The following is a 136981-nucleotide window of genomic DNA, read 5'->3' on the forward strand; positions in this document are numbered from 1 at the left end:
CATAAAAGCGATACAAACGAATAGGCTTAAGCTTGCCTCTGCGTAGTGGCCCTGCCGTACACTCTTAAGCAAAATTACACCGTGTTGCCACACAACGATAATCGTCATCTGTCTTGTCCGCGTTTCCTTTCTTTAACGCGGCGAGCCGGGTACTTCCCAATAACGAATGGCATGCGCGTTATCAGCATCACATAGCATTCCCGACAGGAAAGTAGCGGGCGCGGCGTTTTCAAGAAAGGAAACGCAAGCAAGGCAGATGACGATTATCGTTGTGTGGCAGAGATACACCCCAAAGGGTGTAACTTTGCCTAAGAGTGTAGTTAGAAAGTGCTGGCGTTTCACGGCGTGGCCGCGAAACCCGACTTCTGTCCCCCCACTGCTGAGCTTTGCTGCTCGTCCGCATTTGACTGGCCGTAACGAAAGTCCTCGCGCTGCTCCGTTCGTGCCCCAGACGGACGCCGCCGCGGTGTCGAACAGTCTGGACATTCACCCTTTCTCGGCTAGGAAGGGTAACCGCGCTTTCCCCTTTACCCCTCTCTCTCTTTCTTCCCTTCCGAATGGCGCGAGCCGCGTCGCTGAGCGCTAGCCGGACCGAGCAGCCAGACAGAGTTCAGATTACCCAGCCTGTGCTGCGTGATAGCTCCCCGTCTCCATGACCTAGCCGGTCGGCACGGCTGCGAAGAGGAGGAAGGCGCAGCAGCCACGGACGGCAACGGCCGCTGCATCGGCGGCGGCCAGGAACGGAACCCCCCTGCCGCCCCCCATTCTTTTCTTCCGGGTGGAGCGACCGGTCGGTCCCTCGGCGATAGCCGGCGAGAGAGTTGCGAAGGGGGAGCCCCCCCCCCCTCCACACACACAACGGCAATAGACGCCGAGAGAGCAGAGGGGGCCCCACGCGAGTGCCACATACACGCGTAGTGCATCGGAATCGGCGAGCGTCCACTCGGGTGCAGCCAAGTGCAGCAACAGGTGTATTCCGTGACTGAGCGCTCAGGGTTAAACGCCGCGATGCTGGGCCTGGTGTATCCGTCGGTGTGCGCGTCGCTGGCGCTGGTCTCGTGGCTGATCGCGCCGGGGCTCTGGACGCTGGCCCAGACGGCCGGCGCGCTGTGGTTGCTGTCGGTGGTCGGGCGCCGGATCACCGAAGAACTCTACGCGCTGATCGGTGGAAAGCACGTGGACCCCAAGGGAAAGGCCGTCCTTATTACCGGTAGGTGCGCGTGACTCACGCGGAGTTTTCCGCCATTTCTAAACTTGCTTGTACAATTGAGGCGGTGAGTGGCTGCGGCTTCCAGAAGGCTCGTGCGATGCTAGTATTGCGGAAATGAAATTAGTGGATGGTACTGCCTAAATTATTCCACACTTATAGTAAGACGAATGAAACTTGAGTATATTAAGCCATCAGAACCTGCTTCCCAAGCCTGAAGCATTCGATGCCCTCATTTGTCGCACTAACGGCAAGGTTTTAATTTGCTTTCAGTTTAAGGGAGCACTTGATATTCTTTCAAACGAATTTCTGGCTCTAGATTCATGTCAGCAAGAGCGTGGTTCGGTTGCGCATCTTTTTCTTCAAGCGCAAATACGCACCTGATCTTTGATGTGGCGGCAAGACGCCCTTATAGCGTTGAAGCCCGCTACTGTTCGGGGCATGTCCAGTTGTAAAACACACGCACACACACACACGAGACTGGAAATAATTTCCAGATATGTGCACTTTTAAATTCGTGGCGTCACAGGCTGAGTGGGATTCACTGCTAAAGGGAACAACACTTGAGTGTAGAGCAAGTGCTCATTTTACCCCCTGGCAAGTGTGGAAACGCCAGGCTTTGCAGCAGACGATTTGTGGCTGGTAGCGATGGCACCTTACATCATTGTACGCTACATTCGCATAGGTTTAGCCAGCGCTTGCAGCCGAAATGTTATTAAAGCGACAGGCACAGATTAGCGTGTTGCATTTAACATGTACGCTTCGGTCTACGGTTAGCAAGAAAGACCCTGAGAGAAAATGTGTTCGGCATGTGCATACACTGAAGGCGTAGGCCGAAAAGATCCCTTCAATTCCATTTCTCTGGAACTTACGGCACCGAATCAGTCGTAGATGCTTTGCATTGATGCCATCGTAGCCGCCATCTTATGGTGCCAGCAAGTCGAGAAACTGCGTAAGCAAAGAAAAAATAACGCAACGCCAAGACAGCACGAAAGTCGCATCTTGAACCCAGCGACGAGTCCATAAGTGAAAAACGGTCTCAGTCAAAAATGAAAAGAATGCACGCATGATAATATGGTGCACTTATGTCAACGTTGCCGCCATACTCGGGTAGTATCATGGTGACATGCTGCGTTCGTGACGTCACATGAAAACTATCTCCTGGGAGTTCAACGCATTAACAATTTTCTCACGCGAAGGCTTTCAGACCGTTTGCCACGCGTCCCATAAGCACCTTAAGCCTTGAGTGGTGGCTGCTGCAGCTGCGCTCTCAAACTTTAATGCCTTTTAATGGGACGACACAAGTGATAAGGACAGTTGATTTCTAACACGACATCGCTGAAAAAAAGAAACACAGGAAATGACACGAGCTAACTATGGTCTTGAAACCAGACGCTGATGGCTTCGCCGAAATCTTCCCAATGCAGAACTAGAGCTGTGGGATAGTGTATCGTATTGCTTTAGTGTTCAACAAAGCCGGAGCAGCGGCCAGATGGACGATGCTAAATCAACTTTAGTAATCACTCAGAGGCTTAGGATCTGGAAGAGATAGCTTGAGTTATCGTTCTTCTGCGGCCACACTGGCTGAACTTGTGTTCCGGGGTGGCAGATGAGTCACGCCTTCGAGCGCAAATGTTTACGAGCTGATCGCACGAACTTTGCTTTAACGGCATCTTGCACGCCGCTGTCGCCTGGTTATTTGTCGAATATTAAAGCGAAGCCTTATTCGCGTACCGTCCCCGATTTGGCATGGATACTTCTGCAGCCGTGTGCCACTGAGCGTGTCCATCTTGTCCCACTCTCCACAATGGATATGTGCCACGAGAGGTGCGGCATCCTTAGTTAGATTTGTGTGGCATTTTTCCTCGTGCACACCTGCCATCACCGTTCTTCCACCGACAAGCCTGACGCATTGCCTTCGCGACGATGGGAGGCGGCATCATGGAGACAGGCGTCGTGACGGGCGTTTCTACACCTCGCTGAAAAAGTCAACAATACGCCGCCGTGCTTGAGGGAAAGCCAGTTAGCCCTAATGAACTTTATAGAAATTATCCGGCTCTCTCTGTCCTCTTGTACGTCCGATAATTACAGGTATAGCATACACGTAGATATACACGGCGATTGGAGAAAAGTCTACAGATAACACGCAGTAGGGGCGGAGGTTGGGATAAAGGAACTCGGGGAAACCGCTTATGCAATGTTGTTCTTTCGTCACACGGCACCGCTGCATTTGTTACGTTGTAGCTGTATTCGCTGAGCAGCAAATGGAAGCTTTCAGCTACGATGGCGAGTGGGCTTGAATCGTGGGAGTAAGATGCTTCGTTTTGCTGCGGTATGTGGAAACCAACACGATTTGCCAAAGCAGGGCTGCCGTGAGCTCCTTCTTGAAAACTTGTTTTCTTCATCCGCCTGTCACTGCTTACCTTGAAGTGCTACAGTTGCAACAGATATGTTGCGTTGAAAGCAAGCGAAACACAAAACACACACCTACATACATACACGGTGTTTCTTTTGTAGCAAGGAGATAACGCAAGCTGCTCGCGGAGCCGGACCGGACTCGGAGACGTGACGAAAGACAAGGGGGGGGGGGGGGAAGACATCGACGACACAGATGCTCTTTTTTCAGCCAGTTTCGGTTGCAAGGAGCCTGCCAAGGGGAACTAATTGCTCGCGTGACTCTCATATGAACTCCGCTATTCAAGATTTGATGGTTGGGATAGAGAGAGAGAGCAAATGATAAATGAAAGGTAGGGAGGTTAACCAGGACTGAGCCCGGTTGGCTACCCTACACTGGGGAAAGGGAAACGGGGACGGAAAGATTAAAGAAAGAAGAGAAAGTCCACCGGGGATATCGTTCAGTCATTCAGTCCGGATCACAGACGCTGACTCAATCCTGTATCTTTCAAATAGCGCAGCAGCGCTTTTGTGGCCTTTTGTAGCTGCGATATGCGAGGCCATGGTCCCAAGATCTTGTTCAAGGTGAACGGTTTTCTATCTAACTGGTTGAGAGCTGTGCAGAGTTCTTGTCTTTCATTTTCCAATGATGGGCAGTAGCACAGTAGGTGGTCTATAGTTTCTTCGACACCGCAGGCATTGCACTCGGCGCTATCAGCCATTCCAATTAAAAACGTATATGCATTCGTGAATGCGACGCCCAAGCGTAAGCGGCACAGCATTGTTTCCTCATTACGCGGAAGCCCTGGTAACAGCCGCAGTTGCATAGATGGATCGAGGGAATGCAATCGATGTTGAGTGAAATCAGGTGTGTGCCACTTCTCCAATGTCATACGGTGCGCTAGCTTGCCTAAGTGTTGGGCTGCGTCAGTCCGCGATAAAGGTATAGAAACAAGGGTTGCTCCTTCATGTGCTTTCTTAGCAGCTTCGTCAGCGACGTCGTTGCCGGAGAGACCGCAATGGCCAGGCAGCCTCTGAAACACGACGTCGTGCCCTTTCGCAATCATGTGATGGTGCATTTTTCGTATCTCCGATACGAGTTGTTCACAGGACCCGCGACGAAGAGATGACAGAAGACATTGTAAGGCCGCCTTTGAATCACAGAATATTGCCCACCGATTAGCCGGTTGGTTGTTAATATAATCTACGGCACCTCGGAGGGCAACAAGCTCCGAACCGGTCGATGTTGTCAAGTGAGAAATCTTGTATCGGATGCTTAGTGATCGTGATGGTATAACCACTGCCCCGGTGGAGCTGGTCTGGGTGGAAGAGCCATCCGTATATATGTGGACGCGGTCAAAGTAGAAAGTGTGCAAACAATCCAGAGCTGCTTGCTTCAAGGCCAAGGTAGGCTGGTCGGTCTTCTTTCTTATACCTGGAACCGTAAAACGCACTTGAGGTTGTTTTAAACACCACAAAGCTGAGGTTGAACGTGCTGATGGTGTGAAGCCCGATGGTAGGGAGGCACGATGCTTGCTGACCTCGTTGGAGAAGGATGCCTGTGGTCGTCGTTCTGGCAGACAGGCAAGAAAGCTTGATTGAATCCGTGAAATATGACGAACATGGGCCCTAAGCGAGTCGGTGCTGATGTAAGTCGTGATCGGATGGTCTTGAGCCATTATAATGGTTCCTGCTGTTGAGGCGCTCCGCGGAAGGCCTAGGCAAACACGTAGTGCCTGTGCTTGCACGCTCTGAAGTTCTCGAAGATTTGACTTGCATGTTTTAGCAAGCACGGGAGAACTATAGTGTAGAAATCCGATAAAAAGTACTCGATATAACTGTAGCATGGAGCCCACTGACGATCCCCATGTTTTGCCGGCGATGAACTTGAAGATGTGAACAATAGATGTGCGCCTCTTCTTCAAGTGGGCAACCTGAGGGCTCCAAGAGAGGTCCCGGTCAACAATGACACCCAAAAACCGATGATTTTTCTTGTAGCGGATAGGCTGGCCATTGATGTACACTGGATAACCAGACATCGCTTTTCGCGTAAAAGCGACTAACGCACATTTTTCTGATGAGATGGTAAGCCCTTGTGTCTGAAGATAGTCAGATGCCTGTGTTGCTGCTTGCTGTAGCCTTGCGCGAACCTGCAGGCGAGTGACCGCTGATGTCCAGATGCAGATGTCGTCGGCGGAAACACTCACTGTTTCCGGTAGGGATTCAGCCAGCCCAAGAAGCGCGAGGTTGAAAAGAACAGGGCGTAAGTATAGTGTCGAGGATGGGCCCCGGAGTAGTAATTCGGTGTAGCCAGCTATTGCTAATTAGGAAGTTAATTACCGTAATTTCGATCATTACGCTGGTAAGTGCGGCAATTGCTTTGTCTCTAGAGGATTGGAATGCGTAGACTCGAGTGGTAAACGTGACGTCAGCGTGATTTACATTTCTCTAAAGTTAAAAATTTGGTGCCGCTATAGAAACAAAACACCCTGTATATATATACAGACAATAATGAAAGTAAAAAGATAAGAGATAACGACGTACAGGAAATTGGCCATTGAAGCTAATAAATATAAAGATGCCGCAAGGAGAGTTCACAAGCAGAGTTTACTATTGGAGGCGCTGCTTTCTTTTATATGTATATATGTGCTTCCGCCACGCAGTTTTTTTAAGGTTATTTTGGGTGACATTCGTTGTAATTCGCTGCACTCCACGACCAGAACGCCCGAAAGCGCAGACCCGAGTCGGCGCGACTTCAGGCGAGGCGCTGCAATGCGCGCCACGACCGACCTGCGCGCCCGAGCGAGCCCGCCTTGGTATCGCGGCCTCGCGAAGCGCGCCGCGCGTTTGATACGCTCCGCGACGGCCGGCCTTGAACGCTGCGGAACACGAGGAAAAAAAAGACGCGGCAAGTGCAGGCTGGACGAGTGCCGCACTTTCTCCGCGGCCGCGGGACGACGATACCGTGTGGGAGGTTGGCAGGAATCGCTGACTGGCGAGTGGTACTTTAGCGTGAGGCAGGAGGAGGCGGGTGTTCGGCGCCGAGCCGTGTCAAGTGCACACCGCCGCGTGACGTTGCTTTTCGTTCTGTTCTGCCCGGAAGGTTCGCCCGGCGGCTCGAAGAAGGTGTAAATGCATGCACGGCTCGGCTGGTAGGCGCGCGTCGAGGGTGTAGGGCTTGCCCGTCGCGGTAGCTCGGTGGACGGCGTTCTGCTGCTCGCCGAGTGGGAAGTCGCGGGTTCGATTATCGGCCGCGGAGGCACCATTTCGGTGGGGCTGAAATGTAACGAAAATGTAACTTTTCGCGTTGAGGTGCACGTTAAAGAACCGCGAGCGTTAAAAGAAAATCAGTCCGGGACCTCGTCGGGGCGCGCGAGCGCCCAACTGCAGGCATAAATAAAGTTTCTCCAATCCAATCCAATCCGGGACCGTCCACTGCACAGTTCCTTATGACCCACTGTGCAACTCAGGTAACCTTTCCATGAAAATAAGGGGCGTATCTTTACTAGTAGAAACGTGAATAATGTCTACCGTTCGCCATAAAGACGCGTAAATCCGCAAAAGAGAAATGAAATAAGGAATATCTCATAGGTACGCCTGTGAGATGCACCTCTCATTTACTGGACAAACAAGGAACCACATCAAATGGAATCGCACAGGAAAGAAACGCAGGGAAAACACTGCCAAGAACAAGTAAACGAGCGAAAGTCTAAAATAAAGATTTCTAGTAGCGTTTTTGATATAAGTGTGGAAGAATTATAGAGAAATATATATTTGCTGAACAATCAGTGATTTTACAGTTAAATTTGTTAGTTTTCGCTTTTCCTTCCTGTTTGGCTCTTGCCCCGGCTTTCTCTCTCTCTCTTAGTAGATCGCTTAATTTCTGAAATCCTTGCGACTCTTGTTTCCCGTTGCAAATTTGGACGAAGAGTGCTATACAATTAGGGAAAAGCCAGACGAGCCAACGGGTGAAAGTCATATTGCTTATGGGCTTAACGGTTGTTGCAGGCTCTGATGATGCACGCTGATTCGCATTAATTTAATTTCCACCTTATCTAAATATTATCACGGGTATATGGTTCCTAGGACCTGATAGCGTCGCCGCGAGCCGTCACTCGAGGAAGTAATGAGGCAAAAGGAAAAGTTAAACGCAGCTGGCGCTTTCTCCGGCCCCAATTCCTTCCACGAGCACACAGACCTGCTTAATACGAACTGAATCCCTTCCCTAGTCTCTGGATGAATCTAAACAAAGAAGGTTGAACTAACGAAGGAACATCGATGCGCTTGACCGTTGCGATAGATGGTGACAACGGAACGCATCTCGAGTTAATCGCACGGGCACCGAATCGATGAGGAAACTGGCCTTCACCCCGCAGGAGATGGCGATAACTAGCGGGAAAGAGGCAGCAAAATGTTGACCGCCGAATCAAGTATCAAGATTGATTTGGCAGCACTAGGGGAATGTGTGTCAGGGTGGGGGACGTATGCCACTTAAATTCGAGGGGGGGGGGGGGCGGCGTTCCCCCTCTCGCCTTGGGTACGTGCCTGGCTCGTGCCGTGTTTTCCTCAAGTTGTTCTCGACTACTCCAGCGCTTCAAATCGTTAGTCGTAGCAATGGAGAAACGTTTATTGCGTGGTTTCTGTTAACTCGGGGGAACGCATGCAAATTTATGCACATAGACCGGAAACTCATCAATGTGTTACGTTTTACCGAGATATGAATTTCTCATGTTTGGAACCTCACTATCGCGTTCAGCGAAAATGAAAGTTCAAAGAAAGGATCTTGCAGTGCGACCAACCGTTTTACTGCGTATTCGCAGATTGGTTAATATAAAGCACAACGTTTTCACGTGATATGTAAAGAAACGTTGCGATTGTTACATTATACCAGGTGTTTCATCCTGGTATTATTACATTGTACCAGGTGTTTTAGCATGCGTAAGCACCTTGACAATATTACTATAGTCTGTTATCATCCATTCGTTATTTCTCCGTTGTCTGTGTGAGTCAAACATGGCCATGCGCAAGTGGCAAGAGTCTGTATAGCTTTCCTTCGTATTACTCGTAGTATTATCACCGCAGCCAAAGCAATCATGGTGGCGCAGTTGTTTTCATTTCTTGCAACTTCCAGTATCATGGTAGGCTTGACTTGGCACTTGATCTTTTTAAATGAGAATCCGTTTGGATCGAGCTGCAGGAATCATGCATTTCCCAAGATAAAAATAACTTAGTTGTGGCTTACATTTATAGATCACGCTCATCTTCTATTAATGAGTTGTTTGACTTTGGGCGAAATATTGCGTTATCTATTATTAGAACAAAAAAAAAATAACATCAGCTCTGTGACGGACGAGCAGCGAAGCTGTGTTGTGTTTTCCCTCAATCGACGTATCTATGTATATGTAGTTATTACGCACAACACGTGTCAGGCCGATGCCAGAGCTCCGTGGGAACTGCCGATAAGGTCGGCTAGGCGACTATGACGTAACCACAGCACACAACGCCCACTGGTGGTAACAGTGTGCGTAGGACGCAGGTGGCCGTTAAACCGAGCCTCGGCGCGAGCGGCGATATGCGTTGACCTGGGCGCAGTCAAAGGAGTACACGAAACAAAACATGTTTGTTTGTAATTTCCGATCGAGCATACTTCCTAGTTGATTAGCTGAATGAAACGTAGATGGACTAGAGTTTTATTCTAGCGGACACGCATGGGACTGTCCGTTTCCCTCCCGTATAGAAGCCCATGTATTGACAGCAGACGGGAATTCTGTAACGTTTACAACTTCACTGTGAACTAACTAATTGTGACAAGTGAATGAAACTCGGCGTAATCATAGTCATATTAGCGGGTGATTTCAGTATGATTTTTTCGAAGATACCTATATTTGATTAGGAACCACAGAGCATGCGCGGGAACCTTGAGACAATTTTCTCGTGTCGAGGCGACGCGTTGATGGACGGACATCGACCACCGCCAGAGGGTGGCTGTTGCTACACACAGCTTCGTTGTAAAAGTAGTTCCTATATTAGGAGACATACAGACTAATCTTTTATAACAGTCCACCACGTCTGTCAATGAATATGCTGCCTGTATCAACGGATGTGGTTATAAACATCTGTTCCAATGCGTTGCACTTCAGACGCACAAGGTACTCTTATTGACCACACGTTATCTCGTCTTATTACTCATCCTAATGCTGGTGTTATTGAAGCACCAATAACTGACCACTATCATGTGTTCGCTGAATTAGGTATTCTGTCTGAAACTAAAAACAGTCTTTTAACAGCAACCTATAGAACTCATTCTTCATAGATGTAATCAGCCGCGCAGAGTAGTCACCAGTAATAGCAGCATTAAATCCGAAACTTGCTTATCAGAAGTTTTCGGGCGTTATAACTAACGACCTCACTACAAGCACTAAATTAGTTGCTTGTAGACATAAGTTTTCGACTGCATATAACCCGTGGATAACCACTAGCCTATTGAACTGTCTGCAAAAGATAGAAAACGAAGACTCAGCCATTCCACATTAGTTTACGTAATGGCTATAAGACCTATTCTAACATATTAGGCAGGCTTCTCAAGGATACTAAAAAGGCTTATTACGAGAACAAGATTAAAAGCACAGGCAACAATCCGAAATAGTAGTGGAATGCTTTTCTCGGCAGGAGTATGTCTAATACCTTCATACCCAATATTCATTCAGGAGATCACACCTACGATAACCCATGTGAATGAATGAAACCACGTTTATTCCACAATAAAATGCGCCGAAGACGCTGCGGTGGAAAGAGGAGGGCTGTTATTGCAAAAGAGGAAGGGTAAGGCTGCCTCCGTTTTATTAATGAACGTCCTGGAGGCAGCTCCATGTGACATTGAAACCCATGTGACGCGTGTGACTTTTGAAATGCATTCAGTAGTTCATTTTCGGTACAGGAAGCCGACTCTTTTAAACCTGTCAATTCCTTATGCCCTCGTTGGCCTCACACCTTTCTTTATCCTGTCTCACCCGAAGAAATACATTGCCATCCATAACATGACAGACGCGATTGCTGGATAGGAGAGCTTTCACTACATTTACGTGAAATTACTCGTCCATTTAATGTATGCCACGCTTTCGCACATCATCAACCTAATAATTGAAACGAGCATCTTCCAGGCAGCATTAAAAAACAAGCGGATCCAATTGCTGTCCTTACAAAATGGGACAAATGCCTCACCTCGAACTATCGTCCCATTTCCATGCTTTCTTCTTCAGCGAATTTATTGAAAAATGTTATCGTTGCTCGTTTGACTATAATTGTTTGACAAAATTTAACATTCTTTATCCACGACAATTTCGTTTTCCGTCAGGCATTTCTACTGAGCTAGCGATACTATTTTTAACAGACGACATCAAAACTGCATTAGATGCTGGTAGTTTTGTTGCTGGGTTATTCATTGCCCTTTCAAAGCCATTCTTTTCCATTGTTCACTGCACATTGTTTCGGAAATTGGAAGCGATTGGAAGTGGTTCAGTTTTAAGTTTGCTCCGCACTTACATGATCGACAACAGTCTATATATATATATATACAAATCTGGTCCTTGCTCACAACCTCAAATAACTAATACTGGTGTGCCGCAAGACTCTAATCTTGGTCCTCTCCTTATTAATCTATATCAATAAGCTTTCCTTATGTTGAAGCTCATCTATTTGTATACTCTATGCGGACAACGCTACCGTACTAAGTGAAGGTACATGTCTAGACTTACTGTTAGGCAAAATTAACAATGACGCCGCCAATGTAATGAACAGGTGCCGTAGTAGTGGACTAAGTATTAACACTAACAAGTATAATTTTATCTTTTGCTCACACAATAGGTACCTTTCTGGAACTCCATCTTTTCATATTGGCAGTAACATAATATTCGATTCTGACAATACTACCTTCCTGCTAGCAAAATTAGGCATCTAAAATTTAATAATAATAATAATATATGGGGTTTTACGTGCCAAAACCACTTTCTGATTATGAGGCACGCCGTAGTGGGGGACTCCGGAAATTTTGACCACCTGGGGTTCTTTAACGTGCACCTAAATCTAAGTACACGGGTGTTTTCGCATTTCGCCCCCATCGAAATGCGGCCGCCGTGGCCGGGATTCGATCCCGCGACCTCGTGCTCAGCAGCCTAACACCAATCTAAAATTTATGACGCATATAAAATCATGAAGAAATCGGCATGCGGCTTTAAAATTCTATTAAAGGCTAGGTCATACTTCGATATTAAAAAAAAGCCTGCTATCACTTTATTACGTAATTATTCAGTTATTTGAATTACTGTATCTCTACATCGCGTAACATTTACCCCACACAGTTCTCTCCATTGCCGCTCATTCAAAATCAGGCTATGTGAATCGTGACAGTCAGCAGTCCCGCAGCTAATGCTTCACTGTTGCTTCACGCGGCGCGGTGGGCTAGCGGCTGGGGTGCTGCGCTGCTGAGCACGAGGTCACATTTCGATGGGGGCGAAGTGCAAGAACACCCGCGTCTCCCGCATTGGGGGCCGGTTAAAAGATCCCCTGCTGGTCGAAATTAATCCGGACTCCCCCTCTACGGCGTGTCGCATGATCAAATCTTGGTTTGGGCACGCGAAACCTCGGGATTCGTGTCATTCCTTGCAGCTTCGTGATCACAACGTACTACCACTGGATAAATGAAACAAATACTCCGTCGGCGTCTTATTTTACGAATTCGTCAATGGGAAATTCGCAAGAGCCCTGATTAAGCCAGATCAATTCACACACGTCGCTTCTGCGAGATTCGCTTCACAGAAAAACTTTTTTGTTACCAAAAGAACTAATTGTGAAAAAGTCACTGGTAATTTCGCCTCATCTTCATGTAGAATACGTTACCCACTTACGTCAAAGCATATTCTTCAATTAGTTTATATAAATTCGAATTGCACGCGTTTTCACAATATGTGTGAAGTTGACCTATTATGTATTTTATGTATCTTTCTTTTATTAACTTCATACCTTTGTTTCATAATTTATTATGTATTTACGCTCATATATTATTAATGTATACATCAATCTTCTGCTTGGTGTAACTAGTCTTATTTTCCTTTTGTAACTGTTAACAGGAAGTCTCGCCCTTAGTTGTGGCTGTGACACCTCCTTGTGTGTACATTTCATACCTAAATGCACTTATATTACATGCAATAAAAATTAATTCTGATTCTGAAGATGTTTGATTATTACCTGAAAAGATTAAGCCCAAACTATTATTTTTAAATCTTAGAAACCTCACTGTCAGTACGCCAATTTGCCTTCAGGAATTCCAAATTATTGTAACGTATTCATGGTCGGTTGGGCGCGGGAAAAGTTTTGACAACTTCTGAACACTGTTGCTGTATTTTTGGCCCTGTGTGACTAAACTGAGAGAAGTTACGAAATTTTCGGAAAACTCCAGTTTGCTAAAACTGCCGCCACACCTGTCGAGTGAATGTTTCAAAAAAAATTTAGATGTGTTGGCGCACTCACATAAGCCAATTCTGGCGTAAGTTATCCACCGAAGCGTTTCGTTTGTCTAGAGTTTGCGCTGGCGAGGAATAAACAATTAGTTTACCGTCAGGGTGCAAAGATCCTTTTATTTCACTAATATGTCTACGTAAAAACGGATGAGGCAAGATGATATATTGCGTTTACCTTCTGCTTGTAAGCCCGGAAAGCTAGTGCGATTCGATAAGGAAACGGGAAAGCGCGGTTTTCTGAGCACTAAAATTAAGGCACACGGACCAAGTTATCCCTGCAAGTGTTGTAGTTCTCGGAGCTCGTTAAAGAGCAAAAATCTTCGACGTACGTTTGGTGGTATCTTGTTAACACGGCGGTTGACAATTGCGTTTATGCAAGTTCCGCGGCCGGTCTTCGGTGCGCATCTTGTATGCACCAAATGCCAGACGCGCGCTTCAGGCTGGCCGTGGTAGGCCACACACGTACTGTACTCAGTTCCATGCATCGTAGCCGACGCTGTGGAGGCTAGAGAGAGACTTCTTGGTTCGGCTTCGTTCGCACTTGAATGCAGTTCGATGTTTTTTCTCCGCAAATGTGCACAACTGTTTTTTTACATACAGGCTCAGTATTGAATGAAACAAGTTTTAATCCTTAGAAACAAGCACATAGTGCGGTATACGGCTGCTAATGCGTTGTTTTGGGTAATTTTTATTTTTGTTGTTCTTTTGTTTTTTGTTGTTTTTTTTGCAACCCGTCGCGAGGAGCCTCACGTGCGTGCTCGCGCGAGCAAACGCTGGTTGGCGACGCAGGGACGGAACGTGCGGAGTGGTAACTTTTCTTGACCGAACTTCTTGCGCAGCTTCCACAGCGTTGACTGCTGTGTATGGAACGGAGCGTGGGCTTCTGCCATTCGACGCAGCTGAAAGCTTCATGTAATAGTGATGTGTCTGAAAACCGTGAGAAACGGAGGTGTCGCGCTTATATATACTCGCGTGAACGAGCCCAGCCACTCCGAAATGCATGCGCATTTCTACAGCCGATCTTTCTAATTATGCATCGGCTCCGTTCTAAACATCGCCGTACGCTTTGTTGCAATTAGTTTCGGGAAAGTAATTTACTTCTCCTGTTGTGAGCGTTCAGCAATGGAACATTTTTTTCTTTAGGGAAGCTGCAGAACGTGCAGTGGGAAGAACCCGTTCAAGTAAATTTCGTAAAATAAAAAGGAAGGAGAAAACGAACAATAAGAACAGGCATTGTGTGAGCAGAATGCGAAGTCTGTTAAGGCCACCGTGTTGTAGGGCACTGAAAGTCCCTGGTGTGAAGACAACCGTTCATCGTGGTCAGAGCCCACGCGCCGTGCAGGCAATTCGGCCATCTTACTTACAGTTTTCAATAATAAGCTGCTTCCTTGAGAGCCATTTTCGAAGCAAGTTTCCTAACTTCGAAGTCGCTACAATATTGTCAATTCTTCTATCGTGCCGAAAAAAAATAAATAAACAAAGGTCGGCGGTAATTGAACAGAGCAATTGGTCTCTAAAGAGACAGGAAGGTCTTTAATACCGAGCGGCAAAATCGCTAAAATGGCAACACTTTTTCTGGGTTGTGTTTGGCATCCCTTGCAAGCAATATTATGCTTGATTACCAATATAAGAATAAGTAGATTGGACAAGGCCCAGCGTTGACGGATGGGTTCCTACGCGTATCTTGTTTTGCGTAGTTTCGGTGCTTTGCCTTCACGGTAAGAGTGACTGCTTTGCTATCTGCAGGAGCGCTGTTTACCAACACCACTCAGAAATAATATTCTTCTGTCGCGTCGATTTAGCGTGCCTTGGAAACGCGATGGTTACGCGCGGGTATTCACCACACGTGCATCTTTGGCAATTACGCATGACATCAGGGTACCTGCGACCGAATTAATAAAGCTTTCTTTTTCGTCCGTCACGATCGGCAACGATATCGCTGTGGTCAAAGCACTGCAGCAAGTCAGGGCCCCTACCGTACAGCGTTATTATTCGTGGCCGCTCTTTGTAGTTAGCCGACGGATTTTGCCGACGAATAGGTTTGCCAGATTGACCCCCGTAGGGTACCCCTACACTGCACGAACGGCGAGATAAGCAATGGCTTGGCAGCCGTATTGAAAAGGGGATTCTCAATACAAAGAACCGGCGCATTGCGGTTACCGTCATTCGGTTGCCGGCAACGACAAACAAAGGTTTAAAAATTACGGAAAATGCGATTGGCAAATTAGGCACCATGTTCCCCCACTGTGCCTTCGTTTTTCTTTATCCACACGTGCAGGATGCAGGCACCGCGCAGCTCTAATAGCGAGGCTTGCCGGTGTTTGCGCCCAAGTCGTATCACCGTGTGCGCTTGTAGCTGCAAGTAAGACTAGGTTTCGGATAGGGGTGTTTGTAGAGTGAAATTTCCGAATCAGGTCGAACCTAAGTATTCGGGAGAAACAACACTCGAACATAAACTTGAATAGCGATTTTTTTTCTTCTAATTTCTGCAGTGTAACTGACCCCTCGCGGTAGCTGAGTATATATAGCTGAGTATATATAGCTGCGGAGATTCGCTACTGGGCTCGGCATCATGGTTTCGATCCCGACCTCAACGGCTGCTTTGCGATGGGGGCGAAATGCAAAAACGCTCGTATTCTTAGGCTTAGGTGCACGTTAATGAACTGCAAATGGTAAAAATTATTACGGAGTCCCCGTGGGCACTATGGCGGGTCTTACGATAAGATCATGGTTCTTGCACGTAAGACCCCTGAATTTAAATGTTTTATTCCATTGTAACTGAAATATAACATTGCTTGTAGTCCATTGGAATAAAAAAGAAAACACTCGTTTATAACATTGGATACATACTTGCAGGTAATGTTGCTCGCAATTGGAACTCTGTTCAAATGAGGAGCTTGTAAATGCGAAGGAGCTTTTTTTCAATTTTCAATTAGTGCACCGTAGCAATTAGGGCAAATAAACAACAATGTTAGCAGGGGATGTAGAAAGAGGGCGAGGTGTCAGAGTGCAGCACCGCACATTGCCCTACAAGTTATTCAAATATTTAGAGAGCGTGCTGAACGTGTTGGTTCACGGCCTAGTTGGTACACTTGAAAACTGCGTTCGTGCGGCGCAAATGCACGGCACACAAAGGAGCAGCGCATACTGGCGCGGACGTTTGCGAGAGTGCAAACGAACACGAACCTAAATCGAGATAACAAATTCTTATCTAGGCTTCCTAAGAGTTAAACGTTCTTTTTTTGTGTGTGTAACGAATATAGATTATTGAGCGTAAGTCATCTGCCCCGTGCGCTGGCTGGTGGTATGTGCGCAAGCAAGCAAAGAAAGAAAGAAAAATCACGGCTTTTTCTTACAGCAGAATAATTCGGAACAATACCCGTGGGCATTGACCTCTCTCTGCCAGAATTCAGCGTGCGTTGTTATACCTGATGTGCCAACAGAAACGAATATTCGTCTATATCGAATATTGAATTCGCGAATTGAATACAGTAGCGAAGACTGCTCGACTCATATTCGAAATTTCCTATGCTCGCACGGACGTAGTATCAATAAATCCTCAGAACATGACTACATTTCATTTGACAGTGCGGATACAAAGTATGCCGTTCCCAAGTTGAAAAGGAAACGTGGTGCAGGCCCTCCCTTTGTTAACGAGGAAAGGTCAGCGGCAACCGAACCCGGCTGATGTCCGAATGCGTTGAACACGAGCTGCTGCGAAGGACAACTTTAGTTGCGTTTCAGTGAAGGCATGGTTTCGCTTAACTGGGAACACACACCCAAAAGATGACTTCTTCGGAGATCCCAGCACTTGAAGTACAGTCATCCGCGAAATTTTACGGAACACGAAATCTGAGAAAAAAAAAGAAAGCTGATTATCCGCGCAGCCTCACAACGGAGCCTTGTATTCGCATTTACGGTCTCTACCAGTATACGCGAACCATTGCTATGTCCGGTTTTACTGATTACTCTTACGGGCTGCTCGTAAATTGAATGTTTTCTGAGATCCCGTGGTCCGTAAACTCTTGTGCTTGACTCTGCATTCGGCCGCCCTTCGTTATTGGCCATCAAACAGCAGCTGGGTCATCACGATTGTCCGCCACGCGGCGTGACGGACGATATAGCAATAAACCACGAAAAATAATCCCCATTTTACCCCGACAGCTAAGCGGCGCCAGTGTTGCCTGGACGCTGCGCGGTTGACAGAAATGAGGCGCTGCGGCGACCGGTTACCCGGACCGGCGAAGCGACGGCAGCCGCAACGACCTTCTTGTCTGTTAACTTACGGCAGCGACTCGAGACAAGCGCCTTGCCGCAAACATAAACGCAAGGTATACAGCGCCTATACCGTAGGCGTTTCACAAACGTATCTTTCGTCCGAGGTCGCGCACGGTTGCCACAAACGAGCTGTCGCACGCAAGTTAGCAAACACATAAAGAAGCAGTGTCGTGGCAGTGGCCATGATGGAAGGGGACGTGTTTCTTGTTGCGAGCGTGTTTTCATTTATTCGGTTTACCTCTGCGCTCAAACACAGTGTGCGCTGCGGCGCTTGCGTGTCACGTAGGCGGTGCGCTCTCTAGCTTTTGTTTATGTCGTTGTTGTTCATGTTGCAACGCAAGTGCGAAACTATAAAGCCTTTTTTTTTCTTTTCTTCTTTAGGGGGCGGGGGGTGGAGATGGGGGGGCCAGAGACGAGTTACGACTGGGGATCGCGTGTCGGAATGTAGGAAAACTTCGCCACCGAAGCGAAAGAAAAGGACCATTCGCTGCTGCGCAAACCGATGGTGTGTGTGTGGAGACATGCCCCGAATAGCTTTGCTGGCCCACTTTCTTCGTCTCTGCATTCGTGTTTCGTACCTGCGCCCGGAGCGCTCGTAATGTTCCACAGCGTGCGACAACGTCTCGGGGAATCGCGCCACACTTGCCTGAAAAATTTTGCGTTCCCGCGAGAGACTCGCGCTGTCGCATTCTTCAGTGTTGCCGCCGGAGTCCTGAGCCCCGAAGCAGTATACGTTGCCTCATCCTCTGCGGATGCTGTGGTGTTGCTCCAGGAATGCCGTGCGCTCAGCTAAAGCGAGGCGCGCGTACGCGCGTGCAGGCGCAGAGAAATTGGGATTGGGAAAGGGTGGGACGCCCGGCAACCATCTCTTGGCAGTAGTCTATAGGCTTAGTTTGCGGAGGAGCGCATCCACGAGTATTTTAGGAATAACTAAAAAAAAAAAAAGAAAGGCGGAGACAGGCGACCAAGCGGCGTTGTTGAACTGCCGGGGTCTTTCTTTCTTTTTTTTTTTCGTGCCTCATTGTCTCGTCGTTCGATATTCACCTACCGCAAGTCTTAGAGGATAGCATAAGCAAAGCGCCTGGAAAGAATGCGTCACCATTTATGCTACTTTAGCAAAAGTGTAGAACACGTCCCGGTACTGCCAATGGCATGGGTGCGAGGTCGTATCCATTTCGCTTATCCTGTCCAATGCCGGCAGTTCTCTTCCTTTTTTCTTTCTTCTGTTCTACCGAGGTCCGCCATTGTCTTCGTAGCCCGACGGCGCTGCCACCAATCGAACATGCGCAGCAATTTCCTCGTGGAAGGCCGCACTGTGCGTCTCCATTCAAGAGTGTGTACCGTCACCACCGTGTAATCGCGTCCTGCCCTGACGTACAGCGCCACGAAGACATACCTGAAACAAAGAAATGGATAGTGGATGTACCGACATCCAACGAATGCTGCAAACAACATTTATGGAGCCGGTGTCGCAGCGCAAGGGGGAATATTTACCGAGTATGGTGGAGCCCGTAAGGGCAGTAATGTTTACGAAAGCAAAGCGAACGTCATCCACCAGAGTGTAACACGAACCACCGAAGCAAACCGACCCGGGAAGATCTTGGTTTCAGGCTCGAGTCACGGAGCAGGCCAAATTTTTCTTCGATTGCGAAGCTTCCTTTCTGAGAAGCCCGTATGGGTTTCCTTTGTAGCTTCGTGCAACACTCGGGTGAACGACAATATTCCCTTGCATGAATATCGACTATTCTTATTTATTATCTTGTGTGGAACTCAATCTTATTGGGTGTTCGGCATGAATATATTTTTGCATGTATATTTACCCAGTTTAGTGGATCGTATGCCTGAAACGGGCGAAGTTCTGATTGTTCGTTCAGTGCACATTGTGGCTGTGAACATCTTAGAAAAGGAAGAGGAGCACACACATAGCCGAGTGCTTACGTGTAGGTTCTACTACGAACGTAGCAAGAAATAGCTTTAACAATAAACATGTGAAATCAAGCGCTCATGTTTCGCGTCCTCCTGCTCGCGTAAACACTCGCTCAATATTTCGCGCGCAATCCACTTGAACGTTTTGATCACATTTGCGTAATTCAGCAAGATTTCTAGTGTTCAAGGCTAATTGGCCTAACGTTCGTTTATAATGCGGTGTGGATTGCGGCTTGACGTCATCGAAGATGCCGTTATACTGTGCAGTCATGGCTCGAAGAAAGCCTCTGTGTTATCTCGATCAGCTTATCTACAACATCGCTATGGAAGCCACAAACAAAACAACAACATGGCATGCGCGACGACATGGAGGCGCTATCTATTTGTCGCTTTTGATGGTTTTGCCCCTGTTGTAGGTATAGTATTTTGACTCCGTCGTCGAGTGTTGCTTTGTAATTATGTCGTCTCTATTTTCTCTCCGTCATTTTGCTATAAAGGGTCTGCCTTCTGATAACAGCCAGAATTCCGGCGCGTTTTTGTCTGATTGCTGACTCGTTGCTTGGCATTCCTCCACAAAGATTTCTGCACTTGTGTCGTATAAAGCTGCCTCTCATTTTTTGTCGTTCCAATGGAGCATCGCGCTATGGGTCCGGTGTGCTGACACTGCCCTCGCGAGCAGTTTCCATTTTAGAGACAGATAACCTTACCTCCCGTTTCGACACGTTTCGAAAACGCAATTCAAATAACATACATGCGTTTACTAGCTGGCAGGGCTTACATTCAGCGCTCGACCTTGGCTTCTTATTTTCTCTCTCAGTGCCTGCTTTTTCCTTAGTGGTGTCGCTGGCTAGTAATTCTCGTCTCGAAATATACGCGGCTTTTGCCGTTGTGCATTGCAAGCTAATGGTTTCCTGTGCCTGTTTTCCTTGTAAGCGGATTAAGAAGAGGAAGTCATGTGCGGTGCCAATTTGCCGACGTGCATAGTTTAACGCATTGTTCTGCAGAGATCAGGCGATGGTGGTGCGAAAAACGCGAATATAGACGAAGACAACATTTTCCAAGACTATCCATTTCGTTCGGGGTCTCAGTTTGAGCTTCTGCTGTGTGCGGAACGTGCTACCTTGATTTGATTCGAAGATAGTCCGCGTAGATTTCATTGGTGCAGAGGAACGGGGGAGCATCGCGTCAACGTGTTAAATCGAAGTCCAGAGTCTGACTGTAGTCTGACAGGGTCGAAGTACGCGATTGAGAAACAGTGGGCCTTGTAGAAAGGGTGGCAAGTTTAATCCCGCTGTGGGAGTTGCAGCAGGGCCTGGCGCGCAGCGTGTTTCGTGTGCAGCGCTGGGTGTGCACTTCCGTATAGGGCAAAGCGCAATTGTTCGCAGGCCTGCGAAGGTGATGCGTACACGGTGTTTTGTCGGGACTTCACAAACTTGCTCAAGTGCCTAAAGTTAACCGTTCAGCTTCCTTTTGTCGACAATCTGGCTGCTTTTTGTTTGCAAGAACATGTTGTCATTGGTTATCTACTTTGGCTAATACTTTTATTCGCTATCACGCCATGCTGTAGCCTGTACGTTAGTGGCGTCCTAGCGGGTTCTGTGAGTGCGGCCGCTGTTTTCCTTAAGAGTAGACCGGCACGCGTGTGCTCGGCTCGCAATAAATTGTGCGATCGTTCCTTAATTTCAAGGCGGCGCGTGAGAGTGCAACTGTTAGCGTTTCTTTTTCCTATGATCTTTTAGTGCAATCGTATAATGTTAAAGAATCTCCGAGAATTTTGCACGGCTTTCTGATTCTCATAATTTAGTCAGTACTAACAGGAATTATGCGGATGCACTAAGCGTGAATGTATTTAAAGAATCACTCGTGCTCTTGTAAAAAAAAAAAAAAGCCTTTTCCTCTTGGCAAACACTGACAGTACTGCAGCGTTAAGAGAGGCTCCTAGAATCTGAAGTACGCAGCAGCTGACGCTTCCGGACCACAGCTTCGTGCTTTTCGTAGCTTCGTACCAGTTATCGTGCACCAAGCTACAAGACAAAATAAAATGTGGCAGAAACCGCTTGGGCACGCCTGTCAACGTTAATTCAGTTAGCGTTCAGACAGCGTAGCGACACACACTGTATTTCGACGGCCGAAATGCGTCTTGTGCGTGGCCTGTACAGCAGCTGGGCTCCGTTCTCGCGATTTCCTTCACTGACGATCGACCCATGCCCAGTGGCACGTATGCAATGACCCGAGTTGGTTGGAAAAAAATAGAAAGCGATAACATCCGGACATACATAAATATCGGAAAGAGCCTCAAGGGTTCTGAGAACGCTGGTACATTAAAAACCAAAACATTCTATGCGGGTGAAGCCAACTGGATTTTGTTCCCAGCAAAATGAAGAAGCCCCCAGAATTTTGTATTGTGCGTAATTCATTAGTTTGGAATAATTCACGCATTTTAGCTATTGCAATTTGTTACCCGTAATATGTCAACCCCGTGTGCACGTTGAAGCCCAGCTAGTCCAAATTTCTGGAGTCTCCCACTACGGCGTGCCTCGTAATCAGATTGTGGTTTTGGCTCGTAAAACCCCATAACTTAACCTAAATATGTCAACATTCTCTGTTAGAAATATGCGTGTGCGAATGTTCAAAATTTCGAATACCAATCTTGTGGACCTCGGTATTTCATTCTTATTCGATACGAGGATTTACTATTCGAAGTTGTCAAGCATGAATTTCTTTCGAGTAGGTAAGGAATGAAAACAGTCATTGAAGTCTCGAGGAAGAGAGAATGCTGGCCCTTAGGACAGCTACGGATGATTTCGCTGCAAGAAAGCTGCGGCTATTGCACATGAGAATCTGTTCGTGAGACATTGTACGGGGCACATACCTGTTGTTCAATGCTTTCCAGTCATTCTATAAGAATGGCCCGCTTTATACACGCTATAGACGGATTTGTTGAGATGTATTATTCGAGTAGTCTCACCATGTTTGCATCCAATCTAAAACAATGTGTGATACTGTGTAGTACCGCACTTTTCTTCTTTAGTGAACACAGCACGGCATGTGAATCTGTTAACGCGCTGTTTTCTTTCACTTCCGTGTTGCCACAGTTAATATGAAGCAGCTGTTTATCATTTACAAGTTCCTCAGTCATTTGGACGCCTACTGGTAAACGCCATTACATGCAAGTGTCGGTGTGTAGAGAACGCAGATTTCTTTTATTGAACCTACTCCGCACAAACTTCGTATTTTATCACTACAAACTGGTGGGCTAGTTGGTTACGCATGTCTATTTGATCGCAGCGCACAAGACATTGACAGGGACCTACAGCGCTTTGTGCTCTCCACTCTGTCGGTCCCTGTAAATATTTGTGCCATGTGGTGAAAACATTCGTATATTATGTTGCTCCAGAAATGGTAAAATATTCGATTCGGTAATCGGGGGTCCTTTTTTTTTTATACGCTTATTCGAGCTGATTAAGAAGCTTCACTAATGAATTACCCTTAGTGAGAGGGCATTCGGAAATATAAATTTCAATTCTTTGGAGCGTGCTATCACTCGTGTGACTCGTTTCCAAACGAAGGTCCGCGAATTATAACAAATCTGATTCCGCCCCCCCCCCCCCCCCCCCGTCTTCACTTTTATGCCGCTGCAGTGCTGCTCTCAAACAAGAATTGATTCTGTCCGCGTAACGCATATTGTTTCCTACAAATATTGCCACAGGGAACTGTGGCGCTGCGATCGTTCCGAGCTTCGTGCCCGTGGCTTCATGCGTACTTGCGGCTTTGTTTCCACCTCTTGTTCAATTTTCTGTAGTTTTCAGGCTACATTCACTGAACGAAATTCAAGTCAAAGCAAACCGAATCGCCGCTTACTCGTCAACCTATACAGCACCTACCACGGCACTGCCGCGCTCAGTGGTACGATGCGCCAGATGACTCCGACCATGTTACGCTGGCATTTGTGAGCTGCCAATTCCGACGTTACTCGTGCGCTATAACGAAAAACATAGGCTATGCCGTAGTGGTTGGAGTGCTCGGCTTGAAAAACACAATGTTGGCGGTTGTCTCTCAGGTCGCGGATACGTTCGAAAGCGAAGGTTCCTTGGCAAGCTCTCCCGGACTTTTCTAACTGTGGCTGCTGCTGTCTCACCGAATGGCTCGCACTTAGAAAGCGAGTTGAACTGCGTGTTGACGGTGGGATTGAAGCTCGGTCTCCCTGCACAGCAGCCCGATGCCCCATTGAGTGTAGGCCGCAATCGCGCGTACACTTCTATCGTGCCAACGCCAACTTGTTCTTTGAGATGAACGCCGCGTGGGTCACAGTGCATAGCACGGTTATGCGAGAACGCGTGCTCGCGCGCGCCACCTTGCTTCGTGCCAAACGCGCGGCAATGAAATGGGCAAATTTATAGCGTTCCATTATAAGCTCTTCACGGAAGCTTCGCCTCGCGTGTATTCCAGCATGTGCGTTGAATATGCATAATTTTTAGAGCGAGCATGGCTTCCTCATTTTCTAGTTCGTATAAGTTCTGTTCGCTCCAAGTGAAAGAACAAGAAAAAGATATTTGCTTTGGCATGTAGGTAAGATTTTATTCCTGGCACGACGCCACGAAGTACAACCTACTGCGCCAACCGGCGCCTTTATATGCACTGCCCCGCGTAATTTAGCTTTGCGACAGCCGATTAAGCCAGGTGATCAGCATAATTAACTGGGCCCGTGTTCTCGGGGAAGTTGACGGCCGCCCTGTTCTTCAGTGCCCAGTCTGGGCGCTTTTGAAGAGGTACGTTCCTTTTTTAGGTTGTGGAGTTATCTGTCCGCTATCTTTAGCGTGCATCGATTCGTGTAATTCACAAGCTCTCCGAAGCTCGAGGTTCTGGTGCTGGTCCGTCATTTTCTAATTTAATGTGTGGGTAGAGTTGGGCAACTTCGATAGACTGAACATTGATCTTCAAGGAGGAGCCATTTCCATTGAAATGAAGGGGATTTGTAAATTATGCGCTTAAACGGTAATAAAAAAAGTAAAATGCATTCTTATTGTGGTTTACACAGCGCCCATGTGAAAACAGCCAAATATTAAAAGGAAGTGCAAATGACTATGGTGGACAGCCGCTGTCCTGTGCATTTACTCTTCTGTTGTGCCCGCTTTTACGTGAGCGCTTCAGAAGCGCCAAGGCGAATGCTTAAAAACTTGCTCAGCTTTCGATCCTGATGAAGTAAAAGAATTGGTGAAACAAATAAAATAAACATAACCTGCTATTTAACATCCTAAATTTGTGGCGTTAGATAAAGATGGCGTCGTACTGGAGAGGTCGTGATTAATTTTCATCCCCTACACATTGTGTTTTAATTCAGCCTGCCGCAAAACCCACTTAACGAGCCTGCCTTCAATCTGCGCCATGCTGCCGCATTCAGTCCCGCATCCAGCTCTGAGCAGCAGAAGGCCATATAACCACTGAGTTGACCTAAAATTAAATCATGGGGTTTTACGTGCCAAAACCACGATCTGATCATGAGGCACGCCGTAGTAGGAGACTCCGAATTAATTTTGACCACCTGGCCGCGGTTCTTTAACGTGCACCTAAATCTAAGCACAGGGGCGTTTTTGCATTTCGTTCCCATCGAAATGTGGCCGCCGTTGCCGGGATTTGCACGCGCGATCCAACACCAAAGCCATAAGCACTGAGTCACCGCTGCGCATAAGAGTGAGGAGCCGGGCAAGCAAGTGATGTCGTAACGATCGACTGTGCAGTGGCACTAATGCAAAGACGCACGTCAGCGAAGCGTGAGTTGCGTGTCGTAATTCATTTCGCCTGTGCTCCTCGGGAAAAACATCGGTTCAGTTTCGGAATTATACGGCGACACGCGTCTATTTTTCCTTGTAACTGAAGGTTGGATGTTCTCGTTCGTGTGGGCATGGTCCGAAGCCTCCTATTTCATTTTTGTTTTGTCTTATCTCGTTGTTGGTACGCAAAAGCGCTCGCCCCCAAAGAAGAATGCGAATTCCGCACGATGGTATTGTTGAAGAACAAGTAGTAGAAGAATAATAAGGATGTTCATTGCACTTAAAGGTGTACAAATTAACTGTGACAGCACGTGGATCCATAGCCGATATGGCCCATCACACAGTCGAGGACCAATTACGAAAAGGCTGTGTACTTAAAACATCAATTAGCACTTAGTTGCAACCTCTCCTCACGTAAAAAAAAACAATTACGGCAGAACTAATCTCACGTTGAATGTTGATGGTAAGGCGAATAGCAATCGAGCAATGTAGTGCCAGACCGTTCTTCGAAATTCACGGTAATGTCATACACGTAGTGGTAATTCTGATAATTTTCTTGCTTCATTTATATTCGACGTACTCCGATATCGTCCCACATTGCTGTGGCACTCGCTTGCCAAGGTCGCCCAGGAGCATGGAGGAATGTGAACGACTGTACAACGCCGAAGCAGCGGCGATGAAACGGCGAAGAAGAGATGACGTCGATGGAACGACAAAGGCGTATAGCGTCGATGGCATGATAACAATGAGATCACGTTGCTCAAGTGATGACAGTGATAGAACGACAGCCTGACGACGATGGCGTGATCGGGACGGCATGAAGAGAGTCGAATGACAAAGCTGGAATGGCGACGACGCCGCTACCACGACGGCCTTGCGACCCCAAACATTCAAGCTGGCACAAGCTACTCGTACTAGACAACTTGTACCACTGGGTCGTAGTAGAGGGCCTGACGACGGCGCAGGGCGAGAGTAAAATCACGAAACTAAAGTGATGACACTAAAACGACAACGACGTCATTACGACCACGAGCCCATACCTAGTGGCCCAAGCTGGTAGACAACTTGGTCCACTGGGTCGGCCATAGAGTTTCTCACTACATTACCTAGAGGGAAATCTGGCGCTGCTGCGCTGTGGTATGCATGGGAATGCCGGTATATTGTGGATTCGGATTGGCATCGTTCTCGTAGAGACAGGACACCTTGAAGACGCGCTTGGCAAGTACCGTTCCGTCTGTCACAATGATTCATTTTCTACTAGAACAGCATGTAAAAAGCTGTTTTAGCTTTATTATTACGCGAAAACATGTTTTGTTGAACTATGAGAACTTGTTATTGTGTGTACGACTACATGTTACGTAAAAAGTATCAGCGGGCCGCTAAAGTTGGAGGACAGACGACAAGGTTCGCGCTCGCTTTGGAACAGTTGGTCGTCTGTTCTTGCTTTTCTTCACTTGGTCATGCATCGTGGGTGAGTAAAGACGTAATATGCGTGAATGGAAACATTTTATGAAGATTTTACTTTGAGAACGCGTTATTTTCGTAGCCATATCCACGTTTTAGACGAAGCCTCTTACAACACCAGCCAACACGAGCCTCGCAGACACATATACCGTCATTCCCATGACGGCACGGTGCCCCCTTAAGAAACTCCCATAGACGGTGGCGCCAGATTACCCTCTAGGTGTTATAGTGAGAAACTCTATGGCGTCGGCATATCAGGGTATATAGACAGATATCCAAAATGAAGAAGGGGATGGACAGATGGAGTAGCCACTGTGGTACAAAGGTTATAAGCGGGGATAAGGTGACTCAGAAGGCCTTTATGAATCACCTTATCCCTGTTTATAACATTCAGACAATGGATAGATAGATAGATAGATAGATATATAGATAGATAGATAGATAGATAGATAGATAGATAGATAGATAGATAGATAGATAGATTGATTGATTGATTGATTGATTGATTGATTGATTGATTGATTGATTGATTGATTGATTGATTGATTGATTGATTGATCGATCGATCGATCGATCGGCTAAAGTAGACAAAAATGATATTCCCATTAATAGAGAAGCAAGGATACGGCCGTCTAAGATGACCTGAATGGGGTCTTTAACGTAGCCTCATTAATGCTGCTCTTGGCAAGCCCAGAAAAAGCCGACGCTTACAACATAGAAAGGTCGACGTAGGTTCAGGTGTCAATTTAGGAACCCCGTTCACAATAAACGACCTAACGGATAACGGATCGATAAATGAGTAGAAATGCTTCCCAAACACCTACTCGGATTCATGTTTCCTTTTATTTTTTTCTTTGTATAAAGAAGAGCCAGTTGTATATGGCAGTCAAATGAAAGCGCCGTAGTCTTACTAGCACTCGCAGTTTGTGTTGTGTGTTCATGAATTCTGTAGCATTCTTTGTTTGTTCTCCAGTAATTTCGTTACTGCTGCTGGCGAGAAGAAACCAATGCTTTTCCCTGTGTAACTGTCCTTTATCTTTCGGCAATTATTCGCTTATTATCTGAATTAACCGTATGCTTTCCTGCAAATTTGTTCGAAATGCCACCTCCTACCACCTGAATCGCAATATTGGCTTTTTGATATTTCAATAAACTAAATAAACGTAATTATTTCGCGTATAAAATTAATGACTCAACAGACAAAGCAAATCGCAAGCATTTGTCGAGAGCAGACTGCAGGCCATTTCCTGGCGGATGACTAGGGAACTCTGATGTGTCGGAATGGCCTCCGAGATGGGGCGAAACATCGCGCGTCATTGAATCTCGGAGGCTATTGTGTCGCCCCTGTATCGGCTTTAGGTTGTGTGCTAGGTCTAATCATTCTGTCACAGGTCCTGTTGGCTCACCAGCCATGCTGGAAAGCAATAGTGCTAACAGTAGCTGTGCCTTAAGAAATTTTTGATACAGATCTGCAAATAGCAGTCTTTGGAAACGAGGACAACGTAGGAGCGTTCATCATCGTTGAATAACGGGATATGGTTGTAATAATTGATGGCTACATGCTAACAACTGCTTTCGGACAGTGTTCGCAGTAAATTTGGTAGTTTTGTAAATATTTCGGTAAGATACAGCGAGGAATGTGAACATTTACTTGTACCACCCGCACTTTCAACTAGCGCTGCGCTACAGCGAGAGTGCAAGGACGGAAGAAAGGAAGAACGAAGGATGCATGTCTTTGAAGCGGCTCTGTCTCGGTGTGGCAAACCGTTTTCATCTTTTCTTTTTTAAATTTAAATTAACACATTCCATCGTAACAGTTTTGGTCAAAGTGCGCGCCTATTTTTTACGCAAACCTTGCCACCAATTTGGCCATGTGGAAAGAGCGATCTTTATGTAGCTCCTGCTCTTCGAGTTGCTAATCATGCGTCCACCGGCTGTGATGCTTCCACACGGTAGCGGAAGATTTTGGCCGATTCGCTACCTGTACGCAAGGAATGTAACTTTCAAGGTCAGTTCTCGTCAAGGAGCGTTTCAACATAGAACTGCTTGAATATGGCATCATTTCATGATGAGTACATTAATCGCACAATGACCTTTGTTCAACGCCGGCAGGCATAACAAAATTAAGCAAGCAACGGGGATGTCTTTGAAGCTCATGATTTATGAACACGCGCTACTAGGTTGACGCACCCGATGGCTGGCCAGTCGGGAAACCCTCTTGCGAACAACGCAGTTCACATTGGTCAACGGGTATCTCGGGCACGGATAGTGTGTTGGTTCTATCAAAATTATTCCCTTTAGTGACAAATTATGGTTGACTATTAATGAATGTGCCAGTTTGATAATATTTTCATAATTTTATTCCAATGTGCTGCAGACTCGTCTGGTATAGTCTAGTCGTTACGATGATATTTTGCGTATTTATATGGGAGACCTAGTAATTAGAGTAGACAAATATCGATTTAGGGAGCACTCGGTCACGGAATGTCTTTTTCTGAAAAAGAATTGAATAATCAAACGACTTGAAGGACGCGTGTGCGCGAGTTAGGAATCATGGTGTGCAGGAATTAGGATGAAATAAAACCCATTCTTCACCGTTGCTCTCGGAACACAGTACGTCGTGCGCGCCGTCAAAGGTGGTCGTGCCTTGAGTAATGTGGCCATATATATTAGCAGTGCCGTGCTCACTCGACAGAAGTGGAGCAACCTTGGCTGGAGCAGAAGGTTTCATTCACCCGCAGATTAACTGCCGGTGGTTTCTGCCTTGCACATAGGTTTCTGCACGAAAGTTGCAAAAAACAAGTAACGTGCGAAAATGTGTGCACGATTACTGAAGTGATTATTTTATTTTTATTGCTGCGCGAGCTGTCCGAATGCTGCTCATTTTATCGCCAGTCCCGACCTGTCGTGGGCGTTGTAGGGTGAGAACAAATAAAATCGTGCAAAAGGGATTGCATAATTGTACTGGCTTGGATGTAACGTACGTTTTCATTTACACTTGACATTTGTGCATGTGACAAAGTATTCCGCTTGGTAATACCTCTTACAAAAAAAAAAAAAAAAAAAAAAAAAAAAAACCTAAAGAATTGGCGAACAGGCTCGTCCTGGCTCGATACTCTCTAATTTTAAACATATGGTGAGTTCGTGCATAGACATAATTTGGCGGTTGAATATATTCATCCTTACTTATCCCAGTTTCCTTGTTGTATATTGCGTAGAAAAGATTTAGTCCTTATTTTCTTGTAGGGAGTGGTAACTCATCGAAATGTATAGTTTGGCATTCATCTCTGTACAACTGCTATGCCGGCCAAGCCTGCTCACGATGAACCTGGCCGCATTGTTTTTCACCCCTTTTATTTTCTCTACCAGGTACTTTTGTGACAAGTCCCAAAGAGGGCTAGCATATTCAGTCATAAGCAGTTGTGAGCATTCACCGGCAATAAAGTTGTGGCCATGATATGGTCTTCGTGCTCATATTTTTAGCAATTTACTAGATGGGCATTACCCTAACCATTAAAAGGAAGGACGATCACTTCCTATTTTTCTTCGGCATTTGATGATCGATTTACCTTATATAGCTGAACTCATTAAAAAAAAAAAAGAAACGCTTAAGAGCCACTGCCTTGAAGGCAGGTCACGAAACTTGAGGAAATCGGAGGCGGTTATATGTCCAGGGTCACCTGCTGGCTCCTTTCACTCCTGGCACGCGCTTTTGTATGCGGGCGACCTCGGTTCTCACTCGATCATCATCGTCGTGGTGCTAATGTCGGCTCGCTTCGCGTTGATCACTCCAGGAAAACGCGATGAATGCCAAGGACATCTGGTTGGGTGCGAATTTCCTTGGCGCCTCTCAAACACGCACACGCACATTGGTACCGCGCTGGTTTCGAGCTCCCGATGCGCTGAGAAAGTCAGGCACCACCAGTCAGCTAACGAGGATTGTCGATATATGGTTTAAACTGGCCCACATGTGGTCGTGCATAAAGAAACATTTTTTTTTATGTTGTCTGGGTGATGGTATGTCACATGCCACGCAATTTCATTCTTGAAACCTTTTCGCAGCTTATTTTTTCTTCGGTTTTGCTTTTCGTGTTTCGCGGAGTTTGTGCAGTGCGCACAAAGGTACGATGCTGCCTTTCTGTAAATTTCAGTTTAGCGAGGGTGTCCTTTTTTTATTGCTCTCGGAGTATAGAGGAGTGCCCGGCGCCTCTACGAGGGCTCAACATTTTCTTACATACATAAATAAAAAAACCTGAGCGCTGCGCTTGACCTGTCTTTTCTTTTTCATCCCCGTTGCACTATTGTCAGCGTTACCGGTCCTCTGTCAGCATTGCTTTTCCCCGTCCAGCTTTGAAATTGTACCAACCTAGTCCAACTTCGATGTCTTAATAAACTTGCACAGCCAACAGCCCACTCGACGCATCTATTTTAGAGAGCGCGACGTCGGCGTGCCACAACATGCGCGTTTCCACCGCCCAGTAGAGGTCGCGGGGTCTGGCGAATTTCGCTTTCAGAAAACGGTGACTCATCGGGGAGCCACCAGCAGCCACGCAGCCCATGTGTACAGTGGACACAGCTGCTCCAGTAAGTGATAAAACATTCAGGGTGATAAGGTAGGCCTCCGCAGTGCATCTTGTCGACCGCCGAGGCTCGCCTCGCGTAGGTCGGTATCGTTTGTTCGTTAAGTGGAGTGGCGGCGAGAAGCAGGAGTATGTAGCGACGGGAAGCTAATCTAACGGTGCGTACTCAGAAGCGCACGGTCGTTTAACAGCGTCTCGCTGTGCGATGCTCGCACGTTATAGGCAAGCATGCAGGTGCTTCTACATGGCAACATATATATATACTTGCATGCGTGATGTCGAAGCTGGGTTAATGCAGGGAGAAGGATAAACGGGGTGTTACAGCAATTATGGTTTAATGAACGATAATTGAGTGAAGTGAGATAAATGAGAGAAGTAAAGCGTGCGAAAGAAGCGCCTATCACTCGTCTAAGTGTTCTCGTGTTGACTGTATCGCATATGTGTGTGCACCCGTGTCACAGAGCGCATGTAAGAAGCGTAGGCTCGTAAAAACATACGCTGAGAAATTGGGCGACACAGGAGGCATGTTTAGCGATGACGACTCTGTCAGCAGCAAACAAGTCTTACGAATAAAAAAGAAAACATAGCAAATTTGATCTCTCCTTATTGACGACTTACGAATCGGGCAATGTCTGCAAACAAAACAAAAGAAAGCTGCGCATGCCGAATGCACAGGTGGCTGGTACAAAGTGGTGTTACGACGTCAAGCAACGCACGATCTTTTATTTATTACAGAACACACACACACGTGCACGTGCACAAGAAATGAAAGACGATAGATGGTGGAAAAGAGCAGCGGTGGAAACAGGACTACATCATCAACGGCATGACAACATTCTAACGACTGCGTATGAGTGACTCTTTATATAATAATCATGTATCAGGACCTATTTGTTTGACTGCGCGCCGTTCCGTGTGTGTTGTTGTCGTCCATTTTCAACCTCGTTGTTCTGCATTTGTTATGAGCAGCTCGGCCCAAGTTTTGAACGTGCCAGCCCAGTGTCCTGTTTGTGACCCTACAGATGGGAGTTCTGGAAACGTGATACCGAAAGATGAGAAAGCGGAGAAACCGTCACAGCTCCCGATGCACAAGAAGTTGGGCAGCACAGCTAAATGCGGACGCAGCGACCTGTCGATCGTGGAAAACGTAGTAATGCTTTGAGCATTTTGTAAAATGGAGAGTGTCGACCTGGTGCTCAAATATCGTCATTAAATTGACTCTACACTCGGCTTTTTATCCTTGAGAAGATCGCGCGCGAGAGAGGGATGCTGGCTTTTAATGAGAAAAGGAAAGTGTCAACCTGGATGATGGCCTGGCGCGCTACTCGGCGAGCGATTTCTTTGTGTGCGTTATACTGGACAGGCTCGATAAAGATTCCTCTCTACCTCAGAAGTAGCATCAGTATTTCATTAGGCACAGAAAAAGCGCTTGTGAATGTCGTTCCCTGTCACACTATCCTGAACATATTACGGAAATTGAAACTGCACAGAATTCTTCGCAGAGTACAGCCAAATGTGCGCTAAACTTCAACTTTTCCATTCAGCTAATGAGAGTATAGGTTAATGTGAAACACTAAGTTTCACTGGATACCAGCTCACTGATAGATTACAGGCAAAGAGCAAGTAGGCGAGCTGCTGCATCAACCCGCAAAGTTATGAATTACCTGCGCTCCCAATCTAATTTCAATGTTGGGTGCAGTGAAGCAGCTGCGCGTTGGTACACGCACCTGTTATATGAACGCCCGATATGCCGGTCGTCTCAGTCTTACTGGTTGTCGGCGAAGACTATTTGATGGTGGTAGACGATGACTGGTCATTTAGAATCGCACCATTCTGTTTGCTTTCGCTGTGGCGTCTTTGTTACCATGTGGTACTATCGCTCTCCGTCGCTTAGCGTGAAACATTGCCCTCCTGGTGGAGCCTGACAAGTATTCTGCTGAGGTGTCGCATATAGTGGGCCAGTATGTCAAGACCACTTGGCACAGCAAGCGAGCAGCACGGATAAGCGCCTGCTGATAGTCACTTTATTGAATACGCTGGTTTTGGTCAGATTGTTCCTGGTCAGTGCGGGAAAAGAGAGACTTCTTGAAAACAGCTCTTGGTTCCGTGGATCAATTGAGTTGTCTGTCTTCAGCAATGTAGCTGCTATTTCCGCTTCAGGAGATGTCGTCCCGTTTACCTCGTTGAACGAGTGGTGCTGCTTTTACTATTTTCGGCGTAATGGGAAAATTATTTGAAGGTGTGCTATATAAGTCTCAAAGGATATCAAAATACGGTACTATCACAAGAAAGGCGTGGTATATTGCTGGAACACGAGAACCTGCGAAATATAGACTACTGAAAACATGAAATTTTCGCGATGGGGAAATTCGTCGTTTGTGCAAAGAAACTTTCACGTTTATGCTGTCGTGACTGCTTCGTCTATGACTTGTGTAACCTGTTACTTGATATGTGGGGAATTTTTTTGTGCATTTGTGAAACGCCTCCCCAGCGAAAGGCATATCCACTTATGATGGATGGCACCATTTTCGAGATATGCGCTGTTAAACTTCCCGTTAAAATGTACTGTCATTCTTACAGCGTCTCTTTTTTAACGCCGTTTCATGCATTGAAGGACAAAAACAACTGTCCGTCAGTGTATTGCTTTGAAAAGACCGTGAATTAATATATCTAAACTGGTGTCATCCTGGGAATTCGTTCCAAGTGTATAGAACTTGTAGACTGCCCGGCTACGCTTTGCAAATGGCAATATGTGCTAGTAATCTTTCACGTGATCATAAAGCTATTTACCCGTTAAAAAGATAATCAGTCAATTTTTGTTAGTCAATTATGCATTTCCGCTTGTCGTGGGAATATTGTCCGCATATTTTAACAATCTAGCCCGAGGATCGGAATTGTGCTATCTGCCGCACGTGATATTTCAAAATTAGTTAATGTCTTCAAAGGAAGAACCGGTATATGCTTATGCTAGTTGCCCACTTTTAAAGATATCATGATACTCCTCATGAACAGTGTTCTTGCTCTGAGGTCTCGGAAGATATGCGCATAGTATATCAATTAATAACTCTGGTACAAAGTGCTCGTGTACGTGCGCGCGGTATGTAGATGAGTGAGCGTTTCGTGCTTTGACCTATTTGTGGCCGGTGACATAATCAGTTGCTTTTGTGGTGTCTCCTCGCGCGGCGTACATTCATTCTTTTCTTTTTTTACGCTCCTCGCAGGCTGCGACAGCGGCTTCGGCTTGGAGTTGGCTGTTCGTCTGCACTCTCGCGGCATGCGCGTGTTCGCCGCCTGCCTCCTGCCGGACAGTCTGGGTGCCAACAAACTGCGCGCGCTGTCCTCCTCCCCGTCGGAAGAGGGGAGAGGGAGCGTGCACGTGATCGCGCCCATGGACGTCACGAGCGACAGCCAGGTGGACGACGCCGTGCAGCAGGTCACCAAAATTCTAGCCAGCGAAGGTAGGCAGCGCGTCATCCCGGCGAAGCCTACGCATCGAGGGGGGCGGAGGGGGGAGTGCATTGAGCTAATCGGTTTTCCATAAGGGGTGCAGCGCGAAACAACACGGAATGAAGAGCAAAAAAAAAAAAAAAAACGCTTGTCCTCGTCTTTATCTCGCCCTTTCGTTTTATTTCGCGCTGCATAAATCATACCTATGCATGGGCTTCGCTAGTATAGTTAGAACAAGAGCAGCCCCTGCCTGGAACCAATGCTTCGACAAGGGGCTTCCTTTCGTTAGACCAACAGCGAGTTTCCTTTATCGCGTCTATGCAACTTACTTTCCCTCCATGGGCGAGGAGAGTAATTTGACGTGAAAGCTAAACCGAAGGCTTCGTAAATTAAGCGGAAGTGAATAATTGTAATACTGAGAGGGCATGGGGTCATGTAAAAAATAAAAGATGGGACATACCTAAAGGCATTGCGAATACGTTTGAGGATGAACTACATTTCTACCTGAATCAGTTCACCGTCATTTCGATGCTAAAATGCTAGGCCTGCTACAAACAACTTATCAGTCGAAAAATTCACTGACGATTACTGTACTCACTAACTTCGAAATTTGATCGCAGCTGTATACGTGTTTTCATTTCGCGATGTATATTTTGGCTGGTGCGGACAGTCTGTCTCGTGCGGCACGTTGCAAACGTAGCGAAGTGTGCCGCGACTGCTGGAGACGCCCAGAACATCTGGAGACGCCCAGAACATCCATCCATCCATCCATGGTGATGCATTCGCTGGGTGGAACGTTCTAAAAGCCTAATTCTTCGATGCATCATTTTCTACGCTCCAGAACGGTAGACTTTGAAGGCTTCTCAAGAGTTGATCTCTCGCCATCTCTACTGCGATTTTGCGTAGAGACGGCAACATGCAATGAGTCCCTAAAGTCTTACGCTTTATAGTAAACTAAACTTAGTTTTACTTACAAGCTGCGCTTTAGTGATGTAGATGTTTGGGTTGCATAAGGACAAGCGTTCTGCTGCAGCCGGACGGCGTCATCGCTCTTTTAAGCACCTTTAATGCTTAAGTCGTAGTTCCGGCTCTATTTGAAGTCAACTACTACGGCAAAGGCTGCCTCGCTCTGGTGTTATAAAGTTATTTCAGACAGTGCGTTTCAAGTTCGTTAAATATGAAGAATATGGAATATTTTATTTCGTCTGTATAGCACTTACTACTCAGGCAGGCATGTGAAATTAAAATGACTCGAGTTAGAAATTAGTACAGCAACGTTGTCTGCGAGGCGTGTTGGTTTATATTAGTGGCTGAGAGAAAGCGGCGGAAAAACACGAAGACAAATAAGAACTACACAGGACAATCGATTGCCCCGTGTAGTTCTGCTCTGTCTTCACGTTTTTCTGTTGGTTTCTTTTACCCCACTAACAGAAATTTGACTAGAAATTGTGAAAAATTAGAGAAGCTTTTTTTAACTGTAGGAGTCAGACGATTGATTATAATGGAAGAATTGAAGTCCGTCGTCCCACGAGCTCATAACTGGTTCCAGGAAGGCGCGGCGCTGTATCCGATGGCCCGCCCCCACACATGTGCACGACGTACGCAGGGCGAACGGATAAGGAGGACGACCAGGGTGCGGGACGTCCCGATGGCGACGACGGCGGCGTCGCCGAGGCCCCCCAGCTGTGGGCCCTGGTGGCCAACGCGGGCGTCATCTGGGCCTCGGAGCTCGAGTGGGGCTCGCTGGAGCCCATGCGTCGCATGCTCGAGGTGAACGCCGTGGGCGTTGCTCGGACCGTGCGTGCCTTCCTGCCCATGGTGCGCAGGACGAAGGGAGGACGCGTGGTCATCACCACCAGCCTGTGGGGTGAGTGTGTTGCCAACGAGCGCACAGTCGCTTGTCGATTGTTCTATTTCGGCCGAATTCATTTCCTGATTTTGTGCTTTTTGCGCTGCGGTATCTGGTCTAGTGCTGCTGCTGCCTTTATTTTTTGTGGTTGTCAAATCGTCGTTAGACCCAAGGGCGGCCTCAACACCGCAACGATCGGCGCAGTCAGGATTGCGTCAGCTATATACCGGGCCGCAGGAGTGAGTGTCCGATCAAGACGCCAGCGTAGACACCGTCTGCCCCAACACCCATCAAAACATCGTCGTTATCAGCACACCCAGCAGCACCAACGCAGAAAAATACAGGAAGCTCGAGGTCATCAGGATCGGCGACCGCCAATACGAGGTCAACGCGTATGAAACGGCACCCGATCATACGGCCAAGGGGGTCATCCGAGGCATACCTCTCGAAGAAGACTCCAGGACCATTAACTCCAAGATCGTGAACGACAGGAACCCGACAGCCCTGGCAGCCAAGCGTCTTAGCAACACGACCACAGTCATCATCGCCTTCGAAGGCCTAAAAGTGCCCACTCTCGTCAGGTACGGAGGCACTCTGCTTCGCTGTTCGCTGTACAGGAAGCAGGTCGACATCTGTCACCAATGCGGTAGACTGGGGCACCGTATGGACGTCTGCCCAAATCCCCAGGACAAGATCTGCAGGGGCTGTGGTGCCAAGAACCCAGACCCCAATCACCAGTGCACCCCAAACTGCCGCTTATGCGGAGGGAAACACCCTACGGCAGACAAATCCTGCCGAGCAAAGTTCAAGACCCCGTATATAGTCAAGAAACGGAGATGGGAAAGGAAAAGAGCCGAAGCGGAAGTAGAACTCGAGGCGGTCAAGGAACCCGGAGGAGAGCAAGCCCCCACCCTGCAAAAGCCAAGATTCAGATCCAGAGGCCGGCCAGGTCCAGATCGACGTCGGCTACCGGGACCCCTCGTTCCCGCCAGCACAGCCGGTCGAGGAGCAGAGCTCGCAGTTGCACTCCAGGACCGGGCCGAGCCAGGTCCTGGGTAGACGCGGTCAAGGGTGCGCCAAGGCGCGGGGTCTACGGAGTAACTGCCTCAGAACCGCAAGTCACAAAGAACATAGACAATGAGACTATTGCAGAAATAAAACGTGAGAACGCCATGCTCAGGAGCCTATTACAACAGCTAACCCAAGAGGTACGCGAACTGAGAAAGGTCGCGCCTCCCTCGCAAATCCCTAGACCCACTCCTGTCAGTACTCCTGCTCCGAGCAACAATGGCGAGGAACAGGACAAAGCAACCCCACCCGCGAAAAAGCGAGCCGTACAAAGCCAAGACACCAGCCGCGCCGAACAGGCGAGATCGGAAATAAAAGCCATGCTTACTGAATCTGTCTTCCGCCGTATCCGGCCTCACAACCAGGGTGGTCAAGCTCGAAGAATGTGCGATGTGGGCATCATTTCTGTTGCAATCACCACAGCCAAACATGGGAACTCATAATATACGATATATACGATAATATAGGATAAGACACGATAAAGAGATATTGGTCTGGCAGTGGAACTGCAGAGGTATAGCCGGGAAAAAACCTGTCCTACAACAATACGTAAGAAACATCCAACCCAAACCCGATGTGATAATGCTACAAGAAACCGTGGGCGCGTCGGCCAACATCCCGGGCTACCGCGCCCTCGTCCCTAAATTCCAAAACGATAGGGGCATCGCCACACTAATCAGAAAGGGCCTAGTATCCATAGAACATGAGATTAAAGGCCCGCAGGCCGAACATATAATGATAGAAATTATTCCTAACAGAACGCAAAAGAATAGCATCTTTATACTGAACATATACAGTAACCCATCCAAAAGACGGCAGCGTTTTCTCTCCCTGCTCAAAAAGGCAGCCGAGCTCGCCGGCCTGAACCCCCTAATAGTGGGTGGGGACTTCAACGCGCCGTGCCATGCCTGGGGATACGGCCACACCACAACCAAGGGCAAACAGTTATGGCAGGACTCTCAAGACTTGGAATACACGCTCATCACGGATTCCGGCGCCCCAACGCGTATGGGCAATTCGGTTGCAAGAGATACCACACCGAACTTAACAATGATCAAAAACATCGAGAGGGCTACCTGGAGAAACACCCTAGAATGCCTAGGTAGCGACCACATGATCATCGAGATCACGATCCCCCGAGCGGGAACCACCCTCCCAGTCAAAAGCTTCAAATGAACAGACTGGGACAAGTTCCGCAAGCACGGGACATCAGGCAAGACGACGAGCCAATCGGTGATATTGACAGATGGATCACGGACCTGACCAGGGATGTCGGGGAGGCCACGCAAACCATCACTCCCGATTTCCTGACGGAGAAGATGGACAGTCGCCTCGCCCACCTCGGGGAAGCCAAGAAATCCATACAAATCCGATGGCAAGGCCAGCGGTTCAATCGAAAGCTGAGAAAAAAGATAGCCGACTTAAACAAACAAATCGAAGAGCACTGCAATACCTTGAGCAAGCAACAGTGGGACGTAGTCTGCAATGCCGCGGACTGCCAACTCCACAACGGAAGTACGTGGCGACTGCTGAGGCACCTGCTGGGCGAAACCCAATGCAAATCCAAGCAAATAGCCGACATGCAGAGACTTCTGCACAAAGAAAAAGGGGCGGCGAGCGAGAAGCAAATCGCCATGAAACTCTGCGACAAGTACCTCCCGCAACGACCGACGGTCGAGCACGGCCGGTACACTGGCAGTCCTAGTCCCAAGTTAGATGAAGACTTCAGTGAGGCGGAAATCAGAACGGCACTCCGAGGACTCAACAGCAAGTCAGCCCCAGGACCGGACAGGGTTAACGATAAAATGCTCAAAAACCTGGACGACAAATCTGTCACCAAACTCAAGGCCTATGTGAACGAGTGTTGGAGAGAAGGCCGCATCCCGGAGCAGTGGAAGAGCTTCAAGGCTATCCTCATACCCAAGCACGGAAAGCCGTTGAGTTTGGAGAACCTACGCCCAATCTCTCTCACGTCGTGCTTGGGTAAGGTCTTGTAACACGCCTTCCTGAACCGTATCAACAGCCATCTAGAAGAGACGGAAGCCTACCCCCACAGCATGATAGGCTTCCGATCCCGCCTGTCCACGCAGGACGTCATGTTACAACTAAAGAACCAGATCCTTGACGACAAGACAAGAAACACCGGAGCCATCCTAGGACTAGACCTGGAGAAAGCATTCCACAACGTCGCTCACGAGTCAATCCTTAAACAAGTGTCTAATCTGAACCTGGGGGAAAGGTCCTACAATTACGTGAGGGACTTTCTGAACGATCGCAAAGCCACACTGACGGTTGGCGACCTCGAGTCCGAAGAACGAACCCAGGGAAGTGCAGGTACCCCCCAGGGCTCAATTATATCTCCGCTCCTTTTCAACTTAGTCATGCTGGGTCTCCCCAGCAAACTACGGGAAATCGAAGGAATCCACCACGCTATATACGCAGACGATATAACGATTTGGGCAGACCGCGGCAGTGACGGGCAAATTGAACACGCACTACAAACAGCCATTCGCAAAGTGGAAGAGTATCTCCAAGGAACGGGCCTCAAATGCTCCCCGAGCAAGTCCGAACTTCTCCTTTACCGGCCCATGCGCAGAGGCATGCCACCAAAGAGCTACACAGGACCCCGGGAGTACGAGGAAATCGGCCTGTACACCCAAGACGGAAACGCAATCCCCAAAGTAAACAAGATCAAAATCCTCGGAATGATCATCGAGGTCAACGGAGCTAACGGCGAAACCGTGAGGAAGATCGAAGGCAAAGTCACCAGCGCCACGAGACTCATAAAGAGAATAACCAATAGACACGCGGGCATGAAGGAAGAAAACGTCATTCGACTGATCCACTCATTCGTTGTCAGCCACATCGCCTATGTAGCCGCCTACCACAACTGGTACGTCGCGGAAAAGAACAAGATCAACACGCTCATAAGGAAAACGTACAAGATAGCCCTGGGCCTCCAGGAATCGACGAGCACCGAGCTCCTGGCTCAGCTGGGCATATACAACACCCTAGAAGAAATAGCCGAAGCACAACGCATCTCGCAGCTCGAACGCCTGTCGACCACCACGACGGGAAGGAACATTATGAACACGCCCGGCATAACGTACCACAACCAGCACCGCCAGAAAATGCAAATCCCCAACAAAATCAGAGAGACCATTACGGTGGCAACCATCCCAAGAAACGTGCACCCCGATTACAACCGAGGTAGAAGAAAGGCATGAGCCGAGGCTCTGCTCCGTTCATTCGGCAGGGAGAGAAACGCGCGCTTTGTCGACGCAGCCGAATATGCGAACGGCCAAAAATACACCGCCGTAGTCATAGACGCAGAGTCAAAAATCAGAACCACATGCAGTGTATGCACCAAACACTCGGAAATAGCGGAGGAAGTAGCGATTGCGCTGGCCCTCACAGAACAGGAATGCGAAGTCGTGCTAAGGGACTCGCAAACGGCAGTAAAGAATTATGCCAAAGGCCGAATTTCCAAGGAAGCCCTGTCCATTCTGGCCAAAGCGGGCAAATCCAAAACCGCGAGATCGAGGATCATATGGTTCCCCGCGCACGTCGCCACGGAAGCTAAACGAGATGGCGCACCGGACGGCGCGAGACATGACCCGCCGCACCGAACAGGGCAACGCCTCTCGCACGATAGCGAACGCTTCTCGAGCAGAACGGGACAGGCTCACCAGATACAACGACATAACCAGTGCATATTTGAACGCCAGAAGGATATACCCACCGCCGAGTCTCAAATTGAACAGGAGGCAGGCCGTCGCCTGGCGACAACCCCACACGAAGACCTTCCCTAATCCATTCCGTCTGAAACGTATCTTCCCAGATAAGCATCAGGACGACACGTGCAAATTGTGCCAGGAAGGACCAGCAACACTCAAACACATGCTGTGGGAGTGCAATGTAGTTATAGGAGGGATGGCAGTTACTCCGGAGACCCTGTCGTCGAGGTGGGCCGCCGCTCTGCGCAGCTCAGACCTCGGAATCCAGATGTGGGCAGTCCAGCAAGCCCGTGAGGCGGCGTTGAGGCAGGGCCTTGACGTTCCCCCGTGGGAGACCTGAGCCCGGGTCGCGTTAAACCTTGCCGGACGTACAAGAAAGTTGTATCCATCCATCCATCAAATCGCGGCATTTTCTGGTGTCCTAATCCAGTTCTGTTAGCCATGTAATGGTTCACGATGATATCAACAGCGTTCGAACTTACCACTACGTTTTGCCGGGCTCATCTGTCCATACTTATTGCGACGTTCCTCGCTCCTTCCTGTTTTGGTATTATTTCATGTTGCTTCGCGTCGTATAGCACCGTAATTAGTCATCGGGAATATACGTCTGGTGTTTCGAGAACAATAGAGAGCCGGTGTTTCGACAAAGTTAAACGTTGGTTCCGGCTTGTGACATCTCGAGTTCGTCTATTGTTGGGTTAGGGCAGGTGTACTTCTCATTGTTTGTATGAAACTCTGTAATGGTGGCGCAAACTAAATTGCGATTCGTGCCAATGTTCCGGTCCGTCCGTGCTGTTGACTACGCCGTTGTTCTCGCGCCAGCTGTGACGTTAGTGTGTCATCAATAGCGGGCCACCTCCTCACCATCACCACCTCTTCGTTCACAGCTTCTCCCACAGCGTATGGACCACTGCGGGGTGGAGGAATGGGGGTCGAATTCATGCTCTTGCGGCAATATGCAGATTGGGAGCCGCACTGGGTGAAGAGTGAGTCATCGCACAAATATCGCGCTCGGAAATTCGTTTTCCCAACCTTATTTGTTATTACCCTTGTTTTCTCCTCTTCTCGTATCTGCCTTTATTCGAAGGCAGCGTTCCCAACTTTCTTGGCCCATGGCTACGAGCCAGCGTTACGCCACACCTTGGGCGCTTACACTCCGCTGTATCATTTGATTGAAATGATTGAATCATTTCCCTCCCCCCCCCCCCCCCCCGTTCTCTCGAAGTCCACGGGCACGCGTTTCCCGCCACAAGCGCAGCCTGCTATCAGAACCCGAGCGGACGTCATCTACAGGATATTATTGCGACAGTCGCGTGTATTGCTGCAATATGTAGGCAGGAAAGGGAGCCGATTTTTTTTTTTACGTTACCTTATTTTACGTTAACCTTATTCACTCCTTTCTTCCGAGTGATCTATGATGAACTCGTTCTCCTTGATACATTTACTAAGGTCCCCCCTGTGCTCCTGTCTGAAAATTCAACACCGCTCCATTGCCGCATGATGGGCTTTTAAAAATTCCTTGACATTAGCTGCGGTCCACGCGAGGCTGTATTTTAACCGGCAGCTACGTGTAAGCTGGCGTTCGCGTAGACGCTGCACTGAACTCGTCGACATCAGACGACGTTTTCGAGTGCTTCTCAACGAGCTTCACCAACGCTGCGGCTGCATCAGTAACAGACCCGCACCGTCTACACCCAGCAGTGCTGTTATTGGGAAAGCAGGAAATGCGAGAGAAACCAGGAAGCCCAGCCGTCCACGAGGTGTCACCAATACATGCTCCAGAATCCGCATGTCATTGATTCTTAAGGCTCCGGAGAAAATGCATTGGCCCCAATGTTGTTTTTTTTTTATTTCGCGCTCTCTAATGACTTGAGTCACGCTTACTTCCACGGCGCTCGTTTTTGAGATTTTCCGATGCGACAGAAAGATATACCGACGCGAGTATTATCGGTCCGCTAGAGCACGCGGTGGCCTTGGCCTAGCTGTGGCCCAGACGTAGCTTTTCCATGAAAAGGAAAATCGAAGGTTGGTGAGATTGAAAGATACCGTCTGGGATATATATATATATATTTTTTTTTCTTTACCTTAAGTCAACCCATGCCCGAGCGAAAGTGCGGCGAACCAATCAACGAACGAAAGTGGCTTATTCAGTGGCTATTATTTGTGCAGTAAAATATATTGAGCCTAAGACATTGAGTGGGCTAACAGCATCTTCCAGGTTGCCTTAGTAATACAAGAGCTCCATATATATTTGGGACGCGCGGAGTGCTGACTTTTGCAGGTTATGATACGCATTGGAAATGCGGGCTCGCTCTGTGCCATTGACGTCACTGTAGTCGCTGGCAAAACTCGAAATCGTTCGTGAACACCATGCCTTGTGTGGCACTGAGTCACGCGAAAGGGACCCCTGCGTGACTGAGTCGCCCAGATGCCTTTCAGATAGGAGCAGAAAGGAAAAACAAAGCAACGTAGCCAACAGTGGGCGTTTGCGCATCTGGTTACACGTCGTGAAAGGCTGGAAGCGTGCCTCCCGCTACCGCTAAAACTGACGCGGTGACTAATCAGAGGAACTCGTGCAACGAAATGCGCGTTAGAAACAGCTTCTGAAGCGAAAGTTAAGGGAAACAGATGGAAGTCTTGGAGCGTAGTTTTTTTAAAACTTTATTGTAGTCCTTTTTTCGCTCTCCTCTAATTAAAATGTATTTCTTCGTTTTCCGTACTCAGAACACATTACAGAGGGGGACAAATCAGATATCCTGTGGGATGATATCTCTATAATCTCTATATGATATATGTATATCTGGCCCGCATATGGAATACATGAGATACAGCTGGTACAATTTAATCCTGAAGTAAAACTGTCAATTGGACCTTCTGCACGTACTTAGCCACAAGGCATTGGTGCCTGCCCGTAACATGGCGCGCCGTAACATTGTGTTAAATAAAAAAAAATAACATAAATGGCCTCGACAAGTGCACTAGTGCGCAGTACTATATATAAACGTACTGTAGGTGACATATAACAAAATAAGTAGCATAGTACATGACAGACGGTAAATACAGCTCTGAATATTTCGGTGATGTCTCTAACATTTGCAGCAAAACGCCATGCAGACCTGTTATTTTGCATAGGTAAGCGAATTTTTCGACGGCGCCGAAGCGTTTGTCTGACAGGATGCAATTTTAAATGACAGTTACTTAAACTTTCATTCTGTTTCTTCTATTTCTGCCACCAATGTCAATAAAACTTTATTCATGTCGACAAGTGAAAGGGGGTGAAGGGGAAAAAGCCGCTTAACTGCAGCTTGACTAAGCCCGGTGCCCTGTCTTACAATTCGGCAGTGAGCAGCACTGGGAAATGTAAAAGGTAGTTTAACGTAAATCTAGGTATTATACGAGAAACATAAAAATGCGAATAACAAAATTATAATGCAGAAACCAAATTGTACAGGAAGGAAGAAAGTTCAGTTAAAAAGTTCTCTACTCGATTTAGAAAAAAGAAATGCAGCAATAAAAAGAGATGTCGACAAACTTACTCACATTAAATATAGAAAAATTCCCAAACCGAAATAAAAATAAGCATTGAAGATCAGTCAGACTAGGAACACACACACACGCACGCACACACATGCACACATACAAACACACAGACATCACACACAGACACCACACACGGGCACACGCATAGGCACACACACCGGCACACAGGCACGCACACGGACACAGGCACACACAGACAGGCACACGCGCATATATATATCTTTACACACACACACACACACACACACACACGAGGGGAAGTCAGAAAGTAAAGGAACTTCTGCAATTTCTCGCACTAGGGCTTGGTAACACAGCTAGTATCCAGCGCTGAATTAGTGTCGTATGCAACACTTCTATGGAACGTGCCACTCTTATGCCCGCGTTGCTCGTAAGAGTGTAGCAACCGTTAAAAATGGCAGCTCCATTGTCGATCTGCATCAAGGAGTAAATGAGGGCAGTGATTCGCTTTATGTTTGCTGAAGGTATCGCGAAACCAGATCTACGAATCGATAGAGCGTTTCAAGCTGGGAAGAACTTCTTTATGCGACGAGGAACGATCTGGCAGGCCATTTAGAACTGAGGTTAAACAGCGCGAAAAAGACGAGGACACAATGAAACAAATACCACAAACAAGCGCTGGCCAGGGCAGGCCATCAACGTCAACGACTGAGGACAACTTGAAAGTCGTTGAGGGTATAGTGATGGAAAACAGACGAATCGCTGCGGACGAAATCGCCAGTACTTCACATATTAGTCATGGTTCAGCGTATTCCGTCTTACATGACAGGCTAAATTTACGGAAAGTGTGTTCAAGGAGGGTCCCGAAAGAATTGTCAGCGCAGCATAAGGCACAAAGCTTGGACATCTCGTAAGCATTTGGCCCGTTATCGTCTCGAGGGAGATGGATTCTTACAGCAATTTGTTACTGTAGATGAAACTTGGGTACATCATCACGAACCGGAAAGGAAGGTTGCAAGCATGGTTTGGAAAATCTCAACAGAAGTTAAGAAATTTAAACGTCAACCATCAGCTGGTAAGCTTGTGCAACACTATTCTGGGACATGAAAGGTGTGGTAGCCGTTCATTTCAGCCCAAGAGGCGAAACTATGAACAGTGAGAACTATTGTGATGTAATGCGAACTAAACTGAAACCTACAATCAAATCCAAATGCCGTGGAAAACTGCGAGAAAGTGTCATCCCGCAGCAAGATAACGCTCGGCCACATTCTTCCAAACGGACGGCCGAAACAATAAATGAGTTGGAATTCGAATAACTGGAACACCCGCCATACGGTCCAGGCCTGGCTGTAAGTGATTTTCTTATGTTTGGTCCATTGAAGGAAGCACCCAGGGGAAGAAGGTTTGCAACCGATGCGGAAGTCATTGACGCGGTGCAAAAAGAACTACAGGTGCAACCCAAAAACTTTTTTTGCCGACGGAATTAAAAAGCTTGTGAAACCTTGGGTAAAGTGCGTTGAAGTGCAGGGAGGTTATGTAGAAAAATAATGTATCTCTCAGTTTTCGATCATTAGAATAGAGGTACTTTTTCTCAAAAGTCCTTTTACTTTTTGACTTCCCCTCGTATATATATATATTAATTAAATTTGGGGTTTTACGTGCCAAAACCACTTTCTGATTATGAGGCACGCCGTAGTGGAGGACTCCGGAAATTTCGACCACCTGGGGTTCTTTAACGTGCACATAAATCTAAGTACACGGTTGTGTTCGCATTTCGCCCCCATCGAACTGCGGCTGCCGTGGCCGGGATTCGATCCCGCGACCTCGGGCTCAGCAGCCCAACACCATAGCCACTGAGCCACCACGGCGGGTATATATATATATATATATATATATATATATAACAAGAGCAGGCAAGGGTCATCCAGGGGTCTCTTGGGATAAGTGTGCTCATTTGATTTATTTAGCTACATAAATGTACATGTTCCATCCCTGTAGTAGCAGAATCTTGAGTCAGGAACGTTCCAGCTTTCGGTGTCAACAGCGCAGCAAAGAGACCCGGTGGCAGTGGTTTTAGAGGATCCGGTAGCCTACTTCCGAGCTAGAGGTCGCTGAAACAATTCTTAGCCATGACAGCTGCATTTCAATGAATTGTATACGGTTACTCTAAGCAATTACTTGAAATGATTCACCTAAGAAATAGAATTGCAGAGAACAAGGCTTTTAATAAACTGACCGGGAAATTTCGCTGCGGACGTCTAAGAATGTGTTTCATATAAAATTTTTCGGATTGCAAAATGCGAACATCTGATGGGACATCATAAATTAATAGAATCCCCCAGATACTATCGAAATCGCATGTGTGCCGGGTGATAAAATGAATAGCTCTAAGATTCTTTTTTTTAGCACTGTATGGCAGTCCCAGATTCTCGTTCCGGCTAGCCGTACGTTTGTGTCCGCAGCTCACGCGCCTTTTCTTCCCTTTGATCTCGCAGCGGCTCTCCCAGATCGAAGAGTCTGCGGCAAGAGCAACACTCACATTCTCACGTTATCCCTCTCTCTGCACAATGATGTAAACGGCTCCCGAAGGAGCACCTCTACGGTGGAGCACTTCACAGGCTCAGTCCTCACATCCTTCTTCATGTGATGCGTACAACCTAAATGTAGCAATTCTAGATGCAGGCAAACTCTCAACCGACCTAGCTTTCTCGAAGCGTCGACACACCCGCCGACATCTAGACCACAGTTGCGAGCAGGCTCAGCCGGTATAAGCGTATAGCCGTCACAGTGGTTTTCCTCCTGAGGGTCCGCGTCGTCCCCATTTACGCAGGGCCGTTCGGCTGCGTCTAATTCTAAAGGAGAGCTTGTCTTGTCTGCTTTGCTGTCAACAGGCAGGCGTCAAGCGGTGTCTTCGACGGTGCTGTGGAGGCCCTGATTCTTCGCAATGAGCAGCAGCTACGCGATGAGATCCACTTCTCCGCGATTCACGGCGGCGCCGATTTCAAGCTTGTCAACGCTGGCAAATAAGCAATAGGGAACGCTCTGCAACAGCACGTACTTCTCACTTACTGTCTTGACGGCGCTGTGAACAACATTTTCGTGCAACGCATGACCATAGCTGTGAGAAAAACATCATTGATTCTGGAATTGAGGGAGCGTCTGCAGGTAGGGCAGCCTAAGACCCAAGTGTAAGGCGCCAGTTTAGGGAAGACCTCTGTTCTGCCCCCAGCTATCTGTTGTGGGTCTGTTTTGCTTCATTCGTCTTCTTCTTTCTTCCGATCTCTCTGGTGGTTTAGCCGGAATATTAGCCTGATGTACTAAGTAGTTCTCGCGAATCATGTATGCTCCATTTGTGTTTCTCTTCATCCTTAGTTAATCACCACCATTTGCCCGCAGCCTGGTCGAAACGCCACTCCTTGTCGTGCTGTGTAAGTTTGTATCAAGCTCTGCTGAAGCGCGAAGGTATACTGAAATGTATGAAGCGTGCCGCATCTTCCGTGATTTTTCTTTGTTCTTTCAATAACCTTACAAGGCCTCAAGAAACTAAGGTTGATACTGTGTTGCATATCTTGCGGAAAAAGCAAATGGAGCGCAAGAAGTAGACAGGACAGTATTTCTTCTTGTCATGATTTTTCGTGCTGTTTCTGGGATACGTAAATGCTGTTCCACCCTTCAGAGCTCTAGTCTGTCACATAAACACCCTCACACTTTATGCTGCTTACAGTCAGAAGAGCAAGATCAAGTTACACCTGCGATGAGACAAGCCGCAGTGGAAAACTATGCGGGGAATTCTGACAAGGGGTGCACCGAAAGATCCGAAACTAGATTTTGACAATTATAGCTATTAAAGATTTTTCACGCAGTTTTCTGGTCGATGTCGCACTTATAGTGATGTTTACTTGCCCCAAATAATAGGCAAAAATGAAAGCCGCTTTTGTCTGGATCTGACTCATTTAAGGTGAGGGTGTTAGCCGTGCGACAAAGCAGCGCCTTTATGAGTGCGAAAGCGTTTACCTTTTAACATAAAGCTGTAACAGCATGCTATGGTTTAAACGTTGAAAAACTTCATGAATTTCGTCGGTCTTGAGTGTTGTGCCTCTATCCCTACGCAGGATACTTCGCCATTCCGTTCTCGGTGGCTTACTCCATGTCTAAGTGCGCAGCTCGCTTCTTCGCCGACGGCCTCCGACGGGAGATGAAAAAGTTCGGCGTCCGTGTAGTCTCCATTGAGCCCAACATGTATGCGTAAGTAGATTCGATGTTACTGTTCACCTGACCTTAAGCGCGTCTGCACTGTACAGAACGCTTTGTAGAACATACGTACTGAACACAAAAGAAGAGAGCAATTACGGCTATCCTAACGATAGCGATATAAGGCTACGCACGCCATGTCTCTGTCGAGCATTGATATAGCCGCATGATTCCTTGTATTATAAGGTTTAAGATCATTCAGATGTCTATGGAAGTCCGGCTTCAAGGCGCTGGGACAGCTTCCTGCCCTTGCAACTCGCGCTGGAACCTGCTCTGCAACTATACTGGTTTTCGAATTCTAAATTTTAATCACCCTTGCGGATGATTTGGGAACGCGTAACCTGGTGCACAGAAGGCAGATGTTATTTTAGTCGTCTTCTGTCACATGGTTACTAATGCAGCTATGCTGACATAACCACAGTCACGAATAATTTAACGAGAGATATGAAAGAGAATTTGGAAGATGTGTTAAAAGAAAATGAGTTGAATATCTTGATAAAGTTTATATGCAAGGTAGCCGCCAGCCATTATATACCTCTAATAAATAGACTTGCATTATCGTAATTGTGGTGTTTCTTGTGCACAGGGACTATAGCGGGTATCGAATTAAAAAAAGAAAAAAGAAGATTAAAAATTGTGCGGCGGACATGCAATTCCCAGAACTTATTCTTCACAGGCGGCAGAAGTTGTCGCAGGATCATGCGCAGGATGCATGAGCCCTTCTAGTGTGTTGAAATGTGCTCCGCTCTCCCACGGAAATAAAAATACGCGCATGTACGCATTGCCATGTTTTAGATCGTCGCTTTGCTTTGCGCAAGAAGAGTCGAGAGGAAATTGCTGTTTATTCAATCAAGTAGGTACTCCACATGCTGATAACCTCAGAAATAAAGAAAAGCTCAAGATTTATTATATTCATCATGTTCTGTCAGCACGAATTCATATTTTACCGTTTCGAGGACTGCTATAAATAAATGTTGGTCTTAGGAAAGGAAAGATGAATCGCTATGGCCATCTTTGCTAATGTACCTTTACGCGTACCGGCACGTGTCTCCATATACATACAAAAATGGACGCCTGTCTACTGCGAGATTAACGCTGGTACAAAGGTTATGCACGATCGCTGTATTTCCGTGATAACACTGGCAGTTTCCTTCACGGCACGAACAGAGTGTCACACGAATCGTAGCATCTTCATTAGGACTTATTTCTGGGCGAGTTGGTGCATGCTTGATTTGAAAATTATAACAGCGCTAACACATGCATACTTTAGCGCTGTTATAATTTTAGGATCAGGTATGCACCAACTCGTCCAGAAAGAAGCTTTAATGATGTGTCTCGTCCTTGTTCCTTTGTGGATGCGTGTGATGGCGCTGTTTTAATTTTTAAATGATAACATCTGTTGCCTGTTTCCCTGCAACAGAACCAACCTGACCGCCGACGCCATACTTCTGCCGGCCATGGACAAGCTGTGGCAGGAGACCAGCGAGGAAGTGCGGCGCGACTACGGCCAGGGCTACTACGAGCTGAGTCGCCAGTACCTGCGGCGGGCACTGGTCAAGTCGCGAACCGAGATCCACGAGGTGGTGGACGCCATGGAGGCCGCTGTACTGGCTCGTAGGCCGCGGTTCGCGTACCGGCCGGACGGCCCGCTCAGGGCCTTGCAGTTCGGCATGCTGGAGATGGCGCCGCCCATCGTGCAGGACGCCTTTCTCATACGGGACACGCAGCCGCCCGCGTCCACGCTTCCCGGCAACAGAGGCATCGCCAGAGGCTGACCGCGGCTGCTCCGTGCGCGGCACCCCGAACGCCCGCGCAAACTTGAAGCGCGAAATAAGACAAGGACTGACGCTGAACCCGGGTGCCGCCGTTTCGCAAATGGCATTTTTTGGACCGGAGGCGTGTAATACGTTTGCCCTTCGTTTGCACTGAATCGTCACTCATTGCCATCCCTTACTAAATGAACTAATAGTGGGACGAAAGTTAGCAGCATTCTCGCTGTCTGACCTTGAGCTATTCTGCGCTTTCAGTTCTCGAACCTGTCATGCCAACGAGACCGAACGTCAGACATTGCAATAATGACGAGAGTCTGCAGAAAAGAGGAACGTCACTCCGCAGCGTCTTCGGCGTTGTGACGTGATAAAAGGTGAAGTTCCTCGCGGCCTTCTCGCTACGCAGCCGGGAATCGAATATCGGAGTACTGTACAGCGTACCAAAAAATTGTCAGCCGTCAATCAATCGAGTGTCTATTGCAGGGTTTAAGAACTGCAGCACTGCTGTGTCTTCTCTGTTCGAAAATCTTCTTTGACCAATTGCGTCGAGGCTGCTTCTACAGCAGCGGTTTCTGGTATGTGTAGGTGAGGAATAACGAAAATTCAGCCTCATCTAACAAGACATCGTAAATGCTGTGGGCTGCGCAACTCATAATATGCCTAATGGAGAATGTTAAGAGCTTATTTTACGGTGACAGATATTGCCTGGTGCCTAAATAAAAAAGCGTACGATTAAGGTGCTTCTTTTATAACCCCCGATATGGGTTCGATGCCAGCGCACGCGTGGTTACTTCCAGACGACAGTGCGAACGCGTGGGTGTGCGGAGGCTGACAGGGTGAACTAACGTGACTCGTTTCCGGGTGCGTCCTTCTCTGGAAACACAGTGCAATACTACAAAGATAAAGTACGTTTGCTTCAAGTTGTGTCGTCTTTCTAGAATCTACTGCGCGCTCGTACAGTGCTCTCATTTAGAAAGTATCGAATGCAATTTGTGGCCTAGACATCAAGGCTGCCGCTTAACTGCAGCTTCGGTTATGGTGATAATATTTCAACGTTGACGTCCAGGCCAATATTTGCACTTAGAGTTTAAGCGAGGAGGACCTCGCAGTTTACACTGTGCGCAGCTCTGCAAAGTAAATGCTGGGCGTCGCCTATTTATCGCCCAGGCTACTCGTGTATATAGTTTTGTCCTGCGCTTGTGTTTAGGAAGTTGGGGTGAATTATGAAGTTCTGTCATGTACAGGTATTTCCCTCTCGATGACGAATAGCGTAATGGAGTTAGGCAACATTATTATAGCTATTATTTCACTGTCTTGGACCTGCCATTTATTTTTCGAAATTCGGGAATATTCGGCGTCCACTTATTGACCACGAATGAAGGAATGTCCCGTCCATACTACTACATCAAATAATATATTATACTGTCCGTATATTGGTTACATAATTTATACAGGTACAGTACAAAAAGTGTCAATTTCACAAAAGTAGTGCAGAAGAGATGCGGACTTCTCGGCTATATGTGAAACGATTTTGTAGGGATACTGAAGGGGAGAATTACCGTCGTTGATTCTATTCGCATCGGCTCTGTGCTCCGAGAGAACCACTATGTGCCTTTTGTGCAACCTCACAGTCTAAACCGTCGCTTAAAACAAGTGTCCTTCAAATTTCTTGTTGAGACCAATGACTTGGGAGAAGTATAATAAACATCTTTGCCAATTTTTGTGTGTTATGTCCTTTTGTGTTGTGCTGCAGAACAGTGGCAGTTGCGAGCAATTTGGCGTCAGCAACTAAGGCTAGACTATCAAGTGCATTCAGAAGGATTGAGCATACTTGCGTCAGGTTATCAACGACGTGACAAAGTGATAAGGCGTGATCGAATCGTCCTAAGGCTGACGACATTATTCGCGTGAAAGGTCTAGGTGGCCGCAACGCTGAATCAATGCGGCTCTAGCATAGACGCAATGAGGATGCGGAAAGCCTGGCGGACCCTGAAAGAGGCAGTCGGCTCGTTGCTAGATCAACAAATGTAAAGAGCAGGTTTGTGTCGAAAAATTGAAGCATGTGATTTGATTTACGCGAGCAACCCGCTACTTCGCAATTTCGCCACTTTCTCAAACGGTAAGGCGACTTTATACTCGCGGTCACTCAGTGACTGAAAGTGTCATTTTAACTTAAAGGGGCACAAAAGCGAAATAAGTCGACGTGGACCGTTCAAATACCATGGCTGAAACATCGCGAAACTTGTTTCGTGCCAAGAGAGGACTTCTTTCGCAAGAAATTTGAATCTGTAGGGTCCGAATACCTTTTTCGAAATTCAAATCTCCCGCCACCCAACCGGGGGAGTGGTGGCGTTGAGTAAGCCGTCACCACGCTTTGCTGCTGTCGGTGAGTAAAACGTCGCCCTACAGATGGCGGTACCGACGAAAAAGCGCTGCAGCTACTTTTTGGTCAGGTGCCCTAGACCGTTCGGGCATCTCGCGACCCAACATGGAAGTTGAATTCTCCGCTACTTGTAGTTTGTGCGAGTTTTGCGAGGCAGGAAAACCAGCGCAGCACTACGCGATTACGAAACTGCTGAAACGCGACGGGCGAAAACGAAAACTTTCGACCGCCCGCGTCTTGCCAAGGATAATTTCAATGAGTTCTTTTTTCTAAAAATGAAATAGAATGGGATAAGTAGCAATTTATTTCGTCTTGTAACACAACGCTATGATTTTTTTTTTTTTTTTTTGCAGTGAGTGGTAGGCTACTAATGGCTGAATTTAACTGAGGAGTGCATTCGTCATCGGGCAAGTGCTTGAATGTCCCGGGGGGCCTCTGTCATGTCCTGCATCTATTTGTTTATTTATTTATCTATTTATTTACTTATTTATTTATTTATTTATTTATTTATTTATTTATTTATTTATTAGTCAAGATTAAATCTAATATGTTCGCCGAGTTAGGTGATATTCTAGTTGGTTTGGTCACGAGCTGCGAGAGTGAAAAAACGGAGCACAAATATAAGAAACTGCTTGCCTCGGTCGAAAATGGAGATAAACTTGGTGGCTGTGTATTCCATGATATGTTTGGATAGTTGAAATCACCAAGCAGAAACAACGGGGACGAAGGAAAACGTGTGTGAACAGTGTTAATCGTGTCATGAAGTTCGTCAAGGAATGTAGCTGTAGCGGACGGAGAACGATAACACACGCCGAAGATAACTTTCATGTGGTGAAGTGCTACTGCGGCCCATACGATTTCGAGGTTAGTTTGCACTTGAATGCGAGAAGATGGAATATGGGATGATATAGCCAGAAGAACACCGCCTCCTCGACGCTCAGTTCGATGGCAACGGTATACTGCAACATGATTAGCGTCCTGAAAAATTTCGGAGTCGTGCACGTGGGCCGGAAGCCATATTTCGGTAAGCGCTATAATATGTGCACAGCACGTGTCAATGGCAGAAGAGAGTGTCATATTTATTAAGTACACTTCTAATTTTAGTGAATAGCACAGTTAGGCGGCATTGTGAAGTACGGCCACTACCCCTCATTAACTCCTATCTTGAAGAGGCTTGTGCAGCGTTATCACCTGAGGCGGTGCCAAAGCGTTGCAGCTTAACCTCTTCAATTTTGTCTGCCTGCGTGTTGTAGCAAAAACATTTATTATGTATAACTTGCTGTATCCGAGCTGGAATTTCGGTGCGTTTGGTTGAGCTTTGCCAAATTCAAGTAGCCTTTTGCGAGCAGTACGGGTTGAGGCGCAGAAGTCTTCGACTACAGTGTAAAAAATTGGCCTAGGCGATAAGCGCGCTGAATTGATTCCGGCGGGAGCGTGTCAAGTGCAGTCGTAAGTAAGCTTGTTAACTTCGATTCCGTTTCGTCCCAGGTTTCCCTGCTGTCTGAAAGGCCGTAAAAAATTAAATTGTCCCGCCGCGACCTATCTTTAATATCATCGAGACGTGACTGCAGGGAGGCATCCCGACGTGACAGTTGCTTAACCGTATTTTGCATGGGTGCCACTTCGTCAGTAAAACTGTCCAGCTTCTCGCACTTATCTTCCAAAGTTTTGAGTCCCTGCTGGATGCCAGTGATCTTTGAATCCAAGCTTTTCTGTGCGTTTTTGATTGCTTTGACGTCGGAAGCCAGATCGGCCTGAACTTTGGAGCTCTGTACGGCCAGTTCGCGCACGTCTTTGAGCAAATGAAACAAAACGCTCATTTGCTCAGCAGGGTCATCCGGCAAACATGTTCAGTTTCTCGATTATGAAGACCTTGTTTGCGATAGTAATGACGGCTTAGACATTCTCAAGCCTTAACCCATCATTTTTGCTTGACTTAATATATGACTACGACAGCGCTGGCAAAATTACGCCGCTGCGCTCTCTGACGGTTGCGAGCCTGGGTTAGGGACATTTGAGACCGCAAGGTGCTGCTTCGCCAGTTGCTGTGATCCCATCACGAAGTATACGTAGACTGGTAGCGGAGATCCTTTTGGAGCCCGCGTGTCCTGAAAATGACAGCGTGTTGCTGCACTGACCTTCTGTGTGTCACGGGGAGGAGGAGGAGGAGGAGGAGGAAGTAAACTTTATTGCTCTAGAAAGTAATTCAGTGGTCGGGGAAACGTCCATCAAGCAAAAAATCTGGGGTATTATTCCACGCCCGTGGGAAGGCAAAGTTACGTAGTAATCGTATCGACCTTGGCGTAAATGTTTCTTTTTTTTTTTTATTGCGATAAAGGCTTGCCCTTAAGGCATAATTCTTGGAGCGTATATGTGTATTATATGTGTGCTGTGAGGCCTGTGTTGTGTATGAATTGAAGCAGTGTTTTGTGGAATCTGTTGTCATGTATCCAGCGGTCATAGCTGGTTGTCACACTGTAGCGGAGGCCGGCTTGCAGTAGGAGACGCGAGCGTTCCGATTGTAAACCCGTACATGTCCATATTAGGTGGTATGCATCTGATTCCACCACAGGAATGGAGCAGTATGGACACGTAGCACCCAGTGGTAAATGCGACCAGTTCCACCTTGAGACAACAGCCGGTGTAAGGGCCACCCCGGCCCGAAGCCTCCTAAGCACAACTTCCTCCGCCCTAGTGAGATGAAGGGGGAGGGAGCAGACACACGGTGGGATAAGAGCGCGTGTGTCCTGCCGGAGAACATTTTTACGGGCTCGCAGCGAGTTACGGGGTTGGGATGGGAGGGGAATAGGTGGAGGATCAGGATTAGGAGGGCAGTGTGCCTGCTGGTCAGCAGCAGTGTTGTGAGGGTTTGCTGAATGGCCTTGGATCCAGTGTACCTTGACGCAAGTAGCTGTCTTACTATTCATAGTGTGTATTCTCTCGCAGATTTCCATCGCCTTATCAACCTTCTTGAGTTCCTGAATAGCCGCTAAAGAATCAGTGAAGATATCTAGTTGCTTGATGGTAGGCAGCTTAGATGTCGCATCTTGCAAAGCGTCGTGGATGGCTTGAAGTGCCATTACTAGAGCGCTGGCTTCCGTAGATAAATAGCGGTGGTGGCCGCTGATGAAATTATGCGTAGTACTCAGGAATGATGTCCTTCCGCCGTCTGGGAGAATGGCAGCATCCGTATAGACTTTGCAGGTGTTAACGCATGATGCATCGACGTTGTTGTGTTCGTCAATAATACCTGTTGTATTGCTGCGTCGTAACTTCGTTGGCTTATTAGTTGTGATGCTGGTGAATTCCCAGGGAGGCATTGGATAGGGCTGATTGTCAATCCGAGAGCCGCGGTGAAAATGAGCATGCAACGCAGCGACAGCCGGAATAAGTTGCTTTTTTATTTCACGTGCTTTTTCACGTTGCAAAATTAGCTCTGCAATTGTGTTGAGCTGGGCATGTTCCTGTAAGGTTGGTATCGGAGTGATGCGGGGCAGTGCTGTGATTGTGCGCATAGCATCGCGATTAATCGTCTCCAACTGTGCCAGCTGTGCCAAAGTCAGCCGTTGAAATTGTGCTTGATATAAAATTCGTGGCTGCAAGACTGCACGCACCAACCGTCGAGCTACGTCAGTACGAGCTCCAGCTGCTTTTGCTGCAATGCGACGAATAAGGTGAAGTGTTTTTGTCGAACTCTGTCTGGTTTTACGGAGCCAGTGTGCACCACTGCCGGATTGGTGAATATCGAGACCCAGTATGCGGACCTCAGAAGCCTCAGGGATTGTCACTGCGCCGAGTCTAAATGTGAAGGGGTGCTGCGTGATTCTTGTGCGTCCTTTCTTGTTGGCCACCACAACATAGCTTGATTTTTGGGCGGAAATATCCAATCCTGCTTTCCGAGCGTAGTTGTTCAGCACATCAAGGGCTTCTTGAAGCTGTTGAGTTTGTCTAGATATATCTTTATGCACGGACCACAAAGTGACGTCATCCGCATAGATTAAGAACCTCACATCCGGAATCCGATGTAGTTGCCAGGCTAGAGGTATTAAAGCAACGTTGAAGAGAAGAGGAGCCAGAACCGAACCTTGTGGGACTCCTCTGTTCGATGTGAAGTATCCTTCTTGCCTTCCATCTACTCTAATCGCAAATGTGCGATTCTGAAGGAATGAGTAGATGAATCTTATCACCCGCGGTGGAAGTCCCAGGTCGATGAGGTTAGATATAATGATTTCATGGTCGATATTGTCATAAGCTTTCGTTATGTCTGTTGCTACTAGCGTGCGCACAGCATGACTGTGTGGAGAAACCTGTAAAACATCGTCTGATAACATAGAAAGGCCGTCTTCAGTTCCCAAGTAAGAACGGAATCCAATTTGAGCAGGATGATATTTATCGTGGCGTTCAAGCCACCAGGAAACTCGTGTGGCCAGCATCTTTTCAGCGAGTTTGCAGACAGTTGAGGTTAGTGAAATTGGGCGTAAAGACTGCAGGCTATTTGGAGACTTTCCTGGTTTCGGAATCGCGACAACAATTGAATGCTTCCAATCAGGTGGAACGTTTCCAGTCTCCCATACTTTATTAATAGCCTGAAGAAGTGCGTCGAGAGCTGCTCCTTCCATGTTCTTGAAAACCTCATAAGGAATACCATCGGGACCAGGTGTTGTTCGTTGCTTCGAAGTTTCAATCGCCGCTATTAGTTCGGCCATGCTGAAAGGGCTGGATATTTCGGATTTGGAGGTTGTGGCAGACTCATCAATATCGGGGCAGTTTATAGGTGACGCTTGATCGTATTTCGGGAAAAATGCTCTAGCAGCGTGTTCTGCAAATTGATGTGGCGAACTCTGCATCGCTAACCTAACGCTCGCTGCAGGGTCAGGTTGCTTATGACCGCCTTCCATTGACCGGAACGTACGCCAAAGTGCTCTGTTTCCAATGCCCGATCCAAGATTCTCGCACCACTCATACCATCGTCGTCGAGAAAGTTGCTTTTCGTGCTGACGCGCCTTCGCCGCTATATGGTTAGCACGTGCACGGCTACCTGGTGCATCGGGATTCCTCGACGCATACAATTCTGCCTGACGTCGCTTTGCCCAAAGTTGCAACAGGGTGAGGTCCGGTTGAGGTTGTTCCTCGTCAACTGTGGTCACAGTGGTGTTCCTCCGTAGCAGTTCTTGCAAAGCGGGAAGAATTTCTGAGGGCTCTGAGGGTACTTCATCAATCGATGATTCCCGAAACTTATCCTAATGCGTGACTGTTACTCGTCGTCGAATTTTCTTTATGCACGTTCTGTGCAAACCAATCATTATTGGCATATGATCACTGCCCCATGTGTCTGGTTCCACCCGCCACTGCGGCATTCCAGGACCCAACCACCACGTGAGGTCTGGAGCGTTTGTTCTAGATACTGCGGGTACAGCACAGGTAGCCACAGCGTGATGGTTCAGCAGTGTAAAAGTGGCATCGCTCATGATGTTTTTAACTTGGTATCCTCTTCGGGAGTTGTACTTGTACCCCCATTCTGTATGTGGGGCATTGAAGTCTCCACCCACGAGAATAGGAATTCCCGGGTACGTAGACCGGAGATGGGCTATCCACCCCAAGTTCAAACGTGTGCGCTGCGGTCTGGCGTAGAATGACACTAGAATGACAGGAGTCTTCACTGGTTGGTGTTAGGACCCCGACAACTTCTTGATTACCACTACACCATGGCTCCAGGTCAATCACTGTGTGAGCAATATGCGATGATATATAAACTGCAGCTTTTCCCGGAGCTGAAGCCATTGTAGTAGCACGTCTATCTCTAATAGATGGGTTATGATACCCATTGAAATTGGATAGGGAGCATAGCTTATTATGCTCTTGAATAAGCAGTGCCCATACATGTAGCTTATTGTATTGAAGCTTGGTTTTAATTTCTCCTAACTTGGAGTTTAGGCCCCGACAATTCCACTGTAGAATTCCATCCTGTGACAGCTGCTGCAGAGAATTAGCCATGATGCAGGCGATTCTGAATGAGCAACGTTAGTTGAGCAAGTTGATCTAAAACTGCTGTCCAAACAGCTTGGTTGACCTGTGGTGCCGGACGGGATCCAGGCGTAACGGTGGCATTCGCAGTGGTTGATGCGTCACGTGTCGGTCCTATTTTCTGACGACGCAGAATTACCAATTCTTTATGTTTGCGTAGTCGCTCAATCTCTCTGGCCAGTGCGTCTATCCGAGCGTCAATGTCATCATGGTCATCATCTGACTGATGCAGAGGTTCCGGTAATTTCTGTTTCTTTGTCTGCGACTGCTTGCCACGTTTAAGAACAGAAGAATACAGTTGTGTTTCTGGGGCTTTTTCCTCTTCTGCCAAGAGCATCTCTGGCTCTTCTGCAAGAACCTCATAACGATTGTGTGTTGTTACTATAGTCGTTTTTGGTATAGCCTTTCGTATCCGCATTGTGGCCTTCTGTTTTGTCGGACAATTTGTGCTTGTCATATCGTGCTCATCAGATTTACATAAGCCACATCGATATCGTGGTTGGCCTTCTGGTGTGAGCTTTTCTGGATCAATAGTACGCTGTGGGCAAAATGCCTGCATGTGTCCACGTTGAAAGCAGCGGTAGCAGAATATTGCTCGAGGGAGGTAGAGTTTAGGTCGCAATATACAACCATAGTAATAAAACCGTTCTGGGATACATTGAGGGCCCTGTACCGTCACTAAGCATGTACGGCTTTTGCCCATGAATCTAGCTGCGAGCACCCTGTGTGTCGTGGAGGTAAATTCACGACATATTATCTCAGGGGTGTCTTCTGGGTCAATGCCATAGACAACACACCTATGTATATTAGGGCCCGATGCAAAGTAGCACTGCACAGGCAGGTGTTGATCTTCTGACAGCGGGATAGATGTTAAAGTGCACATTTTCTGCACATCACTGAGAGATGCCAAGTGCACAGTGATCGAGTTGGTAGATTTGTATGCTGCGAACCCTTTGTATCCGGTGGTTTCAAGAGATTGGTCGATGACCCTTTGGACATATTTTGTGGCTACTGAAGTTATGTCGTAGCATGAAAGGGGCCGTATATGAACTCGATATGATTGAGAAGGGGTGGGCGTTGGGTAAGACTGAGAGGGAGCGGGCGTAGGGGAGGCCGTGGAGGAATTGTCTGGGGTGGCCCTTACCTTTTTTGCCGGTTGCTCCGATGCAATGGCGCCTTGTTGAAGCACGTTGATAGGGGGACCTCGCTTGGCTGCATTCGTCGAACCACCAGATGGCTGCACGTCCATAGGGTCACCAGTGTCCGTCGGCACGACTGCGGATAGGTTCACATGCACATCACGAAGAGGACTGTCCTTCGGTGTTGCATCTTGGGTATTCGAGCTATCGGTAGCACACTTCGGCTGCATAGTTGGCATGGATGTTGTCACGCGCAGCAGTCCAGTGGAAAGTACAGATGAGGAGCTCACATCTGGCACAAACACTTCTTTTTCGTCGGGCGAGCGCGGCGGCTCGGCCGCGCTAAGCCTAAGCGCCAGCCGTGCTTGTTTTGAGTCTATCAGACGAGCAGGATCCGTAGGACAAGGCAAAGAAGAGTCCTCACCAGAGTCCACAGGTCCCCATAGGCTTCCGATGAGCTTCGTATCCGGATAATTGCGAGATTTTCTTTGCTGTCGAGCAATTTCCAAGGAACACAAGGAAACCACGTCTGCGTGGAAACGTCGTCGTCTTCCTCTCTGTTAATTCATTTATTGCCATTTGGAATATGCTCATTTTCTGGGCCTTTGTGTTTTAATATCCTATTTTATGACGGGATAGTCGCAACGTATACTGCGATACATAAACTTGCAACCTGAGCACTTATGTATTAAGGCGTAAGCCTTTAGTCTCTCATGAGTGTCCGGGTGCAGTCCGTGGTGAACGCAGGAAAGTGGTGATCACCGGCGAGAGGAGCAATAAGAGGAGGGGCCATGCCAGTACTAAAGGGTGTTGGCCAGTAGCGCTGTGTGAGTGGGCGCGTGGTAGAGCGCGGACATGCGCGTGGGGGTGCGCGCAGATCGGCGACAAACCTTGCAGCCATATGGCTGTGATTGCATCCCATGCTCGCGGCCACGGCGGCGTCCGTTCGCAGCGCAGTTCCGACAACAGCGACAGAGGCAGTCATAGATAGGTTTGCGCCTATAGCAGTTTAGCTCAGCAAAGTGCCCATAGATTTTTTGAAGGGATGCGTAGTTGTGATATTTGCTCAAACAATTTTGGGAATTCTCGTGTGGAACTACAAAGAAGCACTTCGAGGAATACCAATGATAGTAATAATTTGTTGTTTGTAGTGCAAGTACCGAGAGTAAAAGAAATGTGGAATATACGAAATATTCACCTGGTTATAGTTCCCAACATTTGTAAGCCAAATCACGCAAAAAAACAACAACATTTGTATGCGTCAATACTAGCCATAGTGACGTCCATACTACGCAGGAAAGCAGTAGAATCGCAAGTGTGAAAGCAGGTAAGTTCCTGTTGCACCGGGAGCATTTTTTTTACTGTTTGCCGCAGGTACCTGGTTTGTTTTTTACGGCACTCTTTAAAATCGTGAAGCATTGGCTGTTAGGTCAGGAGCATGTAGAAACCTCCTCATACTGGAATGTTGATTCGATCAGAGAAAGAGATAGAGCAAGGACAGGAAAAGCTGGGAGGTGGGGCTGAAAATGTAAGAGATTAGACAGCTAGTCAAGCTTCGGTCGAAGGTCGGTTTGAAATCAACTGCGGACTCTTGTGTGGCTGAAAACCACACACGACCGAGAGAATCGCTCATAATAATTTGGACATATGCTGTCCAAGCGCCGATGAATAAAACGAATTCACTGTGGGACATAATCCAAATAACACGCACCATGACCATCTACCGTTGTTTGAGACATCGTAAAAAGAGCCTATACGTTGGAATAGAAATTTCACAACTGCGGAATAGCTTCCGTGTCATCACTGCTGCTGTCACTTGAAAATTATGTTGCCGAGTCTGAGAAAGGGCAAATTTGCGACTTATCATTGCAAAAGCGCTAGGAGCAGCGGAGGCTAGTTTTGATGGTACCTCTAGTGGAAGTTTTATTTTTCCAGACCCCCCAATCTGCCAAAAGCTGTCAAATCTGAAAAATAGATAAAACTCAGGCGTCATTTCAGACGGTGCATGATGTTTCTGGAAAAACGATTTTTAATGGAGACGCTTAACAACACGTAGAAAAGCTGTCGACAAAGGCGCGGTAACGAAAGGGTTGGGGTCTGGCATTTGGATCACTACGGGAAGTGTTATTTTTCTTATTTTATGTTTCTTCTCCAGTCTTCCAGCTTCCTCATTACGCGCGAGCGTGTCCTCAAACTGACTTCTGTATTTTCTTTGAGAATGTGTGGGAATAGAATGGTGAAGAATGTCAGTGCCAGACATGTTTCGAAAAACTAGTTCACGCACTGGAAGCGCGCTACAGAAAAAGAAAAGTTTCGAAAAACTAGTTCACGCACTGGAAGCGCGCTACAGAAAAAGAAACATTGCGCCGCAACCCATCTTGTGATGACTGTCGACGGTAATGCGAATAGCATTCGAGCGATGTAGCAACAGACCGCATTCCTGAAGTGTCGTTTATTTGACACGCGTAGTGGTAACACCGAGACTTCCGTTGCTTAGGCCACATGCCCACATACTCTGATATCGGGCCACATTACGTTGACACTCGACTGCCAAGATCCCGCACAAACATGGCGACGGCCGTGTGACACCGGCTCTGTGACTATGGAATGACGAAGAAGGAATGACATCGATGGGACTACAAAGGTGGTAAAACGACAACGGCATGACGACAATGAAATGTCGATTCCTAAATTATGACGATGTTTAGAAAAAATTATAACAGTGTGATGAGGACGATATGTGGACCAAGAAATGACGATGGTGTGATGGCGAAGGTTAGCGGCAACCTAGGGAAGATGCTGGAATTACAACGACGGCACGATCACGGTGGGATGACGAAGACTGTACCACAACGGATGCATGACAGCGACTGCCTGACGACGACGCAACGAGCACCGTTGCATGACAACGGCAGTGTAATCACATTGAACCACGACAGCATGATTGCGATGGAATGAGAAACAAGGAATGACGTCGATAGATCGATCAAGGCGCTATGATGACGACGGGATGAAGACGGTGGGATGACGTCACTGAATTGACGAGGATGGTGAAACGATAGCGTGATGGCGATAGCATGACGACAACGGTATGACGATGGCTCACGTTGACAGCATGACGATAGTCGGATGTCGAAGTTTCAATGAAGGCGATTTCAAGTAATGAAATCATGGGGTTTTACGCGCGAGAAACATGATCTGATTATGAGGCACGCCGTAGCGGGGACTCCAGAAATTCTGACCACCTGGGGTTCTTTAACGTGCGCCTAAATCTAAGTGCACGGGTGTTTTCGCATTTAGCCCCCATCATAATGCGGCCGCCATGGCCGGGATGCAATCCCGCGACCTCGTGCTTAGCAGCCCAACACCATAGCCACTAAGCAACCTGAGCAGGTAAAGGTTATTTAATGACCGTGACGGCCTCACAACGACGGTGTAACAATGAGTGCATGACGACGACTGTATGTCGACGATGCAATGACGACAATGGCAGGAGAAGGAGAAGAAAAAAGGGTAGGAAAGCGGAGTTTAACCAGTATAACTACCGGCTGGCTTCCCGGCGCAGGGGTATCGGGTGAAGGGAATAAAAGGTGACAGAAGAAACAAATAAAAAAATAGAGAAAAATTAACACAATAGTGCGATGCTATGCGCTACAACTTTCAAAGTCGATGACATGTCAACGACATTAGGGCAATACCATTATGATAATGACATAGTGATGACTGTGTCATGAAACCCGTGTGCCGACGTTAGTATTTCAATGACGGTTGAGCAAAGGACGCATGATAGAGACTGTCTGACGATGACGGCATGACAATTGGGGCGGCATAATGACAGTTCAATCGCTATAGTATGATAGGATATCATGACGCAGAAAGACTGACGTCGGGAACGACGAATGCGGTAGGATGACAACGGCATGACCACAATAAGAACGCTTTACTGAAGTTGTAACAATGACATAACGACAGCGTGACAACGGCAGCATAAAGACGACTGCGTAACGACGATGGCGTGGTGACGACAGCATGACGAGAGTAGTATAATAACGCTAGAATGACGGCGATTCAGCGAGCACGATAGAATAACGACCAGGAACACGTACCTAAAGAATACAAACAAAAGTATAACACGTAATATAGAAGATATACTTTTTTTAGCTCTGTGTAATTCCTCATCTGTTTATACGCTCATCGCAGTCTACGTCAGGGCCGCTTATGTGTGTTTTCGACTTTCTTTACAAACTCCTTGTGGTGCAACTTGCATTTGCCTTTTATATTTATATGTTCATGGGCGTATATGACTGTGTACTGTGGATTTCTTACCCTGTGACATGGCTTCTCCTCATTTTCTTGCATATACATTTATATTGTTGTTTCCGCTATGCGAAAAGGAGTAGCCGTCACCATTGTAAGGTGACAATGTCTCTTGCTTTTACTTTCATTCAAGAAGAGAAAAACGCATACCTAGTGGCCTCAGCAATTGGACAACTTGGACCACTGGATCGAACTAAGAGCATGACGAAGACAGCTTGACGAAAATTTTATCACAAAGCTGCAATGACAATGACTGAGCGATCACGACGTTATCACGATGGCGGTGCGACAAGCAATGCATGAAGACGTTGGTGTGATGACGACGGCATGACGAGAGCCGGATGACAAAGCTGGAATGATGCCAATGCAGGGACTATGACGGCATCACGACCATGTGTGGCCCATACCTAGTGGCCCAAGGTGTTAGACAACTTGTGCCACTGAAGGCTGTTGCGTTCTCCAGGGTAGCGAATCCCACCGCTGCAGACCAGTTGTTGCGACGCCTCTCTCTCGCAGCTCGACCGGCGTTAGTATTGGGTAGCGTGGCGTTGTCGGCGGGCTGCAGGCGTCCGGAAGACCATGGCGATCAGGCAGGGACGAGACAATTTCCAGTGCGAAATTTGCACGGTTTATTCAATGGTTAGTGAAAGATAAGAGCAAGAGAATGAAGTGAAAACGTACATTGTGGGGCGCTTTATATGGGCCCTCTAAAATCGTAGGCGGCATCTTGCTCACGGCAACGTCACGTGACATGCACTGAGTCCCACGGTGCTTGGCGGCTCCACCCACTTTCCCAAGACGACGTTTTCCTGAGCTTGCCTCCGCTGGTGGCAACCCGCGGGTCCTGGGGATCGTAGGCAGCTTATTCCTTCTCTTTCGCGCATCGTCGGTTCGCGGAAACGGCGTCTGGTTGTGGATGGGCGACTGATCCATTCTCCCAGTTGACGTCTTCAAGAGCGTGTCTCTGCTGGCGGCAGCCCACGGGTCCTGGGGATCGTAGGCAGCTGATCCCTTCTCTTTCGCGCGTCCTTGGTTCGCGGAAAGGGCCTTCACGCACACACACAAAGGGGCCTGTGAACACTGCGGGGCGTCCGCCAGACCGGCATCCATTTGAGACAACCATAGCAAATTAGGAATCCATTCTTAGTTTCGCTTAGGTATGCACACACACTAAGGGGCCTGTAAGTACTGCGGTGCACCTGCCAGACCGGTAACCACTCGACTCTACCACAGCAAATTAGGAATCCACCTTCCGTTTAGATGAGGAATGGTGGTTGAGCATCCTTTTTGCCCGGGGTGTTACGCGCCAACCGTAACCGCGGTGGAACGACCACGACCACGGGGTCGGCGTAAGAAGATAGATAGATAGATAGATAGATAGATAGATAGATAGATAGATAGATAGATAGATAGATAGATAGATAGATAGATAGATAGATAGATAGATAGATAGATAGATAGATAGATAGATAGATAGATAGATAGATAGATTCAAGACTGCGGAAGTGGGCAAGGAATGCTATTCGCATTCCAAAAATCATGAGCCATACCATTCTGTGGAGGTGGATGACCAGCGAAGCTGTTTAGCACATGAGACAGGTGTGACAGAGTTTTTTTAACAACGGTACCAGCAAATTTATTGTACTCATCGGTGGTCATTGTGACGATAGGTATGCACACACATTCTCGTATCACCTCTGTTATTAAATGCGTCCACCACGTAAGACAATGAATGGCTCATACCCCCACAAACAATGATTCATAGCACCATAAATTAAAAAAAAAATTATCGCGGCCTCCGCATTACGACGATAGAGAAACAAAATTCTGTGCTGGAATGATGGGCGGCAACGGAGCCAGGTGTGGAAGACGACGATGTAGCTCGAGCCATTGCTGATGATGATAGTTGATTATTATGATGATGATGATAGTTTCCCCTTGCCAATGAATGGCTCACACCCCCCTCCGCAATGAGCGACAACGGAGACAGCTGTGGAAGGAGACGACGACGACGAACGCGTGAGCAGTGGCACGAGCGCGTTCACGCGGTGGCGCCGAAAGGTGCTAATAAGCTAGTTCTAGGGTTGTTCGCGGAAGACGGACAACGGCAATGCCTTACTCAAACGTAACCTCTTCATCCAGCAATGTTTCTTGGTAGGGAACCATTATTTAACACAAAATGAATTTAGTTTTTTTCATGTGAACTCTTCACACTAAATATTATCAGCCCAAGAAATTCGTAACACCGTCTTTCTTGAGAAGCCACGGTTCCTACGGTATAATTTTTATAGCGCATGTCTTCAGGCCCTTCAGTTCCAACGTCCTTCTTTGAACCGTTTGTTCTAACGCTTCACAGTGGCCAATGAAATGCAATGTTCAATCTACACGGCAGCCATACGATGACTAATTTCTTTTCGGGAACCACCTTCAGCTGTCAAAAAGCTCACGGCTCCTCGCTGCTCAACTTCTGGAGCGTCCATTACGTCACGCAACCATGTTCAACCAAGTGTATGAGCGCATTAAATAACATTTATCCTCACACCTGATTGCCACTTTTGTAAATGAGAGATGCCTGCGTGCTACGCGCAGGCCTTGCAGATAATGAACCGAACCATAATTGCGCGGGGTGGGTAGGCTCACTTTCATTTGACTCGCGCTCGTACATTAGAAATGCGAAGATACAATGGAATATACAAATGCTAAGATACAGCTTGATAAAGGGCAAAAAATTGCCACTGGAAACAAAGTTCACTGCACGTATACACAAAACCTCGCAACAAGATATCTAAACATACGTATAAGTCTCCAATAAATCTACGTATCTAAGAAAAAGTCACGGTATATAATGGGTGAAACAAGGCAAATAAACATGTTGCGCAATCACAGATTCACAGAATCCTAGATTCCGCCCCAATTCCATCCACTCCCCCCGATGTATCGCGCGCGACGGAAGGCGCGGTGCGCTTGCTCCCCGCTTTTCTCCTTTGCGCACCCAAGGCTGAGCCACCATCATCGGCTCACCCATCCCCCCCCCCCACACGCACACGCTTTCACTCGCACATACAGCATGCGGCGCGCGATCACGATGTTATCGCCCTTGGACTTAATGCGGAACATGAGGCCGACGTCGACGGCAGGAATGCGCCTAGAGTCTCCATATAATTGCTATCGCAATAATATAATGAGTATCCGGCAGCTGAAGCATCCCATGGCCCATTGCTTTCCGCAAAAGAAGTAACAAAATAGAACTTTCACTATGCGACAATTGGCTACGCCGCAACATTTTTCTTTCCTTTTGTGGGGCGGGGGAACCACAATGAAAAAAATACGCAATGGAAAGTATCTTGGTCACAATCGAATGCCTACTTTGGACAACTAATATGGCTATTAAAGGAATATCGAAGAAAACACGAGACGCTTGGTCCACCAAGGACCGTGCGAATACTTCTCGGTATCCTACACCGGCTAGAAAAGACTTTCTGGGGAGGTCGCGCTCAAGACAACGCCGTGCAATCCGTCGAGTCCCCACATTGATGGCGGCGAGCGACCATTGTTTCTTTTTCTCGTCTGCTAGCTAGAAAGCGCCCAAAACTCTGCCAGGCGAAAATGCACTCGGCCAGAGATAACCGAACGCGCACCGAAGTGCGCCGCGCGGTGGTCGGGGCAACACGAGAAAAACGCATGCGCTCTGGCTGGCTCTGGCAGCCCCCGGGTAGGGGAGCGAGAACAAAAAAAAATTGAAGAGGCTCAATGTGTCCTCGCGATGAAAAGTCATAGTAGAAAAGATAAATAAGAACGTAGTTACCTTGGCTGGCTTTAGTGTCTTCACTGGATGCTTTGGCGCACTGCAGGTGAAAAAAAAAGATGTGATATTTTTTATGTGACATGACGGCACGAATGAACCACCACAACGCTTCGTCTCATCGGACCTCGCTGCGGGCTTTGTCAACTTGTCTAATAGTGTGTTGATTTGGCTTGTCTCGTTGTATGACCCGATGTACGACTTTGGAAAAGTTAATGCACCTTTGGCGTGAAATATTTATGGGAAAATTAAACTTACAAAGTTCCGCAATTGAAAACCTAAAGCACACGTTTGGAAATGTCAATGTACCTTTCACATCAAAAGTTTATGAGAACTTTATACCCATAAAGTTTCGGAATTGACATCCACGCGCTCCGTAGATTCCATCATAGAGTTACTATACTGACTCTAGAGGACAAGCTACCCATAGGGCCCATGCATTGAAATCGGGAACCGCAAGAGCGCCGCCATGTTGCTACGCGCCGAAGTTGCCAGCTCCTGAGACGCTTGCTAGACTTGGTGACAGGAGTCAGTTTTAATCCGGCAACCGTAGCAGCGTAGCAGCATGGCGCCTCGCTAGTAGTATCGTGATGTGTGCGTGCAGCCGTGTGTTTGGGCTTTATAAGTTGCTTCTTTATTCTATGTTGCGGGAAGGTGTGGGTGTGGTCCATGTTGGCCGTACAGGTAGGTGGCAGTTATGCAACCGAGGGATGATCCTGTTGAAGTTTCCGGCGGTATGCGGTTTTCAGCGGTCATGCCTGTTGCAGGAGTGTCACGTACTCGACGAGGTTACGAGCTCGAAGCTGTGGTCAGATTCTTCGTTGGCGTTCCGTAATTCTCTTCGCACGGGCGCGGTATGTTGCAAAAGCCGCTTTCACGATCTATCGTAGCGACGATAGATCGGGTTTCTTTATTATTATAAGTACTGATCCAGCTGTAGGGCACATGTAGCCGACAAACGGAAGTCTCAGGAGAGCACCTGAGATTATAATAAAGCAGGCGGCGCAGGAACTCCAGGGCACCCAAGGGACAGTGGGGGGATCAAAGCTCGAAGCAGAACGGTATGTAGGTTGGGGCCGCCGAGGCAGGTGTGTGCCAGGGAGTGTTCGCACGGACAGCTCCCCTGGCACGCGCAGCAGTGCCTCGCAAGGTCGAGATACTTTAAAGGCACCTGCGCCCATGATTTTTCTTTTGCCTCGGTGCAGTTAGCACGATTAATGAGAATAATATGGAGGGCATCCGGTGCAGTCGCGAATGCGTCATGGCAAGTGTAGCTCGCGTCGCCTGGCGTGTGTAGTAATATCAGAGTTGGTTGTATGAACTTCATCATATTAATGCGCTTTGTTACGGTACCTTAACGGAAAGGGTCTAGAGGACGGTGTTGGTACATTTTTTTCGTACCGCCCTAATCCTGTTGTACCCCCCACTACAAACACACACACATACCCCACCCCCCTTTTTTTATGTACACATACAATTCCTTGCCATGATGGATCATAGCCTCCTTTATTTTTGAAAAATAGAGGAGGCTATGGACGGATTGACCAGTTCAAGTTGTCAACTTGTCAGTAACTGTCATAGGAATGACTGTAATAAACACAATTCCACGATCGGATTGTTTACTTTCATTTTTTTTGTAGCACTGAGGACTACATAGAACTTTATTTTGTATATGTGAGAGAAGTATGTGGATATCACGAGCTTAAGCCAATGTGCGATACACAGACAAAACATCTGTTACAACATGAACTGAATTGAGGGCCACACAACACATACGTAATTAAAGGTGCAAAATATAGGGGGAAGCTTCAAAATACGCTCTGTAGCACTGCAAAGTATAACATATATTGTATGTGTGCAATAAATGTTCAAAAAAACAATGCATCAATGTCCCATGTGCCTTCAAGTTTATTATCAAGTTCAAGTTTAATGAAGTTTATTATGAGCATATGTACAACAGGAATCTACTGACACACCCGCAGTCAAGGTGGCTGTTCAAGGTGTGCTGGCTGCCTCAGTGTAAGAAAAAGAAATTGGGTGAATGTCGACACCAGTACCACTGCTTCTTGCCTCTGACCTGCACGTGCCTCCGCGGCCTCTTTGTGCACAAGTATACTGGCGTGGCGAGGCGTAGGAGTCATCCGTGAGAAAGAGTATCGTTTACATAGAGAAGTGGCTGTTCACATTGCCTGTCGCTTTCCCTCAAATGTTTCCTTGGCGACTAGGGTGACACACCCGCAGTCAAGGTGGCTGTTCGAGGTGTGCTGGCTGCCTAAACGAAAGAAGAAAGAAATTAGATGAATGTCGATACCAGTGCTATTTCTTCTTGCCTCTTACCTGCATTTGCCTCCACGGCCTCTTGGCTTGCGGAGTCTGTATGAGGGAGCTGCTGTAGCTAGGCGTAGGCATTGTCTAAGCAAAAAGAAAAGGCCATTCAAATGGGGAATTATGGAAATAAATGCAGTTCTTACGTCTGCTTCTTGCACTGTGCTTGCCGAAAAGTTTTCAAAGCTAGTGTCCATAATACACCAGCACTTTGACTGCTTTTGCTGTTTACCTGCAAGTGTTGCTGTGAGATCCTTAGTATGGCTGCGTGCAGCATTGTAACACTTCGTGGAGGCATTTGAAGTGGTAGCCAAAAATATAACGAATCATCCTTGTCTGCATGAATGCTTTAAATTTCTAGATGCAGTGGTAACTATTACTATTGATGCAAGGCCCCCCACATCTATGCGGCAAGTGCCATAGCTCGAAACTGAATTTTTCCTTTAGTGTTTCACAAGGTGTCTGATATGTCCACATTAGACGTGATCCGTTTCTTATTATTTATCCCAGTGTGGAGAGAGCATCATTAAATAGTTTTTTTTAATTTTTGCATGGCTTGCTTTTTGGTTTGTTTCTGAATTTATCAAACAGCAGTCTCATGATGCTAAAGTGACTCATGATATGACAGTCATCAGCTTTAGTTTTTCAGAAAAACAACGCATTTCCTGACCCATTGTGTGCTATCCCATTACTCGCATAATTTCTCAGAGTATTCTACCGATACTGACTTGCTTGATTTCCACTAAAGAATCTTGCATCTTCAAATACCATTCTTTCCTTAAAATCATTTGACACTTCTCATAATTTCTGTACCTTGGGCTTCTGATACTCTGCATTCACCATTTTTGCTTGTTTCTGACTAGAAATGTCTTCTTTAATTTCGAGCTTAAATTTTACCTTTGGAACACACGGAAGGGCTTGCCATTGCATATCTGCATAAAAGGGAAACATGTTTCATGCGAAATCCAATTGAAGATTGATGAATGCAGCTTGCAGTGTGATATGACTGAATGATCCATAAAAGTAACTCATCTCACTTGGTAAATTAAAGCACTTATTAGTGTGATGTACAAGATACGTTACACTAACGTGGTGGGTTCTCTTGCTTATACAGCAAAAGAATCGGTGCGCGAGAAAAAAATTATTTTTGCATACCCCTTGTACACACTGATTTAAGGAAAATGAGCTGGAGCTGTCCACATAATCTACTTATTTTACCTGCGAGTATGGTCAACAAAAATGTGTCCCAGCTGCTTAGTGGTATTTGAGATTATGTCAGTATTGCATATGTGCCTGTTGTCTAAAATAACTGAATTTTGAAAATGCTCGCAGGGATCTGATGTGCATATCTGCAGTTTATAAATACATGTAAAAGACTCAGCATCAAGTGCAAGTGAACGGACCTACAGGCCCGAAGTCGATCATGCAAATAGATTCGCTGCACAAATTTGTGACCAAAAAAGATATTCCACATGAAATGGCATGCAAGGAAGTGTTGAAAATATTGCACAGTTAATAAAACGCCTACGCTATTAATATGTGGGTTGATACACTCGTTATGCAAAACGGAGGTGAGGCGTGCAGACAGGACACAAGAATAGAGTATTTACAAGCAAACATGCAACACGAGCGCCACCCACTTCTCTACTCTTGTGTCCTGTCTGCACGCCTCACCTCTGTTTTGCATAATGAATCCTTACCAACTAGCTCAGCTTTCTGTCGTTCTAAGTCTCGATGCACTCGATTTCGTACGCATTAGGCACTCGCCTCTTGATTACTTCGTGGCACAGAAATACTCGGCATCAGGCTATTTTTCTGCTGTGGCCTTTGTAGAAGCATGATTGTTCAAAGTGCAACAATTAAACAGATTCTTTGAGTTGCTTGTGGCTTCGCCAGTACAATTCCGGTGCGCTGGTCCACCTGTCCAGCAATTTCCTACTGAAGGGAAACCTGCAAATAAAAACGCCGCTCCGCATGTAGAAAAATGCTCTACTGTGACGCTTCTCAAACGATTGTGATGCCCCACAAGAGCTGCCTACTCGCGTGATATTCTCAACAAGGAGATACATTCGTTTACTTACATGTGAAGGTATATGCCTGGGCACTTCGGGGCTTCGGTGGCACAGAAGGCACGAGTGTGCCATAGCGTCCGATGTCGACGCGCGATCGCATGTCAAACCTAAACTGTACGAAACTACTACGCATCCAAAAAACAGATTCGAAACCGAAATTCGCGTCATTCTTTATTAAATGAATGCGTAGTTCGTGATTTACATAAGTCATGGACTTAGTGATCGCTTTCTGTAAACTTAATATTAACCCACCACCTTCATAAAACCTCAGGTACGCGTTTTTAGATGACAAAGCATACGGTGACCTGTACTTGTTTTCAGCTCTTTCAATAGTAATTGCGCTGGCCACATTGACCAGTAGCAACAGGGCGGCGCCCTAGAGGTTCCCACTTTTCCGGCCCAGCTTTTCCTCTAGAGTTGTTGTACTAACTCTATGGATTCCATGATAGAGTGTAGATTCCGCGGCCTCCGCGAGATGCCGCGGCGAGCCCGTTCATCAAAACGTCCTTGAAACTTTGTGCTCGGATGGGGCTGCTTGCGTTATGTGACTCCCGGTGCATGCGCGTTGCCGCGAAATCCAGCCCGAGTTGGCAATTTTCGCGGTGAAATGGCTTTTCGAGCGTGAAAAAGACGTTCTAGACAAAATCCAGAATGATTGTCTGCGCCGGGGGTTGCTTTGGTCGGCGGTGCATGGACAAAGCGAAAAAATTTCGCCGGGGGGGGGCTGAAGCCCCATAAGCCCCCCCAGGCTACGCCCCTGGACACAGCTGACAAGTCCGCACATAGCATCCGTGATGGGAAGCGCGGCGCGCTGCTGCCTGCGAGCGCTGTGAATTGTTCCCTCGCTTGCCGCGCACTCAGCGGCGCATACTTAGTGACCCAAGTGGGCGAGAAGTTCATTGAAGAGCGGCACATACCCATTGACTTCATGGCACAGCTCACTAAAACGTTGGCGTGGAAGGCGTTCCTTGAACAGTGGCACATACCAGTGACTTTGTAGAGCAGCCTGCTAATGCGTTGGGTTGCTGTCATTGATCAACACTCGTGACTTGGCTTTGATTCCGCTCAGCACCGGAGAAATGTAAGGGATATTTTTTGTCATTGTAGAGCGGTACATCCCCAGGGGCACATACCTAGCTACCCAAGTTGGCGTCAAATAATTCATCGATTAACGGTTCACACCTAGTGGCACATGCCTAGTGCCTGAAGTTGGCATTAGAGGCGTTCATTGGAAACCAGCACAGACCAAGTGGCACATACCCAGTGCTTCATGTCGGCGTCAAATACTTTCATGGAACGGTGGTACCTACTTAGGACCACGTATAAAGTTATCAACGCCCCATGAGAACTCCCCCCGCACGTTCAAGCCATTAATTAGTAGCGAGGAGCTGTGGGAGAGTGCCCTGCGCAGCTCCGATCCCACCCTACAGGACCGAGTCGTGAGGTGGGCTGAGGAGCTAGCGGAGGCCTACCACGACGGGTAGGCGGACGTCTAGCCACATAATGTGATGACAGACTCCTGCTGGTACTGGAGTATTTAAACCTCCCTCTCTCTCCCGCGGCCCCTCCCCTCTCTTTAAAGGGGAATAAAATTCATTCATTCATTCATTCATTCATTCATTCATTCATTCATTCATACCCATGTCGGCGTGACAGTAGTTAATTGAAGGGTGGCCCATGTGCTCACATCGGCACATACTGAGGGACCGAAGTTGTTCCTATGGTTGGTTTCGAATCCTGTTACTTCCGCAGAGCAGCCCGATGTGCTAACCATTCCGCCAGTGACTACCCAGTGATCCGCGTAGAGGGAACAATGGTTAGATGCACATGTAGGTACATACATAGATATACGTGTTTCATTTCGCGATATATTGGCTGGCTCGGACAATCACAATCTTTCTTGCGCGGCACGTTGCAAACCCAGCGAAGCGTGGCGCGAGTGCCTTGCTAATCGGGAGATTGTGAAAGGTAGTGCGTCGGTCACGAGTGGGTGCGATTCACAGTAGCCGCCGCAGACAGACCTCCGCTCAGGTAACACTTTGTTTCCATACTTGGTATCAGTGGAAGTGCTCGCCGCCTACCTTATCGATGGCGTCATCGGCGAACAGGCGACGTGCAATGTTCTGGCGCCCTCTTGTAGCGATCGTCGCCGCAGAACACGTCTTGTGCGGCTCTACACTTTTCTTCTCACGCTTTCCCCATACCCTCCTCCTCCGTTTTCTGTCTCATTGTTCCGCTACACCCTCCTCCTCCGCTTTCGTCCTTGCGCTCTCTTCTTTCTTTATTTATTAGTGCCAGTATGTCCTGTGACATAAATTAAATAGAGAAATATAGCTCTGTTTCCGGGATGATGTCCAGGAGCGGTCGGTGCAGAGGTCCGTGAGTCCAGCGTGTTAGGTCAGGTCGTCGACCTGGGTGGTAACCAAAGCCGCGCAGGTGGCAGGCCCGAATAGGTCCCCAGGAGGTGATCCAACGTTGCCTCTGTAGCTGGGCAGGACAGAAGGGGCAGACCAGTGGGGGATGCTGTACACCAGACGTCCGAGTGGCCCGGATTTCAGGAGTCAAGGCAGCGCCCACGCGAATCCTCTTGAGCGTAACCTCCTCTCGGCGAGTTAAGCCAACGGGAAGGTCCGATCCACGCGGAGGGATGAGTGCGCGCGTGGAGCGCCGGAGTGATTCTTTGTGCAGGAGCGAGCTGTCCTTTGGGGAAAGACGAAGTAGAGGCAGCAGGTTTATGGACTTACACTGGATGGCAGGTGACATCTGCGTCCAGTTGGGCAGGTGCAGACCAACGGGTCTACACTACCCAGACAAAAGAAGTGCACGAGTCGATAAGGCGGTGTATGTCTGAAGCTATATGAAGGGAGCCGGTCACTTCTTCCCAAGCTATGCTTCCAGTGTAACTATGTATTACCAACCAGCCCAAGCCTATACCCTTCTGGTCACCTTTCGCTGCTCTCGAACAGCCTCAGTGGAGTCTGTCTATATAAGCAATCTATTCGGCGACAAGCAATGTAGCTTAGGTATCATGGCTTCTAAGCCGTCCCGTATAGCTGCGAACTGCGTCAATACGAATAGAAACTGTGCCTCTGTAGTATAGGAGCATGTTTGTTGCTCGTCGGGCAGTATGGGGCATAGGAGGCTGGTGTGCGAAACGCAGCCGTTGATAGCTGCGTCTACGTACATCTCTAGTGAGTCGCAGGTGGCTGTTAGGGCGGGTTCCTGTGCCACCTGACGATTGGTCTGTCGCAGGCGAGTCAACGGTCGGTTGTCACTGGAACGTCTGGCAAAGGTGCGACAGGCTGTGGCTGTGTTGGATTGTAGTAGTGGGCTAAAGACTCCGCAACAGGTACATCTTGACTCTTTAAGTGACGAGCCATTACAAGCTGGTGCACGATTTCATCGATCGTGTTTAGCTGCGCTTCCGCCTGGAGGGTCGGGATATGGGTGAGCCGAAAATGGCACGTGATAGTCCACATGGCCTCTCGGTTCGCGGTTTCAAGCAGGTCCCAGTCTCTCAATGTGAGGCGTTGAAACTGGGCTTGGTCGACAAGCCAAGGTTGAAGGATCGACCGCACGAAAACGCTGGGCATTTGGGAGCAAGCACCCCCGGTCTTTCGAGAAATGCGGCGTATAAGATGCAGTGTATTAGCGCTCTTCCGACGCGCGGAGGGAGCCCAAGCAGTCGCAGAGCCAGATGCGTCCAGTTCGACTCTAAGCACAAGAATCATTGATACAGTGGTGAATGCTTTACCATTTAGGCTCAAACAAATGGATGTCTGCTGGAGGCGACGGCGAGCTCGTGTGTTGGTGATTGACATGAATGCAGTCTTTGTAGCAGAAAGTATCAGCCCTATGCGTGCGCACCAGTCTGAGGTCTTATTCAGGCTAGTCTGGAGACTATCCTGCTGGCGTTGCAGGTCTGCATCTAGTGTCCACACTATCACGTTGTCCTCGTACAGAAGGAAGAATGTATCCGGAATACCGGCGAGTTGCCACGCGAGGGGCAATAGGGTAATGTTAAACAGTATCGGAGCCAGCACCGAGCCTTGCGGTACACCCCGCTTGGAAACAATATGTCCGGTTCTTTCCTTACCGACTCGGATACAGAAGGTGCGGCGTAATAAAAATAACATCACAAAGTTGCAGACGCGCGACGGAAGTTGAATATATTACATTAAGCGACTAATCGCCGAGCGACTAGCGTTGTCGTAGGCTTTATGAACATACATGGTGAGGAGGGCTCGAATGCTGCTTGTTATTCCTCCTAGAAACACCATGGACGTCAAATGGTCTAGGCCATCTTCAGTGCCCTTGTGCGACCGAAAGCCAATCCGGGCCAAAGGGTACCAGGCGTGCTTCTCCAACCATCAGGAGATGCGCGATGCCAACATGCGTTCAAGAAGCCTGTACAACGTACATGTTAGGGCGATAGGTCGAATACTGTATTAGACAGATTGTCGGACGGCTCTTCTGGCTTCGGTATTGGCACAACTTCGGCATGGTTCCATGATTCAGGCAGCACTCCGGTCGTCCAAATTACATTAAGCAAGTCAAACAGCTACTGTAGCGCAGGGCCATCGATGTTCTTGAACACTTCATAAGAGATTCCATCTGGGCCTGTCGCCTTGCGTACTTTTCTCTCGTCAATGGCTGCCTGGAGTTCCACCATTGTGAACGGCGCTTGCACGCCTTCGATATCTGACTGACTGGGAGTCGCACCAACTTCCGGGCGAAAGATATACGGACAGTCGAATTTTGGCGGAACGTTATCGTACGCTGGGAAAAAGGCCCTGGCTACTTCTGGTACGAACTGGCTCGCCGTACATCCAGAAGACAGGCATGAACTGGCTGCTGGGTCTGGCGTGCGACCGCCTAATTCCATGCTCGAAATGGACGAAAGTAGACAAAATTCTCGGCACCGCTGTAGCGGCAAAGAATTTAGTTTACTTCGCTGAAGCTTTGCTTGACACAGATTCTAATAAGTGTGCTGGATCTGCTATTCTAGTTTTTATATTGCCTGTTAAGCCTTACATTGCTACTTTCGCATCCTAGCACCCTTTAGTATCTCTTCCATTCCGAAAATGCTAATGCAGAGATTTCCCTCCCCATCTTACGCCATTCCTCAGCAATTGTCTTGCCAATCTTTTTTTTTTTTTGACAGACTATATTGTCACGGGTATAAAACTATTTACATGGTGTACTTACAAAACGTATATAAACAGCTGCCGAAAATCTCGAGAGGCTCTTGCCACTTCGTCCTCTTCACCGTCGACGACCTTGTTCTCTTTTCCCACCTTTCCCACCGTGACGCGACCCCCGGCAGAAAAAGCACCATCCCGCTGCTTCAGACGGGGACGTCGGTAAGGGCATAGTAAGGCTTAGGCCGAGAGACGTGTACGACGTCAGGTTATGTGGAACCGGGTGGCATGGCGGAGGTCCTGGGGATTATCTCGTAAGTGACATTGGTCACTTGACGAATAACACGGTAAGGGCCTTTCTAGCACGGAAAAGGTTTCTCGGAGAGCACCACTCGGCGGCAAGGGGACCAAAGTAGCACGAGAGAGCCTGGTGAAAAATGTCAGAATGGCGGCGATTGTAAGCGTGCCATTCAGATTCCTGCGATGCCAACAGACGAGTACGGGCAAGCTGGCGCGCATGGTCAGCATGGGCGATGGCGTCGCGGGCATACTCGGTCCTCGAATCCTGTATCAAGGGGAGTGAAGTGTCCAAAGGTAATACGGGGTCACGACCGAAGAGCAAGTAAAAGGGGGAACACCTAGCAGTATCGTGGCGTGATGAATTATAGGCGAACGTGGCATAAGGGAGCGCCATATCCTAGTCCTTGTGGTCGGGTGAAACGTATTTCGATAGCATGTCAGTAATGGTCTGATTAAGGCGCTCATAAGGCCGTTGGTCTGGGGATGTTAGGAGGTAGCCAGTTTGTGCTTGGTAGAACATGAGCGTAGTATATCGGCGATGACTTGGGAGAGGAAAGTGCGGTCGCGGTCAGTAAGGAGCTGTCGCGGGGCGCGATGCACTAAAATGACATCCCGGAGAAGGAAATCTGTGACGTCGGTTCCGCAGCTCGTGGGAATTGCCCGAGCGATGGTATAGCGCTTCGTGTAATCAGTAGCAACAGCGATCCACCTGTTGCTGGAGTTGGATTCGGGGAAGGGGCCAAGGAGATCCAAACCGGCGCGAAAGAATGGCTCAGGTGGAATGTCGATCGGCTATGAGCACCCGACCGGAAGCGTTGCTGGCTTTTTGCGATGTTGACAGGGCTTGCAAGCAGCTAGATAGCGCCGTAGGGAGCGTGCGAGGCCGGGCCAGTAGGAGCAGCGGCGCACGCGGTCATAAGTGCGAGCAAACCCAAGGTATCCGGCAGTTGGGGCGTCATGAAAGCTCCTGAAGCACGGTTAAGCGGAGGTGTTGAGAAACGAGAAGGAGAAGGGTAGGACCGTCAGGATGAAAACTATACAATATCCCGTCGTTGAGAACGAACCACCGTAACGATGTATCAGTAGGAGCAGATTCCATTCGGTGAATGAAGGTCCTCAAAGTAGCGTCATGGCGTTGCTCGTTGACCATGTCCAAAAGCTGGGAAATGGAAAGAACACTTGCGGAAGCGTCAAAGTCAGCGTTGGCGGGCGTGGGTACAGGGTAACGGGACAAGCAGTCGGCGTCCTTGTGTAGGCGACCAGACCTATACACCACCGAATAGGAATACTCTTGTAGCCGCAAAGCCCATCGTCCAAGCCTCCCTGTGGAATCTTTTAAGGACGAAAGCCAACAGAGAGGGTGGTGGTCCGTTACAATGGAAAAGGGCCTGTCATGTAAACAGGGGTGGAATTTCGCCACTGCCCATACAACGGCCAAACAATCGCGCTCGGTAATAGAGTAGTTCCGCTCCGCAGGTGACAAAAGACGGCTAGCGTACGCGATGATACGTTCATGGCTGTGTTGAACTTATGCCAAGACGGCACCAATTCCGTGGCCACTGGCATCGGTGCGCACCTCTGTAGGCCTTGAAGTAGCGAAGTGTCCTAGAATCGGTGGGGTGGTGAGCATGGCGGTTAAGGGTGAAGAGGCGGTGGCCTGAGAGTATCCCTATGAAAACGGCACACGTTTCTTTAGGAGATCTGTCAGAGGGCGTGCTATGGTGGCGGAATGTTTAACAAAGCGACGGAAGTAAGAGCAAAGGCCCACGAAACTTCGGACATCTTTTGCGGACCGTGAAACAGGGAACTCTTTCATTGCGCGAATTTTCTCGGGGTCCGGTCGGATGCCAGTCGCATTGACTACATGTCCAAGAACAGTAATCTCACGATGGCCGAAGTGACATTTCTTGGAGTTGAGCTGTAGAGCGGCCTTCCGAAAAACGGCAAGTACAGCTGAAAGGCGCTCAATGTGTGTGCTGAATGAGGGCGAGAAGATAAAAACATCATCTAGGTAGCAGATACAAGTCGACCACTTGAATCCTTGGAGTAATGAGTCCATCATACGCTCAAAGGTAGCCGGAGCGTTGCATAGCCCAAAAGGCATAGCTTTGAAGTGGTAAAGATCATCAGGCGTTAAAAAGGCGGTCTTTTCACGATCTAGATCATCCAGAGCGATTTGCCAGTATCCGGACCTAGGTTGATGGACGAAAAATACTGTGCCCCGTATAGGCAATTGAGGGAGTCATCGATACGAGGTAGTGGGTAGACGTCCTTCGTGATGCGGTTAGAGTGGCGGTAACCAACGCATAATCTCCATGAGCCGTCCTTCTTTCTGACCAGCACGACAGAAGACGCCCAGGGACTCGACGATGGTTCAGTGATGTCTTTCGCTAGCATCTTGTCTACTTCCGTTTTGATGACGTGCTGCTCCGTAGCTGAAACTCGGTAGGGTCGCCGATGGATGGGTGGGTTATCGCCTGTATGTACACGATGTTTGACAAAAGTGGTGTCTGGCCTGAGGGTTGGTTGTTCAGGTCAAATATATCCTTGTAGGAAAAAAATAGACTGCAGAGCTGTCTAGCCTCTGCAGGAGTGAGATTCGGGGCGATCATTTTCCTAATGTCGTTGTCAGTACACTTGGCAGACCGGAAAGGCTCACAGGATGCGTCGACGGCAAAAGTATCAACGTAACTAACTTCTGAAGCATTGATTGTAGCCAAGGTGATATCCTTAGGCAGAATTTGTTTAGCGAGCCCAAAGCGAGCCCACCTGTGATATTGTGACCCTCAGTATTGTACGCGGGAGAGTAACGCTGTGCGTGAGAACGATGGCAGTTATGGGAGCGGAGATGTAATCACCATCGGGAACTGGCGTAGAAGAAGACATTTCGATGTGTGTGAAGACCTGCGGTGGAACGTGAACAAAATCAGTCGGTCTTAGGCGAATTTAGTGTGCTGTTGGAGGAACGTCCAGTAGAGGTAGGTCAAGACGCACAGTATTTGAAGAAAATAGATGAGCGCTGAATGGGCGGAGAGGACGTCTAGGTCTAGCATGAGGTCATGGGGGCATTGCTCAAGCACTGTGAAAAGAACGACAGTATGGCGACCAGAAATGCTCACACGGGCAGTACACATTCCGACCACGGTCACCGTGCTACCGTCGGCGATTTGTATGAACCGAGTTACGGCAGGCGTAACAATGTTCTTTAAATGGCGGCGTAGGCGACTGGTCATAATCGATATGTGTGCTCCGTTATCTATAAGGGCTGTGACGGGTTCGCCATCAACTTGGACGTCAAGAAGGTTATGTCTCGTAAGCAGCGTCAAAGGAGGATTTTGCGGTGAATCCGGCATTGCAGCACCACCTCGAGGTGCCGCATTGCCTAGTTTTCCTGCTGGGACGGTCCTGGGTAGGTCGGCGACGGCGAGCGGTGAAGCTGGGACGGACGTGGCTGGCGACGTTGAGGCGAGGGCGAGCGAGCATAGCGGCGAGTCGAGGTAGTGGTGTCGGAAGCGTCGTAGAAGCGACGGGGTGAGCAACTTCGGGGCGAACTTGAATTCCGGAAGGTCTTTCGAGGAGGAGACGGCCAACGGCTCCGGCAGTGATGGGAAACATGACCGATTCGGCCGCAGCACAAACATCGGCCTGTCGTCAGGTGTACGCCAGTCCGACGGATTCCTGGTAGCGTAGAGATAACGGACACTGTGAGGGGGACTGCGATAGGACCGAGGCATACGAGCAGGGCGGGTGTCAGGGAGACTCAAGGAGCAGGTGCTGGGACGACCCATATAAGCGATTTCCTGGCGAACCACGGACTGGACGAGCGATATCGTCTCAGCGGTGTTGTTCCACGACGTCTGTTGAGGCGAGGCAGGAAACTCTGCTTTGAGTTCGCTGCGTACAATTCGGGTCACGTTTTCGCTTGGTGGTGGCGAGCTAGATTGGTTGGTACAGGAAGAGGTCGCTGCAGTATTTGGAAGCCGTGTAAACTGATTGTATATACGGCCACTCTTCGCCTGCTCAAAACGGCGGCATTTCTTCATGATGGCGTCGACAAGCGATAAGTTTCTGAAGACCAGAAGATTGAATGCGTCGTCCGCGATGCCTTTGATAATGTGTCCAACCTTGTCCGTCTCTGGCATGGACGCTGATTTTATGACAGAGAGCTAGGACGTCCTGAATGTAGGAGACATACGACTCTGTAGCAGTTTTGGCACGCGTGGCGAGTCGCTGCTTGGCGGATAGTTGTCGACCGATCGGATTACCAAAAACGTCGGACAGCTTTTTTTTCAACAAATCCCAGCTGGTTAGCTCTTCCTCGTGTGTATAAAACAACGTTCGCGGTGTTCCGTTGAGGTAGAACACGACATTGGCCAGGATTATGGTCGGATCCCACCTGCTCACCTTGCTGACGCTCTCATACATCTTCAACCATTCTTCTACATCAACATCATCGAGGCCGGTGAACTTGCCGGAGTCTTGCGGCTGAGGTAGAGCAACGTACTCGGTATGCGTAGTCGGCAATGCAGCTGCAGATGCGGTGCCTTCCACTGGAAGCATCGTCCTAGGCTGGGTGAGACGTCCGCTGCGGAGCTCCGTGGCGAAGACGCGTACCCCGCACCTCCACCAAAATGTCACGGGTATAAAACTATTTGCACGGTGTATTTACAACACGTATATAAACAGCTGCCGAGAATGCCGAGAGAATCTTGCCACTTCGTCCTCTTCACCGTCGACGACCTTGTTCTCTTTTCCCACCGTAATAATATGTAAGTGTGCAGCCCCTGTGAATGTTTTCTAATATAATCACGCATTCTTCAACAAGGCCTTGAGTGCGCGATGCCTCCATGACTGCTCAATTTCGCCTTTAATTTAAGGTTTTTCTTTATTCTAGCATTGCCATATAGAAGGGTGGGTCGTGCTTCGTAGATTACTATTACAGTTGAAAGAAAACGCTAGTGGTGGTTGCGCAGTAAGTGCAAATATTGTTATTCGTTCTATTCTATGCTCCTTTATTATTCTCTAACATTCTCCTTTTTCTGTCACCCCTCAACTCCCCCCTTCATTCCTGACCGCCGTTGAGGTGTCAGCAATACATATGTAGCTGGACTGCTACATCACCGTTACAAGTAACACCTTTACTATCCTGTTCTTCACTTTATCTAAATTGGACGACAAATTCGTACTACTGCCTCTCAGGTTACAGAAAAGTTCCGCGTACACAAGAGGAGGCATGACTCACCTGACGTACCCCGACACCTGGCGTACCCACCTCACTAACCTAGCAACCCTCACATTTTGCCCTCTCCATATCAGCTCGTCAAATCTAGTGGCCCCCGCCACTTCGTGAAAACGTGGATGAGCTCTTAAAAGGTAACGCTGCAAAAACTTCCATGTGCAGTGCTGAAGGCTGTACGAGTCACGCAAAGCACGAAGGTGATTCGCTCACAACTGAATAATATATCTGGGTTCTTCTATAGTTGTACGGGAACAAGAATTCATGATCGCCAGTCAGCCTCTATACTCTGTGCAGGAGTAAGTTTGTCTAGGTCAATTACTCACTGGGTACCCTCATCGTCACAAGGGAATTTACAGAAGAATAAAAATAGATTTGAGTGTGCACGGCAGGCATTAGCAAATATTGACTGGGAGCTTACTACTGTCCTTTAAAAGGAAAGCGTGCAAACATTGCATTTTACCTGTGCTATCATATCGGGCAGAAACTTGGAGGTTAACAAAGAAGTTCGTGAACAAATTCAGAACAGCGCAAAGAGCGATGGAACGAAACAGGCGTAACATTAAAAGACAGGAAGAGAGCGGTAGAACTTACCATCCCGGAGCGCCCCACCCAGTATCAAGACATTGGGGCTAGACTTTCAGAACATGCTGCGCTGCGGGCTCATTTTAAAGAAACTCCAGAGGGCGACCAACTACACACTACAGCTCATTCGCCGGGCGGCTAATCGGCATCACGGCATGGGCGAGGGCGAGCTGCTTCGACTTGTGCAGGCATACATAACCCGCAGAGCCATGTACTCGACGCCATATGTCAAACTCGCAGCCACGGACTTAGCCAAATTAAACACAATGATCAGACGAAGCACAAAGGCAGGCCTGGGCCTTCCGGACCACGCGGCCACCGCAAGGCTTGAGGCCTCAGGCATGCACAACACGATCGAGGAGCTCTTAGGCGCTCACCACACAGCCCAAGTCCGTCGTCTCTCGCTAACCCTGGCTGGCCGCACAGTCCTCCGGAAATTCAGTCTCGAGGCCATCCCCGAGGTTACAGAGTACATGACGATTCCGCGAAAGGTCAGGGGCATATTTATGCCCCGCTTCTACCCCGCAACATGGACCCCGAGTTCCATCAGGGCCGTCGGCCGGCCCGTATTGAAGCCATTTGTCGACACTACGGCTCGCAAGACGGAGTGGCCTACACAGACGCGGCGAGACACCCTCGAGGCGACGTCATGACCGCGGTGGTAGCGGATCACAACGGAGGATTGATAGAACAAACAACAATCACGGCTGCTGCTAGTAACAGCGCAAAATGTAGACAAGGGACGAGACAAGAAGACACCACAAGCGCTGACTTTCAACAACGTTTATTCCAAAACAAACACGGCTTCTTATAAACATTGCCCTCACGTGTCGCAGTCACGTGATCACACATCATGTGAAACAAGCACAAACAACAAACAAGAACAAAAAGTGCTTGTTTCACATGATGTGTGATCACGTGACTGCGACACGTGAGGGCAATGTTTATAAGAAGCCGTGTTTGTTTTGGAATAAACGTTGTTGAAAGTCAGCGCTTGTGGTGTCTTCTTGTCTCGTCCCTTGTCTACATTTTGCGCTGTTACTAGCAGGATGGAAAACCAACAAGCCCAAGCTGCTATTCTAGCGAAATCACGGCTGGCCTAGTAATGGAATCGGAGGAAGCCGCGATTGCCATGGCCATGCATGCGGAAGCGAATACCGTCATGAGCGATAGCAAGCAAGCCATCGGCAATTTCGCCGCGGCAGAATTTCCGAACAGGCGTACCATGTCCTCACGCGGCGCCCCCTAAGCGGCTTGAAAACCCTCGTGAGGACCCCCGCCCACGCGGCTGTGCCCGGCAACGCGCCGGCTCACAGTTTGGCTCGAGATCTCGCGCGCCGAGCCTCGTCCACGGATATATACGGCGTGAATGAGGAGGAGAGGTACGAGGAACCCTGCGAGACTTATTATGAAATAGCCCATAGGTATCGCTTGAGGCGTCGCGCGCTCCCACCACCGGCCAAACAACTCGATAAAACACAAGCGGTCGCGTTTAGGCGAATCCGGACAAACACATACCCACACCCAAAGCACATTAACAAAATCACAGGGGGCAAGGAAAGCGACCAATGTAGGCTCTGTTCACAAACAGGAACACTCACACACATAATGTGTGAATGCACCTCGCTCCCGTTTTCTCATCCCCCCGTCAGCAGCGAGACTGACTGGACAGCCTGGCTCAGTTCCTGGGACGTTGACCAATGACTTGAACTGGTGGACTGGGCGGAGAAGGCCAAGCAAGCCCAGGGCCTTACTTGAGCCCGATACCTCAGCCAGGTCCCCCCTTTACCCTTCCCCCTTTCAATAAAGTTTACCACCACCATGGATCAGGAGCAAACGGGGATAGCCTATATTCTAGTTGACTTTAGTAGAGAAAAATGAAGCCGGGCAGGCCATGCAATGACTAGGGCAGATAACCGGTGAACCATTAGAGTTGCAGAATGGGTTCGAAGGGAATAAAAGCGTCGTCGAGGACGAGAAAGAAAATATTGGAGGGCGCTTAAGCTTCACTTTAAGAGTAGGACGCAATGGCATTCAAAGATATATACCTGACTGCGTTTCACGCTTCCCGGCAAGTGTAGATTATGTAACCGTAATGTTTGCCAAGAAACGCTGGCGGCGAACGCTATGCACGACGGCGAGATTTCTGATGGAAACGCGGCCTCTCACTTGGGCCGCGGATGCACGGAGGCGAGCGCCATCTGGATGGTGGTGCAAGGAACCGAGCGGGGCGCGCCGCTCTATGAATGGTAGAAATGCTGGAAAAGGGGTTCATGTTTGAGTTTCCGCGTAACAAAATTGTTTTCTCGTATATCCGAATCACTATCCGACTCTATCATGTCTGTAGGTCGTGTGCACGTAGTATTTTATGATTTTTCTGGCGCATTTCACTTTGATAAATTTAATTATGTCAGTAACGCCTGTGTGCTACATGGAGGGCTTACGTGGCTCGGTATGCGTGGTTCGGTGTGGATTTTCGCTCACGAGACGGCCGGCGCCACACGCCGACACCGGATTTTCTGCCACGCGGGACCCTTAACGGCCTCGCGTTAAGCTTACGCGGGGAATGAAATTAAGAAATTTGCAGGTGTAAGTTGCAGTCAGCTAGCGCAACACCGGGGTAATTGAAGATCGCTGGGAAAGAACCTCTTCTTGCAGACCTAAAAAATAAGCCGATCACAATGATGATGATAGTTGGACAGCAAGTGACAATATTTGAAGGAACAAGCACCAAATTAGCATCCAGCGAACTCTCCTACAGAAGTAAATGTCGTATTTATTGCGAAGAACATATTATATCTCTCACATTGTCACATGGAAGCTAAAGCCGGCATTAGCACTCGCACACCGCATTAAAGTGGACTCGCTCTTGGAAAAACAAAACGCATGTGCGTGCGATGGACAATTTAATCATCGCGAGAGTTTCCTAAGTGCGCGCCATGACGTTTCAGCGCAACGCAGAACAGGAAAAGTGATGCTGAGAAGTTTTATGGGACTATTTTGTCGGCAGAGGCGTCTGGATTCCAGCCTAGGTGAACGAGGACGCGACTTCTCGTCGGCTATAGGCTTAAACGCCCGGCTGGGTGGAATCGCTCCCGTACTCTTTCTTTCTTTCTTCCACGGGAGAGCGCGGTAAGTTGTCTCGGTCTCGGGCAGTCGCAGTGGCTGTGGATTTGGGCAAACCGTACTCGCCCTGCGGCTGTCCGCCTCTTTTCGAGGTGGCCGCAGAAATTTGGAGATGTGGCGAAGGCGGCGGCGCGTCTGGCTGATCCCGCTCACGGAACCTAGTTGGAGAAGAAAAGGACGCCGGTTATTGCGAAGCAGCAGGCGCTTTGGATGCAGAGATTGCTTTTGTCCTTCAAAGCAATATTTAAAGTGTCTGGAAGTGGCAAGAAATATATCGCTTGCCTGCGTTTCTTTGCACAAAAAGATAATTTGACTTTGGAAAATTGTATTTCGGGTTTATTCTCAACGGCTCGCTTAGCCTTTAGAGTTAGGCTCGGCCAGATGGTATGGATGATGAGGACACTATGGAGCCTGACCAAAGCAACGTTGAAGTACGACATAGTGAGCCAAGCTGCACCGTGTGAGACAAGCACCTCTCCCAGACATGAAGTGCCGTAACTTTGATATAATTGTTCGTCTCCTTGTTTTGCCCTTCCCGCACCAATCAGTCAACTGCTTTCACAGACCAGCGATTCTCTATGTAGTACGTATCACCTCAGTTCTTCTTTTTAATTTTTATAATAAACTTATGTTATTGCTGAAAAATATGACGCAAAGTGGACGACACACCAAGAAGCACACACCCGTTACTTTATCAGAGAGTAACAAACCGCCAAGTAATCAAATTATGCCTACTAATAGAAAACCATCCCGTTTGTCTGGTCGTTAATTCGTACGACTGTATGTCAATAAACCTACTGCACTTCATGCAAAGCGAATTTTGGAGCGCAAGCAGTCGGAGGTGGGAGCAACGTCCGTAGACGGACAATAACGGCGAAAATTTTGCTAAATGCGCACTGATGTTTCAGCGGAGCACAGAAAGATGCAGTAAGGCGTAGTAACAATAGTATAGTGGCCTCTCGCACTTTCGCTTTTCCACTGCCGTAGGTGCATGACGTCACAGTGTACCATCGGTGTGGGAAGCCGGTAATTCCACTGCCGGCGTTCCTCATAGCACCAGCGTTATGACTCGCCTTGTCCCGTATTCACTAAAACATTTCTTTCTTTCATATTTCTTTACGCAGACACCGTTCATAAAAGCTGATGCCCGCCAATTCGGATGCTGGACATACCGTTGGCAAAGGCAGCCTGCTAATGGCGAACGTATCACTTACGAACAAAAAGCCTTATGAATCCGACCCCTGGTTTCCGCACGGATTCTGTATACCTACTGCACAACGAAAGTGCTCACGTGCGCTTCGCTGCGTCTTGTCGCCTCCACCTATTGCTAGAACATCGGGTGCGGATATCGAGCGCAACGCTAAATAATTTTATAGCTTTCAAGACTGAAAAAAGCCACCAGGGGGCCGAGTGGAGCGGACGCGCTTCGCATGGGCTGCTGCTTTTATCGCGAGTTATTGCAGTTAACCTTAACCAAACTTCACGATTTTGTGTCATTGAACTCGACAAGGCAATCGGCATCGAACGTCGCCAGAATTACCGCGGTGAGTGGATTTGTTTACCTTGAGACACCGAGCAACGAGCACCTCGACATATTCGAACACCGTTCTCCGAACGCCGCACGCACCCCAGGAGCGGGCCCGCGTGGCCTCGCGAGCACCGAGAATGGCAGGGGAAACGAACGGCAGTGCTCACGAAATGGACATAAAGAACAATAGCCAAGACTCCACAGCGGCCCAGAGCAACATGGAATTCGACGAGAACAGCGGCAAGACGCTGAGTCAAGCTGGCCCATGGTTCCAAGCAATCAAGGCAACAAAAAACAAGAAGGCGCTGAACGAGGACCGCATACAAGAGGGAGGAAAGCAAGAAAAACCCCAGAACCAGCAAGGAGGACTGAACGCGAGGAGCAACCCGAGAGTGGAAGCAAGCATGCAAGCCAACAGCAACCACCAACGGCAGCAAGATCAGGGAAGCCGAACCAACGGCAAGCCACCGCCGCGACGCGTGACGCCGCCGCTGCCAGAGAATGATTACAAGGTGGTATACCGGCCAAGAACCGGCATGAAACTGTCCAGCTGGCCGGACGAGAAGATCACCGAAGGACTTGCAAGGGCAAGTGGTTCTCCTTTCAAAGAATTTCGCGCGAAGGTAACCATCCAAACGCAGTGGAAGCAGAACCTGATAATTGCCAGCACCGCAGACGAGGACTACGCACTGAAGCTCGGTTCCATCAGCAGCATCGAACTTGGGGCGGCCACATACGAGATGACGCCGTACATCAAACCGCTCCCAGGAACAGTACGTGGAGTCGTGCACGGTATCACTGCGTGTACGACGGAGAAACGACTTGCGGAACTACTGGCAGCCAACAACTGTGGCATCCTGCATGCGAGGATGCTCGGCAAATCCACCTCAGCAGTTATCACCTTCGAAGGTCCGCACATCCCTTTCTATGTGAAGGTGGCCGGCTCGTACACACGTTGTCGCCCATACCGAAGATCGGTACAGTATTGCAAGGCCTGCGGAGAAATCGGCCACCGGCAGGACGTATGCCCCAACCCAGACAAACATATCTGCAACCGGTGCGGGGTGCAGAACCCACAAGCAGATCATGATTGCCAGTTGCAGTGCAAACTATGTGGACTACCTCACGAGACGGCAAGCAAGGAGTGCGAGAAAAGGCTCAAGCCAAGACCCCCACCCCTGTACGTGAGGGAGAGAAGTCAATCAAGAGGCCGACAACCACCTATAACAAGGGAGACAAGTTCAAGCTCCTCGCAATATGGAACAAGTAAGCCACAGCAACAACAGCAGAAGATCACCTGGGCGGAAGTGATAGCCAGTTCCAAGTCGACAACCGACTCATTTCCCTCACTGCCGACACAAAAGCGAAATTCGAGATACGAGGAAACCATCTCCTCTCTTAGAAGGCAAAACGCCGACCTGGTGAAGCGGAATGAAGTGCTCATGAAACGTCTAGAAGAGCAAGAAGGTCGTCAGGAGGAACGCGACAGAAGAGCTCAGGCCAGGGAACAAGCCCTGGAGAGGAAGCTCCAACATCTCATTGACGAATTGCAAAAACAGCAGAAACTGACCACAACACCAACGCCGCCGAGGGAACATACTCCCACGATGGAGGACCTCGATTCGGGAATACAGTACAAGATGAACAAGGCCCGAACCGAAGACAAGGCCGAACTGAGAAATGAGTTCCGAGCCGAACTGGCTCAGGCCGTGGACACCATAAGCAAATCTGTGGCAGCCACCGTCCAAGCAGCCGTACAAACGCTCCGCCAGGAGATCACCCAGATGGGCAACGAACTCAACCAACGCATCTCCATTCTAGAAAGGGAAAAAGAGCAGGCAAGGAAAAAGCCAAAATACCACATCAGAGAAGCCCAGATGAACGAGACTCTGGGAAGCCAAGATGGCGAATAAGATAGCAAAGAAGAAAGAAGCGACCGAAACCCTCAAAATTTGGCAGTGGAATTGCAGAGGAATAAATCGGAAACGGCAAAATTTACTTCACCTATGCACCCTACACCAACCTGACGTCATCGTGTTACAGGAAACAGAAACAAATAATATTACGATGCGCGGCTACAATACGCACATTGCCCAAGGAAGGACCCGGACCGCCGTCCTCATCAAGAAGCACTACACGACGCAGCAGCACCAAATCAACCACAGAATCGAACCCATTCTGATTGAGCTGGTTCCTCCCAAGAAAACCCTGCAGAGCCTCTACATCCTGAATGCATACAGTCCTCCGCGCGACACACTAAAGGACTTGGACAAGTTCCTGAGAGAAGTGAAGAAAGTCACCAACGGTCAAAAACTTCTCGTGGTGGGTGACTTTAACGCTCCACATGTGGCTTGGGGCTACCGATCAACCAACAAGAAGGGTATGGACGTGCACAACGCGGCACAACACCACCAGCTGACGTTGTGGACCGATCCTCTAATACCAACTAGAATCGGCAACAGTGTCTCCAGAGACACCAGCCCAGACCTGACCTTCTCCACTGGCTTAAGGCAAGTCGAGTGGTCGAGACTGGACGAGACTCTGGGCAGCGACCATCATATCATCCAGACTGAAATCATGCACCTGTGAGATTAGGTCAGGCCAAAATTACGGACTGGCCTGCTTTCCGGAAAGACGAACACCCCAGAAGCCTAGAGGACATCGAGGAGTGGACCAAGAATGTGATGGACTTGGTTACCAAGTACACAAAGACCATCCAACTCACTGCGGACAATCCCGAAGTCGACCCACACCTACTTCACCTCTGGGAGGCCAGGCGAGGACTTTTGAAGAGATGGAAGAAGCAGAAGAGAAACCGCAAACTCAAGATCCGCATTGCCGCAGTCTCGCGGCAGGCGGAGAAGTATGCTGAAAAACTCGGACGTCAGAACTGGAATCAAATGTGCGATCAGTTACAGGGAACCCTCAGCAACCGAAAGACCTGGGCCATTCTACAGACCCTTCTGGCGAAGACGGAATCAAAAACTGTCACGGGGCAACACATACAAAGACTTATACACAACTTCCAGGGAACTGAAGAAGAAGCGCTCGAAGCCATCACCGAGAAATACATCGGAGACGAGCAACAACGGAAGACGCAGCCGGTCATTCACCCGGAGTACGAGGGGGAACCCAATCCGGATTTAGACCGACCTTTCACCAAGTCGGAGATCGTGGCAGCCTTAAGAAATCTCACAAGAAACACGACGCCAGGCAGGGATAAAATTAACAAGACCCTCCGTAACCTGGACGATGGGGCAACGGAGAGTTTACTAAAGTTTATCAATGAAAGCTGGGAGAACGGCAGTATACCGGCTTCCTGGAAGCACGCGGACGTAACGATGATCCCGAAACCCGGCAAGCCCATCAACCTACAGAACCTGCGTCCGATCTCTCTCATGTCATGCGCGGAAAAACTCTTCGAGCACATGGTCCACAATCGTCTCTCGCCCTATCTGGAAGAAGGTGGGCACCTGCCAAACACTATGTTCGGTTTCCGGCCTAACCTCTCCACCCAGGACATTCTACTTCAGCTGAAAGAAGAAGTCATCGACGGCCTCAGCACATTCCACAAGAGTGCCATCCTGGCACTCGACGTGAAGGGAGCCTTCGACAACGTCTCACACGAAGCAGTGCTAAACAGCCTATAACATACCAACTGCGGACGGCGGACATACAACTACGTCCGGGACTTCCTGACGGGTAGAACGGTGACCATAGGCCTGGGGAATCTCAGGACCGAGAAGTTCCAAATACCGCAGAAAGGAACCCCCCAGGGGTCGGTGATCTCCCCGTTGCTGTTCAATATAGCGATGAGGGGATTGCCGAACCTCTTGGAGAACATCAGGGGTATCCGTCACGCAATGTATGCAGACGACCTGACCATGTGGACGTGCACGGGATCGGCGGGCGAACAACAAGACGCCCTGCAGGAAGCCATCGACAGGACCGAGCATAATCTGCCCCGCTGCGGTCTTTCATGCGCGCCGGAAAAGTCGGAGCTCCTGATCCTCAAAAAGAGGACAAGAGGGCGGCCTCCGCAGGAGACACCTGACCCAACGTTGACACTAAATGGAGTCAACATAGCCAAGGTGGACACACTCTGTATTCTGGGCCTCACTCTCCAGAAGGACGGTGCCGGTCTCGCCGCCATTAAAAAACTGCAAGCGACAGTTACCCAAGTCGCGCACTTGCTGTGAAGAGTGACAAACAAAAAGCACGGCCTGAAAGAGCAGGACACAATCAGATTAATACAAGCCCTGGTAATCAGCAGAGTCATTTACGGCACCCCGTACCTGGGTCTCAAGAACAGCGAGAGAGACAAATTGAACACCCTAATACGAAAGACCTACAAGCTGGCACTGGGGCTTCCACCGACGACGTCGACGGAGAAGCTACTCAGCCTGGGCATCCACAATACTTGGGAGGAACTAGTAGAGGCCCACAAGACGAGCCAGATAGAGCGACTCAAGCTCACCAGCACGGGTAGGGACACGCTAATAAGACTGGGCTACCCAGTCGAATATGAGTCCAGAAAACAGCGGGTTCCTCTACCCCTGAGCGAGAAGATCACGGTGGCCAGCATCCCGAGAAACATGCACCCTGAATACCACAGAGAAAGGAGGCGAGCGAGAGTGAAAGCTCTGCGTAAGGCCTACGAAGGACCAAAACAAGGAGAAGTCCGATACACCGACGCGGCAGAGTACAAGAACAGAGCGGCCCACGCTATCAGCGTGATCAACGGCCAAGGACAAGAGGTAGCAGCGGCCTCGGTAAGCACTCCAGACATCGACTGCGCGGAAGAAACGGCGATAGCCCTGGCGGCCACTACGGGCCAGCGAGAGGAAGATCTAATCACGATCATCACCGACTCACAAACAGCATGTAGAAATTACCAAAAGGGCCGCATTTCCAAACAAGCCCTGAGCATCCTCGAAAAGCGAGACAATTTTCCAGAGGTGTACATTGTCTGGGCCCCGGGACACGAGTCCCTGGCGGGTAATGTAGCGGCTAATGCCGCTGCCCGAGATCACATTCTCCGGGCTATCCCCCCAGGTTCACGAGCACCGGTAGACCAACAAGATAGCGTCCCGAAAAGATACGCCGATATCCTGAGCCACTACAGACTGGGTAGAAGGATCTATCCACCCCCGCATTCCCAGCTGACAAGAGAAGAGGCGGTGATCTTCCGAAAACTACAGACCGGCACATTCCCGCACGGCGGGAATGTGCCGGTACACGCAATGTACCCTACACGCAATGTACCCTACGACCTATACTCACAAATGCGCCTTCTGCTCTACGCCCAATACCCTCTACCACATGGTATGGGAATGTCAACAAAATCCATCGACCCCGCCCATCACCGCACCAACCGTCGAGCAGTGGGAGGCCCAACTGATAAGCTCGAGCCCTGAAGACCAGCATCGCCTGGTGAGCAGGGCCAAGCTATCAGCTCAAGCCCACGGCATCCTGGACTAGGGACACCGCCCACCTCGGACGATTTTACCGTCGGCTCATTTCAACCAATAAAGTTTATTCCTCCTCCTCCTTTCAAGACTTCACCTTCGGGAGAACTTGCCAATCTTTAAAAGCCAATAGCTTCGTTTCACTCCTCTGCCCGTTTTCCGGGCGATCGTTGGTTGGTGATGGTGTGACTTCATGCCATGTATACCAAGGCCCTTATGCAAACATCTTAGCTGTAAAACGCTCATGGGAGGCCTTCCCTTTTGGAATGATACATATGTATTCAGATGGGGTCTTTATTTTGGGCATAAGTTTACATTGACTAGGGCTGCGCGAGAAATATGTACCGCAGATTACCCAAAAGCCACTCAAATTTACGTTCTGTTGGAAGAAAGCTCATGTCTGGAAGAGAATGCTCAACACCGGTTTCGGACTTTCCGCGACGCAACTAAATTTAGACGGCTATGTGAGCTCCTGGCTTCCGTTGTGCCATCTTCGGAGTAGTGAACGGCAATAGAAGGAAACGTGAGCGACGTGAAGTAGGCGAGAAGTCAACGTGACCAAAAGTGGTGCCTGTTCCCTGCTGTGCTAACGCATCGAATGAGGCTGCATCTCTTGTGAGTACCGAGTGAAACGCAATCGCAGGGAGTTAAATACGAGAGACCCAACCTGTCCTTGGTCATTTGCGCCGTGTGCCACCCGCATCTTCCCTGCGTAGTGTTGTATGCATCTGACACACGCGTTGGTGTTTACTGGAAACTACGTTCATTCACTACTGAACGACGTATTCAAAGCGTAATTGAACACCAGAGACTGGTTCTAGCACTAATACAAAAAATCTCTAAACCATAAACAGCAAAAGCGAAGATAAAGAAGTAGTACGGCATCATTGAATCTTGGCGAAAATGCCCTATCGCTGAATGACATCGCGATTTAATAGGTTTCTTCCTTTAGGTAGTAGGAGTTGTTTGTTTATGTGAACTGCCAGTGAACTAAACCAATATACCATTTATGCAGAAAGATAGCTAATCACTCTTATCCACAAATAATGGAAGGTCTTGCTTCCCCGAAGATTTACGTCGGTGGCTATTCTAATTTTGTAACAACCATGTCTTTTAACAAAGGATTGGTAGTTCGTGGAACGCAACTAAGAATTAAGAACGTGTACAAATACCACTCCCTGTGATATGGGTAACATTAATGCTAGTGAACTTCGCCAACTTTAACGATATACACAATATAGAGCATATCATACGAAAGCTATTTGCTCCCAATTATCTATTATATCTTGACTAAAGCAACGGAAAAAAAATTTCAGTGCAGTAGGCAGGAAGACGGACACGGCGCTGACTATTAAATTTTATTTGCACAATTTAGAAAGTCTCTCTGCAGGAAGACGCCGTAACATGGAGACAACTACAAACCAATACATACCCACATTTAAGCAGACTACACGTAATCCACCCTACACTATATTCATACAAATGTCCCCTTTGTAATGATTACGCCTCCCTATATCACACCACATGGGCGTGCCCCAACGTGAAGGCGGCCCCGCAAATACCCAACCCCACACCCGAGCAGTGGGAGGCCGTGCTGACTAGTTCGGACCCTCGTAACCAGCAGCAACTGGTGCGGCGGGCCCGGGAGACAGCAAGAGCCGCAGGAGCCCTGGACTAAGGGCGCCTCCCGCACAAGCAGAAAGACACCTGCTTGTCCTTTCTTTTTTGTTAAATAAATGTTTCTTCTCCTCCTCCTCTCTGCAGGGACAGCCATTACCTCGCCTAAATTTGTATTGTATGGTATGCGGCTGCTCCTCGGCGGTTTACAATACTAGAGTGATTTATAGGTGCAAAGAGAAGGCGACACTTCAGATTCGAGTAAGCGTTTATGCTCAGGTGGGGTAAATGGTGTGTGGCTGCACCATATGTCGCTTTCGTGCCTTTGAGATAGAATATCTCGATGCGCATCACTAAATGGATCTTTGCTGTCTTTCACTTATGCGTTTTCCCTTTTTTGCCTCTTGTCCGGGTATATATTTGTGTGATTAATCGACCATCAGCTCACTCATCTCACCATTCTTGTATGTACCCTGTATTCTTTACCCGTATACGCAATACGAAATACCTTTTGTGGTTCATCATTTTACGAAATTATTTCGTTCAGCGAAAGCGTTAACGTATTTTCGATGCTACCATTTAAAACTGGAGCCTCGAGAGATAACGAGTGCCCGAAACTTTACGTTAATGTGCAGATTGTTCTTTATTTATACACAGTGGCTGTGAACTTATGGTTTGTGTTGCATTTACCGTTATTGGTTGTGGTTAGTATACGCCTTTTTTCATTTTTTTTTTGCACGCCCTTCTTGTGAACTTTGCTTATTATTGTATAGGCATAGCCGCTGAGCCCCTACGGCGGGTAACGAAGGCGTCCTGGCAAGGCGAGGAGGAGGTATGGAAGAAAGCCTTCGCGCATTCCGCCACAGATGGTGGAGTTGACATTTCACAGCTTTGCTGTGCGACATTTAGAAGAATAATTTTTGCCCGGGACCTTTTGAACACTTGGGCGCCTCTTTTAATGTCGCCAACAGAGGGAAAATACACCCATAGATTACGACTGTATTTGACTAATTGTCCTCTCCGGAATATGACGGCGGAGCGTCCATATTTTTGCGACGTCCCTTCACTGCTACGTCACTCGCTGTCCAAATATTTGCGCATAGGGACGTTGAAACCCATGGCTTATTATCGGTGCCACGTCCAACAAGCACCCCCTGCTCTAGACGCCGAAATCCAGCACTTCCCGTTCAATGCTTGCCGTCACTGCAACGCACCTGGTAGTAGACTCGGGCCTGGTGCACCCTGGGCGTGTGAAGGTCCTCGAACTTGGGCATCCGTATCGCCTCCTCGTACGTGGGCGGGCGCTCGGCCCACCACTGGGGTTCGGGCGCCGGGAAGGCCGCCGCCAGGCCTTCTTCGGCCAGCCCAGGGCTGGACGGCGGGCTCGGCTCGCGCTGCACGGGCGCCGGCCGACGCCGGCGAGCGGCTGGCCACAGCGACAAATCCTGGGCAGCGATGGCTGGGTTTATCGCTCGCTTTTCGCCGCGACGCCGAATGTGAGTTTACAGTCATGTGGCAAGTTCATCGTGATGTTACTACATTTACTTTGCGCAACAAAAAAAAAAATTGTTGGAAGCCTGCTCAACACGAAGCCTCGAGTCCAACCAAAGTTCAAAGAACAGCGATGACGTGCACCATACGACACCATAGAGACCGTCACTATAATACGGGAGCATAGAAAGAGAATTTGACGCGGCAGTTTCTGCTCATTCCTCTAACTCATTACTGATAGGCTAGAACAATTGAGTTGCCAGGACAACTCGTATTTCTTGTCCTCGCGCATGCATGCGAAGGAAACCCACAATAAAGCCACGGAAATGATAATAACAAATATGTACAAGATCCGCGCTGATAATGATGATGATAATTATTATTGACATGACCTTTAAAGGGCCCCTCACCAGGTCTGGCCATTTTGAGTTGACAAGCGTTGAGCATACAATGCGCGCTAACGATCGTGTTTGTAAAGAACTACATCGCTACGCGGCGTGGAAAGGTCTGACATTTCAATCTAAACACCGTTTTCCCTTTCCCTTGCGGCGACCATGCTCCAAGCCGGACGGTGACGTAGTCGCGTCCCTGCGCCTACGTACTCGTATCCGCAGCGGGAGGTTGCTCGTGGTGACACGTGACTTCAAGAATTATTCAAGGCAACATCTGTTATTTGTGTGATTTGTTGCTTGAATTGAATAACTGAAGTTTAGAGAAATAATAAACCACACAAACGGAATGTCTGCACGTTTTTTGTTTTACTTCGAACCGAAGCAAGAGAGATGTAGTTCCGCTTCGTGTACAAGCACGTGACAACCGTGTTCAAGCGCGTGACCATGCTCTGCGATCCGCTTGTTTTGCCTCAGTATTCGTGTAACAGTGAATTATACGGCTAGTCATGTGTCCTTGTGCACAGCGCGGAAAATCGTGCGCTGCGCGATACCAGACAATCACAACAGCTCGTGCGCTGTACCAGAAAAATATTAAAAAATAAAAATAAAAAAGGGATTAGAAAAAAATGGAGGCGGGGCCCGTGACGTATGCGTCACGCGATCCTCGAGGTCCGGTATGACAGAAGGCAGAGAAGGAAGACTGCAAGTCGGCCTAGTTGGAACAGATTCATCTTAAAACTTATTGTGCGCAAACAAACAGGGACGAAGAATAGAAGAAACACAAGGACGAGCGCTTTCTAACAACTGGTTTTATTTTTGAAGAACCACCTGCTTATATACCCACAGATCTGCGCGATCTAGTCAATAGAGCACGCCTATAGCGCATATAATACAAACAGATATGCGCGATCAAGTCAAGAGAGCACGTCTATAGTACATATAACACTTGTGATAAAAAACAAAGACGTGTACCAAAGCAACTGGGTCAACATAAAAACAGCAAGGGGCATGAAACAACCACTTTCGATAAAATGCGTTAAAGATGTGATAATAGAAGTGAATTTTCTTTATCCAACAATGAAACCGATGGATGGCTCATGCATTTTTCTTTGTTTTTCAATCCAGTGTGCTTCCACAATTTCCCTCGCGGTTTGATTCCTATTCCTATACAAAATGTTGGTGCTACTAAGACAGGGGGAGCAATCATGTCCTTGGCAATGCGTTGCCAAATGCATACTAAGGCGACCTTTCAGACTGGACAAGTGTTCCCTTAACCTCGTGTTAATGCATCTCGCCGTCTGCCTTACGTACACATGACCACACGTCATAGGCATCTGATAAACAACGTTCATCGCGCAATCAACAAATTGGTTCTTGCGCGGATGTTTAACCCTACATTCTTTCTTTACATCATCCTTCCTTTCGAACTTATTTTTAACCTTAGAGCACACACTACCTATTTTGTTTTTCGCCGAAAATACCACTTTTACTGCGTAACTACCAGCCACCTTTTTAAGTCTCTGTGCACATACGGAATCACTGAAATCTTGGAAGCTACATCCTTCTGCCTTTGATTCTTTTTGCATTGTCCTTTATCCTCTTTAAGTTTTTTCATTAGTCTAGCGCATGACGCCAGCATCACAGTGAGCGGGTACCCAGCCTTTCTCAACCTATCAACTTGCTAAAAAAATGCAATCTTTACAGTGTGGTGACATGAATTCAACAACGCTGACCGGAAACACGAAATGACTATGCCATTCTTCACAAGCCTGGAATGGTTTGAGGCATAGTTCATTAGCGGTTGTCCAGCTCGGGGTGAAAATGACCAACATACATGTTCCGGTAGGAATTCTAACTTCACATTAAGAAATTGTAGCTTGTTATCTACCGGTACTTCAGAAGTAAATGTTAATCCCTTACCCAGATAACAAGCTAGACACCTAGCCCACTGATATAATCAGGATTTACTGCATCTATTGCCGTCTAGTAGTTCGCCTGTCTTATCTCGATCTTCCATTAGAAACTCTATGTCTATATTTTACCGCCACCTACGCTTAAAACTACTCCGATTTTATCAGTCTCTTCCGTGCATCAACCTCTTTTCTCCTATTCATCCTTGCGTTGGAAGTACCAGGCAGTGCCACTCCTCGCCATGGCGGTTTTCAGTGGCGGTCGATATCACTTATGGATAGCTGAAATGCACAAATGCTCAATAAAGTGTACGGGGCCATGGCCGCCACAATAGCGCATTCATTGAAGCACCTCACGCATGACAAGGGAAAGGTTGGTTCGACTCCCACCTGTGGTCACTTGTGTTTTGTGTACTTTCATTTCCCGTTTCGCTAATGTTTCTACGTGTCAAATATACACAAATATTATTTCCCCTTATGCTTTCTCTTCGCTTATTGTCCGATTTCTTCATGTGGTTCTAACAAAAAAAGAAAAATCAAGCCCCTCAGATCCCCTTATGTTGCAAGCACGCTTCTTTCCTTTTTGGTTTGTGATACCGCTACAGCACTCTGACGTTTAGGTAACTACGCTTATACGTTGTATATAGTATCATTACTTTGCCGTATACAGAGGCGCTACCGAACTGGTCAAAGCAAACTATGGCGAGGACAGCATAGTTTGCTAACATGGTGCACAGCAGTCGTATATACCGATCTACTGCTCACACCTTATGCTAGCGCACTAGTTGCCAACTGAATAGAGAGTTAAATTTGTAAGATTGCACAAGTTAGAAGAATATGCGGGACAGGAATCATCGCGACCCCCTTTTCGGCAGGATCTCATCAACGCAACCAGCGAACGCCAAAATGCACACCGCCGCCGAACACTAAGCCCACTCTCAAACAAAAAAGAAGGAAGCACTAAGAAAGTACGATAGACGTCCATAACACGCTTTGTATGTGTCTACTGTTGTGCTCTCTTCGTGCTTTTCCTTTTTTTTTTGTGCGCCAGTACAATGATCTCGAATGCCGGAAAGCCCACGCTTACAAGCCTGCAAGAACGAAACATTGCTGACGAGGGCCTTCGGTACTTTGGTACTTCGGTTAACGCGACGGTACTGAGCATCCAAGCCACGTGTAAGGAGATCGACAATGTCGCGGTGTTGCCTCAAAAAAGGTGCGGCCTCGTTCACACCAGGTACAACTGTCGCGAGAAACAGGTAGGCGCGTGCTCTGTGTATATATATGGTCTGCTTTGCGGTTGCAGCCTCTAGTGCGAGCACGACCGAGACCTGCACGCCAGTGCATTCCAGTTCCTGACCTGCGGCGCCCTGGGCGTCCTCCTGCAGACTGCGTCCATGAGGAAGAGCAGCGGGGCCGGGAGGACGAAGAGCAGGCCGACCAGCAGTCCGCCGGCGTGCTCGGCGGCGCTGGTCTTCTGGCTGCCCGAGCTCAGCAGCGACGCCACCGTGAGCAGCAGGAGCCAGATGATGCCGGCGAGGAAGAACACTTCCGCCAGGAACGACAGGCACCGGCGCGCCTGCAGGTGCGGGAGCGCCATGGCCGCCGCCGCCCCGACGTCACACACCGCCTGCCGCGCACGTCATCGTCTTCTTCACCGGCAACTGGGCATGGCTGTCGGAGCCACTCTCGGAGGCCAGCGAGCAAGCAAGCAAGCTAGATATCGGCCGGGATTATGGCCGTGGCCGTAGTAGTAGTGATGCGGCGATATTCGTCGTAACCTGTGTCCTCTTCGGCATACCAAGCTTCAAGTCACGTGCACACCAAACTAAATTTTCTATTACAAAAGTCTAACAATCTTGCTTTAAGTCTCTCTGTAGTGCTCCTTCAAGCGTTAGTAAATATTGAGTTTCTTGGGGGATACAACACAACGTGCACTGAAACGGTCACATGGTACATTGTACCGGGTAGCATAAAAATGACGCATACCCACTATGCTAGATTCGGGAAGAAGCCAATGCATATATAGTCCTCTATGACAAGAACTAGAAACATTTCTGGAAAGCCAAATAGCTGGAAAATACCAATGCACTAGTAGTTCGGCAAGGGAGCCTGCCTAAGCGAAAAATAACTTTCTTTTTTTTTCAACTGTTTAGCGGATGTCGTTATGACGCTGTTCACGAGAGAAGACTCCCAATGATCGGATATCAGGCACGCAAAGGTTCCGGCAATAGATCAAAGCAGCGCTTTTGATTTCCTTAATGATGATAAATGACACCAAAGATGATGATGAGGCTAAAGACAAGTGGTGAATCATCTCAACGTCACTACAAGATGGGCGCAGGCATAGCCTCCTAGTGTACATAGGAGGCTATGACGCAGGGCATAGGGAAAAAATTACTACGCATGATCGTCACGTGATAATTGTAACAAACTTCGCCAGAATACGAAGCGGCCATTTCAGTTCACCATTTATGCTCCGGACACGGTTACGTTAATGTGCCTCGGCGCACCACATTATCCAGCGGCTGGGTTTCGGGGATTACGGCGCGTGAATACCTGAAGTCCGCGTTCTCGGATTTTGCGCCAATACGCTAATACATCTGCGAAGCGACCCAATCGGGTCATTGGTGTCTTGTGATTCGTTGCGATGCGGTTTGGGAGCTGTGACTGGCATTTCAAAACTTAGCCCCAGACCCCACCATTGTTGTTCGTATGGTGTATACGTATGTTTTTTTCATGTATTTTTGAGAAAGGTGAAATGAGGATTTTAAATGTGGCGCGCGTTAGCGTCTGCATTTGCACGCACCTTTCCTAGATGGCGCCAGCGAATCACACGAACCTCTGCATTGCGTGTGTTGCCCGACCACATCTCGTCGTCTGCGCTTGCTAGCAACCGATACTTAAGGCACTTTCACACCGGCGACTTGAGGAGGTCGCGCGACCATTTGCGACTCGCAATCAAAAAGCGACCGAAGGCGACTGATGCTCACACCGGCAAGCCCGGCTATGGTGGCTAGAAGGGGAGGTGTGAATACCGGCGGCGCTTTCCTTCGGGCGCGCGTGACCCCCTTGCGCACCGATGCCACCAGGGGGAACGTGGCGCTGCTGCTCGCGGCGTGGTATTACGGCGTGGTACTCCCGCGCTGGCCTCCGCTGTCAGTTGGTCTCGTTGCCTGTTTTGGAGTGTCCCTCCCGACATTCCGTCGTTCGAGGGCGAGATGCTGTGGACCACCAAAGTTATGTTGAGCACCGCAGCGACGCACGGCTAGTTTATTACATTGCAGGTTATGTGGCGAGAAGGCGTGTTTTGCCCACACATTGTGAAGACTACGAAGCACCATAAAGGCAATATCCCCAGAGAGCTTCCACCAGAGGCATCCAAAGAGTGGGACCTTGAGGGCTTTTTATATCCCTCAGAATCGTTCTATAAGCTGGACAATGCCCTTGAAAAGAAACTCACTCGTTTATTCTGTGCAACACTCGCCGTGGTGGCTCAGTGGCTATGGTGTTGGGCTGCCGAGCACGAGGTCGTGGGATCGAATCCCGGCCACGGCGACCGCATTTCGATGGGGGCGAAATGTGAAAAAACCCGTGTACTTATATCTAGGTGCACGTTAAAGAACCCCAGGTGGTCAAAATTTCCGGAGCCCTCCACTACGGCGTGCATCATAATCACAAAGTGGTTTTGGCACGTAGAACCCCATAATTTTTAATTCAGTGTAACACGCTAGCATGCCAAAGCTGTGGCCGAGATTTTGCAGTCAATTGGTTAAATGTCAAAGATTGGTTGCCTAGACCATTGTGCTACCCTGACAGCCTCAGTTATACGTTTTTATTGCCTCACAAGGATTCACTTTTTGCTTAAAAGTTTCAATCAGCAGAGCAGTGAGAAGAAACGGAAAACACTGAAACCTTGTGTGTTGTAAATATTTTTGCTCACCTGTAAATAAACGATTTCATGACCAGCTCTGTTGCTTCACTGTCTGCAATCATAGTGAATTCCTTATATGAGCGTCAAAATGACATGCTACAGGTCTGCAAGCGCAGACAAAAAGTGGTTTGTAAGTACGTCCAGGCTTTATCAGGTAATGTCTGCAGTTTACAGGTCTTACGGCACGCATAGGCTGATTGACTGCTGATCTCGAGGACGGCGGTCGCATTTTCAGGGAGGCGATATGCAAGGCGCCCGTGTGCCGTATGATGTCAGTGCGCGTTAAAGAACCCGAAGTGGTCGAAATTATTTCGAAGCCCCCACTAGCTCCTAACACCCAAAGCCAGCTCACGAAATGCGCACAGACAAAACGCGTTTGAATCTCGATACAGTGCGAACTGGGCCCGCAAAATCTCACAGGAGTAATGATTTGGACTGACATAACATTGTTTTCATGATAAAGATTCATTCTTTGACGCTCGCAGAAAGCGCGGGATATCCGAAACGGGCTCATTTTCACTTCGGTGGTAGAGATGCAGCCGACGCGAGGCTGGCGAGGCGCTCATTTCGGCTGCGTGCTTACCCCGCCTTGGTCAACAGCGCCGCCCCGCGGCATCGGTGCGCTGTGGGGTCACGTTTGCGCCGCCGGTATTCACACCTCCCCTTCTAGCCACCCTAGCCCGGCTGAGCGCGACCCGCAAGTCGCAATCCCGGAGATTATCGTTCTCAGCGAGAACTCTCGGAATCTACGCGGAATTTGAACGCGACGCCGGAGGAGGCCGGATGTAGACACACGAAAGATCACTTCCGGTGCGCCGCTGATTGGTTTATCAGTTTTGCGACCACGGTCGCGCGACTGAAAAATCGCGCAGAGAGCGACTGGCCCAAAATGGTTGCTTTTCAAGAAAGGCGACCGTTTGCGACCATTTGCGACTGGTCGCTTTGCGACCAACTTGGTCGCGCGACCACTGTCAGTCGCCGGTGTGAATGTGCCCTTAACTTTACTGTTACTGATACGACGCCATTCTCCTGTGAAACCACGCTGTTTACTGTTACTATTGTTCAAGTTTGCGAGAGCACATTTCTAGCAAAAGCAGGGGCAGCTGCGCGAGAAGGCTGAATACGTATAAATAATTGAATAAATTAATTAACTAATTGTTTATTAAGTATACCAAATATTGCTGAGAGGTAGCGCATTGTCTTGTTTCTTCTGTTTGTTTTCATCTTTAGCGCTGTTTCACCATTTTCGTCTGTCGGTCGGGCTAAGTGTACTGATTCGTGATGAAGATGATGATGAAGATGAGGATTTATTGGCGACCCCTTTGACACGGCATCAAGAGGGCAAGCTGGGCCAGTTGGTTAGGATTCATAGTAAGGTTCGTTACAGCGCAACACAAGACAAGGACAAAAGAAGGTATAAAACAACGACACGGCGCTGACTCTCAACTGGTATTTTATTGAAGATATGTCTAACATATATATATAGGTGCCAGTTCACAACCATGGCATGCACGAGACACAGAGGCACATCGAGGCAACTGTGACCGACTGACGCATTATCGAAATTATGTAGTAAAAATATAGTCATATACAGGCTTGCGCCCATCGCAGTTTAGTTCAGCAAAGTGTCGATAGATGTTTTGTAAGCCTCAGCGACTTCTCTTGTCAATTGGCTAGCGTGTTTATAAATTACATCAGTTTTTTTTTTTAATAGGGGCGAAAAACGCACGACTTGTAATGCTCCAGGAGATGAAATGGCGCAACCCCTTGAAGAGATAGCTCATGCTCCCTAAGTCTAACATTGACACAGCGCTTCGTTTGCCTCACGTACTCTCTACCACAAGATAACAGAATGGCATACACAACCTGCTTATCACAACACTTGTACCCATTCACATTGTTGACAGTGCACGTTCGCTTTACTTGCTTATCCTTCAGCAAATTATCAACTAACGGGCATATGCGACGTATCTTATGTTTCGCAGAATAACAAACATCAATGCTGTACCTCGAACCGACGTTCTTAAGCCCGTGCGCCGAGTTGTACATGCGGTACTACTGCGTTCTTCCTTTTTTCTTCTAATTTAGTTTTACCACCTTGGTCATTTATACTCTTGGCGCCACGAACCACAGTTTCACACAAAGATGAAATAATCACTACGGTGTAACCAGCGTCCGTGGAGTAAACGATATACCTGATCAGAAAACGCAGATTTCGACATATGAAAACACGACTTCTCTAAGGCAGCATTTAGGATAGTTTTCGCCATAGCCCGCTTCACTACCTTAGAATGACCGGATGTATAATTCAAAATGGGCTTAAGACCTGGGGTCATACTTACAGCAAACATGATTTTTACCAAAGGTTAACCTCAGGTCTAGTCACTGCAGTTGATGATCTTTAGGGACTTTCGAAGTAAAATCAAGGCCCATGCTGTGCTGCCTACACACCGTCAGAATTTCATTAAAACCCTCGCGGTGAATGTCACTATTAAAAAATATAACGAAATCGTCAACATAGCGGAAAACGTTATTGGAAAGCTTAGCAAGGTGGTCTTCTAGTTGCCTATCAATATAACCTAGACAAATATCACTAATAATAGGAGCTACACACGAGCTAATGCATACGTCCGATTTTTGTATATACAGACCCCTCTCCAGGAAACAATGGTAGATCTGAAGTAAAAAGAAAGAAGTTCAAGAAAGGCTTCTGTTGAGATACCGCAACCATTGATGACGGCTTCTTCAGCGCTGTCATACACTATGTAGTCTTTAACACATTTCATAACTTGGGCATGTGGAAGGGAGTTACACAAGTTTCCCACATCTACGCTGAAGGCACCGCGGATGTTCAACCAACTGTCTTCCAGTTACTTGCACACAGTATCCGAATTGGCTATCCGGAAAGGATCAACCATTGTTAAGCGCACAAGATTTCTTTGTCGAAATCGCGACACGCTCAACTGCCAGCTGTCCTTTTCCGAGACTATGTCCCGGAACGGCATGTCAGGCTTGTGTGATTTCACTGTAAAAAAAACCTGTAGTTCCAGAATTTCTGCTTTCTCTACGCTGGCCGCTAAACGTTACGAATTCATTCCTCCCAAGAAAGATAGTGCTTGTTGCCCGACTGAGTCAGCGCCGTGTCGTTTTTTGCCTTCCTTTTGTCCGTGTCTTGTGTTACGCTGTAACGAACCTTACTTTGAAAGGGGTTGGTGAGTGACAAATAGTCACCTAGCCTGCTTGAGCTACTTCGGTATGCTAAACATGTTTTTCACTGTAGTATTCTTGTGCACAACTAAATGCTCGCCCCCTATCGGCCGCACCGAGAAGACGATTCAGGTTCACCTACAGGTTCTCACATTAGAGCTTGCACTGCAACGTTGTCTGACCGTTCTCAAATAGTATAGTGATGCCGTCGCGCACAAGATCGAAAAAAAAGGGAATGCCGAAAGAAATTTACTGTGTGCCATTACGAGCTTCATGGAGGTGGAAAGGCGGCAATTCATCATTTCATAGTTTGCCGAAAGTAGCAGACGACGCGCAACGGAGAGCGACAAGGGTAAGAAACTTGAGCATTGAGACGAAGGTGATTGACCACTATGGTGGTTTCTTCGAAATGCTTCGGTCGGGACTATTTACTTATATCCGGCGGGCGGACCATTGCTTTCTTTTTGTACATTTCAAATATGTCGCTGGCGTTTTAAATCGCGGAGAGTACTTTGCTTAGGCAGGCGCTTTGATAAGTTAGTGATCTACGCTTAAGTTTCAATGGGTTTGGTTAGTTCAGTTTACTGCCCCGGCATTCGTGCTACTAATGCCTCAAGCAGCAAGAATATTCTCGCTCATGTACTTTTGCCTGCAGGCACCGGCAGCAGGAACGATAACTAAAGCTTGGAAGGTCTGAGTTCATCTTGGCATACTTTACACCGCGAGGCTACATATCGTTTTGATAGCATGCTTTAGCTTTGCGATGTAAGTAGAAGAAGCTGTTTTCTTAAGCAGCGCGTGAAGTTCTCATTTTATTCGCTCCCAAAGAAATTTAGAAGCAACTGCGAACAGAGGCGTTGTAACGCAAAGCTATTCCAAACATGGCGGCCGCGTTTAGATGGGAGCGAAATTCGAAACCACCCGCGTACTTAGATTTAGATGCACGTTAAAGAACCCCAGGTGGTCGAAATTTCCGGAGTCCCCCACTACGGCGTGCCTCATAATCAGAAAGTGGTTTTGGTACTTAAAACCCTGTAATTTAATTTCTTTTAAAGCTATTCCAAAGTGTTTCTATTCCATTTCTGCAATCAGTCCTCCAAGACTCGTAAAAATTTTATCGGGCCTCCCCCACTTATCCTGCTTGTCAGGCGACTTCGCGAAAACTACAAACACCCCCAACTGATATGATGTGTAAGCCCCGATTATGCATGATTAGAACAGACAGAAAACTTTTCTTTTCGATTCTACGCCTCTGTCACCATTAACCTTCTGGTATTGGTAAAAATGTTTTCGGGCTGCGCCCATTACGCCGGTCTGCACATTTGGAAAGCATTTTTGAAAAACGAATAACATGCTCTCTGGAGCACAGCGCTTCTACATTACTCCCGTCAGGCCTATTCGATTCTGTCAGTGGCACTCTCGCCAGTACAATGCACTGATGCAACGCGACTTCAATGTTGATGTATCAAAGTGAAATTATATGCGCTTATAATGTTATTGAAACAAATTTCTCCGCCTTATAGCTTCCCAGTAATGATATTAAATGAATAACATCATAAAAAACACGCACTGACGCACTGTTCACCCGGAAAGCGTGGCTAATGTGATTTGTGAAGCCTGCGTAAAACTTAATCTTCCATGAAAATTAGGGCACTGTTAGCAGTTCCTTAACTACTCGTTATGTTATGTAAACTATAACCGCTAGAACAATTAAGGCACTGTTAGCAGTTGCCTAATTAGTCGTTAGCTGTACGCCCGTGCGATCGAAATGTTCAACGATATAAATTTGCAAGGTCATTTATGACTACTCATACGCACTCAGAGACACTCAGTGCAGCTTGTGAGATAAATTATTATGGCTCAGAAATCGAGTAGTTCTGAAAATTTTGCATTTAGCTTGATTTTTTTCTTCTCAACACAGAAAACAGAGCGACACAAGAAATAGCGCATCGGAAACACCTGAAATTGATGTTATCGAATCTAGTTTAAAATAAATTAGGTGCTGTTATATATCTAAGTGTAATGATTAAAAGGTTAGGACAACAGTTATTACAAACTAACTTATAGCAATATGAATAATACCTTTATCAGGTTGCCAGTGGCGTAGCAACAGGGGGGGGGGGGGGGGGGGGGGGGCGTGGGCCCCGGGTGAGAGGGGCCATTGGGGGGGGGGTGTCATATACGCCTGAAAACACCCCTCTTTCAGCCGGCTTGACTGGGCGCAACTGGCAAAGAATGCTCCGGCATCCAGTAGCTCGAGCTCATGTACCCGATGCGCCGCGCCGCAGAATTGTCGGCTGCAGCTCTGTCAACACCGCACGAAATAATTGCACGAGTGTGCGGGCTAAAAAAACTTTATTCGCAGAATGGTCGCTAAACTACTCGCCTTAGCGGAACGTTGCATGTGGGGTGCGCTCGTGCCGTGCGTTCACGCTGGGAGCAGGAGTCGCAGGAGTCAGAACGCGCAGCGAAGACGAACAAAGACATCAGCAAGAGGGCGTTCAACCAACGCACCCGGCGCTTGCGTTTACGGCGAAGCGTTCATTGAGAGCGACTTTGCATAAGTGCGGCCGTCAAAAGTCGCGAATGGGATTCTCTGGATCGTCTTCAAACTCGGTGCGGCCGAAGAGTTTGGCGGCGTATGACTCGACAGGCTGTAGTCGCGGGCCCGCCGCGACGTTCCGCTCGCTTTTACTTCCCCTCTCCCGCTCGCTCCGAGAAGCCGCTGCGAAACCTGCCGTTATGTTTCACGCTTTCCTTCTTACCCTCGAAAGTTTCAAAAAACTGTTGTTGTGGTGTGACTTCATGTCACAAGTACAGTGTCTGTGTCAGCTGCACAGAATTTTATTTAAGAAAGGTGAATCTTGTAAGGATATTTCCCGACATTCTATGAAGTTATGTGTCTTTGTGATTACTAGGAACTCGGTAGCGTGTAAAATATGGTAGATAAGTAACAACCATATCCTTAATAATCCCTTATTTAGTACTTATAGAGGAAGCACTTCAATTCGAGAATTGAGGACTCAAAGTCATTTAACTCAACAAAAACTTCTTCAACAAAATCGTTTTGGGTGCTACAACCTACAGTACTTTGGCATTGCGGGCTGCGCCCAGTATGGCAGCAGCGAAAGAAATATGAAATACTGGACCAGTGACGTTCATCTCTCAATCCTCTCCATTGCGAGTGCGGACCAACAGCAATGGAAGCTTTCGCTGGAATGGCTTCATCGCGGCCTTTTTCTTTTTTTTTTATGGTGACGCCAAGAATCGACTCGAAGCGTGCTCTGTTATGTTCTAAATCTTTTGGTGGTACCGCAGCTCGAATAATCACGTTTGTCCGTATAGCAGCAAATAAAGACAAGGCTTAATTGATCAGAATGAAGAGAACTTGTAATTGTCATAGCATTGGCGCCCGCCCAGCAAGGAGGCGGATGGCGTTTTCCGTTTTTCTAATATGGTGGGGGGATCACCGTCACTGACACACAATTTAATTTTCGTTTTCGTTCAGGGCTGCCCACAGCCAAAATACTGCGCGTCATAGTACCTACGACGATTTTTGTGAAGTTGTTGTTGGGCAAGGTATGAATGTCGGCCTTCAATTTTGCAAATGCATGTTGCTGCTAAAATTGGTAATTAAAACTTCATAAAGATATTTTTGTTACTTGTGACGTGAGCCGTATTTGCCACGATGCCGCATTTGTATTGGCTGCCAAGCCTTACAGTCTGACAAAAGATGTGCACATGCGCTTATCACACGTTATCAGTGCAGCACCCTGTGTTATTTGGCGCTGAAAAAAAGCGTGTGTACCAGCTGCATTCGCCATCTCTGGGAAAAAAAGCGAAGGAGAGTGTGACCCCAGGGACGTGCGCGGTATCCAAGGCGGCTGTACTGGTGCTGAAACCCGGAAATTGTCGATATCCTCGCCTTCCTCGACAACCACCGGAGGGGGGGGGGGGGTGACAGAAGCCCTATGGGCCCCGGGTGCCAGCCGACCTAGCTACGCCTCTGCAGGTTGCTGTTGATAACACGCATTTGGTTTCGTCCACATACAAGGCTTCGCTTATTTGTTATACGTGGTCCATTATAGCTGGCACACTCTCTATATTCTTCTTCGATGCGCCGACAAATATCGCGCCCGTGTGCCCTGTATGATCTACATCTTTATTGCGATAGCAATTACACGGATGTTTGAGGCGCATTAAAAACTGTTGGCAGGGTCGTTTTTTTGTTGTGCCGCTGACGACGCCGGCGCGCCTCGAATGCGGAGAATGATGGCTTCTTCAGAGACGGCGGCGCTCACCACGCCAGCGTTCTGAGGCGCCTGGTAGTTTCCAGGACGCTGTTTGTTCTGCCCAGCAGGCGTTGCCCGTCGCGCAGCGTCGCACCAACATGTTCCACCCGCCTGTATAGATAGGGCAGCGTTCGAGGAGTTAAACCGAAAGGCTTAACCTGGTTATCGCTTTCAGTCCTTCGGGCGAAACTGCCGATCCTTTATTTTTATTTCAGCTCGAAATATTTCACACTTTTGCGCACAAAGTCTGCCTTCGATATTCTTGCCGCTTTGTTTTTTCCTAGGTGTATACTTCAATATATTCTTAATATGACTGTTACGTCAGGGAGCGCACGCCACCGTCACGCTGCATTATTTGTGGCCTTTGGCCGGTGCTACTGACGACGCGTGTCATTGATGTGAAATAACGGAATCGAATGGAACTACGCATTGTAAAGCCTGCTTTTGTACTGACTTTACCAACAATCAGCAGGGCGCTGGAAACAGCAACACATTTCAGCAACGCATTATTCACAAATATCTGTGCGGCAATAATAACTGTTTCATGTGATACTCTACTTCCAGAAGTTGACCTGACCCTCCTTTAATTTTCATGTAAGAAATTTATGTTGTGGTTCGTAACCTACATGTGTTTTATGAGGCACCGTTTACGTGTCCCATGGCTATTTGAGGCTTCGTCTTATGAGGTAGGCAACAGCCCGCAGAACTAGAAATGTGTTCAAGAAGTACTCTGTTGCCGACTGGTTGGTCCATACTGAACAAGCAACGTGCTGCGCGAAATGCAAGGAAAAAGGTGGAAATAAATTTGTGTCTGCAGTTCGCCGGTGATTTGCAGCTGATTCGTACAAGTGACCACTTGCCATAACTTTGAAGCTACACTAGCGCAGCAAACGACGTTATGCATTTCATTATATAAGGCTCTGATAAAGAGAAAGGGAGAATTAGGCACCAATTTTAATATAATTGAGCCCAGCGTTGGTAGCGCGATATGACAGTGATTGACTTAGAACATTTTGATTAGTCACTGTTGATTTTTGCTTAATCAGTGTTTATGCTCTGTCGCCCAACGTTAATGCTGTGTGGCTTCAATTTTCTTTAAAATTATTTTTGCGAGATTTCCAGGGGGCTTGAATTTCCATAGGCGGTTGCGTGCGTCAGTCACTCAACAAGTATGTCCAACCAGAGTTTATACGGCAATCTCAATTTTCCTAACGCAGGCAAATAAGCGTAAGCGTGCCAACAACATAGTGCAACAGGCGGCCATGTAATCGATATCGTAACTACAGTGTACTCGGAAATATTTTGAGGACAACGGTCAGATAGCCTATAGGTACAAGCAGCCGTCTCGCAATGAGTAGTATTGGCAGGCTAAAACTGACCATCAGCACCAAGCTTACTGCGCGTCTCGGCAGCTAGCAACCGTCAAGTACGTTTACGACAGCGACGGCCACGTGGTAGCTTTTCCTCTACAGTTCGTTACATACTAATAATACGAAGCATAGCGATTGTGCGAATGTCGAACGTCTTGATACACCATTTTCAAAACTATAGACTTGTGAGCATGAATGGGACGACAGGGAGCTGGGTCATTAAAGGGGCCGTCGAGCAACTTTTTCAGCAGAAAAGCGGTGAACTTGGCTGGTTGGTACATTGTAAAACGGATACATAACCCGCGGAAACACATGAAAGACAAGATGAAGAAGACGACGGGACTAGTTAGTTTCGTCGTCTTCATCTGGTCTCTCGTGTGTTCCCGCTGGCTTTTTTTATCCGTTTTACTTTTCGGGCAACGGATTTACGGTCACGGGTGGTGTAGACTGACGGTTGGGGACATAAATGCAACAAGAATGACAGCGATAGGGATACGCAGTCCGAAATTATTCAGCCGAAACTTTTCAAAAGTACAGGAAAAAGCCTGCGTGCCCTGAACTCAAATTTTGGCGTGTCTCCTGACCCCGTTTCTCTCGCCCACTAACGCAATCACTCGCTGACGATGGAAAAAGCTCGAAGCTCCTACGTAGCGTAAGCTTGCGCAACATGTTGCCTGCATGTTCTATGTTCACGCGGACTCTGGTTACTCCAATGTGCTCGTGGCGCCGTTAGCAGGATAGCAAACTACCTTTGCGCACTCTAGCACATTGCATGGTTGCCCCTACTGGTCGAGCATTCTGGGACTGCGCGACGCGTCTCGTTTCTGCTTTAACAGCCTGCGCGGGCTGTTCAGCAAAGCACCGCGAAGAGCACAAGGGTGCGCCATCAACGATGCATATCGAGGTGAGAAATTTGCACCGTGTGAACTGCGTTCACAAGTGTATTGCACGTGCAAAACGAGAGAACAAGGCGACAAGGCTGCTCATTAGCGTACAGCAGCGAGTAGAGAAGCTTCTGTGTGAACTTCCCGTGTGTGCACTTTTCTGTAACGTAGAACAACGCCCAGAGCCTAGAGGCGAAAGAACAGCTAGCGCTCTTACCGTGTTTTGTAATTGTGGAGACCTTTGTTTTTCCTCGTTTTCCTTTTCTTTAAGACCATGTCTGCTTATGTTAAGATAAATAGTACAGTCCACTAAGACGAAATCTTAATTTATCATGTTCTTGCAGCAGTGTGGTCGTCATTAGCCACTTAGTTTTTGAGCAATGATAGGGGAACGAGTGGTGACGTCGATAATGCTTCTGGTGAGATCTTGATGTGGACTAGTTGGTCCATATTTATAACTGAGTTTGAACAGCGCGAATAAAACAAGGACATGAGGAAACAAATACCACAGACAAGCGCTGACTGCCAACTGGAAGTTTATTCGTAATTATCCAGCCATTTCATACCTTTCTTCAGCATCGGCATGCGTACACCAGTCGCAAAGACATCTGCAAATCAGCAACATCATAATCTTTATTACAAAAAAGCTATTTCTTTTTCCGACAAGGCAAGAGAGGGAGTGCTTACACATTTATATGCTTGCTTTCTGTGGAAAAAGTGGAAAAACTTATATAGGTGAAACGGGACAATGTTTCAATGAAAGAGCTCGTCAGCACAGTAGTAACCTAAAGAATGGCTATGGCAGTGATTTAGCAAGACCTTGTAACAAGTGTCCCTGCACTCCAACATTTGAAAAAAAAAAAAAACTGAATTCATAGGAAAAGTTATAAGGCAAAGCGAAATAATAGAGGCTTATTACTTTAGAAAGCAAGGCGATAAATGTGTAAGCGCTCCCTCTCTTGCCTTGTTGGAAAAAAAAAATAGTTTATTTGCACGAAAGACTATGACATAGCTGCTTTCGCAGATGTATATGCGGCTGGTGTGCGCATGCCTATGCTGGAAAAGGTATAAAATGGCTTTTGAATTTCAAATAAAGTTTCACTTGACAGTTAGCGCTTGTCTGTGGTATTTGTTTTCTCGTGTCCTTGTTTTATTCACGCTGTTCGACCTGAGTTCTGAATGATTCTGGTGGGCACCACTGGACGATGATGCGGTCGGTAGTGGTGTAGTGATCTGTTTATGAAAACAGAATAGTAAATATCTCGATGTCGGTGGTTTGACCTACTCTATATCCCTCTTGAACCATCAGTCTACGCAACCTGCAACAGAAAGAAAGTGGCTTGGAAAGGCTTCGAGGACCTCTTTGAAGTCGAGGTAAGAGAGCTCTGCCTTACTTCAATAAAGCTGACCATAAAGCGCCCCCGATATTCGGGACGGCACAATAAACTGGCCGAGCACAGCGTCCCTTTCCGCCTACCTGGCTGTACATCGCAGACTAGTCACGGTAAAGTTTACATCGTCATAGGCAGAATCGGTCTACAATGTCTATTGCAGGGTGACTGTACCGCCGATCATTCTCAAGCTACCGCGTTCCGTCGTCAAGCGAACGCATGCAACATTTGGATATTTTCCGCCGTCATTGCTACATCTTCTGATCTGCTACCTTACCCTATTGAGTTTCGTTTCACCTGGTACCCTTTCCACTAACCTAAATAACCCTCAGTGTTGCCTAGCGTACGCTTTAAAAACCTCCGTCAACCGTTCTTTTTCCTCTCAAATTCAACTGCAGCATCCGCTAGCCGTGTTTTCTTTAACGCATACTGTTTTATTTCCTATCGCCTAAAAGAAGTACTGGCGTGAGAACTCAGACAACTAGCCCAGCATTTAACGTTAAATGGACACCAACAAAAAAAAGTATTTGATTGTCTTAGTATATGAACCTTCTGAAATAGTAAAACAAACCATTTTAACCATGATATGAAGCTTGGCAAGACTGAAGACGCAAAATTTAAAAAAGTAGCTGCCAACGCCGCCTTGAGGTTTACGCACCACCTTCTTGCGACGTCGTAAATGCTTCACATTAACTCGGGCCCGGTTATTTTCACATTTGCGTATATTGACTTCATTGCCTTTTGAAAGAGCAAAACGCTGAACTTTGGATATTTCAGTTACCTTTACTGACCCACAACAGCCCAAGTAGAAAAAAAGGGGCTTTCCATTCCGTGACGTCACACTGACGTATGTACTCAGGTTCCGGCGCGAAATTAAAAAAAGAAGGGAACTCTGACACTTAGTTATTATTGCTGAATTAAGGAAAATAGAGTTTTGGAAGAATATTTTGTCAGTGTTAACGGATCTACTGTTTCTCTTAAGCATCCCTTTAAAAGGAAGCTTTAGCTCGGGGCAAACTCCAATTTTCCTGTTGAGATACATGGAAAACGCAGAAATGCTTTTATGAGACAGCAAGCAGCAGGGCCGGTGTGAATAAAACTGGTTTCGTGCGAGACGTAAAGTTACAATCTACTAAATCTGGGAAACAGAATATTTATTTATGATCTGGAATTGTGGAAAAAAAGATTGATAAGATTTAAGACGCCGTATTTTTACAAATCCGCAGCTATCGCAGTTCTGTAAACTGTAAATATTAGAGTATTCCAAGCGCATATTTGTGATGTGTGAATTTGACGCTTGCAAGTTTTTTGCAAAAGTCCTAATCACAGGTTAGTTACCTTTTCGAAAGCGGTGTACTATTTGTAAATTTTGTGCTTTATAGGTTTATTATAGGTTCAGCCCACAGAATGGCGGTAACATTTTGCGTTACATAGCTGCGAACTTGATATGTGAGTTTTCGAAGTTATGCAGTCCTTAAAAAATTTCCTAAAGAAAAACATGGTTAAATTGAAAATCCGCATCCTGCAGTTATAGATTTTAATTTTTTCTTTTAAACTCAACCCATAAAATTCGGTAGAGTGATTGCACAGAAAAAACAATTTTCGCGTTCGCATGTATTAAGCACTGACGAAATGTTTCCGAGTGTTCATTGTCTTGCGACAAATGAAGGTCCGAACCGTTACTGTAAATCTCAGAACAAAAACACTGGCAAGAGTGCGAACACCATAAATAACCACCAAATTGTTTTTACGAACCAGTTTGTATTTCGGTGCCCAGGAGGCGGATGCATCATGACATCATGATACAATGGCTCGCTTTGTTCCAGCAATCGCTGCGTCTACGACACGCGGACGATAACTATGCACGAAGCGTCCCCACTTACTTCTTGCACGAACCCTGAAGCTATCAACCTTGCAAGTAGACTGCACACTTTCCAGGCAACGGGATTCGCTTCGGTTGAATTAAGTATGTCCATTTTTTTATGTTTTATGAATTTCGCATGTGTGCCACGCTCTTGAGCAGGATGCAATTTCGCTCATGCGCTGCAGGCATCAAAATTAAAAGCAAAGAAAAAAAGACAACTTAGGTTTTACGTGCCAAAACCGCGATTTAATTATGAGGCACGCAGTAGTAGGGGGACTCCGGATTAATTTCGACTAGTTGGTGTCCTTTAGCGCACGCACAATGCACGGCCACGGGCATTCTCGCATTTCGCCGCGATCGAAATGTGGCCGCCACGGCCAGGATTCGCTCCCGCGACCTCGTCCTTAGCAACGCAGTGCCAAAGCAAAAAAGCAACCAAGGTGCCATAAAATAAGACAGTGAGGTCAGAAATCTGTAAGAAAACTGAAACTGATGTCTACTGCACGCTCGCGTGCGGCTGCTATAGGCAACGGTGAAAAAAAAAAATTCATGCAGAAGCAGCGCCTGCTTGCCCAGCAGCAAGTGCATTCGTTTGTGTGGGCGTTGCCTGACGCTGGGGTGAATCCTGGCTCAGGGCTTTGGCATGGGCTTTCGCGCCACGGCCCTCTGCAGTGCAGCCCGAAACTCGCTGTTCAGGAAGTGCTCGGTGGAAGCCCGCACGGCAGCACGTCCGGACTCCATCAGCTGCCGGAGCTCCTCTTCGTCCACCGCTGCGTTCATCAAGAACGCGGTTATTTGTTACACTGTCGCCGGCCTCCGCGTCTTCTGCTGTTCTGCCGGCATTCGGCTGTCGAACATGAGGTACACCAGAAGCAGAGGTACGCTTAAGGGCTACCACTTGAGAGTTCGAACGTGAACGCACACACGCTGGCGTTACCATTTTGTAGGAATAGATGGTTTGCACTGGCGTTATCGTGGCCGCCATTTTCGGCGAATGAGCCGTACTAGCACGTCCAGGAGGTTAGTAAACGAGAAACCTGACAGCCCGATACGCACATTTCGCGAATTTCGACGGCTGTGATAGGGGGGCGAAAAAACAGTCACCTTCAAAAAAGCAAGACAAATGCATGCGTGCAATGGCGCACTAACATCAACGGGCCCGCCATGTTCGTGTGGCCTCAATGACGACACGTGAGAAGTGGGAACATGTTGAGAAGCTGTGGCCGTCATGACACGTGAAAACTATCTAGTCACGTTCGCTTGCATGATTACAGGAGCGCGCGTGTGGCCCCAAGAAACATCCACTTGCGTGCCACTTGCGTGGAACAAAAAAATGTTTTAATTGTTTTTGGCGTACGGGAAGCCTTAGTTGCGTTTTCACATTTGAAAAAGAAGTGCATAATGCCTCAAGCCTAATACTTATTATTTTTCATATAACGTATGCAAACAGGTCTTTAAAATTGTGGTTCATCATCATCATCATCGTCATAATCATCATCATCTTGGTTACGCCCACTGCAGGGCAAAGGACTCTCCCATACTTCTCCAACAACCCCGGTCATGTACTAATTGTGGCCATGTTTCGTGGTTATGAAGACGCAAAAAAATTATTGTTGAAGAATAACTGGATTCTGTTCCAACGCATTCCTACAACTCGTCATTGCATATTTATTTTATTGAATTTACGAAGCTATGTCAGAGGGAAAAAACTGGAATCTGTCCACCTCTTATGCTTGTAACCTACAAAAGGGGTATACCTACGGAGCGAAAAACAACAGCGACGTTTTGTAACATTCTCGTTTTGCCGGATCGATGCTGTGCAACTGTGTGTATATATATATATATATATATATATATATATATATATATATATATATATATATATATATATATATATATATATTGAATCTTTATTGCATTGGTGTGGCTGTCATATGTGGCTTACGTAGAGGCTCAACGCTGGGACGCATAATTCCTCATTCCTGGCACTCTGAAAATTCCTACCTAGCAGTGCCGTCTAAAAGACGAAATTTTTACTCTCTTTCTTGTTGAATAAACCCACATCAGATGTCTCCACCAGCACTGTTCTTGCGAATTCGTCCCGGTACCCTTATAAAAACGGTATATCACTAATCTGTATACGTTCTGGCTGAAGCTCTCCGTTTAAATATAACGTCACCGTCAGTAGCGGCTCGAAAACATACGTTATATGAGAAGAAATCAAGAACATGGCCCCAACTTCATGTTTAGACACCGACGAGTCACCCTTAGAACGGAGGACCGGTTATTTTAAGTCGCACCGTGATCTCAATGCTAAAGCCCTTGACACGCGGTGCCTAATGACTGAAATGCACTGGTGCACGCCAGCTATAAGTTTTCCCTCCAGGACGTGGAGGAGGAAGTAGCCGCTTCTCGGAAGGCGCTGCCTTGCCGAGTACGACAGCGATGTCGTATTTATGTAACTGCTGCTGAACTAACGGGTATTTGCATTTGCCCTTACGGCGATGGCGAGCTCTACGCGGGGATGCAGAGAAAAAAAAATGTAGCAGGGAGCAACAAATACACGCTCCCGACTTAGCAGTGCACGTCGGATTTGGGACTGCGTCCACAACTCACGTTAGTACCCAAATTCAGCCGCCGCTGACGACGCGTCAGCTTCGTCAACTGTGGGTGGCCTCTCCTTCCAGGGTGGCCTTGTATAGCCGTAGCACAGAAAACAAAATAAACACTTGGTGCACCGAATAATGCGATTTCGAGAGTCGCAATAAGCCTGCCATATGGACGGTGCTTCAGTGCGGAAAACGCTAAAGAACCTTTTATTATGAGAACCAATGCGCCAACACACAGACCAAGAAAATTAGCACGACGCTTCGCTCATGTTTCTTGGCCGTGGTCTTTCTCTTAGTTTTAGAGGTTACATGATGGTGCTTTGCGATTCAACCACACAAACTCGGCCAGCTTACTGTTCCTATATTAGGTGCATTTCTTCTCAACCTCACCGTTCGATCAGCTTGGCGACCGACAGATTACGGTATATTGATGAGCTGAACTAAGTCACTTTGTCACCCGCAGCGCTGTCCCAGCGGCTACGGTGTTAAATGCTTTCGTGCTGCAGTGGCTGCTACACTTCCGTGGAAGCGGAATCTACCAATGTTCATGTACGAAGATGTGCATTTGCAAGAACCAATCGCGGGTGATCGAAATTAATGGAGGGCGCTGCTCCAGGGCGTCTGTCATAACCCCCACGTTGGTATGGGACGTTAGACCTCATTTTTTAATGACCAATCAGGTTGCGAGATTAGCTCATAGCCACAGTTTAGGGGGGGGGGGGGGGGGGGTGATGTTCAAGCCCAAATGATAATGGGGTACTCTGCTTGAAAAAGTGCCCTCATGAAGACTCTCATTGGCCCTTTACAAGAGGCTCTGAGCTACAGTTTACCCACAAAATCGCCCTCAGACTCATGGACAACAGCGGGCCGGATGTCAAATTGATTGCACATGAACTTTCGCCATGAAACTACTTATAATCAACAGCGCAGCTTTGAAAGAATAACCGCCAACTACTGTGCTTAAATAATTAACTACGCACGGCGAGAACCAATGTTATGAAAGTATCTTGTGGATGGAACATTTGCTCTTCCTATATTTCGCGGACTTCGTTTATGACGCAAAAACAAAAATGCACTGGACTTGCTGCAGAATTGGACTTTTCCTAGAGCGTTCTACAATTTCACTGAAAAACTTAGCACAAAAGAGTTTGACACAGGCACAGGGAACAGACGAGGAACAACGCGTTCAGCCTCGTCTGTTCTTTGTCTCTGTGTCGAACTTTTTTTTGCTCTAGGTTTCCCAGTCAACCTGTAAGGCCAGCTACCATAGCAGTCATTCTGAACTATAGATCAACAATTTCCTGAGTCACAAGTCTTTCTCTAAATTGAACTGTTGCGGAGATGAATAATTATTTTCACAACTATGCAACTAAACTATGCAAAAAATGTTTCACTTGCTTCACAGAGTGGTGGTCTTACGCTTTTAGACGCATGCTCCTAATAGCCCAGCCGACTAAATACACCTTGGCCAAAATTATCTCGAACGCCGCATATCAACACCACATACGTTAACAGTATTACAACTCCAAGCGCTACAAGAATTCGAGAGCTGACTCCAAATTAAAATGGGCCGTGCATGATGTCAACTCACGCTGGCATAAACTTTTGGTGAAATTTATTACGTAAAGTTCTGTGATTGTTCAGGAACTCGAGTGTGAGAGACGACATCTGTTAAGTTCTGCCAGCGGTGCAACTACAAACGTTGATGCCGATTATGACTCATTTGTAGGTCTATCATTACATGAGTGTATTCTGCCATCGTTACAACCATTAATATCGCATAGAATTACGATTTTAATTGAAAGAATGCATTCAGCGTTTACGCCCTCTGGCACCGCAATGTGAGAACTCACCTGCAGACAATTGCCAAAGCTGTCGCGGCAAGTGCAAATATTAACGCACACGAACTGATTTTGTTAAAGGCAGTTTCGAGTAACCTACAGATTGAACTGCGACGTGTAGTGAGCATGTCTGCGTCTAAGTATCCCGCAAGAGTGATGTGTACATATATACTTTCCTTGCCCGAACGGTAGCTGAAACCCGTTCACGTGCTTTAGCCGTCGCCGGACTATCTTTGTTCGTAAGTGGGACTCCTTAGCACACCCTCAAAATTCGTGCTTGATTGGACCATACATGGGCTTCTTAGCAGAGGAATAAATTGCCTAATAGGGACAGGACTCGTTCTACCGCGCAAAACTGGTTTCTGTACTCGAAGCACGCGCTACGCGGCGCTGCCAGCAAGAAGCAAACAGAGTCACTGGAAAAAATTTCAGAGTACCGCATTCGTTTTCCCCGTGCCGCCAACACGTTCATTGGCCCAACCGTACCATGTGACCTCTGGGGTGCCATATACCTTCCAAGCGCCGGGCGGGCCGGCTGAGTTAGAGCGCAGGCAGCGCAGGTTCCCAACGTATTTTTGCGTGCGTGCGTGCGTGCGCGCGTGTGTGTGTGCGTGTGTGCGTGGGCGTGTGTGTGTGTGTGTGTGTTTGTGTGTTCCGATTGTCGCGCTCGCATTTGACTGCAAGGAAATCATGCCTGGCTGCTGCGCCTTCGGATGCAGCAACCGAACTGAGTCTGGAAAGACTTTTTTCTCGATTCCGACCGGGAAAAATGACCGAGAGCATCATTCTGCGCGGTTACACAGAATCGGCCGGGAGAACTTCAAGCCTACAGAAAACACCCGCGTGTGCGAGATATAAGTACACCTTGCTTGTGCTTTTCGGCACTGTTTAGAAGATATTTAGGCGAAGTGCACGCGGTGTTAGCGATGCTACGAAAATAGGAGTTCATTGCAGGGATCGTTCGCGTCTTGCACGCTTGACGCAGGTACAAGTGTACCCGTTTGTTGCTCAACACACGCGGTTATTCCGTGCTCGTGGCACGCGAAGGCACACTTGTCGCGCGAGAATTCCGCGTCCTCACGTGCACCAGGTACTCGCATGATTTCTCCGCGCACGTGAGCGCGCTCTCGCCTCGAGTCGCTCGACCCATATGGTACTTGTTTTTAGCAGATCGTGACGATCGCAGTCAATAAAAACATGGTCAATACGAGGCCCATGATACTTCCTTTTTTCCACTTATCATTTGCTCATTTATACATACGCATTTCGAGCTTGAAACCAATGGCCAGGTGATATTCACAACACATGCTTCAAATTTTGAGCTTGTAAGCCGAGCACATGCAATGAACTGAAGTCAGCATACATGTTATGTTTTATGTTGAAATGCTACGGTGCATACCCAAATAATGTTGTGCTTGATGCATAACAAGAAATACAAAACAACAGAACACCCAGTAGCTTTAGTTTCACTCTGTCACTATGCATGTTACATAAGCCGCTCTAAAAGCACAAGAATTTCATACATCGCCTATGTAACTTAGAAAAAAAAGTGCTGCGTCATCAGCGGGCGTTCCTGCTTTTTTTTTTTACACAGGCAGCAAATCTTGGCATTCTAAGAAAACAGTCATAAATAAGTTGAGAAGAGTAGCCGCTCATGAACGCACTAGACAGCCGCCTTCATAAATCGCAATGTAGCAAACTCTCTCTCATTATCAGTGTACAGAAGTACATATACGTTGCTGTAATCACGCAAATGGCTCATATTGGCCTTCCACAAGATTTAGTGCGCAAAATGGTAATCGAAGTTGGTTTTTACGCCTGCTGTGCACAGATCGTCTTACGATCACGGCCAAACTCCGGTGCGCACGCGGCAGTCGCAGTGCGTCGTGCGTATACGGCGGACAAAGTCGCCCTGCAGAATCGAGGACGCGCGGTATCCGTTTACAAACTAAATTAGATGTATCCGATTTAGCTTGTGAAATTATACAATGAACGTACGTGCCTGTGACACTGTCAGGTGTTAGTTTCGTCCTGCTTGGAAACATTCAATAGAAGCCGATGGCGGTCCACGATGTTCATGCCCAAAAGCACAAGCTTCCCTCATTCCGACTCGAAGCTTCGTAGCTTGCTCCGCGGAAGGAAAAAAAAAAACGCGTGCATAAGCTCCCGATAGCGGCGGTAAGCTGCTGCCCACAATCGTAGCACAGTTCCAGCAGTAAACACGATCGGCGTGCAAAACAACCACCGGCTGCATTACTTCGCACAACATAGCATTTTATTTTCGTTCTTAGCAACCATTATCTCCGGGCACAAAGTATTTGTACTTCAGTAAACACTCAACCCGATGTGTCACCGAATATCAAGCTCTTCTAACACGGCGGCCTTCCCGCGACGCAGTCGGCTTGGAAGGTATATGGCGGTGGCCGCTCAGTGTTGCCAGTCAAATCCCGACCTTTGCGGTACTCTGAAATTTTTTCCAGTGACTCTAGGAGCAAATATGTGTCGCATCGAACGAATGACATTTCCTTCACATCACGTGTCAGCCATTGCGCCTCTTCGCTGACATTAGGGCGAAGCGGCGCCTACGTACCTGGTCGTCTGTCCGGACTGACCGCGGTCAGGTTGACGCCACCTGATGCGAGCTGGAAGGTGAGGAGGTTCGGCCTGTCCTCCGGGAACCCCATCACCTCGACCAGCGCCACGGTGTACTTGAGCAGCAGTTGCAGGTCCACGAACTGAGCCTGGAACATGCTGCACATACGTCCCAGATAATCACCGATCGTAATCCGGCAATTGCTTCACTATGCCGCAACCAATGTACACGGATGTTAGAAATGCGACCTGTAACAACAGCCTAGGGGTCATCAACTTCGCAGCTGAAGCACAAGAACAGCTCAAGCAATACGTATATTACGACACGGCGTTCGGTTCGGAAACTCGCTTCCTTCGACTGCTGGTGCCTGTTCATACCTTGCTGAGTTGGTTGTCGCTACTGATAGTAATAGGTTGGACCTCAGTGGAATCATACCATGTGCATTCTGTTTCCTGACAGCACTATGTTCCTTAACACGTACCCACTAGCGCGTCGACTAAGCTAGAAGTAAGAACACCGCCGGGGAGCACAGCGTCCTTTCACGAATTGATAACAGACGTTCTAACGAGTGTGTTGGCCAGGGAAAAGTAGCGGCTTGCAACTGATCGTTTTAGCAAACAGATAAACATGCACTGTTGTCATTGTAGCCTCGCCCTGGGGAAGCTCCCTGCGCATACGCGGCTCAGAATGTGTACCGCGTGGCCGTGAACGTAACAATAAAGAAGTTCAGGTCGCTCTTTTCTACAGCCACTGAGCAAATGCTTTACTATAGACGTTAATAAATATTTCGCCTGCCTTTCTGACGTAACTAAGTGACGTCGCAACGCTTTGTTGTAGGAATAGTTAGCACCCCCTGTTGTGCTGCATGTTATTGCTATCGCCTAAGCTTTACTGCATTTATTTACTTTATCTATTCAAAAGAACGTAGTCGTTTATGTAAGAGTGCCCCTGATTATGCACCTAGCCTCGCGAAGACAACTCAACGAGCACCACGTATTCTAGGAACAAATCACGCTTGCGTGTCTTCAATAACGTTGTTATCGTTAACGTTTTTTTTTTGTTTGTTTCAGGTGTTCCTTTTCATTTTATTGCGGCATCTTGACGCACGTAAGTATCATATTCTTCAGCGGCCGGCAAAATCACGGACTTGCGTCCTGCATGGCGTTCATCTCATCGCTTCTAAACTCTGCTTTATCAACAAGGCCAAGTCTCAAAGCTTATTGCAACTCGCAGGATCTAACAAGCTGCTGGGATAGCCGGGCCTATAGTATTCTTATGCTGTAAAAACCCAGGACCTGCTTATTGTGCAAGATTTGAAAGAGATTACATGAAGCCTTTATTAGCATATGTTCCAGCGTCGACGCCACGTGAGTATAGGTATGGTCTGTACTCAGCGACCAGTAATTGATGACCAGTAACAGCACGGTAACTTGCGCTTCGCTGATGATATTGCCTTGCTTAGTAACTCAGGGGACCAACTGCAATGCATGCTCACTGATCTGGAGAGGCAGAGCAGAAGGGTGGGACTAAAAATGAATCTGCAGAAAACTAAAGTAATGTTTAACAGTCTCGGAAGGGAACAGCAGTTTACGATAGGTAGCGAGGCACTGGAAGTGGTAAGAGAATACATCTACTTAGGACAGGTAGTGACTGCTGATCCAGATCATGAGAGTGAAATAATCAGAAGAATAAGAATGGGCTGGGGTGCGTTTGGCAGGCATTCGCAGATCATGAACAGCAGGTTGCCATTATCCCTCAAGAGAAAAGTGTATAACAGCTGTGTCTTACCAGTACTCACGTACGGGGCAGAAACCTGGAGGCTTACGAAAAAGGTTCTACTTAAATTGAGGACGACGCAACGAGCTATGGAAAGAAGAATGATAGGTGTAACGTTAAGGGATAAGAAAAGAGCAGATTGGGTGAGGGAACAAACGCGCGTTAATGACATCTTAGTTGAAATCAAGAAAAAGAAATGGGCATGGGCAGGACATGTAATGAGGAGGGAAGATAACCGATGGTCATTAAGGGTTACGGACTGGATTCCGAGGGAAGGGAAGCGTAGCAGGGGGCGACAGAAAGTTAGGTGGGCAGATGAGATAAGGAAGTTTGGAGGGTCAACATGGCCACAATTAGTACATGACCGGGGTAGTTGGAGAAGTATGGGAGAGGCCTTTGCCCTGCAGTGGGCGTAATCAGGCTGATGATGATGATGATGATGAACAGCACGGGGTGGCCTTTTAGAGCGCAGTTCTTAAGTGCCTGTTCGTGCGGTGAGCGTCGGCGTAACTGAGCGAACGAGCATAGCGAAAAATGAAAGAGCGAACGCGGAGCGCTGCGGGGGATGAAAGAAGCGATGAGAAAAGCGGAGGAGGAGAGTATGGCGAAAGGGTCAGAATAAAAGCTTAGTGCGGCGATGATGGCTACGAGATGGCGCAAGAGTAGAGCGCGTCGTCTGGGAGGCCTGTCGGCGGCGGCTGCTGTGAATCGCGCCCACGTGTCATCCACGTGCTGACTCTCGCGATATCTTGATTAGCGGGACAGTCGCGCCACACTTCGCTCCGTGTGCAACGTGCCGCGCGAGAGATATTTTTCTCGCCAGCCAATATTTCTTTTTCGTATTAGAGAGTATTGTAATCGTCGGTGAATTTTTTTTTAGTAGCCGCGTGTCCCGGTGCGCTCCCTGTTTGACATGAAATCCATCGAGTAGCGCTCACCCATTGAGGCGCACATGTCCTCCGCAGTGTACGGAGGCATCCTCGAAGCGTATGTACGAACCCGTGGTCAAGTTGCCGCGTAGGTACCCGGGGGCGCTGGCATCACCGTACCGTTGCACGCCGCCCGAGAGGCCTGTGACCTGCGGCGTGGTCGTAACTCTCTGAAAGAACCTCCATGCAGCCACTGATAATCGTAATTTCCCTTACAGTATTGCCATTTAGAGAACACGTCAACGTCTGAGTGTCAATTTTCAGTAGTGGCATTGCTCGTGTCGACATCTTGTGACGCTTTATTCAACTAGAACGCAAAGTAACGCTATTGTGCGGCATAAAGGTACGGACACACTGGCGGCAAGACACGCGCGGCACGCCGCCGGTGGCAAGAACGCCGCGCGGCAGAGAGGCCACATCGGTTGTGCGCGCGGCGGCCGCCGCGGAGTCACGTGACAGCGCTGATCTCGCCTTGTCTCGAACTGCGCGAGCATAGGCGCGATATCGCGGTTGTCGCGCGCTTTTTCCTTGCTCGGTTAGCAGATACCGCGCTGATCGCGTTGATTCCTGCAATGGCAGATGCAGACGACGATGTTCTGACGACGATGAGCGTTTTGGTCATTGTGTGTTCTCTGCTGTTGCGACGGCTGCGCGCGGAAAAGGCACGCAGACGAAGCACTAGCGCTGTTTGTCGCGGCTGGCTCGGAGCGCTCGGTCGTCGATCGTGGTTCCGCCGCCGCCGCTGGAAGTTAACTTCGGCAGTAGCCAAGAGGTGGCGCTTAGGAGAAAGCCCGGACGTCTCTCATTGGTTCGCGGCACGCGGCAAGCCGCCGAAAATGGCTCCTCGACCCATCCTCTGCGCGGCACACCAAACCGGTTCCGCGGCAGGTTTTGCGGCACGCGGCGCGCCGCCGGCGGCGTGCCGCGCGCGTTTTGACGCCAGTGTGTCCGTACCTTAAGTGTTCTCGGCCAAAAGCCGTTGTAAGTAGATGAATACGCAGCAGCCGACTTGTTTACGGCATCCAGTAGGTAGCATCTGGTCCACCACTTCAATATCTCTCGCGGGGTGGTTGTCGGAGCTATCTAAGTGAAATGGAAAATAATAGAAGCTCCCTGGGCTGCGGTTGGGGATGGAGGGACTTCTCAGTGTAAGTCCCGGTATTCTGGCGTTCCACAATTTATTTATTTATTTATTTATTTATTTATTTATTTATTTATTTATTTATTTATTTATTTATTGAAGATTGCCCCAAAGGCCCTCATTACGAAGACATTACACTAGGGAGGGGGGGCACATAAGCATTGGTCGCAGATTATGCTTATACATCATACTGATACACACACAAAAGAAAAAGAAGCCATATAACCATACTGAGAGGTTATATACGGGTAAACGTGCAACAATGGAGAAACTTCAACAAGAATTCATTCCCTAGATTATTGTCAGAACAATACTGCAACTGACGGCATATTTTTTCCTATAGAAAGAATGTACCAGGCATGAGCGCCCTAACAGTCATTCAACAATATCAATAATCTTCCTACGTAGTTTATTTCAGTGGCGCTAACTTTGGGACAAATGAATTGTCCTAATCACTCACCATGGCTTTTTTTTTAGAGAGAGACAATGAGATAAACGGGGTAAGAAAGGCAAGGAGGTTAACCGGAGAAGATTCTGGTTTGCTACTCTGCACTGGAGGGAGGGTAAGGGGAAATGAAAGGGGGAAAGAATTTTCACAGTTGTAGCGTTCTGCCGCTGATCCCGGATTCACGAATGTCAGAATCACGGCGGCCACCACCACTGCCGCCACCACCTTTTCAAATTCGGCTGGGGAGAGTGCACATTATTCTGCACATTGGCAAATTCTGCCACGTCGTCGAATTTGGTAAAAGTGACCTTCTTTGAGCCTATCAGAGAGGCCTATCAGAGACAGCCGCCCCTGATTGCCTAAGAATGCCACCATTAGCCAATTAGACGACATGGCGGAATTTGGCAATGTGCAGAATAGTACCTCGGGTAACAAAATGCAGCTCGGCAAAACAAAATGGCAGTAATAAAAAGCAACAACAACAAAAAATGGGCGCTCAGAAATCGGTGCAGGCAAGTGTGGCCCCAACTAAGGAACTCATATATGTTGCTCTGCACGCAAGGGCGTACTTAAAGGAGGGAAGGAGGGGGGGGGGGGGGCGCCTATGGGGCTTCAGGTCTGCCGCCTGCCTTTCGAAATTTTGTCGTGGTGTCGCGCACAGCGACCACTACAACCAACTGCACCGGAATCTATTCTAGAATTCTGTCTAGGATGTCTTTTCTCGTGGTGGAAACTGTTCGCTGTCTCTGTAGGCAACATGGCTGAAACATCAAATTGACGTCCTTATTAAACAGCGAAAATACAAACCGCTCGGAAATGTGTTTCGACGTGACCTTGCTCCTCGGGCCTGGCCCACACACTGCACCTACTGAGCGCCGATCTGGATGCAAGCATGGCCCCGCGGCCCCCTACAACTCTCTACACTCTCCCTCCTCGTTTAGTTTTTTTTTTATTCTCTACAAGCACGGTTGAGGTACCCGTCTGTGCTTAAACATACCGCGAAAACCGGCACATAATACAAGCATTTTTGCTAATTATTATCCTTCCAAATTTTTGGAATATGTAGATGCAAACCAAAATTTCAGCCAGAAATCGGGCTCTATTTTTTTTTGTACGTCATTGCTGCAGGGCTATTATTATCTTCATAATCTTCTGGCGCAGAGAGACTGCGTGGGCTTGGCCGCCATGATGTGCTGACAGAGCAACCGAGTACGCAGGTCCCCAGCGACGAACTAACGTGCTTATCAGATGAAGCACACGTTATCCGGAAGTGGCGTTGTTGTTTTTTACCCCGCATTGAAGTTGCGAAATGTCACGGCCGCGAAAACAGTAGTCGGCTGTCTTTAAGAGGACGGTAATTTTAGCCAGACAGAAAATCGGCAACTATAGCACTCCCAAATTTGTCCTCGTAATTCCGGAGCAGCCTCTTTGACGTGCGTTTAAAAAGTGCGCCATTTCGAATTTGCTCGGCGGCACAGAAGATCCCTGTACCTGGAAAGAGTTCTTGGACAAGAAACTGTCCGATTGTGCAACCATGGACAGCGACGATTGAATCGAGAAATCCGGTGTAAATAAACGTTCGCGCTGAGTTTGCTGCACTCGTATTGTGCGAGGGTAAGACTTATGTCTCTTTTCGTTATCCCCAGATCACGATTTGTCTTGTATGCGGGCTTTTGTGGTATACCGCCTTTCCCTATTTTTTGTATCGCCGGTGTATGATGCCGAATACCATGCGCATGATTCTCTGTGGACGAAGCTTTGCACTTTCTTTCTATTCGGTCGATCCTTCGGTAGCGCAATCAGTAGCCCAAAGTAGATACTCACTTGTGGCCAACGCTGTAATCCTCCCTTTGCATTGATTTCTTCCCTTACTCGCCTACCGAAAAAAGAATTGTTGCAGCACGAAGACGTGTTGTCAATCCATCAAATTGCGGTTTTGTCATATTTTCTTTTGCGACAGTCCAACCTCACTCTACCGCCGCCCTCCTCCATACAAGATTTCCAGCTACGCCACTGTATGCACCTGATAGTCTAGCTCTATGTTTCAGCCACTAAACTGAACAAATTATACAGTCAATCAATCAATCATGAGATACAGATAGAAGAATGCAGTTTTAGCATCTTAACGTAGCGGCGCGCTTAAAATTTTCCATACGCGATCAACAGTTTACTGCCTCGCATTTATTGCGAGAGCACCTCGGCGGTGCTACCGACGTCGTGCTTTCCCTTAATCGACAGGGCATGCGCGGTCCACGCCGGGAAGGCGTGAGGGTCTCCAGATCCGCAGAATGCATTTAGCCGCACAAACGAATCAACCAAGTGGATGCGTAGTCAACACTCCTCGCAATATGCTCGATGGCGGAGCCAGGACAGCGTTGCACCTTCTTCAGCTGCCATGAGTGTCGTACGCATGCACACTACAAGCATACTGGTGTTTCGGCTCAGCTGCTGCGTGTATGCTCTGGTCTGAACGGTAAAAGTCAAGTTAACGTTAGCCAATAATTAACCGGGTGCTTACTAACGCCAACGGTTTTCCTTCGGTATTATGGCATGCACAATCGAGGTGCAACGCTCCTCATCACGCCAGCGTTGTGAGACGCCTGGCAGCTGCAGGGGCGCTGTTTCTTCTGCTCAGCAATGGCCTCGTGTGCCGCGTCGCACTAACGTGTCGCACCCGCGTATAGCAAGAACCCGTAGAACGAATGCAACGGTAAATCTATAGCTTGTTATCGCCGTCCGTGCTTCGCTGTTCAAGGGAAAGTGCCAAATTTTGCTTGTAAGACATCTCACGCTGTTTTGCTGCATTAACTCATAGAAGTGTGCTCAATTGCCAGTGAAAAGCACGTTGAATCGCGAAACGCAAAAGACGAGGAACACGCACACACAGTGCGTGCGCATTCCCCTTCTGTGTTACGCGATTCAATGCGCTTTCCACAAGCAAGTATGCCGTCCCAACTCCCCAAACTTCAACTTCATCATAGAAGCGCATTGTATGCACACGTGTCTATGAGAGGGCTCTGTCATGAAATTAAAGAAAAAATACGGAACGATAGAGCAGAGACACCAAACAAGGACAACGCTTGCTACGCGCTTAAGGCGGATGCCCAATACAGGACGAGACCACTAGGGGATCTTAATGTCTCAGAGTGAGCACTGACCTGCGGACAGTGCCGCGAACCGCTCTTGCCTTCCGGGACGCCATTTGCGAAATGTATTCATAAGTAAATGCAGAAGAGCGAACCATTAGTGTGACCGCGTGAGGGAACGCCAAAACGGGACTGCTTGCACTCCGGGTGAACCTTTGGTGTTCCCCTCTCTCGGGCTTCCTTAAATAAGCCCCCTTTCGAAATAGACACGCGAGTTGAGGCGGCGAGCGCCGGCGTGGCGGGTGCGGAAGCAACCGGAGCAACGCGCCCCGATTGACCCAAGGATTGAAAGCTCGGTGCCTCGTGACGCCTGCCGCTGCAGAGGAACTCGTTGACGATGAGGATAGCTATAGGAGCTTGTTGGTATGGCATATCTTATTTTGTTGTAGCGCAAGCTGAGCGCTGTGTTTGTCAGATGTGCCTTTCTATTGTCGTTGTTCAGCTTGCGCTACAACAAAATAAGATATCTCGTTCACGAATACGTGATCCTCCATGCGAGAAGATGTTGGCACGTTGTTGATGATGATACGTTGATGACATGACAAAACTCCGGTTAGCCACAATGACTGAGTACGGTGTGAAGATTGGGATGGTCAAATAATTTTATTTTCCGGCTACTTCCTGTCTTCAACTAGAAAACAAGAACATATGGAAATGATAATTATGGCGAGGATAAATATCATTGTAATATCTGCGATGGAGGTAACAAATAAGGAAACCTGGGGGGTCATGGAGGAGAGGGGTTACTGTGAGCTGACTTATTCGTAGCGGTCCGTGAATTTCGGACACCGGTGATTGGCTGAAGCTGTACCAGCGGTCAGGGCACAAGCTGCCCCAGCCAGTCTCCGCTTCGGTGGTACGACTCCAATCAGCGGTGGCCGAAATGCTCAGTCCATTAGTTGGCCTCTTACAGAATAGCCCTCTTGAATAGCTGTCGCTAAATAATATATATGCCCATATAAGTTACTAGGCTGGTATACAAGGACATATTCATTATGTTTCTGCCATGCCACTGCCATTTCTTTGTCCACAGTTTCCGCTTGACATTGAAGGTCTTCTAGAATTCACGAAATACACGGTGCGCACCTCAATATCCACCAAGATAAAAAACCGACGTACAGTATTAGTTCTAAAGCAAGCGAGTATATTAACTCGAATATCTCATTGCCAATCCTCCCGGAATTAAAATGATAGTGTATTTATGGGTTCTTACGTGCCACATCTCATGATCCGATCACGAGGTACCCTGTGGTGAGGCACTCCGAATAAATCATGACCACCTGTGCTTGCTTAACGTGCACCTAAATCTAAGTACACGAGTGTTTATTTTTTTCATATAAATGCAGCCAGTACGGTCGCGATCGTACCCGGGCAACGTCATTTCGCCATATATTAAGAAAAAAAAAAAACAAGTTGAGCCGCTGAACACGCTACACAACGTGAGCTGTCGGCTGCTCCAAATATATATCAAAATGAAAAAAAAACAACAACAAAGGATGCGGGGGTACCAGATCTTTTGCCTGGGAACCAACAGGACAGGCGTGCGACCACCTGAACTGTTCCTGAAGTTAACGATATCTACCGGGTGTTCCAGCGAACACTTGCAAAATTTTTTAGAGCTTACATGTGGCAGGTAGCACAATACTATAGTTACTGAGCCGGTCTACTCGAAGAGGCCGACATTACTCGCATAAAAAATAAAAATGCATAATCGACTAATAAAAAAATTCACGAATTACGTTTTTAACTAGTTACTTAATGGTCCGTATTGCAATTTACAAATTGTAGCGGTGGGGTTCGCAAGGGGGATCTACTTGGAATGAATTCTCAGGATAACGCCAGTATACGTTGCGGAGAAATGCATTGGTGTTCGAGTTACTGTCTGCCACAGACAACCTTGAAGAATTTCTGAAAGTGTTCGCTGGAACACCCTATACAACGAATTATTTATGCAGCATCCATAATATAATGCAGAGCGTGCTTCTTCAATATTGACTGAATCATCGCTGGCAGCGGCACCCGTGAATTGACGCTTCGGCTTTGGTGCATCGTTCCCCACTGAATGTCCAACGATCCTGAATGCCCAGCCGAGATGGAATGCCGGCTATTGGACATTCCGTCTAGTCGGACACTCAATCTCGTTGGACATTCGGGCAGCAATCGCCAGAGAAGCGGGATTTGACCCTCGCTGCAGTGCAAGCTTCAGTTTTTTGTCTTTTTTGTGCCGACAAGAGCATAAGAAGTAAACACGCGTGAAAAATGGACGCGACTGGCAGCACAATTTCTAATTATTCCATTTACAGTGCGCATGCGCAGTTGTCTGTTTTCATCGTGATAAACGTCTCCTTAAGCTGTGTTGGTTGTTTTGTAATTTTAATAGCTGAAGCTTTTTGAAGGAACCAGTGCCCTTCATATGCTGCAACGGATAGCCGGGATGATACCAAGAGTTTTCGCAGAACGCTCATGCCTGCTGGTGCGATTGGGAAGGGAGTAGTGAAAGTAAATGGTGCGCATGACATTGTTCTCCGTCACAGGTCATCGATATCGTACAGGCGTATGAAGATATCCTTATGTACGAAATATCCACAATTTTTGCGTACGTAGCGCATGACGCATATGGTCAAGGATTAAGTGTCATTGTGATGTGTAATTCTTGACGAATAGGGGGCCACCTCTTCTGTACGAGCATTAGGCTTAAGGTTTGCTATTGAGACAACGTTATTCACGAGCCTCGGAACAGTTGAAGATGCCTTAAGAAGACAAAAAGAATACAAAAGCCCCACAAGGTCTATCGGCAACGCTTCTATTATGCAAAAGTGGGCCTCAATTGACTGCCTCACAGCGACGTTCGTCTCGCTATCACGGTGATCGCTATCAGAACTGACGGTTGCCCGATCGCCGGTCAGCGAGAGGACCATCTGTCGTGGCAGGAGTTTTGTGAATGCGCGTTCAGTTCACCGCTAATGTATTACAACTGAGCTGACAAAGCGACACACGGCGAACACACACCATGGCTTCAAATCCTGAGTCACTCACTGTGTTTCGTGCTATGTAAACTTGGTAACGCGCCCTTCACAGCGGTAAAGTGAGTTAATTGAAGTCGCATGCCGTCAAGCTAGACGAATAAACCAGGATAGACCTTGCAAAATTTGTAGCATGCACTAACAACTTCGACAACGCATAATTTTTATATGATCATCAGATAACGCGTGAGGGCACAGACTGCGACAAACCCATATATCATCGCAAGAAGATATTATATGTCATCATGGCGACAAGCATGTAGTTGCTGGTAGTTGGATGTGCAGTTACTATCATTTTGCTAGCCTTCTTAATTTTGAATAGCGTATACTTTATTTTATTTAGGTGTGTATGCAGCTAATCAGCTCATTTTCTCCTACTCTGAGCTCGGGTACATTATGTATGACTCCCATATGGAGCGCCTGCGCAAGTGATTTTTCATGAAAGTCGCTTCTTCTACAAGCTAGTTATAGCTAGCTACGGCTTCTTGTACAATAAACAAACAAAGCAACAGGAAGGTGGCCAGATACCATTCTGTCGCTTTGTCTGTGTCTGCCTCGCCATTTTTTCCCCCTTTTTCAAGTTTGCTGGTGCGTTCTCTTAGTATAAAGGCGCAACTTTTTCTCTTGATGACCGGTCGGACGGCACTCGTTTCGCTTACCTTGATGCGAGTGAAGTTGGCCACGTGACGCTGCAGTCGTCCGAAGGCGAATGCAAAAGCCGGCAATGGTCGCGTGTCCAGCCCTGCAGCCTCTTCCTTTAGCGCCACGGCCAGCAGCTCGTCGAAGTACAAGTTGGTGCGCCTCACGGGATCGTCGTAAGCACTCAAGCCGGGAGCGGTCTCCGCTCCGGAAAGCGCAATTTGACGTACTGCGATTGAGGATCGTGCGATCGTGCGATCGCAGAAGCGCATGCGCATTGTGATGTCGTATACGGCTTACCCTCGTCTTCTAAAATGAGGCTAGACCACATTGTTTTCCGCTTGTTAGGCACCCCGAAGCCAGACATGGGAACAGAAACAACGTACGTCTACGTCTCCCTTTCTTCCTTTTGCTTCTTTTGTCCGCTTCCGGGATGTTTAAAAATATGGAGAACCAACTAGCCAGGACACATAACCTACGCCATGACCTAGACGCTGAACTTTTTCTCGGCTATATGATAATTCTAATATAATATTTAATGACATCCCCTTTGGAATGTGGCGGCGAAAGACAGTTCCGTAGTTGTCTTCAACTGTTGTGCTGCATGTATTGCAGCCTGTAGCCCTTTCCTGTCACTATTTTATCCTCACAACTTTTTTTTTTTAGTTTACCTTTACTTTACCCACCTAATCACGCAGAGCGCCTCGCCTCGGCAGAAATAACACTACTCTGTCATTGATACAGCCAGGAGTTATCTATAGATGCATTAATCCCACTGTGCGTGATGCTGAGTGGTGTGCGAGCGCTCAATAGATTGTGCCACCTCTGCGGGAGTGGAGGCGGCAGGTGGTTTCGGCGGTCGTGTAAGTTAAACCCAGAGCACGGTGACCCGCAGTGAAACCTCCGTGCGCGTGGGTGTGCGCGAGAAAGTAGAACAGATGAGGGGACGTCTGCGCACCCTGCATTACAGCCTCGCGTTCTTACTTTAACTTGCTTAAATGCTGTTTTTGTTAAAGTTAGCGCTCTTCGAGTTTCCCTCTACCTCCGAAAACGTAATATATTATTATTACTTTTAGCACCAGCTCATGAGCACAAGCGTCACGAGCAGCTGACTACAACATTTGTTACTCAGCAGTCGTCGTGGTGTGCCATTGAAGCGCTGTGAGCACTTTGTCGAGGGACGGCGCTGTCGGCTACGCTCTAGGGTCGAGGTGCATTGCCGAGTGGAGGGACGTTCTAGAACACGTAGTTGAGAGTTTCGAGCGCTATGATAACCTGAGAACAGCATACGTGGGCAAGAAAGATGCTTCGCTATAGGCGTTGCACGCCGTAACGTAAGATTGAGACAGGCGCATAACTTTACGTTTCGTCGATGGCGGCTTTCCATGGCATTGTCAAGTTGTCGCTTGGCGCAGTACGTGCTTGATGTAACCGGAATTATTTCGAACGCTGCCGCCGACTTTACAGCGAAATGTTTGACAACTCCAATGACGCGCACGTGACGCAAAAAAACTGTTTCACTGTCGTCAGCAAAAGTAACGACCCCTGCGAGCGTGCGGCTGGGCTAGGCTGAACCGCATAACAGCTTCGCGTACTTCCTCACCACTTGAGCTCGAGTGCGGTGTCGATACCCATGCAACGTGCGTGCCCGTCCTATTTTGCCCGCTTGCATGGCCGTTAGCTCTATCCTATTCATCGCGATATCGGTTTCTTAGTTCTGCGCGAGCCACCGCCTGCAACGCTCCTTATACGCTGCGTGAAGGGTCGGGAGATATCGGCGCCCCAGTTGTGACGTCAGGCGAACTCCTGCGAGATCGTCCCGAGTCGTACCGACACCTACGCATGCAGCGGTGGTGGGTGTCAGGCGCACGCGGCCAGGTGGCTCACGCACAACTCTTGAAGCGGAGCCTGGCGCGTCAGACAGAGCGAACACTGACCACTGAACACTGACGAGACGCGCATTGCGCTGGTCTCGACACCAGGCGCGCTGAAGCGGAGGGGGAGCATAGCTGGTGCGGCGATGCGGTTCGGTATGCTTTTGGTGTAATGCGGCCGCACGCTTGCGGAAGTTTGGTACCTTTTCTCACGACAGTGCGTTGTCGAATGCACGGGGCACCAGGGAAGGCCGTGCTCTCATCCATCGTAGTGATTTCAGTGTTGTGTGTATTGCTGGTTATAAATAGGGTCCGTAAAAAGCTAGTCATACCTCGCACCTTTCTTTCTTGTTCGACATCACCACAACCTGACAATGTGTATGTAAGTATACATGGAATTGAACCAAACA

The 136981-nt window shown here is 47.9% G+C and overlaps 3 protein-coding genes and 1 long non-coding RNA gene across 4 annotated transcripts; 2 read left to right on the forward strand and 2 right to left on the reverse strand.

The window, feature by feature from the left end:
- Positions 1-591: 591 nt before the first annotated feature.
- On the forward strand, positions 592-52475 carry LOC126526367 (short-chain dehydrogenase/reductase family 9C member 7-like). The gene is made up of 5 exons (XM_050174287.3): positions 592-1210; positions 34357-34593; positions 36189-36449; positions 48847-48979; positions 50406-52475. The coding sequence occupies exons 1-5, from the start codon at positions 1009-1011 to the stop codon at positions 50758-50760; spliced, it is 1188 nt and encodes a 395-aa protein (XP_050030244.1). The 5' UTR covers positions 592-1008; the 3' UTR covers positions 50761-52475.
- Positions 52476-69112: 16637 nt separating this feature from the next.
- Positions 69113-72280, forward strand: LOC140212858 (uncharacterized). Its single transcript, XR_011889818.1, has 2 exons — positions 69113-69273; positions 72077-72280. It is a non-coding gene; the product is annotated as an uncharacterized lncRNA (long non-coding RNA).
- A 14556-nt stretch (positions 72281-86836) lies between these two features.
- Positions 86837-101210, reverse strand: LOC126526373 (uncharacterized). The gene is made up of 3 exons (XM_050174291.3): positions 100971-101210; positions 97032-97262; positions 86837-87362 (listed from the first exon to the last, which is right to left on the reverse strand). Exons 1-3 carry the CDS (start codon positions 101208-101210, stop codon positions 87354-87356), a joined length of 480 nt encoding a protein of 159 aa, XP_050030248.2. The 3' UTR covers positions 86837-87353.
- A 15219-nt stretch (positions 101211-116429) lies between these two features.
- LOC126526368 (uncharacterized) lies at positions 116430-124271 on the reverse strand. Its single transcript, XM_072284001.1, has 3 exons — positions 123973-124271; positions 123593-123753; positions 116430-117322 (listed from the first exon to the last, which is right to left on the reverse strand). Exons 1-3 carry the CDS (start codon positions 124026-124028, stop codon positions 117183-117185), a joined length of 357 nt encoding a protein of 118 aa, XP_072140102.1. The 5' UTR covers positions 124029-124271; the 3' UTR covers positions 116430-117182.
- Positions 124272-136981: the final 12710 nt, after the last annotated feature.

The sequence above is a fragment of the Dermacentor andersoni genome, chromosome 8 (assembly GCF_023375885.2).
Source record: "Dermacentor andersoni chromosome 8, qqDerAnde1_hic_scaffold, whole genome shotgun sequence".
Lineage (NCBI taxonomy): Eukaryota > Metazoa > Arthropoda > Arachnida > Ixodida > Ixodidae > Dermacentor > Dermacentor andersoni.

Bases quoted from the DNA above. Each gene is read 5' to 3' on its own strand.
- LOC126526367 (XM_050174287.3), top strand. From the start codon at position 1,009: ATGCTGGGCCTGGTGTATCCGTCGGTGTGCGCGTCGCTGGCGCTGGTC. The intron at 1,211-34,356 runs GTAGGTGCGCGT...CGCTCCTCGCAG, and splicing joins AAAGGCCGTCCTTATTACCG to GCTGCGACAGCGGCTTCGGC. The intron at 48,980-50,405 runs GTAAGTAGATTC...TCCCTGCAACAG, and splicing joins ATTGAGCCCAACATGTATGC to AACCAACCTGACCGCCGACG.
- LOC126526373 (XM_050174291.3), bottom strand. From the start codon at position 101,210: ATGGCGCTCCCGCACCTGCAGGCGCGCCGGTGCCTGTCGTTCCTGGCG. The intron at 97,263-100,970 runs GTCAGGAACTGG...ATCGCTGCCCAG, and splicing joins GGACGCCCAGGGCGCCGCAG to GATTTGTCGCTGTGGCCAGC.
- LOC126526368 (XM_072284001.1), bottom strand. From the start codon at position 124,028: ATGATTCCACTGAGGTCCAACCTATTACTATCAGTAGCGACAACCAAC. The intron at 123,754-123,972 runs GTATGAACAGGC...ACGTATGTGCAG, and splicing joins GCGACAACCAACTCAGCAAG to CATGTTCCAGGCTCAGTTCG. The intron at 117,323-123,592 runs GTACGTAGGCGC...TGATGAACGCAG, and splicing joins CAGTCCGGACAGACGACCAG to CGGTGGACGAAGAGGAGCTC.